We start from the raw sequence: 143,103 nt of genomic DNA, 5'->3' as shown, positions 1-143,103 counted from the left end.
ACAACACAGCAGTCTTTACAGTATTTACACTGAATACTGATACTGTCTTGCTCACTTGAAGTGATATTTCCATGACCATAAATAATCCCACTGTTTACGCCAAGTCTGTGCTTATAATTAACTGGTTCCAAGGTACCAATATTTGAAGTGTAGATCATCCTGAGATGAATCACTGTAAGTGAGGATTTACTGTGTACATTTTTTGATACTCATCACCTTACAGCAAATTAATTACCTTATTTGTGAAGAGGTACAGTACTTGCCTTTTTGCATATTTCAAATGGTTAGTCTCATAACAGATCACATACAAATATAAACATACAGATACACCTATTGTATATATATATCTGAGTAAAGGTCCAAATTATCAGACAAAATTTTTAAGCAAAAGATATTATTATTACTTGTTGTTATTATTATAAACATAACCAAACAATACGGCAAGCAAAAGATAGAGTATTCACCATATTTTGTGTATAGGTAGTATTTTTGAGGAGCTGAAATCCATATACTGTGCTTCCCATGTAACTAAGTGTAAATAATAACTCAACACTACCTACAACTTGGCGCATGGTATCTGCTCAACTTGATGACTCCTCATATATTTCATTATAACCATATTAACTTATACTGTACCACTTTTTTATGCATATTAATAAACATTTTTCTCTCAAATTTTAAATTCTTAGGTATGAATAATAAATACAATATACTGTACATCACAATGTATAGTACACTACTTTATAATGACAAGAGCTTTTATGTCTTATGAAAGCCACCTTAAAAGCTCTATATGCAGAATAGACAAACTGCATTACAAGAATACAATTAAAATAGTATAAGGAAAATAGCATAAACATTAAAGATTACTAAATTTTCAATAGAGTATTTTACAAAGCATTAAGTGAGCTAACAAGTGTGATCATATAAATGAACCAAACAGTGCAAACCAATTTCTTTATAAATCTCTGTATTTTTCATACAGGTGTACATACATTACACAATTAAACATTATTAACAGTTGAACCTTGCATGTGAAGGAGATGGAAAACAATGACAGCATCTATGCCATGAAAGCACTTCAGTGGTTTAAGTATTGGGTGAACAATGGAAGGCATTTCCTGCAGCACTTTCACTTCATACTTTTACATTAGTTTATTCATCAGTTAGTATGTGGTTCATTAAAAAGACAAGACCAAATAATAATCTCATCAGTCTAAAAATTCATTGCTGTTTTACAATGGCAAAGTTAACTCTTTCAATTGTTCTTTACTTTACAAATATAATCTTATCTACATTTCCAAAAGTTAATTCACCTTTATAATACAGTCAGGCTCTCATAAACCATCTATTACCAGTGAAATTTTTCATAAATGAGACTGAAAAAGTATATAAAAATTGAATAGCACTTAATATGATGACCTTTCTACAAGCTATGAATTTTGGATGTACTTTTTCAATTGCATTTACAAAAAAATGAACAATACAAGTATATAATTAATTAGTCAACAACTGATAGCCAAGAGAGCTTGCTTGTTGTCAACCAAGTTTCAAGTAAAAAGATGAGCATCCAACAATAATGACTTCATTTGTTTTCTGTATGAAGTGAAAACAGATTGTCATAAATAAATAATTATATATGAATACACAAATAACCCGCACATAAAAGAGAGAAGCTATGATGACGTTCGTCCGATTGGACCATTGACAAAGTCACACTAACCAGAGGAGGAGCAGGACGGCTATATATGGGCAGGAAGGGGTGGTGGTAGTAGTAGTACAAGAGCTGTATATAATACCGACAAGATGAAATTAAGACACATGCACAACACCCGGCATCCCCATCAGACGTCGCCATCCAGCCAGCCACTGGATGGCGAAACGCCCACAACAAAGACAACCAGACGCCGACATCCTGTGACTTAACCTGAATCCTCATTTTTCTTTTTCTTTTTCTTCTTCCTCTCCCTTTCCTCTTCCTTTCTCCTATGGGTTGTCTTTCTCTCCTGTCTCATGTTTCTGTTCCTTCTTCATTTATTTCACCATTTCCTTCACACACCTCTGTGCGCTTGCTCCCCCTCTGTGGGCATCTAGCCTCTTGCAATGCTCCTTCCTTTGTTTTTGACTGGTTCGAATTTTATTTCCCACTTCTACCACTACTACTACCTCTTCTTCTACTACTACTACTACAACTACTGATGATATTAAGACACATGTGTGGCGCCTGGTTGTCTTTAGTTGGACGCTGCCATCCAGTGGCTGGCTGATGGTGAAACGCTCTATGATGGGGATGCCCGGTGTTGGGCATGTGTCTTAATTTCATCTTGTCGGATATTATATACAACTCTTGTACTACTACTACTACTACTACCACCACCTCTTCCTGCCCATATATAGCCATCCTGCTCCTCCTCTGGTTAGTGTGACTTTGTCAATGGTCCAAGTCGGACCAAACGCGCGTATGCTTCTCTTTATGTGCGGGTTATTTGTGTATCGCTCCAGTCACTGGTATTGTGCCTTTTTGTTATTTATATATGAATACTATGTATGTATGTATATATGTATGTGATAGTTCCTGACAATTTGAGTAGTCACGAAAAAGCTTGGAATTTCACTACTCTTTCACAGTGGTTTACATATTTTAAAATCACCTGTTTACTGTGATCTTATTGCATGTATATATGTATGTATGTATGTATGTATATGTATATGTGTGTGTGTAAGTACAAGCACATAGATACAGTGTGTGTATGTATGGATATATATATAATATATATATATATATATATATATATATATATATATATATATATATATATATATATATATATATATATATATATATATATATATATATATATATATATATATATATATATATATAATATATATATATATATATATATATATATATATATATATATATATATATATATATATATATATATATATATATATATATATATATATATATATATATATATATATATATATATATATATATACGTTATTATATATTATATATATAATAACGACCACCCTGCCTCCCACCGAGGCAGGGTGACCCAAAAAGAAAGAAAATCCCCAAAAAGAAAATACTTTCATCATCATTCAACACTTTCACTTCACTCACACATATTCACTGTTTTTGCAGAGGTGCCCAGAACACAACAGTTTAGAAGCATATACGTATAAAGATGCACAACATATCCCTCCAAACTGCCAATATCCCAAACCCCTCCTTTAAAGTACAGGCATTGTACTTCCCATTTCCAGGACTCAAGTCCGACTACATGAAAATAACCGGCTTCCTGAATCCCTTCACTAAATATTACCCTGCTCACACTCCAACAGATGCCAGGTCCCAAGTACCATTCGTCTCCATGCATGCTTGCTGGAAGTCCAAGCCCTTGCCCAAAAAACCTCCTTTACCCCTCTCCCCAAACCCCTTTCGAGGATGACCCCTACCCGCCTTCCTTCCCTATAGATTTATATGCTTTCCATGTCATTCTACTTTGATCCATTCTCTAAATGACCAAACCACCTCAACAACCCCTCTTCTCCTCTCTGACTAATACTTTATTAACTCCACACCTTTTCCTAATTTCCACATCCGAATTTTCTGCATAATATTTACACCACACATTGCCCTTAAACAGGACATCTCCACTGCCTCCAACCGCCCTCGCTGCTCCATTTACCAGCCAAGCTTCACACCCATATAAGAGTGTTGGTACTACTATACTTTCAACATTCCTCTTTGCCTCCATAGATAACATTTTTGACTCCACATATACCTCAACGCACCACTCACCTTTTTCCTAATCAATTCTATGATTAACCTCGTCCTTCATAAATCCATCCGGACACGCCAACTCCCAAGTATCTAAAAACATTCACTTCTTCCATACTCCTCCTCCCAATTTGATATCCAATTTTTCTTTATCTAAATCATTTGATACCCTCATCACCTTACTCTTTTCTATGTTCACTTTCAACTTTCTACCTTTTCACACATTCCCAAACTCATCCACTAACCTTGCAATTTTTCTTTAGAATCTCCCATAAGCACAGTATCATCAGCAAAAGTAACTGTGTCAATTCCCATTTTGAATTTGATTCCCAAAATTTAATCCCACCCTCTCCAACACCCTAGCATTTACTTCCTTTACAACCCCATCTATAAATATATTAAACAACCATGGTGACATTACACATCCCTGTCTAAGACCTACTTTACCGGAAGTAGTCTCCCTCTTCTACACACCCTAACCTGAGCCTCACTATCCTCATAAAACTCTTTACAGCATTTAATAACTTACCACCTATTCCATACACTTGCAACATCTGCCACATTGCTCCTCTATCCACACTATCATATGTCTTTTCTAAATCCATAAATGCAATAAAAAATTCCCTACCTTTATCTAAATACTGTCACATATATGCTTCAATGTAAACACTTGATCTACACATCCCCTACCCACTCTGAAACCTCCTTGCTCATCCGCAATCCTACATTCTGTCTTACCTCTAATTCTTTCAATTATAACCCTACCGCACACTTTTCCTGGTATACTCAGTGAACTTATTCCTCTATAATTTTTACAGTCTCTTTTGTCCCCTTTCCCTTTATATAAAGGGACTATACATGCTCTCCGCCAATCCCTAGGTACCTTCCCTCTTTCATACATTTATTAAACAAAAGTACCAACCACTCCAACACTATATCCCCTGCTTTTAACATTTCTGTCATGATCCCATCAGTTCCAGCTGCTTTAACCCCTTTCATTCTATGTAATGCCTCACATACCTCCTCCACACTTACATTCTGCTCTTCTCCACTCCTAAAAGATGGTATACCCCTGACCAGTGCATGAAATTACTACCTCTCTTCTTCCTTAACATTTAAAAGTTCCTCAAAATATTCTCGCCATCTACCTAATACCTCCCTCTCCCCATCTACTAACTCCCCTACTCTGTTTTTAACTGACAAATCCATACTTTCCCTAGGTTTTCTTAAGTTGTTTAACTCACTCCAAAATTTTTACTTTTTTTCATTAAAATTTCTTGACAGTGCCTCTCCCACTCTATCATCTGCCCCCTTTGACTCTCTCACCACTTTTTTTACCTTTTTTTTTACCTCCAATACCTGCTCTTCATAACATTTCTGCAAAAACCCCATGTCCTTTTCTTTTTATACCCCCTTTTATTTCATCATTCCCCCAAATACTCCTTTCCTCCCCTCACCCCCCATAACCAAAAAACTTCGCCCCACATTCTAAAAATGCATTTTAAATTTTCCCAACCTCTTCAACCCCACTACTCATCTTTGACAGCCCACCTTTCTGCCAAAAAAGGCTTTTTTCCCCCCCCCAATTTCCTCCCCCCTTGTTTATACATTTTCATTCCCTCTTACTTTTTGGGCAATTCCTCTTTCCCATCTCCCTTTTTACTCCCCCAAAAAAAAAAGCCAAACATTCCCTTTAAAAATGAATCCTAAAATCAAACCCCCTCCTTCAAATAAACATTTATTACCTACCAACCAATTTTTTTACCCTTTTCTAAAAAATTTACTTTTAAAAATTCTACAAACTCTTGGGGTTTTTAATTTATAAAATTTATAATAAAACTTTTTTAATTTAGTTTAAATAAAATTTTATAATTTATTAAAAAATTATAAATTTTAATTTTTTAATTTTTAATAATATTATAAATACTTTTAATCCAATTTTATTTTATAATAATTTAATTAATAATTTATTTTTTTAATTTATTTAACATTATTGTACCCTTTTTTATCTAATATTTGAAAACCCTGACCAATCCCATTTATTTCCTTTCCACTAAACTCCCACCCCCTTACTTTTTCACTTAAAGCCAGGGAATACTTCTTCCATTATAAATAAATATTTTTTTTATTACAAATCCACACAATTATTTAAATTTTTTTTATTTTTTAGTAATCTTCAGGAAAATTTCCCCATTTTTCCCCGGTTTTTAGTTGACTTTTCAAACATTTAAGGGGGAAAGAACCACAGATAACATAGATTTGGGGTAAAAGAAGTAGTTTGTTGGATTATGATTGGAGATAAAAGATTTAGAGACTTCAGGATGTACATGTTTATAGACCCCAGATATATCAGATCACTTTTAGTTGTATAACTGAGAGTAAAAGGAGAGGGATACAAGGAGAATAAAGATGGGGGAAAAGAGAGGGAAGGTTTATAAACTAAAAAAGGAGGCAGTTAGGTAAGATATAAACATATTGAGGGAAGAGGGGAATGAGAATAGGGAATTTAAGAGGATGGGGGAGGTTTTAAAAAAGTAGTGTTAGGGGTGTTCAGGAAGTTTTTTAAGGAAAGTCAGGAGGGAAGAGGAGGACAGGAATGATGATGTAAAGAGAGTAAGGAGAAAAAATTTGATATGAGAAGTTTTAAAAGTAGAAGGATGCAAGGAGGGGAAAAGATATGGAGAAAAAAAGAGGGAAGAAGTGGTGGAATATAAAAAGAGAGCAAAAAGAGGGGGGGGATGTTTTACAAATTTTTTTAAAATAAGAAAAAATTTTGGGGGGATTAAAAGTTGAAAGAGAGAACAAATGGATTTTTTCAAAAAATAGGGAGGAGATTTTTAAATGGAAGTTAGAGGTATTAAAGTGGAGGGGAAAATTTTGAGGGAAAAAATGTTGATGAAGATAGGGAAGCTGTGATTTTTGGGGTAGGGGAAGGAGGAAAACATCTTTAGGAGTGAGGGAAAAGCCAGGGGGGGTGGGGGGAAATTCGGGGAGAGGAAAAAAAGGTAAGGGGGAGCCGGGATTGATGGAAAAGATAGAAATGTTAAAAGCAGGTGGGGATATAGTTTGGAGTTTGGGGGGAATTATTTAAAAATGTATGGAAGAGGTACCTAGGGATTGGGAGAGAGCATGATGTTCCTTTTTATAAAGGAAAAAAAGAGAGTGCAAAAAATTTTAGGGGATAAGTCTGTTTAGGTACCTTGGAAATGATGGTAGAGTTATAATTGAAAGAATTGATAAGAGGGGAATAGGAAGGATGAACAAGGAGGCTTTTTGGGAAAAGGGAGGGGGGGGTGGACCAGGTGTTTAAGTGAAACATATAATGAACAGTATTTAGATAAGGGAAAGAGGTTTTGTGGCATTTAGGATTTGGAAAAAGGGATGACAGGGTGGATAGGGGGCAATGTGGGGTGGAAGTGTATGGTGAGAGGTAGGTTACAAAGCAGGAAGAGTTTTACAGGGTAGGGGGCCCCAGAGAAGAGGAAAAAGGGAAATTTTTTCCAGTAAAAATAGGTTTGCAAGGGTGTGGGTTACCGTTTGTTTAATATATTTATAGATGGGGGTTTTGAGGAAATGCAGGTCTTGGGAAGAGGCGGAGTTAAAAAATAAAAAATACACAAAGTGGGGGTTTTCAGCTGTTTTTTTATGACATTGCCTTGGGGGATTTCCCAAAAAAGAAATGAGATTGGTATGAATTTTTAGGTGTAAAGAAGAAAAATTTAAAAGGGGAATACAGGAAAGAGTAAGGATGAGGATAACAAAAAAATTAGGTGAGAAAAATGAATATCAGATTGGGGGAGAGAGATGGAGGAGGTGAACGATTAGATATTTGGGAGGGGCGTGGGGATGGGCTGAAAAAAGGGAATAAGAATTGATGAGGGAAAAGAGGGTGCAATTTTGAGCTGGAGAAAAGAACTTTTTCCTTGGGGGCAAAAAGGAATGTATGAGGGAAAAGTTTTTCCAACGCCTTTTATGGGTGTAAACGTGGTGATGAATTTTCAGCGAGGGGAAGGCTGGGGGCAGGGGGAGTCATTCTGAGGGCAAGTGTGGTGAATATAAGGAGAATTCGATTTGGAAGTTAGAGGAGGTGGGGTTACCAAAAAAGTTGTCCAGAGGGCTGAGGAAGGGTTGTTTAGGTGGTTCGACAAGAGAGAATGGGGCAACAGAAGACTTCAAGAGTATCAGTCTGTAGTGGAAGGGGCGGGTAGGGCGCCCAGGGGGTTGGAGAGGGGGAAGGGGGTTTTAAAGAGGCTTGGGCTTGCAGGGGGGAGCGGTTTGATAGGAGGAATGGAGACAAAAGGTTTTTTAAAACTTGACGGTTTTTGGAGGGGGGAAAGAACATTTATGAAGGGACCCGGGAACCGGGGACGGACTGAGTCCTGAGGGTGGGGAAAAAGTGCCTGCACCTAAAGGGGGGGTGTTAATGTTTCAGTTTAAAAAATGTAGTGTAAAACACCCCTTTTGGCAAGACAGGGGTGGGGGTGGGAAAATTTTTTTATGGGTTTAAAGGGAAAAAGGGGGGGGGGGGTTTTTCCCCAACCTGGGGGCCTTTGGGGGGTGGGAAATTCGGGGCCGGTTTTTTGGGGGTAATAAAAAAAAAAAAATATAGTATATTAAATTAAAAACAAAATTTATATTATTTAAATTTTTTCATATGGGAAGTTAAAATTTAAAAAGGTAAATTGGGGGAAATTTTAAAGAGAAAAAGGGGTTTTTTTTTTTAGGGGGGGGAGGGATTTTTTTTTTTTTTTGTTCCAAAAGGGGGCAATTTTTGGGTGTGGTAAAATTATAGAAAATTTTGGGGGTGGAAAATTTGGAAAAGGTGGGAGTTAATAAAAAATTAGCGAGGGCAAAGAGGGGGTTGAGGTGGTTTTTCATTTTGAGAGAATGGATCAAAGTAGAATGACATGGAAAGATATAAATCTATAGGGGGAAGGGAGGTAGGGGCATCCCAAAGGTTGGAGAGAGGGGGAAAGGAGGTTTTTTGGGAAGGGCTTGACTTCCCGGAGGGGAGTAGGGGGAATGGAGGCGAAAATGGTATTTGGGACCTGACGACTGTTGGAGGAGAGGTAAATGTGGGGGACGGGGGAAACCGGGGTTTTTTTCATATAGTCGGATTGAGTCCCGTGGGGAAATAAACAAAATTTAAGGGGGGTTTGGGGTATTGGAGTTTGGGGGGAAGTTTTTATTTATATGATATGCTTCTAAACTTTTTTTCTAAGCACCCAAAAAAAGTGATTATGTGTGAGGGGGTGAAAGTGTTGAATCATGAAACATTTTTTTTTTGGGGGTTTTTTTTTTTTTACCCTGCCTGGTGGGGGACGGCCAACTTGTTGAAAAAAAATATATATATATATTGGGTATTGGCAGTTTTAGGGGTATGTTGTGTATTTTATAGATATGTTTAAACTGTTGTTTTCTGAGCACCCCTTTCAAAAAAGTGATAATTTTGAGGGGGAAAGTTTGAATATGATGAAAATTTTTTTTTGGGGGTTTTTTTTTTTACCCCCTTGGGGGGAGCCCCGGAAAAAAAAAATAATACACACACAAACACCCAGTTTTAACCCAACCAGCCAAAAACGTAAAGAAATGAGAAAGTGCAAAGGTTTGCAACAAGACGCCCCGAGTAAGAGGAGTCCTACGAGGGAGGTTAAAAATCAACCCGACAAACGGAGGACAGGAGAGATGGGGAAGAAAGACATCAAAAAATGAGAGGAATTACAATGGACAAAGACAGGGTGTTTCCAGATTGGAAAAGTAACAAGGGGGACAGTTGGGAAATTAAGACACAGATGAATCACAGGGATGTTTGGATTTTTCAGCCAAGGGGTAGTAATGGAAAGTTTTGGAAAAAGGAGGCAGGATACATACATACTTTAAGAGAGGGATGAAAAGCTCATTCAGGAGGGACCAGAGCATCAGTGAAGAGGCGGCCAGGGGCCGATAACCCCAACCCCCAACTAGGGAGAACTAGGCAGCATCCAGGGTAGGTTGGAGACAACATCTGCCCAGGAGGATTTCCATCCTGCCAAGTGAGGTACAATGAAAGCCTAAAAGTTTTTCATGATGGTAGGATTGCTGGGCATGTCTGTCTCATAAACATGCAAAATTCAGATATGTCTTGCTCTTACTTGATTTAGGTCACACTCACATAAGAAAGCATATATAACACACCCCTCTGGTTTTTTTTTATTTTCTTTTATTCTTGTTCGTTTATTTCCTCTTACCCCATGGGGGAAATGGAAAAAATTTTTCTGTGTTTTGGGGTAAAAGGGGACTAAAAGCCCAAAGGGGGGTTGAAACCCTTTTCCTGAAATTTTTAAAAGGAGAAGCTTTTTCCCATTTGCCCCCCCCGGTGGGGTACCCTGTGTTAAAGAAAGAAAAAAAATAATTACACACATACATAATGTATGTACAAAAATGTATTTAAAACAAAAAGGGTTTTTTTTAAAACATTTTTTACCCCCCAGCAGGGTTTCCTGAAATTTGAAGAGACACAAACTTTTCCTGGTTTGGCCCCCCTGGTTAAACTGTGTATTGAACAGAGTTTGCAGGTTCAAGCCTGCTGTGATGTGAGACAATGTTTATATATACTTGTATGTTGAGAAGGTATATGGAAAAATATTTTTTTTTTTCCCCAAAGATATCCTTTAATCGAGATGACCAAGAAAACATTTACAATCATTCATTCAATTGCTGTCTTATAAGAAGTATGCTTGTGTCAATTCAAGATTACCACCAACTGCAATAGCTCACCCTCCTTCAGAGTGCATACACTGCATTTTCCACCTCAGTCCCCAGCTAACTTATTTCCCTGAATCCTTTTATAATCAGTTACCTTGCTCACACTCCAACAGTACATCATTAAAAACTAAGCCCCCCAAAATGCAACCTCTTTTACCCCATCCCTCCTACCATTCTTAGGATGGCCCCTACCCCTCTATCTTCCATCCTAATTTTTTTTCAACAAGTCAGCCATCTCCCACCAAGGCAGGAGTGATCAAAAGAAAATCCCAAAGAAAATACTTTCATCATCATTCAACATTTTTCAGCTCCTCCATACATAATCCTGTTTTGCAGAGGTGCCTGTTACAACATTTTGACATATGCAAGATATATAACATATCCCTCCAAACTGCCAATATCCCAAGCCCCATCCTTTAAATTCTTAGGCATTGTACTTCCCATTTCCAGTACTGAAGTCGGCTATATAAAAATCGTACTGGTTCCCTGAGTCCCCCCATAAGTATTACCCTGCTCACACTCCAACAGCTTGTCAGGTCCCAAAAACTATTAGTCTCCATTCACTCCTATCTAAGATGCTCACATGCTTGCTGGAAGTCAAAGCCTAGCCTTTTTGTCAACCTATCCCTCCATTTTACTCTATATGCCAAACTACTTCAGAACTCCTCCTCCATCCTCTCAATTTTTGCTCTGGTGACTTCCACACGTCTTCTCTTTCCTGTAGTAACTAAGTGCTTTATCCAAAAGGAGACAAAGGTAAATATACCAGATTATGAGTGGTACTAACACTTATCATATGGATATAAACATGAGTTTAAATATTGCAGCTCTTTTGATGAGGCTGGGGGCAGTGAAGAGAAAGAGAGGCAGTGAGCTGAGGAGTCCGAGTATGAGGTATGATTATTATGCATGGAATTTGCAGACTTGAGACTAGGTGTGGGAGTTACAAGAAGTATAATCCGAAGCCTGAGGAAGGTTTGTATTTGAGATCGTTTGGACAGAGAAGAAAGGAGTAGATTAGGATAATTGGGAGGTGTATAAATCTGGGATGGAGGAAGGTGGGGTAAGTCGATTCAGCATAGGTTGGAAGAAATCAAAGGAAATTTTAGTACTAGGATTTCAGACATCAACTTAGGTTTATGTCTCTTGAGACAAAGGTAACATTATGAGGCATTCTGGAAAAACCATTGTAGTCTCAAGAGTCCTGGAGCGTGGAAGTCAAGTGCCTACACAATGAAGGAGAGACTGGGGATGTTGCGGTTCAGAAAGCCATCTGAACTGTGATGTCAGCAAGCTTCTGGGAAGAGTGACTGAATGAATGACAGTAACATATTTCCTCTTTTTGGGGGGATGGTCACCTACCTTACTAGGAGACAGCAGATGTGTTAAAAACATTTATTTGTTATTTACTGCATATTTCAATTACTTGGGATCCTTTATCAGGCCCAAATCACATCTGTTTAGGCCTAATTTTACTGTAAAACAATTCACTTTTTTCCCATACCTAACCTGAGCCTCACTCTCCTTATAAAAAATTCCCTATGTACTGCTTTTACGTAGTATATTCCCTATTCATACATTTGCAACATTTGCCACATTACTCCTATATCCACCTATTATATGCCTTTCTAAATCCATGCTGACAAACAGTTTCCCATACACTTATTTAAATACAATTTAAAACAATGAAAAAAATTAATTTATAAGCACTCATAGCAATCACTGTAACTCCTTAAATATTATGTAAGCATTGAGTTTTGTAAATTAGATATTTATTAATAAAAATAAAAAACATACGAAGGTGAAGCAACTTTACAATGTACAACTCAACACACTGGACTTTGCCTCGCCACTCTTTGTGTTACTATATACAAACCCAAACAACATTTAAATCTTGTTGCACTACACAAGAAAACACCTTTCAAAAGTAGAAAAATACATTTAAGATACAGCAAATATACCGATAATGAACAGGTTTTCTTAGGGATATGATACATGATAAGATGAACTAAGCCTCAAACAGCATATAAGTTGCTGTACTCAAGTCCATTAACTTCAAATGAGAATAAAACTGGAATGGTTTGAGTACAGTCAGTGAATGAGGAGAAGACTGGCCATTTTTGTGTTAGTAATCCAGATTTTGTAGTCTGATTGGACAGCAACGAACAAGATTACAAAGAGATGGCAAAACTGTAGAGATAAGCAGGCAGAGTATTAATGCAAGCTGTGTAGTAATATACACATAGTCTTCTTCAACAATATAAGTGGCTGCAGCAATGTACAACTAACTTGACATTTCTAGAAGAAACTTTAGAAGAATAATAAGTAACAATATTGTGGCTAGAACAATTCACAAGAAACTTGACCATTGGAAGAAACCTTATGATGATGTTTGGTCCATCAAGGACCATTGTAAAGTCACAATTGAAACTAGAAAAGTAAAGGACAGGAGACAATATGCCTTGCAATGTTGTCTTATGACCTTCTCTACTTTCTGCCTCAATTCTAACCTGACAATGGTCAGGATGGACCACAACATTGTTTATAGGAGCCCTCTCATAGGAGTGCAGATTTTGGGAAAATGTTACAAGACATCTCGTTTGTTTTGGGGCAACATGATCCAAGAGTGACAAAATGTCATGTGAACTTTCCTCTACAAATTACAGCAAGTGTGAAGTCTGTGGTTTGGTTATACAATGAGACAACATTAGAGAGTGAGATGGAGTCATTGCTTCTCACAGCATTGGTAGCCCATTTCTCAATAACTTTGTTTAAAACAAAGAGTTGTGCATGGGTTTTTCAAGTAAAAGAAACTTTGCGTAAGTTAACAGTGATTACCATTTCTGCCAAAACTAATAAGGGTGGTTAACAGCCATTTTTGAGTATGTTACAAAAATATTTTGATTTCTGTGTACAGTATGACACTGCACCTGGGTGTTGGCATGATTATTAGGTAGTGATAATATAATTATATCTATCATCCAATCCCACAAATCCTGAAACTGGATGTATGAGTATTCAATAATAATGTATTACAACAATATAAAACTCTGATGTCTAAGATAATTCTATATAACAGAGGTAATGAATGTACTTATCCAATGGGTTGCACTGTGCTGCCCCACATAAATTCTGATGAAATGAAGCATGAAGCAAAAATACATGCCATTTGAGATAGATATATGAAATACTTACAAAATATATGATAATAGAAACTTTTTTGATTCATGTTTTATGGGCTTCTGAATGAAGTAAATGGGAGCAGCATCAGCAGCAGCCAAAGACTGAAGATGAACTGATCTGACAGAATGAAGATGTACTGTGAGTGATGGTGTTAGTTCATAAAAGTGAGTGAAAATATGATCATAATGTATAAAGAACATTTTATATTTCCCATCTTTGTACTAGGGAACAACACAACAAATAAAATTGGACAGCCAGAATTAGAGAGAAAATAAGAGAATATAGATATCATTAAAAATATTGCACAACCACTCTCATATTTCTGAGTTGAAAGAAGAATTATGGATAGAGAAGCAATAGTAAAAATTGATTGAAAATAATCTACATCACTGACACAGTAGTAAAAGAACATTAGATTTTTAGGTAGCATCAATACCTCCCCAATATTCAATGAAAAATATTGTCCCAAGCTAAACATCCATCACACGAAGTGAGAAGAAAGATTTTTATTTCATAATATAGCAAATCCCTGCAGATAGTCTCTCCCTGTAGGCATGTTTAAACTGTGGACAACAATTTCTTTGGAAAAATTACCTGTCTGAGGTCTGCTTTTATACTGCTAATAACAAGAAATATTTACTGGAATAAATCCCGTGGTAAGGTAATGGATAGAGGGATCCACCAAGAACCCTTCACTCTTTAGCTGTATCTTCAGTATGCCAGAGAAAGTTGAAATATTTTTGTAAAACCACTATTCACACGTAACTAAAACTGTATTTTGTGCACAACTGAAGTTTTGGCAAAGGAATCTGTACTACCATTTCTGATATGCAACAAAGCTGTTGGCGTCTTTACAAACACTGATGCAGAAATATTCATTTACAATCAATTGTAAATTTCGTCATAAGTGTAAAGATGTGCAAGTACATTATGTATAAATATACAACTTCAATACAACATATTCTCACATGAAATTCCATATCTGCAGGGACCTACCACATTACTGAGGCACTGAGTGTGTCTTTCAAGGACACTGTTAATTTTACATGTACTCAATGCAATACAGTACAAAAGAAAAAGAAAACAAATATAGCTGACCTTTTTAATTAAATCCCATGTGGCAAGATTTACCGGAAAATTTATCAGCTTAAATATATGAACCTATACTACGACTGTGGAAGATTAGGTTGACTGTTATTTATTCTTAATAATAATCTGAACCTCTCCCCAGCAGTATCTTGCAGCACCTCAATAGATAACATGGACTCCTCAGACATGTTTTGCACTACCTGAAATACAACATTTATTGCATTACTATTTTGCTACCATTTTTTATGGTTGTTTTAAAGACACTTCACAGCTAGAAAAATGGAAAAGGGGCCATAAAAAGTTACTCCACAAGCAGATACAATTATTATTTTTACTTGTACAAATAATAACCCAGTACAAATTATTTTGGGGGTAATGAGCACTGTTATCATCATCAAAAGTAGTTAAATATAGAATTATTCAAGTTTAATTTTGATTTTTTAAGATTCTTCTCATTAAAAGATGTCAAACTATAAATAACAAAAAAAGGTACAATACCGTGACTGGACCGATACACAAATAACCCAGTGTGACTTTGTAAATGGTCCAAGTCGGACTGAAACATTGTCATGAGCTCCTCTCTTCTATATGCGGGTTGTGTATGTCAAACTATAATATAAATAAAGATACACAATACAGCCCAATGAGGTACTACTGTTCTGCTGTATTAAGTGTGAAAGGTCAACCTGTTAAACGTTGAACACACACTGAACTTGCAAGACGACAGGTAAATCTTGTCACTACTATACCTTACATCCAGTATACAATACACGTACATGACTGTGCGTGTAAATGTACGTGTATCTTTATCTGAGTTTCCTTCTAATTTCTTAACAGTTCTTGTCCTTGTATTATTTCCTTCCAGTCCCATGGAATAGTGGGGGTTAAAATTTCTTCTCTATCATAAAAGGTAAGTAAAATGCTGGGACAAAAGATACAGCAATCATTTCTTCTGTATCAATTACTAAAAGGCAAGAAATTTTGAGTTGTTGGAATGTAGTAGGTTGGTAGACAGCAACCACCCAGGGAGGTACTACCGTCCTGCCAAGTGAGTGTAAAATGAAAGCCTGTAATTGTTTTACATGATGGTAGGATTGCTGGTGTCTTTTGTCTGTCTCATAAATATGAAAGATTACAGGTACGTCTTGCTACTTCTACTTACACTTAGGTCACACTACACATACATGTACACGTTTATTTATACACACTCATCTGAGTTTTCTTTGATTTTATCTTAATAGTTCTTGGTCTTATTACTTTTCCTTTTATATCCATGGAGAAGTGGAATAAGAATCTTTCCTCCGTAAGCCATGCGTGTTGTAAAAGTCAACTAAAATGCCGGGAACAATGGGCTAGTAACCCCTTTTCCTGTAAAGATTACTAAAAAGAATAAGAAGAAGAAAATTGTCAAAGTGGGAAGTCTGAATGTGCGTGGATGTTGTGCAAATTATAAGAAAGAGATGATTGTGGATGTTATGAATGAGAAGAAACTGGATGTCCTGGCTTTAAGTGAAACAAAGCTGAAGGGGGTGGGAGAGTTTCAATGGAGAGGAATAAATGGGATTAGGTCAGGGGTTTCAAATAGAGTTAGAGCTAAAGAAGGAGTAGCAATAATGTTGAAGGATAAGCTATGGCAGGAAAAGAGGGACTACAAATGCATAAATTCAAGGATTATGTGGAGTAAAATAAAGATTGGATGTGAAAAGTGGGTTATAGTAAGCGTGTATGTACCTGGAGAAGAGAGAAGTGTAGAGGAGAGAGAGAGATTCTGGGAAATGTTGAGTGAATGCGTGGGGAGTTTTGAATCAAGTGTGAGAGTAATGGTGGTTGGGGATTTCAATGTTAAAGTGGGTAAAAATGTTATGGAGGGAGTAGTAGGTAAATTTGGGGTGCCAGGGGTAAATGTAAATGGGGAGCCTTTAATTGAGCTATGTGTAGAAAGAAATTTGGTAATAAGTAATACATATTTTATGAAAAAGAGGATAAATAAATATACAAGGTATGATGTAGCACGTAATGAAAGTAGTTTGTTAGATTATGTATTGGTGGATAAAAGGTTGATGGGTAGGCTCCAGGATGTACATGTTTATAGAGGGGCAACTGATATATCAGATCATTATTTAGTTGTAGCTACAGTTAGAGTAAGAGGTAGATGGGAAAAGAGGAAGGTGGCAACAACACGTAAGAGGGAGGTGAAAGTGTATAAACTAAGGGAGGAGGAAGTTCGGGCGACATATAAGCGACTATTGGCAGAAAGGTGGGCTAGTGCAAAGATGAGTAGTGGGGGGGTTGAAGAGGGTTGGAATAGTTTTAAAAATGCAGTATTAGAATGTGGGGCAGAAGTTTGTGGTTATAGGAGGGTGGGGGCAGGAGGAAAGAGGAGTGATTGGTGGAATGATGAAGTAAAGGGTGTGATAAAAGAGAAAAAGGTAGCTTACGAGAGGTTTTTACAAACCAGAAGTGTTATAAGAAGAGCAGAGTATATGGAGAGTAAAAGAAAGGTGAAGAGAGTGGTGAGAGAGTGCAAAAGGAGAGCAGATGAAAGAGTGGGAGAGGCACTGTCAAGAAATTTTAATGAAAATAAGAAAAAATTTTGGAGTGAGTTAAACAAGTTAAGAAAGCCTAGGGAAAGTATGGATTTGTCCGTTAAAAACAGAGTAGGGGAGTTAGTAGATGGGGAGAGGGAGGTATTAGGTAGATGGCGAGAATATTTTGAGGAACTTTTAAATGTTGAGGAAGAAAGGGAGGCGGTAATTTCATGCACTGGCCAGGGAGGTATACCATCTTTTAGGAGTGAAGAAGAGCAGAATGTAAGTGTGGTGGAGGTACGTGAGGCATTATGTAGAATGAAAGGGGGTAAAGCAGCTGGAACTGATGGGATCATGACAGAAATGTTAAAAGCAGGGGGGGATATAGTGTTGGAGTGGTTGGTACTTCTGTTTAATAAATGTATGAAAGAGGGGAAGGTACCTAGGGATTGGCAGAGAGCATGTATAGTCCCTTTATATAAAGGGAAAGGGGACAAAAGAGATTGTAAAAATTATAGAGGAATAAGTTTACTGAGTATACCAGGAAAAGTATACGGTAGGGTTATAATTGAAAGAATTAGAGGTAAGACAGAATGTAGAATTGCGGATGAGCAAGGAGGCTTCAGAGTGGGTAGGGGATGTGTAGATCAAGTGTTTACATTGAAGCATATATGTGAACAGTATTTAGATAAAGGTAGGGAAGTTTTTATTGCATTTATGGATTTAGAAAAGGCATATGATAGAGTGGATAGAGGAGCAATGTGGCAGATGTTGCAAGTTTATGGAATAGGTGGTAAGTTACTAAATGCTGTAAAGAGCTTTTATGAGGATAGTGAGGCTCAGGTTAGGGTGTGTAGAAGAGAGGGAGAATACTTCCCGGTAAAAGTAGGTGTAATGTCACCATGGTTGTTTAATATATTTATAGATGGGGTTGTAAAAGAAGTAAATGCTAGGGTGTTCGGGAGAGGGGTGGGATTAAATTGTGGGGAATCAAATTCAAAATGGGAATTGACACAGTTACTTTTTGCTGATGATACTGTGCTTATGGGAGATTCTAAAGAAAAATTGCAAAGGTTAGTGGATGAGTTTGAGAATGTGTGTAAAGGTAGAAAGTTGAAAGTGAACATAGAAAAGAGTAAGGTGATGAGGGTATCAAATGATTTAGATAAAGAAAAGTTGGATATCAAATTGGGGAGGAGGAGTATGGAAGAAGTGAATGTTTTCAGATACTTGGGAGTTGATGTGTCGACGGATGGATTTATGAAGGATGAGGTTAATCATAGAATTGATGAGGGAAAAAAGGTGAGTGGTGCGTTGAGGTATATGTGGAGTCAAAAAATGTTATCTATGGAGGCAAAGAAGGGAATGTATGAAAGTATAGTAGTACCAACACTCTTATATGGATGTGAAGCTTGGGTGGTAAATGCAGCAGCGAGGAGACGGTTGGAGGCAGTGGAGATGTCCTGTCTAAGGGCAATGTGTGGTGTAAATATTATGCAGAAAATTCGGAGTGTGGAAATTAGGAGAAGGTGTGGAGTTAATAAAAGCATTAGTCAGAGGGCAGAAGAGGGGTTGTTGAGGTGGTTTGGTCATTTAGAGAGAATGGATCAAAGTAGAATGACATGGAAAGCATATAAATCTATAGGGGAAGGAAGGAGGGGTAGGAGTCGTCCTTGAAAGGGTTGGAAAGAGGGGGTAAAGGAGGTTTTGTGGGTGAGGGGCTTGGATTTCCAGCAAGCGTGCATGAGCGTGTTAGATAGAAGTGAATGGAGACGAATGATACTTGGGACCTGACGATCTGTTGGAGTGTGAGCAGGGTAATATTTAGTGAAGGGATTCAGGGAAACCGGTTATTTTCATATAGTCGGACTTGAGTCCTGGAAATGGGAAGTACAATGCCTGCACTTAAAAGGAGTGGTGTGGGATATTGGCAGTTTGGAGGGATATGTTGTGTATCTTTATACGTATATGCTTCTAAACTCGCCTCGGTGGGATACGGCCGGTGTGTTGAAAGAAAGACGACTTCTAAACTCTAGGTAGTAGGTTGGTAGACCGCAACTGCCCAGGGAGGTACTACCATCCTGCCAAGCGAGTGTAAAACGAAAGCCTGTGATTGTTTTACATGATAGTAGGATTGCTGATGTCCTTTTTTCTGTCTCATGAACATGCAAGATTTCAGGTATGTCTTGCTACTTCTACTTACACTTAGGCCACACTACACATACATGTACAAGCACATATATACACACCCCTCTGAGTTTTCTTCTATTTTCTTTCTAGTTCTTTTTCTTGTTTATTTCCTCTTATCTCTATGGGAAAGTGGAACAGAATTCTTCCTCCGTAAGCCATGCGTGTTGTAAGAGGCAACTAAAATGCCAGAAGCAAGGGGGCTAGTAACCTCTTCTCCTGTATATATTACTAAATGTAAGAGGAGAAACTTTCGTTTTTCCTTTTGGGCCACCCCACCTCGGTGGGATACGGCCGGTGTGTTGAAAGAAAGACTTCTAAACTGTTGTATTCTGGGCACCTCTGCAAAAACAGTGATTATGTGTGAGTGAGGTGAAAGTGTTGAATGATGATGAAAATACATATTTTCTTTTTGGGGATTTTCTTTCTTTTTGGGTCACCCTGCCTCGGTGGGAGACGGCCAACTTGTTGAAAAAAAAAAATACCGCATAGATTAAATAAGAATGCACAAGTTTAGCAAGATAATTTTTTTATGTAGTGAACATATACCATCACACTTTGAAAAAAAAAGATGGATGATGTTCCAAAAAAAGTAGCAATGGTGAATATATATTACAGATCAATAAGTTTTGTGTGGCATTACTAAAAGTACTACGTATTCAGAATGCCAAGGAGGGGTTGTTAGCAAAGCAGGATGACTTGGAGGGTGTATGAATCAGTAGTGGAGGGGATGAGGGATAAGGGTCATTCCAAGAAAGGACGGAGGAAGGGGGTAAAAGAGGTTTTGTGTGCAAGGGGCCTGGACATGCAGCAGGCATGTGTGAGCGTGTTAGATACGAGCGAATGGAGAGGAATGGTTTTTGGCACCCGATGAGCTGTTGGAGTGTGAGCAGGGTAATATTTTGTGAAGGGATTCAGGAAAACCAGTCAGTCAGACTGGAGTCCTGGAGGTGGGAAGTACAATGCCTGCACTTTAAAGGAGGAGTTTGAGATATTGGCTGTTTGGAGTGACATCTAAACTGTCATATCCAAGCACCTCTGTAAAGACAGTGATTATGTGTGAATGATGGTGAAAGTGTTGAATGATTAGTGAAAGTGTTTCTTTCTTCTTTAGGTCACCCTCCCTCGGTGGGAGACGGCCAACATATTGAAAATAATAATAATAATAATAATAATAATAATAATAATAATAATAATAATAATAATAATCTTTCTTCTTTCAACACACATTTCCGTATCCCACCGAGGCAGGGTGGCCCAAAAAGAAAAACAAAAGTTTCTCTTTTCAAATTTAGTAATTCATACAGGAGAAGGGGTTACTAGCCCCTTGCTCCTGGCATTTTAGTCGCCTCTTACAACACGCATGGCTTATGGAGGAAGAATTCTGTTCCACTTCCCCATGGAGATAAGAGGAAATAAACAAGAACAAGAACTAGAAAGAAAATAGCAGAAAACCCAGAGGGGTGTGTATATATATGCTTGCACATGTATGTGTAGTGTGACCCAAGTGTAAGTAGAAGTAGCAAGACGTACCTGAAATCTTGCATGTTTATGAGACAGACAAAAGACACCAGTAATCCTACCATCATGTAAAACAATTACAGGCTTCCGTTTCACACTCACTTGGCAGGACGGTAGTACCCCCCTGGGTGGTTGCTGTCTACCATCCTACTACCTAAAATAATAATAATAATAATAATTTGGGATTTTATAATTCTTGAATAAATGCTTTTTCAAAAAATTCACTTAACCCAGAGATACACTTGGTTCTGTGAGTATGGAAGGCTTAAAGGAGTTTTCATTATGCCTGGACAGCAGAAAAAAAGAGTTATTTGTACTACACTGGGAAGTAATGCTCAATAAACATATAGAAAAAAGAGATTGCAAGTAACATACAGAGGAAGCAGGATTCACAAAATAAACATTATGCACAAGACAACAGTCAGTAAATGACATAAAATTACAGAAAGAAAATGTTGATAATAATAAATACGTACAGATATGCTATTTTAAATGATAGTGAATAAGTTATGTTTTTTGGGTGTCAAGCTACCTTGGTGAGATGCGAAGGATTAAAATTAACTTTACATTAACCCTTTCAGGGTCCAAGGCCAAAATCTGAAGTGGTGCCCCAGTGTCCAAGAATTTTCAAGAAATTTTTTTTTTATTTTTTCTTATGAAATGGTAGAGAATCTTTTTGTGAATGTAATAAAACAAAAAAGTACGAAATTTGATGGAAAACTGACGAAATTATGCTCACGTGAATTTTGATGTGTCAGCGATATTTACGAATCGGCGATTTTGCCGACTTTGACCCCCATTTTAGGCCAATTACATTATTCCAGTCAACCAAATTCTTAGCTATTTCACTAGTATTACTTCTATTCTATCGATTGAGCACAAGAAATCACCAAATCAACTGTTTCAACTACAAAATAAAGTGACCAGAAATTGGTGATTTGGCCAATTTAACACAAAGTTCAAAATATTCCAATTTCAAAATAGGGTCCAGAATAAACAATGTAGGTATTCCTGGCACTAAACTAACATTTCCTCTGTTCATTAGTTATATTTTGAGGCTTTACAAATAAATTCCATTTTGATTTTTTATTCACATAATGAATTTTTATTCACACCAAAAAATAGAAGATTTACTGTTATGCAATATTGTAATAATTGTATAAATATCATCACCACATTTGTGAATGTATATTAGACCCACCAGCTGGTGTGTATTAGACGTGTTAGGTCGTTTGTTTACTCTTGAACATTGGCAAAAATTTAACATTTCCGCCACTTTGAGCTCAGTTTCAAGCCATTTCCATTGCTAAAACCAATCAAAATTATCTCTATTTCTGTAATATTTCTTCCTTTCTATCAAATGAGACCAAGAAATCACAAATACAACTATAAAAAACATACAAAAAGAACACTGCAAAATCGCTGTTTTAATCGAAAATCACGGTCTCAGTTTTTCTCTCTCATTATACACAGTGTGCTGCAGGATTTGTTTTATGTGGTGCACACATACCACACAGTTGTATTCTCTCATATCTAGGCCCAAATTTACCACTCACAGTTTATCAGAGTGAGCTGAGCTCATGACGTAGATCTACGGTTTGGACCCTGAACGTAAAACCGTAGATCTACAGGACGGACCCTGAAAGGGTTAAGAAAAAGTTACATTTTTTTTTTCAAGTCGGCCGTCTCCCACTGAGGCAGGGTGACCCAAAAAGAAAGAAAAAATCCCCCCCCCAAAAAAAACACTTTCATCATCATTCAACACTTTCACTTCACTCACACATAATCACTGTTTTTGCAGAGGTGCCCAGAATACAACAGTTTAGAAGTATATACGTATAAAAAAACACAATATATCCCTCCAAACTGCCAATATCTCAAACCCCTCCTTTAGAGTGCAGGCACTGTACTTCCCATTTCCAAGACTCAAGTCCGGTTATATAAAATAACCGGTTTCCCAGAATCCCTTCACTAAATATTACCCTGCTCACACTCCAACACATCGTCAGGTCCCAAATACCATTTGTCTCCATTCACTCCTATCTCACGCTCACGCACGCTTGCTGGAAGTCCAAACCCCTCGCCCACAACACCTCCTTTACCCCCTCCCTCCAACCTTTTTGAGGACGACCCCTACCCCGCCTTCCTTTCCCTACAGATTTATACGCTCTCCACGTCATTCTACTTTGATCCATTCTCTCTAAATGATCAAACCACCTCAACAAACCGTCTTCAGCCCTCTGACTAATACTTTTATAAACTCCACACCTTCTCCTAATTTCCACACTCCGAATTTTCTGCTTAATATTTACACCACACATTGCCCTTAGACAGGACATCTCCACTGCCTCCAACTGCTTCCTCGTTGCAGCATTTACAACCCAAGCTTCACACCCATATAAGAGTGTTGGTACTACTATACTTTCATACATTCCCTTCTTTGCCTCCATAGATAACATTTTTTGCCTCCACATATATCTCAATGCACCACTCACCTTTTTTCCTTCATCAATTCTATGATTAACCTCATCCTTCATAAATCCATCCACTGACATGTCAACTCCCAAATATCTGAAAACATTCACTTCTTCCACACCCCTCCTCCCCAATTTGATATCCAATTTTTCTTCATGTAAATCATTTGATACTCTCATCACCTTACTGATGGGGTTGTAAGAGAAGTAAATGTGAGGGTCTTGACAAGAGGCGTGGAGTTAAAAGATAAGGAATCACACATAAAGTGGGAGTTGTCACAGTTGCTCTTTGCTGATGACACTGTGCTCTTGGGAGATTCTGAAGAGAAGTTGCAGAGATTGGTGGATGAATTTGGTAGGGTGTGCAAAAGAAGAAAATTAAAAGTGAATACAGGAAAGAGTAAGGTTATGAGGATAACAAAAATATTAGGTGATGAAAGATTGGATATCAGATTGGAGGGAGAGAGTATGGAGGAGGTGAATGTATTCAGATATTTGGGAGTGGACGTGTCAGCGGATGGGTCTATGAAGGATGAGGTGAATCATAGAATTGATGAGGGGAAAAGGGTGAGTGGTGCACTTAGGAGTCTGTGGAGACAAACAACTTTGTCCTTGGAGGCAAAGAGGGGAATGTATGAGAGTATAGTTTTACCAACGCTCTTATATGGGTGTGAAGCATGGGTGATGAATGTTGCAGCGAGGAGAAGGCTGGAGGCAGTGGAGATGTCATGTCTGAGGGCAATGTGTGGTGTGAATATAATGCAGAGAATTCGTAGTTTGGAAGTTAGGAGGAGGTGCGGGATTACCAAAACTGTTGTCCAGAGGGCTGAGGAAGGGTTGTTGAGGTGGTTCAGACATGTAGAGAGAATGGAGCGAAACAGAATGACTTCAAGAGTGTATCAGTCTGTAGTGGAAGGAAGGCGGGGTAGGGGTCGGCCTAGGAAAGGTTGGAGGGAGGGGGTAAAGGAGGTTTTGTGTGCGAGGGGCTTGGACTTCCAGCAGGCATGCGTGAGCGTGTTTGATAGGAGTGAATGGAGACGAATGGTTTTTAATACTTGACGTGCTGTTGGAGTGTGAGCAAAATAACATTTATGAAGGGGTTCAGGGAAACCGGCAGGCCGGACTTGAGTCCTGGAGATGGGAAGTACAGTGCCTGCACTCTGAAGGAGGGGTGTTAATGTTGCAGTTTAAAAACTGTAGTGTAAAGCACCCTTCTGGCAAGACAGTGATGGAGTGAATGATGGTGAAAGTTTTTCTTTCTCGGGCCACCCTGCCTTGGTGGGAATCGGCCAGTGTGATAATAAATAATAAAAAAAATCACCTTACTCTTTTCTATGTTCACTTTCAACTTTCTACCTTTACACACACTCCAAAATTCGTCCACTAACCTTTGCAATTTTTCTTTAGAATCTCCCATAAGCACAGTATCATCAGCAAAAAGTAACTGTGTCACTTCCCATTTTGTATTTAATTCCCCATAATTTAATCCCACCCCTCTCCCGAACACCCTAGCATTTACTTCTTTTACAACCCCATCTATAAATATATTAAACAACCATGGTGACATTACACATCCCTGTCTAAGACCTACTTTTACCAGGAAATAGTCTCCCTTTCTTCTATGCACCCTAACCTGAGCCTCATTATCCTCATAAAAACTCTTTACAGCATTTAGTAACTTACCACCTATTCCATATACTTGCAACATCTGCCACATTGCTTCCCTACCCACTCTATCAAATACCTTTCCTAAATCCATAAATGCAATAAAAACTTCCCTACGTTTATCTAAATATTTTTATTTTTTATTATCACACTGGCCGATTCCCACCAAGGCAGAGTGGCCCGAAAAAGAAAAACTTTCACCATCATTCACTCCATCACTGTCTTGCCAGAAGGGTGCTTTACACTACAGTTTTTAAACTGCAACATTAACACCCCTCCTTCAGAGTGCAGGCACTGTACTTCCCATCTCCAGGACTCAAGTCCGGCCTGCCGGTTTCCCTGAACCCCTTCATAAATGTTATTTTGCTCACACTCCAACAGCACGTCAAGTATTAAAAACCATTTGTCTCCATTCACTCCTATCAAACACGCTCACGCATGCCTGCTGGAAGTCCAAGCCCCTCGCACACAAAACCTCCTTTACCCCCTCCCTCCAACCTTTCCTAGGCCGACCCCTACCCCGCCTTCCTTCCACTACAGACTGATACACTCTTGAAGTTATTCTGTTTCGCTCCATTCTCTCCACATGTCCGAACCACCTCAACAACCCTTCCTCAGCCCTCTGGACAACAGTTTTGGTAATCCCGCACCTCCTCCTAACTTCCAAACTACGAATTCTCTGCATTATATTAACACCACACATTGCTCTCAGACAAGACATCTCCACTGCCTCCAGCCTTCTCCTCGCTGCAACATTCATCACCCATGCTTCACACCCATATAAGAGCGTTGGTAAAACTATACTCTCATACATTCCCCTCTTTGCCTCCAAGGACAAAGTTCTTTGTCTCCAGAGACTCCTAAGTGCACCACTCACCCTTTTCCCCTCATCAATTCTATGATTCACCTCATCTTTCATAGACCCATCCGCTGACACGTCCACTCCCAAATATCTGAATACATTCACCTCCTCCATACTCTCTCCCTCCAATCTGATATCCAATCTTTCATCACCTAATCTTTTTGTTATCCTCATAACCTTACTCTTTCCTGTATTCACTTTTAATTTTCTTCTTTTGCACACCCTACCAAATTCATCCACCAATCTCTGCAACTTCTCTTCAGAATCTCCCAAGAGCACAGTGTCATCAGCAAAGAGCAACTGTGACAACTCCCACTTTATGTGTGATTCTTTATCTTTTAACTCCACGCCTCTTGCCAAGACCCTCGCATTTACTTCTCTTACAACCCCATCTATAAATATATTAAACAACCACGGTGATATCACACATCCTTGTCTAAGGCCTACTTTTACTGGGAAATAATTTCCCTCTTTCCTACATACTCTAACTTGAGCCTCACTATCCTCGTAAAAACTCTTCACTGCTTTCAGTAACCTACCTCCTACACCATACACCTGCAACATCTGCCACATTGCCCCCCTATCCACCCTGTCATACGCCTTTTCCAAATCCATAAATGCCACAAAGACCTCTTTAGCCTTATCTAAATACTGTTCACTTATATGTTTCACTGTAAACACCTGGTCCACACACCCCCTACCTTTCCTAAAGCCTCCTTGTTCATCTGCTATCCTATTCTCCGTCTTACTCTTAATTCTTTCAATAATAACTCTACCATACACTTTACCAGGTATACTCAACAGACTTATCCCCCTATAATTTTTGCTTCAATGTTAACACTTGATCTACACATCCCCTACCCACTCTAAAACCTCCTTGCTCATCTGCAATTCTACATTCTGTCTTACCTCTAATTCTTTCAATAATAACCCTACTGTACACTTTTCCTGGTATACTCAGTAAACTTATTCCTCTATAATTTTTACAATCTCTTTTGTCCCCCTTCCCTTTTTAAAAAGTTACATATAAACAATAATAGGGAAGCAGCAAGATGAGATCAAAGTGGAAAAAACAAAAGAAGTTGAGGCACTTAATTCTAGGACTTCACATAATGGTACATTGATTCTTTAATGAAATAAACAGTCCATACTTACTTAGCATGTAGGGCATAAAAGAGTCTAAGTCCATCAGCCATACCACACATTTCTATGAGGTCTGAGCGAGACAGTCTAAGGATATCAGTACCCGAGAAATTCGAAAACATGCTGGTGTACTTGTTAAAGCGATTGGCCATCAACCAAGCTGTGGTCTGTGTTGTACTGCTTCCAGTGTTGAGAGGAGCACCATAGTACTGATGATGAATAAAATACAAATATTTTAATTATAAGCAATTCCAATATATTATTTTTTATAATTTAGATTATATGATATTTCATTGGCAATTCCAATATAAGAGCATTCACTAAATATTAAATAAATACTTTGAGAAGTCATAATCTAAACTCCCCAAAGAATACAAATTTAACAGCTCTTACGTTATAAATTACTGTACACTGTTTATAATGTAAATACAAATACACTATGCCTATAGTACACTGGCTGCAGGTTTGTCAATGCTTAACAATGAAGATAATTTTTCTGAAAAATTGAGTGAGATTACTGAGAATAAGTAAAGAAGATGACCCTAGCCAGTGAAAATAAATAAAGCAATGAAGTATGTTTATGAAAGAGTATATGAATGTGTAAGAAGCCTACACTAAGATATATTTAGAAGCTATGTCATACATACATGGACACGTTTATTTATACACACTCATCTGAGTTTTCTTTGATTTTATCTTAATAGTTCTTGGTCTTATTACTTTTCCTTTTATATCCATGGGGAAGTGGAATAAGAATCTTTCCTCCGTAAGCCATGCGTGTTGTAAAAGTCAACTAAAATGCCGGGAACAATGGGCTAGTAACCCCTTTTCCTGTAAAGATTACTAAAAAGAATAAGAAGAAGAAAATTGTCAAAGTGGGAAGTCTGAATGTGCGTGGATGTTGTGCAAATGATAAGAAAGAGACGATTGTGGATGTTATGAATGAGAAGAAACTGGATGTCCTGGCTTTAAGTGAAACAAAGCTGAAGGGGGTGGGAGAGTTTCAATGGAGAGGAATAAATGGGATTAGGTCAGGGGTTTCAAATAGAGTTAGAGCTAAAGAAGGAGTAGCAATAATGTTGAAGGATAAGCTATGGCAGGAAAAGAGGGACTACAAATGTATAAATTCAAGGATTATGTGGAGTAAAATAAAGATTGGATGTGAAAAGTGGGTTATAGTAAGCGTGTATGCACCTGGAGAAGAGAGAAGTGTAGAGGAGAGAGAGAGATTCTAGGAAATGTTGAGTGAATGCGTGGGGAGTTTTGAATCAAGTGTGAGAGTAATGGTGGTTGGGGATTTCAATGCTAAAGTGGGTAAAAATGTTATGGAGGGAGTAGTAGGTAATTTTGGGGTGCCAGGGGTAAATGTAAATGGGGAGCCTTTAATTGAGCTATGTGTAGAAAGAAATTTGGTAATAAGTAATACATATTTTATGAAAAAGAGGATAAATAAATATACAAGGTATGATGTAGCACGTAATGAAAGTAGTTTGTTAGATTATGTATTGGTGGATAAAAGGTTGATGGGTAGGCTCCAGGATGTACATGTTTATAGAGGGGCAACTGATATATCGGATCATTATTTAGTTGTAGCTACAGTTAGAGTAAGAGGTAGATGGGAAAAGAGGAAGGTGGCAACAACAAGTAAGAGGGAGGTGAAAGTGTATAAACTAAGGGAGGAGGAAGTTCGGGCGAGATATAAGCGACTATTGGCAGAAAGGTGGGCTAGTGCAAAGATGAGTAGTGGGGGGGTTGAAGAGGGTTGGAATAGTTTTAAAAATGCAGTATTAGAATGTGGGGCAGAAGTTTGTGGTTATAGGAGGGTGGGGGCAGGAGGAAAGAGGAGTGATTGGTGGAATGATGAAGTAAAGGGTGTGATAAAAGAGAAAAAGGTAGCTTACGAGAGGTTTTTACAAAGCAGAAGTGTTATAAGAAGAGCAGAGTATATGGAGAGTAAAAGAAAGGTGAAGAGAGTGGTGAGAGAGTGCAAAAGGAGAGCAGATGAAAGAGTGGGAGAGGCACTGTCAAGAAATTTTAATGAAAATAAGAAAAAATTTTGGAGTGAGTTAAACAAGTTAAGAAAGACTAGGGAAAGTATGGATTTGTCAGTTAAAAACAGAGTAGGGGAGTTAGTAGATGGGGAGAGGGAGGTATTAGGTAGATGGCGAGAATATTTTGAGGAACTTTTAAATGTTAAGGAAAAAAGGGAGGCGGTAATTTCATGCACTGGCCAGGGAGGTATACCATCTTTTAGGAGTGAAGAAGAGCAGACTGTAAGTGTGGTGGAGGTACGTGAGGCATTACGTAGAATGAAAGGGGGTAAAGCAGCTGGAACTGATGGGATCATGACAGAAATGTTAAAAGCAGGGGGGGATATAGTGTTGGAGTGGTTGGTACTTTTGTTTAATAAATGTATGAAAGAGGGGAAGGTACCTAGGGATTGGCGGAGAGCATGTATAGTCCCTTTATATAAAGGGAAAGGGGACAAAAGAGATTGTAAAAATTATAGAGGAATAAGTTTACTGAGTATACCAGGAAAAGTATACGGTAGGGTTATAATTGAAAGAATTAGAGGTAAGACAGAATGTAGAATTGCGGACGAACAAGGAGGTTTCAGAGTGGGTAGGGGATGTGTAGATCAAGTGTTTACATTGAAGCATATATGTGAACAGTATTTAGATAAAGGTAGGGAAGTTTTTATTGCATTTATGGATTTAGAAAAGGCATATGATAGAGTGGATAGAGGAGCAATGTGGCAGATGTTGCAAGTATATGGAATAGGTGGTAAGTTACTAAATGCTGTAAAGAGCTTTTATGAGGATAGTGAGGCTCAGGTTAGGGTGTGTAGAAAAGAGGGAGAATACTTCCCGGTAAAAGTAGGTCTTAGACAGGGATGTGTAATGTCACCATGGTTGTTTAATATATTTATAGATGGGGTTGTAAAAGAAGTAAATGCTAGGGTGTTCGGGAGAGGGGTGGGATTAAATTATGGGGAATCAAATTCAAAATGGGAATTGACACAGTTACTTTTTGCTGATGATACTGTGCTTATGGGAGATTCTAAAGAAAAATTGCAAAGGTTAGTGGATGAGTTTGAGAATGTGTGTAAAGGTAGAAAGTTGAAAGTGAACATAGAAAAGAGTAAGGTGATGAGGGTATCAAATGATTTAGATAAAGAAAAATTGGATATCAAATTGGGGAGGAGGAGTATGGAAGAAGTGAATGTTTTCAGATACTTGGGAGTTGACGTGTCGGCGGATGGATTTATGAAGGATGAGGTTAATCATAGAATTGATGAGGGAAAAAAGGTGAGTGGTGCGTTGAGGTATATGTGGAGTCAAAAAACGTTATCTATGGAGGCAAAGAAGGGAATGTATGAAAGTATAGTAGTACCAACACTCTTATATGGATGTGAAGCTTGGGTGGTAAATGCAGCAGCGAGGAGACGGTTGGAGGCAGTGGAGATGTCCTGTCTAAGGGCAATGTGTGGTGTAAATATTATGCAGAAAATTCGGAGTGTGGAAATTAGGAGAAGGTGTGGAGTTAATAAAAGCATTAGTCAGAGGGCAGAAGAGGGGTTGTTGAGGTGGTTTGGTCATTTAGAGAGAATGGATCAAAGTAGAATGACATGGAAAGCATATAAATCTATAGGGGAAGGAAAGAGGGGTAGGGGTCGTCCTCGAAAGGGTTGGAAAGAGGGGGTAAAGGAGGTTTTGTGGGTGAGGGGCTTGGACTTCCAGCAAGCGTGCATGAGCGTGTTAGATAGGAGTGAATGGAGACGAATGATACTTGGGACCTGACGATCTGTTGGAGTGTGAGCAGGGTAATATTTAGTGAAGGGATTCAGGGAAACCGGTTATTTTCATATAGTCGGACTTGAGTCCTGGAAATGGGAAGTACAATGCCTGCACTTTAAAGGAGGGGTTTGGGATATTGGCAGTTTGGAGGGATATGTTGTGTATCTCTATACGTATATGCTTCTAAACTGTTATATTCTGAGCACCTCTGCAAAAGCAGTGATAATGTGTGAGTGTGGTGAAAGTGTTGAATGATGATGAAAGTATTTTCTTTTTGGGGATTTTCTTTCTTTTTTTTGGGTCACCCTGCTTCGGTGGGAGACGACCGACTTGTTGAAAAAAAAAAAAAAAAAAAGTCATGTTAAAATGTGTGTAAGGTTTAAATAAAATTATAAGTTATTGAATGAAGTCTGTAGCCTGTGCCAAGTCTATACTCCGTATCCAGTCTTCTTGCCCCTCCCTCCCCTTTTTTTTTACACAGGGTTTGACAAGGTTAAGGATCCCTAGCTTTATTGACAAGCTATTTACAGGTTAAGGATTCCTAACTTTATTGGCAAGCTAAGAGCTGTTACCTACATCAGCTCATTTGAAAGCATTTTTATTGTTATGAGATATACAAGTAGGGAACAGGATGAAGTTGGAGCCATCTGTGGGCCAGCATTTTCATGTGATCCAATGACTTTATCTCATTGACATCATTATGCTGTACGAATGTGTTCCATACTCGAGTCATCCTGGGTATATATGATCTCAGATGGAGTGAAGTTCTGGAGAAGGGTACAGCCAGAGTGAAATTGCTGCTTTCTGCCCGTCTTGTGGCATAAAAGCTTGTTTCACGCTGTCCTCGAAGTGGATCCAAGTGTGGTACTTTGACAATACTGGCCTTGTACATAACAGTAAGGCCACCCACATCCCTCCTATGTTGAAGGCTCTGCTGAAATGACAGATCTATCCAGGATGGGTCCAGGCAAGAGATGAGACGTCTTGCTCTGTTCTCTACTCTGTCAAGCAGTCACAGGTGAGAGGGGGGGCAGGCAAACCAAGAAAGTGCACCATACTCAAGGTGCGAGCATACTTGTGCCTTGTACAGAATCTTGCAACCCCTACTGTCAAGCAGATGCAAGATACGGTGAAGTGCTGTAAGCTTCCTGGCTGCCTTGTTTGTAAGATTTACAACATGGTTCTTCATGGTTAGTTTGGAGTCAAATTTCACCCCAAGGATATCAACTTCTTCTCCAGGTGCCAACACCCTCCCATTCATCCTTACTACTGCACCAGCATTACCATCATGGTGCCTAGAGACGATCATCATTTGCGTTTTCTCAGGTGCAAATGTTACTTGCCATCTATTTCCCCAAGCTGATATAGCTCTCAGCTGGTGATTGATGTAGCTTAGAGCAGCTGGCATTTCTTCTCTTGGATAATATAATGTCAGTGTACAGTCGTCTGCATATGCATGTGATTCTGGGATGAGATGAAGAAGGTCGCTGAAGTAGACATTCCATAACAATGGTCCCAGTACGCTTCCTTGTGGAACACTTGCCCCAATAGGATGTCTTGCTGATTCCGTTCCACTGAGAGCTACACTTAGAAATCTACCATGAAGGTAATCACTGAGGAGACATAACGTAGAGCCTGCAATTCCCAGTGCTTGAAGTTTTGCTAAGAGGCCCTGGTGCCACACCCGGTCAAAAGCACCAGCAATGTCCAGTGCTACCACACAGCTGACTTTGGATTCATCCAGTGACTGGTGCCACTTAGTGGAGAGGTTAACAACAGATCAGCAGCAGGGTAACCTTTCCTGAAGCCATATTGACGATCACAAAATAGTGAGTGGTAGTCAAAAAACTCTGTCATTTGTCTTGAGATTATTGTCTCAAGGATCTTACCAGTGATTCACAGGAGTGGCACTGGTCTGTAGTTGCTGATTTCTGCTCTGCTCTTCTTTTTGTGAACAGGGACTACATTTGCCTATTTCCATAGAGAGGGCCATTTACACTGTACTAGGCAGTGCTGAAAGATGCGAGTTAGAGGTGCTGCTAGCTGGTCTGCACATCATCTCAGCAATCTTGGGCTCAACTTGTCTGGGCCCACAGCCTTTTCTTGGTCAAGCGATTTAAGAAGGAAATGCACCTCCTCCTGCCTTACTGTCACCACTGACAGTTTTGACACAGTTCTTGCAGCTAGCCAAGGAGGGTCCCTTGCTGGATCAGGAACTTGCATTTTGGTAGCAAAGTGTTCAGCAAAGAGGTCCGCCTTCTCTTGACTACTAGTAGAGGTGGTCTCATCCTGTCGATTTAGAGGTGGAATGAGTTCATCAGGCAGATAACCTTGTCTGTCCTTAACCAGGGACCACCAGGTTTTGGAGCCTACCCTACCTGATGCTAGCTTTCTTTTAGTGTCCACCTCCCATTTAGCAATGGCCCACTTTTGAACGTCACCCATATGCCTACAGGCTTGCCTGTGCAAGTTCCTGTTATAGGTGGTAGGATGTCTCTTATACCTTCGCCATGCTTTGTACTTAGCAGTAGCAGTCTCTCTACAACAAAAGCCAAACCAAGGCTGATCTGTAGGCTTTGTCACATATTGCCAGTGAGGAATGTGTTCTTGTTGTAGATTAAGGATGTGTCCAGTGAAGGCTTTCACTTGGTTGTCAACATCCGCTTGGAGAAGAGCATTCCAATCGGTGGTGGCGAGCTCAGAGCAAAGGGCTGGCCAATTATCTCTTTCCTATAACCAGGTTGTGCGTGTGGACTCCTCACCTCGTTCTGTTGGGATCTTAAGTGTCGTAAAAACAGCCTTGTGGTCAGACGATCCAACGTAGCTGAGGGGTTGACAAGTGACTATGCCTTCTGCCAGATCACTCACTACTGGGTCAAGGGAGGAGCCAGAGATGTGAGTAGGGAAATCAACAAAGTTTCTCATGTCAAATACTGCAAGAAGGTCATCAAAGTCCCTCTGTATAAGGTGTTGGTTGAGGTCACCAACAATTATGATATGTTGACAGTTGTGTTGTAGCAGAAGGAAGTTAATATTTTCCATTAGGAAGTTGATGGGGTCTGCATGCTGCCACTGAGGTCTGTACATTGCACATGCTAGTACAGAGGTATTAGTGTTTATGCATAGCTTGAAGAACATCATTTCAAGATGTGTAGGGGTGGCAACATCAATGTGCTGGGCATGAACACTTTTAGAGAAGCACACAGCAACACCTCCTTGCCCTTGCCTGTCTCTTCTCATCCATGAGGTGTAGCCAGCAATTCTTGCAAAATTTTCTGGAGTCCTGTCATCCAAAATTTTTTCAACAACAGCTATCATGTCGGGACGTCAAGTGTTCACAAAACTATGTGTGAGCTCTCCAACATTAGTAATGAAACCTCTAATGTTGGCCGACAGGATGCTGATAGACTGGCTCCTCATGATGTGGTCAGCTTGAGGTGGTGGGTGTGTAGGGCATGTAAGGTGCCTGCCCTTGAGAGAGGTAGGGTACTGAGGCAGCTGCAGGGATGTAGGTCTATGGTCTTGTATAAGGCACAATACCACCTGCTGTGCTGGGATAAGAGTAGCTGAGTGGGTGACATGTGAGAGTGTTCACCAATTCAGAGATCCTGCTGGTTTGTTCTGAGAACAGGTCTCTAAACAGGTGGTCCTGTCTGTCAAGTTCCTTTTTCTTCCGACACTGGTCCTCCTGATGTCTTTTCTTGTAGTAGTAGTAATTGCACCTGGTATCTCGCAGGCAGTTGTTGGCGGTGTGCCCCTTCCGGTGACAGCAAGAGCACAGCCTAGGTGCCTGGGAGGGTGGACTATGATTTGTTGCATCTCCTTTGACTGTTTTGGCTGTATATATACGTCTTACGAGCCAGTGTTTCGAACGTATATATACTCAATAATTGTAGCAGCTTCAAATCAAGCAGGAGAAAGCTGGTAGGCTCACGTGTGAGAGAATGGATCTGTGTGGTCAGTGTGCACTGTATAAAAAAATCCTGCAGCATGCAGTGCATAATGAGAAAAAAAAAAAACTGACCGTGTTTTTGGATTAAAATGCTGACTTTGAGGTGTATTTTCATATAGTATTTATGGTTGTATTCTCGTTTTCTTGCTCTCATTTGATAGAATGGAAAACATATTACAGAAATAGAGATGATTGTGATTAGCTTCACTGAAAACGACCTTGAAATTGAGCTCAAATTAGCGTAAATGTTCAATTTTTACCAGTGTTCAAGAGTAAGCAAACCACACCACACGTCCAATACACGTCAACTGGGGAGTCTAATATTCTTTCACTAGTGCACTGACATTATTTATACCATTTTTACAATAATGCAGCAGTCTGCATAACAGTAAATCTTCTATTTTTTGTGTGAATAAAAAATCAAAATAGAAAGCAAGAGTAATATAAAGGGGGCCTGGAGATGTTACTAACGAACAGAGGATATGTTATTTTAGTGTGAAGACTGTGTGCATTGTTTATTCTGGACCCCATTTTGAAATTGGCATCTTTTTTAATTTGCATAAAATTGACCAAATTGCCAATTTCTGACCACTTTATGGGGTAGTTGAAATCGGTAAATGGGCAATTTCTTGTACTCATTTGATAGAAAAATGGAGTTCTAAAGAAATAGCTATGAGTTTGGTCGACTGGATCAATGGAATTGGCCAAAAATAGGGCTCAAAGTTGGCAAAATCGCCGATGCATATATATCGCTGAGATCGCTAAATTCGCAGGAGCACAATTCTGTAAGTTGTCGATCAAATTTCATACTTTTGGTGTCATTACTATCGGGAAAAGATTCTTTATCATTTCATAAAATTTTTTTTATTTTTCCCAAAAATTTTGTGACATAGAATGACAATTCATAAATGGGCTTGTGACAGTCAAAGAGTTAATCTTGTTTATCTTACACTTGCTGGGAGCTAAATTCAAGTACCCACTTATCTAATCACTCTTGCAGTCTGTTCAGATCTATTTAGAACTTTTCCATAACCTCCTCTGTTTTTATTCTCATTAGTTTTACATCAGCAGATAATAGGGATACATTGGAATCAATCCTAGCTGGAGTGTCATTCACATAAACCAGAAACAGCACTAGTCCTAATACTGATCCCTACAGAACCCTGCTAGTTATACTCCCCATTCTGATGTCTCTTCTCTGACGACCATTTTTTTTTTTTTTTTTTTGCTTAGGTATTTTTTGATGCATCATAGTATGTTTCCTGTTTTTCCTGCCTGCACCTCAAATTTTTCCTGTCTCCTGTGGGATACAGTATCAAATGTCTTCATACAGTCTAAGAAAATGCAATCCACGTGTTGGTTCTCCACTGTTGACTTACAGTCAACAAGAGGTGACTAAAATGCCTGGAGCAAGGAGCTAGTAACCCCTTCTCCTGTATAAATTACTTAAAAAAAAAAAACACTAATAATCCTTTTGTATCTCACAGGGACAAAACCTAATAATATTAAGTTGAAATCTTATACATGTATATGATATGATAACTACTGTTATTGAAAATCTATTCACTATAGCTATTGCATTAGTAAAGTATTATTATGGATAGTCAGAGAGACTTGTGTTATACTCAGTTCTAAAATCTCAAGGCAATGCAGTGCAACATACCAAACTATGTATTTGACTACTATTATGTTGTGATATTAACTAGAATGACAGACATACAGTATAACAAGCTATAAAATATAAGGTCACAAAACTACAATAAGGAAGCACAAAAACATTGAGCAATACAAACTATCACACAATTCTATCTGTACATCATCAAACAACACAAAACACCATCATATGATCCCAACTGTACATCACTGAACGATACACAATACCACATGATCCCAACTGTACATCATCAAACCATACAAATCTCATGATCCAACTCGTACATCATTGAACAATACAAAATACCACGTGGTCCCAACAGTAAACTGAACAATCCAAAACACCCCATGATCCCAACCATACATTATCAAACCAAATATTGCATAATTATCTAATTAAATTTACAGGGACTAAGTAGCTCTAGTTCTCTGTCTCTTCTCTGATTTTTGACCAACTGGCATAGTAACAGCCCCAACTGTATTAGACCACATCTACGCAATTCTGATCAAGTACAGTTAAAAAATATTATACAGTGGACCCTGGTTTTCCTAAGGCTCGAAAGTCGCAATTTTCGGAAATCATAATGTTTCTTTCATCAAAACAATGGCTCGCAACTCATCGTTTGACTCGCAAATAGTCGTTCGTCTGGGACACGTAAGCATGGCCCCGAGCCGCCTAACACTCCATTCTCAACCAGTGTGCCATTGTTTACCAGTGAGTGAGGATGATCTCACGAGTTCATACGATACATTTCATAATATTCCATTTGTTTTAGTGCATGCAACTGCTAAATAAGTCACCATGGCTCCAAAGAAAGCTTCTAGTGCCAGCCCTTTGGTAAAGAATGTGAGAAACATATAATTTAAGAAAAAGTTTGTAGAAAAATACGAAAATGGTGGTGGTAGAGTGGTAGCAGTTGTGATAGTGGTAGAGGGTGGTAGCAGTTGTGATAGTGGTAGAGGGTGGCAGTGATGGTGGTAGAGGGTGGTAGTGATGGTGGTAGAGGGTGGTAGTGATGGTGGTAGAAGGTGGTAGAGGATGGTAGTGATGGTGGTAGAGGATGGTAGTGATGGTGGTAGAGGATGGTAGTGATGGTGGTAGTGCTAGTGAAAGTGGTAGAGGGTGGTAGTGGTTGTGATGGTGGTAGAGGATGGTTGTGGTTGTGATGGTGGTAGAGGGTGCCTTCTTCAGTGATTCAGTGATTCTACTAACTCCTCCAATGTTGTTGGAGTTATATAGGGCTACAGAAAACACTGCCACCTCAGGTGCTGCTTCACCACCATTATGGATGGCTTAAGCTCACAGTGGCCCTTATACACCCAACAACAAAAACAAAACACCTCTTGTGACATTCATAATGACTTATTTTATTCATTCTAGAGTATATTCCATGTTTCTATGTTATTAATATTGTTCGTTATGTCATATTAGTTGAATTGTGATAGATAAATAAGCTGCAGAATTGTTATTAGTGTCATTCTCCAACAATAAACTCACCTCCCCTCCCTCTGCCATACACCAACAAGAGTCTTCAATAATGGTAAGTGTGATGTTAAATGTTCATTTATACATTTTATTAGTACTTTACATTTATTTGGCATTCTTTTCTGCAAGTAAATCTATATTTAAGCTAGGGAAGTGGCTAGGGAAGTGACCCTTGAAGTGACCTAGAGTCCTTATGGAGGGGGATTTCCCTTCCAAACAATAGCCTCTATTCTCTCCCCTCCTCCCTGTCTTCCATTCATCAACAACCACCTTCAATAAAGGTAATTGTCATGTTGCATGTTCATTCTTTTGTGTATGTAAATCTATCTTTAAGGAAAAAAAAAAAAAATTGATACTTTTGGGTGTCTGGAACAAATTAATTGGATTTACATTATGTCTTAAGGGGGAAAATGGATTCGCAAATTGTCAATTTCGATAACAGTCACACTCTCTGGAACGGATTAATTACGAAAAACGAGGGTCCATTATTTCAAAACTTGAGCTAAGCCAATATGGTCAAACACTGAAACTTGTTAACAATAAAAACCATGACCCACCATAAAATGAAAATGTATATATAAAATTTTAAGAAATTTCTCTGAGAAGTTGAAGATACTGATCAAAAGAATATAATTCACGGGAAAGTACAGTGAACCCTCAACCAACAGCTTTAATCCGTTCCAGAAAGCTAGCCTTTAGTCGAATTAGCCGTTAGTCGAAATAATTTTCCCCATAAGAAATAATGGAAATCCAATTAATCCATTTCAGACAGCCAAAAGTATTAACAAAAAATACTTTATTAAAGAAAATTCGGAGTGTGGAAATTAGGAGGTGTGGAGTTAATAAAAGTATTAACCCTTAACCCTTTGAGGGTTTCAGCCGTACTAGTATGGCTTATGACCCAGGGTTTTTGACGTACTAGTACGCCTAAATTCTAGCGCCCTCAAATCTAGTGGGAGAAAGCTGTAGGCATACATATGAAAGAATAGGTCTATGTGGTCAGTGTGTGAAGTATAAAAAAAAAATCCTGCAGCACACAGTGCATAATGAGAAAAAAAAAAACTTTGACCGTTTTTTGGGAATAAAACAGCGAAGTTGCACTGTATTTTCGTATGGTATTTATTGTTGTATTCTAGTTTTCTTGGTCTCATTTTATAGAATGGAAGAAATATTACAGAAATTGAGATGATTTTGACTGGTTTTACAATGAAAAGACCTTGAAATTGAGCTCAAAGTAGCAGAAATGTTCGATTTTTACCAAAGTTCAGAAGTAAACAAATCATGCCAAGCGTCCAATACACGTCAACTGGTGAGTCTAATATTCTTTCACAAGTGCGCTGATATTATTTATACCATTTCTACACTAATGCAGCAGTCTGCATAACAGTAAATCTTCTATTTTTTGTAAGAATAAAAATTGAAAGTGGAAAGCCAAAGAAATATAAGAGGGGCCTGGGGATGTGACTAACGAACAGAGGAAATGTTATTTTAGTGCCAGGAATGTCTTTCTTGTTTATTCTGGACCCTATTTGGAAATTGGCATCTTTTGAAATTTGTGTGAAATTGGCAAAATTGCTAAATTCTGACCACTGTATTGGATAGTTGAAATTGATAAATGGGTGGTTTCTTGCACTCATTCAATAGAAAAAATGGAGCTCTAGAGAAATAGTTATGATTTTTGTGGACTAGTACACTGGAATTGGCCGAAAATAGGGCTCAAAGTGGGCAAAATCGCCGATGCGTAAACATCGTCGAGACCGCTAACTTCGCGAGAGCATAATTCCGTAAGTTTTCCATCAAATTTCATACTTTTGGTGTCATTATGATTGGGAAAAGATTCTCTATCTTTTCATAAGAAAAAAAATAATTTTTTTTTTTAAATTTGGCCGACCCTCAGAACAAGTCTCGGAGAGGGCCTGTCGACCCTCAAAGGGTTAAACTGTTCAAACAGATCTACATTCACATACGTAGCGCTCCAAAAGTAGATCTATGGTTTTTTTTTACATATTTTCAAATATAAAAAAAAAAATGTAGATCAAAGCTTTTTTACACGTTTTCAAATGTAAAAAAACAGGTCTACATTTTTTGCATACTTTCAAATGTTGAAAAAACATAGATCTACGTTTGGACAGTTTAATCAGAGGGCTAAAGAGGGGTTGTTGAGGTGGTTTGGTCATTTAGAAAGAATGGATCAAAGTAGAATGACATGGAGAGCGTATAAATCAGTAGGGGAAGGAAGGCAGGGTAGGGGTCATCCTCGAAAAAGTTGGAGGGAGGGGGTAAAGGAGGTTTTGTGGCCGAGGGGCTTGGACTTCCAGCAAGCATGCATGAGCATGTTAGATAGGAGTGAATGGAGACGAATGGTATTTGGGACCTGACGAGCTGTTGGAGTGTGAGCAGGGTAATATTCAGTGAAGGGATTCAGGGAAACAGGTTATTTGTACATAGAGAGACTTGAGTCCCGGAAATAGGAAGCACAATGCCTGCACTTTAAAGGAGGGGTTTGGGAGATTGGCAGTTTGGAAAGATATGTTGTGTATCTTTATTACGTATATGCTTCTAAACTGTTGTATTCTGAGCACCTCTGCAAAAACAGTGATTATGTGTGAGTGAGGTGAATGTGTTGAATGATGACAAAAGTATTTTCTTTTTGGGGATTTTCTTTCTTTGTGGGTCACCCTGCCTCGGTGGGAGAAGAATGAGGAAGAGCAGGATGCGAGTGTGGGGGAGGTGCATGAGGCATTACGTAGAATGAAAAGGGGTAAAGCAGCTGGAACTGATGGGATCATGACAGAAATGTTAAAAGCAGGGGGGACATAGTGTTGGAGTGGTTGGTATTTTTGTTTAATAAATAAATTTAATAAATGTTATTTTCATATAGTCGGACTTGAGTCCTGGAAATGGGAAGTACAATGCCTGCACTTTAAAGGAGGGGTTTGGGATATTGGCAGTTTGGAGGGATATGTTGTGTATCTCTATACGTATATGCTTCTAAGCTGTTGTATTCTGAGCACCTCTGCAAAAGCAGTGATAATGTGTGAGTGTGGTGAAAGTGTTGAATGATGATGAAAGTATTTTCTTTTTGGGTATTTTCTTTCTTTTTTTTTCGGGTCACCCTGCCTCGGTGGGAGACGGCCGACTTGTTGGAAAAAAAAAAAAAAAAAAAAAAAAAATGTATGAAAGAGGGGAAGGCACCTAGGGATTGGCAGAGAGCGTGTATAATCCCTTTATATAAAGGGAAGGGGTATTTGTGACCTGACGAGCTGTTGGAGTGTGAGCAGGGTAATATTTAGTGAAGGTATTCAGGGAAACCGGTTATTTTATATAACCGGACTTGAGTCCTGGAAATGTGAAATACAATGCCTGCACTCTAAAGGAGGAGTTTGGGATATTGGCAGTTTGAAGGGATATATTACGTATATATTTCTAAACTGTTGTATTCTGGGCACCTCTGCAAAAACAGTGATTATGTGTGAGTGAGGTGAAAGTGTTGAATGATGTTGAAAGTTTTTTTTTCGGCGGGCATTTTTTTTTTTGGGGGGGGGGGTCACCCTGCCTCGGTGGGAGACAGCCGACTTGTTGGGGGGAAAAAAAATTTTTTTGACAAGTCGGCCGTCTCCCACCGAAGCAGGGTTACTGAAAAAAGAAAGAAAATCCCCAAAAAGAAAATACTTTCATCATTCAACACTTTCACCTCACTCACACATAATCACTGCTTTTGCAGAGATGCTCAGAATACAACAGTTCAGAAGCATATACGTATAAAGATACACAATACACACCATATCCCTCCAAACTGCCAATATCCCAAACCCCTCCTTTAAAGTGCAGGCATTGTACTTCCCATTTCCAGTTACATAGATTATCATACATAGCAGCGTATGTGTAAAGTACCCAGGATAACCCAAAAAAGTCAGAGTGACTTACATATTTCCATTGGGGTCCTTTTATATTTACACTTAATATATTTACTTTTATGCTTATACTTTTATATTTACACTTACCTTGGAGGAGATGTTAGTTTAATTAGTTAGTTTGATGGAGGAGATGCTGGCAGAGGTTTAGGGTAGTGGAAGATAGCAGGCCAGCATATGTTCAGCGGATATACACACATCCAACAACATTGGAGAGTTACTTTCGTGTCGTTTTTCAATCGCTTACTCGCTGAACTTACTTGCTACACTGTTAATTCTACACTTTATCGCTGGCTGGCACTATAGCCTTTATCGATACCTGCTGCTTTAGCATCGTGCATATCGCAGAATCACTGAATCACTGCAGAAGGTGCATTCTTCCCTCTCTCTTCCTTCTCCACTTTGCTACGAGTTTTTTCTTGAATTTTATTTGTTTCTTTCCTTATCACAGGGCTGGCACTAGAAACTTTCTTTGGGCCCATGGTGGCTTATATAGCAGTTACAAGTACTACAAAATAGAATAATACAAAATATATCGCATGTACGCATGGAATCGACTGCAATGGCTTGTAAACAATGGCACACTGGCTATACACGGAGTCTTGGAGTGGCTGGGCCCGCTCAGGGTGCATGGGCACGTTTGGGACGAAAGCCTTTAGACAAGTTTTTCGGCGTTGGTAGAGCCAATATTTTGACGCCAAAGAGAGCCGTTAGTCGATTTTGGCGTTAGACGATGCCGCCGTTAGTTGAGGGTCCACTGTATTCCAAAAAAAATCAACACAACTCAATTTCTAAAGAGCAATAATGGTTTGTAAGGAAAGAGAAGTACTATAGAAAGAGAAAATCTTAAATGTAATTTGTAAAACTGAAAAGCTGAACAAATTGCATTCAGTAGGAGGAGGATTGAGCCTCCACCACATCATGTGCTGAATGACCCAAATGGGTTTAATGTTTTAAAAATAATTAAAATTAATTAAATGAACAAATTATGAGTATCCAGCAAAGGAGCTTAAACATTAAATAGCCTGAACATTAACTATCCTGACTCTCCAAGGATACTCACACATTCAGTAGCCTGAACATTAACTATCCTGACTCTCCAAGGATACTCACACATTCAGTAGCCTGAACATTAACTATCCTGACTCTCCAAGGATACTCACACATTCAGTAGCCTGAACATTAACTATCCTGACTCTCCAAGGATACTCACACATTCAGTAGCCTGAACATTAACTATCCTGACTCTCCAAGGATACTCACACATTCAGTAGCCTGAACATTAACTATCATGACTCTCCAAGGATACTCACACATTCAGTAGCCTGAACATTAACTATCATGACTCTCCAAGGATACTCACACATTCAGTAGCCTGAACATTAACTATCATGACTCTCCAAGGATACTCACACATTCAGTAGCCTGAACATTAACTATCATGACTCTCCAAGGATACTCACACATTCAGTAGCCTGAACATTAACTATCCTGACTCTCCAAGGATACTCACACATTCAGTAGCCTGAACATTAACTATCATGACTCTCCAAGGATACTCACACATTCAGTAGCCTGAACATTAACTATCATGACTCTCCAAGGATACTCACACATTCAGTAGCCTGAACATTAACTATCATGACTCTCCAAGGATACTCACACATTCAGTAGCCTGAACATTAACTATCCTGACTCTCCAAGGATACTCACACATTCAGTAGCCTGAACATTAACTATCCTGACTCTCCAAGGATACTCACACATTCAGTAGCCTGAACATTAACTATCATGACTCTCCAAGGATACTCACACATTCAGTAGCCTGAACATTAACTATCATGACTCTCCAAGGACATGAATATTAAAAATATGGATTATTATTATCTGGGGTGATATCACACATTTTGTTGAATATCTCATTACTGAATGTAAATGCAAGTGCACAAAGATGTACATGAATTTATATAAATGGGTATTATTGGATATGTGTAAAGGTATTCCCCTCCTTCCCCCAAAATAGGGTAATATGCCCTATGAAAATTGTTATGAGAACCCTTCAGTACAATTAAGCAAAATTAATGTTAACATAGAAATTTGCAAGGTATGTTATAGCACAGAAACCTCTAAATTATTCACCAACTTATAGCCAGCAAATCTCACTCAGCTCTTAATGCATAATTACTATACAGAATATTAAAATGATTTAATATTGAAAATCTAGAATACAACTACAGTATAATTAAAAAAAGCTTCACAAGCAACCAGTTACATGATACAAAATAATAATACTATTATTATCAACATATATTTACTTTCTGGAATATCAGTTTCCCCTTGAGCGAGAGACCACTTGGAAAGTTATCAATCTTGCTTACCGGATTATCTTGATCTTCGTCTGGATCATGTGGATTACCATTTTCAATATTTTTTAATGGTTCTGAGGATGATGGATCACTTTTTCTGAAATAACAAAATTACCTTACACAGAAGAATGAGACAAAATTACTAGTATATAAAATGGGAAAAAGGACTAGGTCTGACATTTCTTTTAGCTGACACACTGGTGCCCTAAATTTGTACTGGGTTACTATAATTCACATCCTTTCATCTCATACTGAAGACATATCCATACACAATTGTATAAACAGCAAAGAAAAGAGTCACAATATCATGGCTGGAACAGTTCACAAATATGCCACACTTTGAGTGCTACTGTACTAATTTATGGTGCAAAAAACTGCTGGCTGACTGAAGATGATGCTTGCCGATGACTGCAATGTTTATGCAAATGCAAATTCCCAGTGCCACATTTAAATAAATGCAATTAGGCATTTGCAATATTACATCACTGCAATACACCTGAATAATGGGATTCAATTACATTTCTCAATGCAAGATCTCAAATGCTTTGCCAGCCCTATACAATACACAATTTCATTAGCTTTTGAAAAAAAAAATCAGTATCAGTGCAAAAATATTATGGTTCCCTCCACAGAAATTATAGGACCTCAAGTGTTAATTGCCTTCTTAAATAACAAAAATAACACAGTAAATCTGAATCAGTAAGAATAAATTAACTCACATATCATTTGATGGACTGTGTCCCCTTAATGAGAGACTTTTAACTCCAGCTATGGGTGTGGCTATAGGTGATGAGGACTCTGCCACAGGTACATAAACTGCCTCTGGGGACAACTGTAAAACAGAATTTATTTTTTTTTGGCTTTTAGGTTAGAGATTATACTCACTGATTATACCCAACGGGTCAGAGAACATCCTCATTGATCCAAACAATAATGTGATTTACACCACGAACTTTCCTAATCACTATTCTTCAACACGTCAGCCGTCTCCCACCTAGGCAGAGTGATCCCAAAAAAGAAATACTTTCACCATTACCTAACATACTGTTGGTAATTCTACCAATATTAACCCTTTCATGGTCGGTGCCATAGTACTACGGCTTACAAGCCAGTGTTGGTGCCGTAGTATTACGCCAAAATTCTAGCAGCTTCAAATCTTGTGAGAGAAAGCTGGTAGACCTACATGAGAGAGAATGGGTCTGCATGGTCAGTGTGCGCAGAATAAAAAAAAAAGTCCTCAGCACGCGGTGCATAATGAGAAAAAAAAAAAAACTCCAACCGTGTTTTTGGTTGAAAATGCTGACTTTGAGGTGTATTTTCATGTGGTATTTATGGTTGTATTCTCGTTTTCTTGGTCGCATTTGATGGAACGGAAGATATATTACAGAAATAGAGATGATTTTTATTAGTTTCACAATGAAAAGTACCTTGAAATTGAGCTTAAATTAGTGGAAGTGTTCGATTTTTGCCAATGTTCAAGAGTAAATAAATGATGTCACCGTCCAATACGTGTCCAACTGGCCAGTCTGATACGCAGTCACAAATGGGTTGTCATTCAGTAGTCTGCATAACAGTAAATCTTCTATTTTTTGTGTGAATAAAAATTCAAAATGGAAACCAAGAGAAATAAGAAGGGCCTGGAGACATGACTAATGAACAGAGAATATGTTATTTTGGTGCCAGGAATGTCTGCATTGTTTATCTGGACCCTATTTTGAAACTGGCATCTTTCGAAATTTGTGGGAAATTGGCCAAATTGCCAATTTCTGACCACTTGATTGGGTAGTTGAAATTGGTAAATGGGTGGTTTCTTGTACTCAACTGATAGAACAAATGGAGTTCTAGTGAAATAGCTATGAGTTTGGTCAACTAGAACAATGCAATTGGCTGAAAATGGGGCTCAAAGTGGGTGAAATTGTCAATGCGTATATATCGCCGAGACCACTAACTCTGCAAGAGTGTAATTCTTTAAGTTTTCCATCAAATTTTGTGCTTTTGGTGTCATTACCATCGAAAAAAGATTCTCTATCATAAGAATTTTTTTTTTTTAAGTTCTTCAACACTAAGAGCAAGTTTGTGAGCAGGGGTCTCGACAGTGAAAGGGTTAATACACTTTCACTGTCATTCACACAATCATTGTCTTTGCAGAGGTGCCCAGATACGACAATTCAGATGTCACTCCAAACAGCCAATATCTCAAAGCCCTCCTTTAACCCCTAAACAATCCAAATGTATATATACATTCTTAAGCGTAGCGCCCCAAACGTATATATGTTTTAATTTTCCTGCCTCCAAATTTGGCACGATTGCCCTGAGATGCCTGGTCAGCACAGAATGGATCTTAGCACTCAGTGTGCACCGTATTAAAAAAATCTGGGACCACTTAGTACCTTGTGCTCATTTTTTCTATAAAAAAAAAATTTGTCAAAATATTCGGGGCGCTGTGCAAGTGAACATATATATACATTTGGACTGTTAAAGGGTTAAAGTGCAGGCATTGTACTGTAATTATTAATATAAATTTAAGTGCAAAACTATTTAAAAATAGTATGTGAATATCAAAATGGTATACAATACCGACAGGTTGGTATGTAAGACACATAGGCAACAGTTAGGCAACTTTATTCCGAAACGTTTCGCCTACACAGTAGGCTTCTTCAGTCAAATACATAAAGTAGGCAGGAACAGTAGAGATGTGACGGACTGATTACATCGTCTTCACATCTCTACTGTTCCTGCCTACTTTATGTATTCAACTGAAGAAGCCTACTGTGTAGGCGAAACGTTTCGGAATAAAGTTGCCTAACTGTTGCCTATGTGTCTTACATACCAAAAATAGTATATAAATAAATGCATTTCCTTCGATGGGTCACCTCACCTTGCTGGTAAATGGCTGATGTGCTTACAAAATAATAAGAGCTACTCTGATGACTATGCTCTACTTACCTCGGTTAAAATGGTACATTCACAAGACGGCTGATATTTTTCCTGCTCCGAGAGTGATCTTTTCATTATCTTCTCTCTGTCTTGCTTGTGTTTTCTATCAGCTCCTTTCAACTATCAGTGGAAGGAAGAGAAAAAATTAAAATAGAAATATGCCTTCTTGCAGAAAATAAAACTGATTATGCCATGTGCGTAATTTACATTAAAATATTGAGCAAGCTGAACGCAAATGAAGTGTATTACATGGCAGTACAAATATTACTTTTAAGTGAAACAAAACAGATTGCAAGTTAAGAACTTTGTGGAGGCCAGTTACTATTCCTAGAGACAAGGCATCATATACAATGTCAGAAATAATGTCAATTCATTATGGCCCCATCTGCCAGAAATATAAGGATTGTGTTACTAACAAGTATGAGAAGAGAGAAAGAGGTGGCTAGTTCCTCCTAAGATGTAAACATATGAAAGCTCTCAGGTGCTTTTGTCTTGTTAATTGCTCCACTGTGGTATTTTTGTCATATTTGTAGTCATATATTTTATAGTAAGTCCTCACTTAATGTCATCGATAGGGTCTTGGAAACTGAGACTTTAAGGGAAACTATGTATAACTAAACCACAACTTGCATAACTCACTGTCCATCATCAAACCTCGTTAAATCTTCTAGTTTTGTTTCTAATATCACACTTCTCTGTCGTCTGTGGCCACAGACATCAGGGGTGCACAGTGCACCTTTAGCACTCATTGAAACAGGGTTAAATCAAGGTATAAATGTTTGCAAAGTGAAAACTGTAAGGAGCACCTGCTACCACCAAGCAGTTCAAAAATAAACAATAATAAATATGGCAGACTCACTGAGTGCTTTTGTATTGCATCGTTTAATGTTGTGCACTTGTATGATTATTGTATACTTTACGAATTTTTATTTTACAATATACGTACTTTGTATTCATTGCATTCATTCAATTTTTTCTCATCACCATTATCACTAAACAACGTTAAACGAAATGACATTATTCAAGGACCTGCTGTATACAGTATTCTTGTGTATCCTTCATATTGTATTCTGTTTGATAAAGTGCACATGAAAGATGCATCTGTCCATTTCCTTTTATTGTACACATGCACATAAACACATACAAATGGGTTAGAATTCTTTTCCCATAAATAAGCCATGCCTGCTATTGAATGCAACAAATGACTGGTAACTCCTTTTTCTACATTTAATTCCTAAAATGAAAAAGAAAATTTTTGGTTTCCTTCTTGAGGTCCCTCTGTCTTGGTGAGCAAGTGTAAGACAATAAGCAGTATGTTTTGGTACTTTTTTATATTTTTAAATAGTTTCAAAATTTCTTGTAGTTTGCAGAATAAGATGGGGAAGGGGATAGGGGTTATACATTTGGGAATATTTACTTTGTATGAAAAAAAAAAGTCAACTTTATGGCCTGTAATATAAGGTAAGGTACTTAGCTTAATTACAAAAAACAAAGTTAAAAAATATATTTCTAATTCTAATATAAAATCCTGTTTTCAGAACAATTTAGAGCTATCTGTTAAATAAGACAGCTCATATATCTACTGGGAATAGCCAGGAAGATTTTTATATTTTTTTTATTAACACACTGGCCGATTCCCACCAAGGCAGGGTGGCCCGAAAAAGAAAAACTTTCACCATCATTCACTCCATCACTGTCTTGCCAGAAGGGTGCTTTACACTACAGTTTTTAAACTGCAACATTAACACCCTTCCTTCAGAGTGCAGGCACAGTACTTCCCATCTCCAGGACTCAAGTCCGGCCTGCCGGTTTCCCTGAATACCTTCATAAATGTTACTTTGCTCACACTCCAGCAGCACGTCAAGTATTAAAAACCACTTGTCTCCATTCACTCCTATCAAACACGCTCACGCATGCCCGCTGGAAGTCCAAGCCCCTCGTACACAAAACCTCCTTTACCCCCTCCCTCCAACCTTTCCTTGGCTGACCCCTACCACACCTTCCTTCCACTACAAACTGATACACTCTTGAAGTCATTCTGTTTCGCTCCATTCTCTCTACATGTCCGAACCACCTCAACAACCCTTCCTCAGCCCTCTGGACAACAGTTTTGGCAATCCTGCACCTCCTCCTAACTTCCAAACTACGAATTCTCTGCATTATATTCACACCACACATTGCCCTCAGACATGACATCTCCACTGCCTCCAGCCTTCTCCTCGCTGCAACATTCATCATCCATGCTTCACACCCATATAAGAGCATTGGTAAAACTATACTCTCATACATTCCCCTCTTTGCCTCCAAGGACAAAGTTCTTTGTCTCCACAGACTCCTAAGTGCACCGCTCACCCTTTTCCCCTCATCAATTGTATGATTCACCTCATCTTTCATAGACCCATCCGCTGACACGTCCACTCCCAAATTTTTTTTTTTTTTTTCAACAAGTCGGCCGTCTCCCACCGAGGCAGGGTGACCAAAAAAAAAAAAAGAAAGAAAATCCCCAAAAAGAAAATACTTTTATCATCATTCAACACTTTCACCACACTCGCACATTATCACTGTTTTTGCAGAGGTGCTCAGAATACAACAGTTTAGAAGCATACACATATAAAGATACACAACATATCCCTCCAAACTGCCAATATCCCAAACCCCTCCTTTAAAGTGCAGGCATTGTACTTCCCATTTCCAGGACTCAAGTCCGACTATATGAAAATAACCGGTTTTCCTGAATTTTTTTTTTTTTTTTTTTTTTTTTTTTTTTTTAAAAAAGTCGGCCGTCTCCCACCGAGGCAGGGTGACCCAAAAAAGAAAGAAAATCCCCAAAAAGAAAATACTTTCATCATCATTCAACACTTTCACCACACTCGCACATTATCACTGTTTTTGCAGAGGTGCTCAGAATACAACAGTCTAGAAGCATACACATATAAAGATACACAACATATCCCTCCAAACTGCCAATATCCCAAACCCCTCCTTTAAAGTGCAGGCATTGTACTTCCCATTTCCAGGACTCAAGTCCGACTATATGAAAATAACCGGTTTTCCTGAATCCCTTCACTAAATATTACCCTGCTCACACTCCAACAGATCGTCAGGTCCTAAGTACCATTCGTCTCCATTCACTCCTATCTAACACGCTCACGCACGCTTGCTGGAAGTCCAAGCCCCTCGCCCACAAAACCTCCTTTACCCCCTCTCTCCAACTCTTTTGAGGACGACCCCTACCCCGCCTTCCTTCTCCTATAGATTTATATGCTTTCCATGTCATTCTACTTTGATCCATTCTCTCTAAACGACCAAACCACCTCAACAACCCCTCTTCTGCCCTCTGACTTATACTTTTATTAACTCCACACCTTTTCCTAATTTCCACACTCCGAATTTTCTGCATAATATTTACACCACATATTGCCCTTAGACAGGACATCTCCACTGCCTCCAACCGTCTCTTCGCTGCTGCATTTACCACCCAAGCTTCACACCCATATAAGAGTGTTGGTACTACTATACTTTCATACATTCCCTTCTTTGCCTCCATAGATAACGTTTTTTGACTCCACATATACCTCAACGCACCACTCACCTTTTTTCCCTCATCAATTCTATGATTAACCTCATCCTTCATAAATCCATCTGCCGACACGTCAACTCCCAAGTATCTGAAAACATTCACTTCTTCCATACTCCTCCTCCCCAGACTTATCCCCTTATAATTTTTGCACTCTCTTTTGTCCCCTTTGCCTTTATACAAAGGAACTATGCATGCTCTCTGCCAATCCCTAGGTACCTTACCCTCTTCCATACATTTATTAAATAATAGCACCAACCACTCCAAAACTATATCCCCACCTGCTTTTAACATTTCTATCTTCATCCCATCAATCCCGGCTGCCTTACCCCCTTTCATTTTACCTACTGCCTCACGAACTTCCCCCACACTCACAACTGGCTCTTCCTCACTCCTACAAGATGTTATTCCTCCTTGCCCTATACACGAAATCACAGCTTCCCTATCTTCATCAACATTTAACAATTCCTCAAAATATTCCCTCCATCTTCCCAATACCTCTAACTCTCCATTTAATAACTCTCCTCTCCTATTTTTAACTGACAAATCCATTTGTTCTCTAGGCTTCCTTAACTTGTAAATCTCACTCCAAAACTTTTTCTTATTTTCAACAAAATCTGTTGATAACATCTCACCCACTCTCTCATTTGCTCTCTTTTTACACTGCTTCACCACTCTCTTAACCTCTCTTTTTTATACTCTTCTCTCCTTGCATCATTTCTACTTTGTAAAAACTTCTCATATGCTAACTTTTTCTCCCTTACTACTCTCTCTACATAATCATTCCACCAATCGCTCCTCTTCCCTCCTGCACCCACTTTCCTGTGACCACAAACTTTTGCTGAACACTCTAACACTACACTTCTAAACCTACCCCATACCTCTTCGACCCCATTGCCTATGCTCTCATTAGCCCATCTATCCTCCAATAGCTGTTTATATCTTACCCTAACTGCCTCCTCTTTTAGTTTATAAACCTTCACCTCTCTCTTCCCTGATGCTTCTATTCTCCTTGTATCCCATCTACCTTCTACTCTCAGTGTAGCTACAACTAGAAAGTGATCTGACATATCTTTAGCCCCTCTATAAACATGTACATCCTGAAGTCTACTCAACAGTCTTTTATCTACCAATACATAATCCAACAAACTACTGTCATTTTGCCCTACATCATATCTTGTATACTTATTTATCCTCTTTTTCTTAAAATATGCATTACCTATAACTAAACCCCTTTCTATACAAAGTTCAATCAAAGGGCTCCCATTATCATTTACACCTGGCACCCCAAACTTACCTACCACACCCTCTCTAAAAGTTTCTCCTACTTTAGCATTAAGGTCCCCTACCACAATTACTTTCTCACTTGGTTCAAAGGTTCCAATACATTCACTTAACATCTCCCAAAATCTCTCTCTCTCTCCTCTACATTCCTCTCTTCTCCAGGAAGATTCTTACCTTAAAAACTTTGATTTGACAAGCACACACATGTAACCGCTCCAACCCAGAGCTCGTCTGGTTGTAAGTCTCCACCTGCAAGAAGAAACTCTTTTAATTCACCTTGTAAAATATTTGCATTTCTCACTTTTGTTTGACTGAAAACTGACAAATACTAATCATCCAATCTTTCATACATCTCTTAATTACAATTCATTTGTAATGAAGAATACAACAAAAAATCTGACAAAAGTAAAAATAAAAATTGTTTACCACATATGAATGAGCATTCTACTTTTTAACAAAACTATAAGCAAAAATAAAAAGTAATATAAATAGAGACTTTTACTTTGTTTATAACTTCCCACTCTGGAGACAGTAGATCTTGCAAACTTCTATCAATTACTTAACAATTTTATGACAAAATGCTTTTCTCAAAGTAACTTTCCTTTGAACTCACATATCACTTTATCTCTATCACAATCTTAAGTACAGCATTTTGAATTTTCAATTATAAACACTACCTTCATAATGCTGTTCCTCTGCCTACTATAAAAGGTTACAACACTCTTTATGATTTAACTCAGCTTGTACCTCATCACTTTGTTTCACACAGTGCCAATGATTCATGAGTGTAGAATACATAAGAGCATGCCACTCACTCCACTTAACTTTACTTCACTTAAAGATTTGCTATTCTATTTGCAGTGTTTTTAATTGTCTCTCAACAGGTTGTCTGCCTTTTAAGACTTTCTGTGATCTCAGCTACTCCCTCTCCCTCACTGAAGGTATGTATTTCTAGCATACACCAGCTACTGCAGTCTAGTTTTGCACTCATATATCACACCAATCTCTCTCTTTCTCTCTCTTTACCCTCAAAACAAATAAACTTTCCTAAAGCCTAGGGAATCATAGATGAAGATAAAAATAGAGGTACTGGGAAAAGCAATATATTTCCTTTTGTATTTTTACTGACAGAAAACATAATGAGAAACAATGAGAGGGAAACTAAGCAACCATCCACCCAGGGAGATAGACTACTACCATCCTATTGTACAACCATCCAGATTACTACCATCCTATTATACAACTACCCAGAGAAACAGACTACCACCATCCTATTGTACCACCACCCAGAGAGATAAGACTACTACCATCCTACTGTATAATTGTCTTGCAATTTCGCAGCATTGTCACAATGTCTCACGCTTCAGAGTTAACCCTATATTCAATAATACTCATCCATATTCAATAATTCATCAATATTTAATAATTCATATCCTTATATACAATAATTCTTCATTCTTGATAAAGACCTTATATACAATAATTCTTCATCCATGAGTGACCATATATTCAACAACTCATCTTAGTGTAATCTTGTACAGAATAATTACAGAAATAAGCTTTTCACTTACTCTTCTTGAGTTATAATACCCTAACATGGATTTTTTTTAACACACCAGCCATCTCCCACTGAGGTAGGTGACCCAAAAGAGAAGAAACACTTTCACCATCGTTCACTCGATCACTGTCTTGTCAGAGGCGTGCCGATACTACAGTTCAAATGTCTCTCTAAACTGTAAATATCCCAACCCCTCCTTCAGAGTGCAAGCACTGTACTTCCCACCTCCGGAACTCAGATCTGGCTAACCAGTTTTCCTGAATGGATATTTTTTTTTTTTTTTTTTAACAAGTCGGCCGTCTCCCACCGAGGCAGGGTGACCCAAAAAAGAAAGAAAATACCCAAAAAGAAAATGCTTTCATCATCATTCAACACTATAACCACACTCACACATAATCACTGTTTTTGCAGAGGTGCTCAGAATACAACAGTTTAGAAGCATATACGTATAAAGATACACAACATATCCCTCCAAACTGCCAATATCCCAAACCCCTCCTTTAAAGTGCAGGCATTGTACTTCCCATTTCCAGGACTCAAGTCCGACTATATGAAAATAACCGGTTTCCCTGAATCCCTTCACTAAATATTACCCTGCTCACACTCCAACAGATCGTCATGTCCCAAGTACCATTTGTCTCCATTCACTCCTATCTAACATGCTCACGCACGCTTGCTGGAAGTCCAAGCCCCTTACCCACAAAGCCTCCTTTACCCCCTCTCTCCAGCCCTTTCGAGGACGACCCCTACCCTGCCTTCCTTCCCCTATAGATTTATATGCTTTCCATGGAAAGCTGAATGGATATATCTATTAAATGTTCTGGGAATCACTGCCCCAGCTGCCTGGTCTGACCTACTCACTTTAAAGTAAAAAGGATATATTACAGGAATAAGAACTTTTAAAGAAACAAAAAGGTCAAGATGAGTGTAGACTGAATATAAGCAAAATTTACTATTAACCGACAGTTTAGAAATGAAACATTAGACATTTGTCTGTTATCTAAGTTCCTTTCCAAACTGTAGGTTAATAGCAAAATGTTCCATTCACTGTACTGCTTCTTTGCAAGCAGACGTTTATAAGATTTACCTACAAGTCTGCCAGCTTGCAGAATAACTAATAGGTTTCCACTTCATAATCATTTCTGGAAGATTGCTATCTACCAACCTACTACTTATATTGCAACATTTTATAAATTATTGTGTAAATGCATGAATTGATATAAACACTTAACCAATATTCACAAGTAGATGGCATTCAAATAAACTAGTAAACTATTTATTTTTAATAATAAGACAAAAATACTTACCTGAATGCGAAAAGGTACACCCTTCTCGCCACCGTGCTTTTTTGGGGTGAATTCAGTACTGATGCAATTCACCTGAGGAATAAAAGTACAAATTCTGTATTTGTTTTTTTAACATGTTGGCCGTTTCCCACCAAGGCAGGGTGATCCAAAAAGAAAGAAAAAGCTTTCGTCATCATTCAACACTTTCACCATCATTCATACATAATCACTGTCTTTGCAGAGACGCTCAGATAAGACAGCTTAGACATCCCTCCAAACTGCCAGTATCCAAAACTCCTCCTTTACAGTACAGGCATTGTAATTCCCATTTCCAGGACTCAAGTCCAGCTAACTAGTTTCCCTGAATCCATTCACAAAATATTACCATGCTCACACTCCAACAGCTCGTCAAGTTCCAAAAGCCATTCGTCTCCATTAATTACTATCTAACACGTTCATGCACATTTGCTGAAAGTCCAGGCCCTCACCCACAAAACCTCTTTTACCCCCTCACTCCATCCTTTCCTAGGATGACCCCTACCCCTCCTCCTTTCCACTACAGATTTATACACCCTCCAAGTCATCTTATTTTGCCCCATCCTCTGAATGACCAAACCACAGCCCTCTGAATAATATTTCTGTCATGTCTTTTAATAATTTTAAGTACATACAGTAATGTACTTGTACTGAGCCACATTTAATTTTTCACCTTGAAAAGCAGTAAATTCGACTCTTCTAAACGGGTGATGTATGCTTCATAATTTAGTATGGGTATCAATCATTGATGCTTGGTGCTGGACACCGTCCACTCTGTTAGTATCCTCTCTCAAACATGGCGACCAGAACTGTACGCATCATTCCAGAATATGACTTTCTCAGATCGAAACTCAATCTTCAAAAAAAAAAAAAAAAAAAAAAAAAAAAAAAAAAAAAAAAAAAAATTGTGGCTTCTCTTCCTCTGTACACTTGACTTTAAATTATTTGTCACTATTATTCTTAGGACTTCTTTATTTTCTGTCATTACATCTATAGTATTCATAAAATAACTTGCCTCTTTTTGCTTACAATATATTTTACAGTACAGGTCACCCTAGCTTAATAACAACACAAAAATCTGTTTAAGCGTATTTACATTAAGGCGAGCTCAATTTTCCCCACAGACTCCCAGTGTATGACTGGAGATGTGTCCCTGGAAAAAAATTCCAATATAATTTTCTAATTTAAATTACATATTATACAAGGCTCATATATGCACTAATGCCTGCACACAAGGAATGAAGAGCATAGCTTAAACTGAACCCCTCCTACCCCTAAAAGAAACTATCAGTGGATAATGAATCGTATCTCCATATGAGCAATCAACTGTGAGAGGAAAGTTAATGCAGGAGGTTACACTGCTTGTAGAGCACTGTACAGTAGCAATATCAGGAGTCTTTCTTGCATTTTTTCTTTATCATTTTACTAGAATATTCACTGCCAGTTTCCTGACTGTATCTGCTGTTGGGCTTGCATAGCTGAGGTCCCCCTTTATGTACACAGAAGAAACAGACATAATTTTTTCAGCATCACCGCCAAATTACAGCATTTAACTTTATCTTCGAAGGATAAAGTCTGCCTGACACTGATAATCTACTAACGTACATATGAACCTCTCTTTCCAAACCCCATTCACAAAAAATTTGTAAGACAGAAAGATTTATCTTCAGACTGACCTTAATATAAACTCCCACTTCTTTTGTTGGATCCCAGTCAAATTCACACATGTTGAGAGATTTTGAGTCTTGCTTCACATCAAATACACCGTAAGAAAGAGGAATATCAACCTGAAAAATATAAATGAAAATTCAGACATGTACTCTTCAAATTAGCAACACTAAAGTAGATACACCTACCATCCGACTAACGACCGAGTTCGGTTCCGAGAAACCGGTCGTAAGTCGAAATGGTCATAAGTTGAACTTTACTACTGAATATCAACATCACATTTTTGTAATGACTTTATTTTATTGTTTTATTTTGGTATTTCATGTTTTACTTTACTTTTTATGTTATTAATACTGTATTTTATACTGTAAGGTTTAGGATAAACACTGTGTACAACACAAATAGTTGTTTATTTCCCAGAAATTTGGCATAAAAAACACGGTCGTAAGTCAAGTGGTCGTAAGTAGAGTGGTCGTAAGTCGAGCAGGTCGTAAGTTGGATGGTAGGTGTAATTGTCAGAGGACAAAACTAGTACCTAAACACCATTCATTACATAATCTGGGCAAAATATCAAATACTTTGGCTAGTCCCTTACAATAAATAAACCCCCAACAAGTAACCTTCCAATGTTAACTATACATGAGACCAATAAGACCTAGTTTTTCAATGAGAACAGCATCCTTCAAATGATGTCTCTTAAATAGAACCAATACATAAATCACATTGTAAAAAGAGATAAAGGAGGAAAACTATTATAAATCCAAACAAAGAAACCTGGATAAATTAAGCAAATGAATGATGAATTTTTTTTTTTTTCCAAAAGTCGGCCGTCTCCCACCGAGGCAGGGTGACCCAAAAAAGAAAGAAAATCCCCAAAAAGAAAATGCTTTCATCATCATTCAACACTTTCACCACACTCACACATAATCACTGTTTTTGCAAAGGTGCTCAGAATACAACAGTTTAGAAGCATATACGTATAAAGATACACAACACATCCCTCCAAACTGCCAATATCCCAAACCCCTCCTTTAAAGTGCAGGCATTGTACTTCCCATTTCCAGGACTCAAGTCCGACTATATGAAAATAACTGGTTTCCCTGAATCCCTTCACTAAATATTACCCTGCTCACACTCCAACACATCGTCAGGTCCCAAGTACCATTCGTCTCCATTCACTCCTATCTAACACGCTCACGCACGCTTGCTGGAAGTCCAAGCCCCTTGCCCACAAAACCTCCTTTACCCCCTCTCTCCAACCCTTTCGAGGACGACCCCTACCTCGCCTTCCTTCCCCTATAGATTTATATGCTTTCCATGTCATTCTACTTTGATCCATTCTCTCTAAATGACCAAACCACCTCAACAACCCCTCTTCTGCCCTCTAATACTTTTATTAACTCCACACCTTTTCCTAATTTCCACACTCCGAATTTTCTGCATAATATTTGCACCACACATTGCCCTTAGACAGGACATCTCCACTGCCTCCAACAGTCTCCTCGCTGCTGCATTTACCACCCAAGCTTCACACCCATATAAGAGTGTTGGTACTACTATACTTTCATACATTCCCTTCTTCGCCTCCATAGATAACGTTTTTTGACTCCACATATACCTCAATGCACCACTCACCTTTTTTCCCTCATCAATTCTATGATTAACCTCATCCTTCATAAATCCATCCGCCGACACGTCAACTCCCAAGTATCTGAAAACATTCACTTCTTCCATACTCCTCCTCCCCAATTTGATATCCAATTTTTCTTTATCTAAATCATTTGATACCCTCATCACCTTACTCTTTTCTATGTTCACTTTCAACTTTCTACCTTTACACACATTCCCAAACTCATCCACTAACCTCTGCAATTTTTCTATAGAATCTCCCATAAGCACAGTATCATCAGCAAAAAGTAACTGTGTTAATTCCCATTTTGAATTTGATTCCCCATAATTTAATCCCACCCCTCTCCCGAACACCCTAGCATTTACTTCTTTTACAACCCCATCTATAAATATATTAAACAACCATGGTGACATTACACATCCCTGTCTAAGACCTACTTTTACCGGGAAGTAGTCTCCCTCTCTTCTACACACCCTAACCTGAGCCTCACTATCCTCATAAAAACTCTTTACAGCATTTAGTAACTTACCACCTATTTAATATACTTGCAACATCTGCCACATTGTTCCCCTATCCACTCTATCATATGCCTTTTCTAAATCCATAAATGCAATAAAAACTTCCCTACCTTTATCTAAATACTGTTCACATATATGCTTCAAAGTAAACACTTGATCTACACATCCCCTACCCACTCTGAAACCTCCTTGCTCATCCGCAATCCTACATTCTGTCTTGCCTCTAATCCTTTCAATTATAACCCTACCGTACACTTTTCCTGGTATATTCAATAAACTTTTTATTATTATCACACTGGCCGATTCCCACCAAGGCATGGTGGCCCGAAAAAGAAAAACTTTCACCATCATTCACTCCATCACTGTCTTGCCAGAAGGGTGCTTTACACTACAGTTTTTAAACTGCAACATTAACACCCCTCCTTCAGAGTGCAGGCACTGTACTTCCCATCTCCAGGACTCAAGTCCGGCCTGCGGGTTTCCCTGAACCCCTTCATAAATGTTACTTTGCTCACACTCCAACAGCACATCAAGTATTAAAAACCATTTGTCTCCATTCACTCCTATCAAACACGCTCATGCATGCCTGCTGGAAGTCCAAGCCCCTCGCACACAAAACCTCCTTTACCCCCTCTCTCCAACCTTTCCTAGGCCGACCCCTACCCCGCCTTCCTTCCACTACAGACTGATACACTCTTGAAGTCATTCTGTTTCGCTCCATTCTCTCTACATGTCCGAACCACCTCAACAACCCTTCCTCAGCCCTCTGGACAACAGTTTTGGTAATCCCGCACCTCCTCCTAACTTCCAAACTACGAATTCTCTGCATTATATTCACACCACACATTGCCCTCAGACATGACATCTCCACTGCCTCCAGCCTTCTCCTCGCTGCAGCATTCATCACCCATGCTTCACACCCATATAAGAGCGTTGGTAAAACTATACTCTCATACATTCCCCTCTTTGCCTCCAAGGACAAAGTTCTTTGTCTCCACAGACTCCTAAGTGCACCACTCACTCTTTTCCCCTCATCAATTCTATGATTCACCTCATCTTTCATAGCCCCATCCGCTGACACGTCCACTCCCAAATATCTGAATACATTCACCTCCTCCATACTCTCTCCCTCCAATCTGATATTCAATTTTTCATCACCTAATCTTTTTGCTATCCTCATAACCTTACTCTTTCCTGTATTCACCTTTAATTTTCTTCTTTTGCACACCCTACCAAATTCATCTACCAATCTCTGCAACTTCTCTTCAGAATCTCCCAAGAGCACATTGTCATCAGCAAAGAGCAGCTGTGACAACTCCCACTTCGTGTGTGATTCTTTATCTTTTAAATCCACGCCTCTTGAAAAGACCCTCGCATTTACTTCTCTTACAACCCCATCTATAAATATATTAAACAACCACGGTGACATCACACATCCTTGTCTAAGGCCTACTTTTACTGGGAAATAATTTCCCTCTTTCCTACATACTCTAACTTGAGCCTCACTATCCTCGTAAAAACTCTTCACTGCTTTCAGTAACCTACCTCCTACACCATACACTTGCAACATCTGCCACATTGCCCCCCTATCCACCCTGTCATACGCCTTTTCCAAATCAACAAATGCCAAAAAGACCTCTTTAGCCTTATCTAAATACTGTTCACTTATATGTTTCACTGTAAACACCTGGTCCACACACCCCCTACCTTTCCTAAAGCCTCCTTGTTCATCTGCTATCCTATTCTCCGTCTTACTCTTAATTCTTTCAATAATAACTCTACCATACACTTTACCAGGTATACTCAACAGACTTATCCCCCTATAATTTTTGCACTCTCTTTTATCCCCTTTGCCTTTATACAAAGGAACTATGCATGCTCTCTGCCAATCCCTAGGTACCTTACCCTCTTCCATACATTTATTAAATAATTGCACCAACCACTCCAAAACTATATCCCCACCTGCTTTTAACATTTCTATCTTTATCCCATCAATCCCGGCTGCCTTACCCCCTTTCATTTTACCTACTGCCTCACGAACTTCCCCCACACTCACAACTGGCTCTTCCTCACTCCTACAAGATGTTATTCCTCCTTGTCCTATACACGAAATCACAGCTTCCCTATCTTCATCAACATTTAACAATTCCTCAAAATATTCCCTCAATCTTCCCAATACCTCTAACTCTCCATTTAATAACTCTCCTCTCCTATTTTTAACTGACAAATCCATTTGTTCTCTAGGCTTTCTTAACTTGTTAATCTCACTCCAAAACTTTTTCTTATTTTCAACAAAATTTGTTGATAACATCTCACCCACTCTCTCATTTGCTCTCTTTTTACATTGCTTCACCACTCTCTTAACCTCTCTCTTTTTCTCCATATACTCTTCCCTCCTTGCATCACTTCTACTTTGTAAAAACTTCTCATATGCTAACTTTTTCTCCCTTACTACTCTCTTTACATCATCATTCCACCAATCGCTCCTCTTCCCTCCCGCACCCACTTTCCTGTAACCATAAACTTCTGCTGAACACTCTAACACTACATTTTTAAACCTACCCCATACCTCTTCGACCCCATTGCCTATGCTCTCATTAGCCCATCTATCCTCCAATAGCTGTTTATATCTTACCCTAACTGCCTCCTCTTTTAGTTTATAAACCTTCACCTCTCTCTTCCCTGATGCTTCTATTCTCCTTGTATCCCATCTACCTTTTACTCTCAGTGTAGCTACAACTAGAAAGTGATCTGATATATCTGTGGCCCCTCTATAAACATGTACATCCTGAAGTCTACTCAACAGTCTTTTATCTACCAATACATAATCCAACAAACTACTGTCATTTCGCCCTACATCATATCTTGTATACTTATTTATCCTCTTTTTCTTAAAATATGTATTACCTATAACTAAACCCCTTTCTATACAAAGTTCAATCAAAGGGCTCCCATTATCATTTACACCTGGCACCCCAAACTTACCTACCACACCCTCTCTAAAAGTTTCTCCTACTTTAGCATTCAGGTCCCCAACCACAATTACTCTCTCACTTGGTTCAAAGGCTCCTATACATTCACTTAACATCTCCCAAAATCTCTCTCTCTCCTCTACATTCCTCTCTTCTCCAGGTGCATACACGCTTATTATGACCCACTTTTCGCATCCAACCTTTACTTTAATCCACATAATTCTTGAATTTACACATTCATATTCTCTTTTCTCCTTCCATAACTGATCATTTAACATTACTGCTACCCCTTCCTTTGCTCTAACTCTCTCAGAAACTCCAGATTTAATCCCATTTATTTCCCCCCACTGAAACTCCCCTACCCCCTTCAGCTTTGTTTCGCTTAGGGCCAGGACATCCAACTTCTTTTCATTCATAACATCAGCAATCATCTGTTTCTTGTCATCCGCACTACATCCACGCACATTTAAGCATCCCAGTTTTATAAAGTTTTTCTTCTTCTCTTTTTTAGTAAATGTCTACAGGAGAAGGGGTTACTAGCCCATTGCTCCCGGCATTTTAGTCGCCTCATACGACACGCATGGCTTACGGAGGAAAGATTCTTTTCCACTTCCCCATGGACAATAGAAGAAATAAAGAAGAACAAGAGCTATTTAGAAAAAGGAGAAAAACCTAGATGTATGTATATATATATGCATGTGCGTGTCTGTGAAGTGTGACCAAAGTGTAAGTAGGAGTAGCAAGATATCCCTGTTATCTAGCGTGTTTATGAGACAGAAAAAGAAACCAGCAATCCTACCATCATGACAAAACAGTTACAGGTTTCTGTTTCACAGTCATCTGGCAGGACGGTAGTACTTCCCTGGGTGGTTGCTGTCTACCAACCTACTACCTACTTATTCCTACTTACTACCTACTTATTCCTCTATAATTTTTACATCAATTATAACCCTACCATACACTTTTCCTGGTATACTCAATAAACTTATTCCTCTATAATTTTTACAATCTCTTTTGTTCCCTTTCCTTTATATAAAGGGACTATACATGCTCTCTGCCAATCCCTAGGTACCTTCCTCTCTTTCATACATTTATTAAACAAAAGTACCAACCACTCCAACACTATATCCCCCACTGCTTTTAACATTTCTGTCATGATCCCATCAGTTCCAGCTGCTTTACCCCCTTTCATTCTACGTAATGCCTCACGTACCTCCCCCACACTTACATTCTGCTCTTCTTCACTCCTAGAAGATGGTATACCTCCCTGACCAGTGCATGAAATTACCGTCTCCCTTTCTTCCTCAACATTTAAAAGTTCCTCAAAATATTCTCGCCATCTACCTAATACCTCCCTCTCCCCATCTACTAACTCCCCTACTCTGTTTTTAACTGACAAATCCATACTTTCCCTAGGCTTTCTTAACTTGTTTAACTCACTCCAAAATTTTTTCTTATTTTCATTAAAATTTCTTGACAGTGCCTCTCCCACTCTATCATCTGCTCTCCTTTTGCACTCTCTCACCACTCTCTTCACTTTTCTTTTACTCTCCATATACTCTGCTCTTCTTATAACACTTCTGCTTTGTAAAAACCTCTCATAAGCTAACTTTTTCTCTTTTATCACACCCTTTACTTCATCATTCCACCAATCACTCCTCTTTCCACCTGCCCCCACCCTCCTATAACCACAAACTTCTGCCCCACATTCTAATACTACATTTTTAAAACTATTCCAACCCTCTTCAACCCCCCCACTACTCATCTTTGCACTAGCCCACCTTTCTGCCAACAGTCGCTTATATCTCATATATATCTCCATAATGGAAAAGAGGCAAGAGTAAAAACCCTCAAGAACAATAAAGACTGTAATAAAACATTGAAAATATTGGCCAAAAACAGGGATCTTAAAATAATAATTTTTTTTTTTTAACACATTGGTCGTTTTCCACCAACGAAGGGTGACCCAAAACAAGAAACAAAAATTTTCATCATCATTCAACACTTTCATCATCATTCATATATAATCACTGTCTCTGCAGAGGCACTCAGATACAACAGCTTAGATGTCCTTAAAGTGCAGGCATTGTACTTCCCATCTCCATGACTCAAAGTCCAGCTAACTGGTTTCCCTGAATCCCTTCACAAAATATTACCTTGTTCACACTCCAACAGCTAGTCAAGACCCAAAAACCCATTCGTCTCCATTCACTCCTATCTAACACATTCATGCACGCTTGCTGGAAGTCCAAGCCCTTCACACACACAATCTTCTTTACCCCCCTCTCTCCAACCTTTCCTAGCACGACCCCTACCCCACCTTCCTCCCACTACAGATAAGTATAAAAACGTCAGTGCTGTTGGTTCAAACCAACGAACGAACTACAAGAGACAAAATAATTATATATATATATATATTTTTTTAATGAACCAACCATATTCCACTGAGGCAGGGTGACCTAAAGAGAAAAATGAAAGGTTTTCTTTTTAAATTTAGCAATTTATACATGAGAAGGGGTTACCAGCCTCTTGCCACTGGCATATAATTGTATATACGAAAGATTATTACCAGAGAACACAAATAAAGTGGTTAAACACTCATGCTCAACTGGCCAGCTTCAAAACAACCTTCAGATATAGGAATGGTGTAATAGTGAACAAGATATGATGTATACAAGATATGATGTAGGGCGAAATGACAGTAGTTTGTTGGATTATGTATTGGTAGATAAAAGACTGTTGAGTAGACTTCAGGATGTACATGCTTATAGAGGGGCCACAGATATATCAGATCACTTTCTAGTTGTAGCTACACTGAGAGTAAAAGGTAGATGGGATACAAGGAGAATAGAAGCATCAGGGAAGAGAGAGGTGAAGGTTTATAAACTAAAAGAGGAGGCAGTTAGGGTAAGATATAAACAGCTATTGGAGGATAGATGGGCTAATGAGAGCATAGGCAATGGAGCCAAAGAGGTATGGGGTAGGTTTAAAAATGTAGTGTTAAAGAGTGTTCAGCAGAAGTTTGTGGTTACAGGAAAGTGGGTGCGGGAGGGAAGAGGAGCGATTGATGGAATGATGATGTAAAGAGAGTAGTAAGGGAGAAAAAGTTAGCATATGAGAAGTTTTTACAAAGTAGAAGTGATGCAAGGAGGAAAGAGTATATGGAGAAAAAGAGAGAGGTTACGAGAGTGGTGAAGCAATGTAAACAGAGAGCAAATGAGAGAGTGGGTGAGATGTTATCAACAAATTTTGTTGAAAATAAGAAAAAGTTTTGGAGTGAGATTAACAAGTTAAGGAAGCCTAGAGAACAAATGGATTTGTCAGTTAAAAATAGGAGAGGAGAGTTATTAAATGGAGAGTTAGAGGTATTGGGAAGATTTAGGGAATATTTTGAGGAATTGTTAAATGTTGATGAAGATAGGGAAGCTGTGATTTTGTGTATAGGGCAAGGAGGAATAACATCTTGTAGGAGTGAGGAAGAGCCAGTTGTGAGTGTGGGGGAAGTTCGTGAGGCAGTAGGTAAAATGAAAGGGGGTAAGGCAGCCGGGATTGATGGGATAAAGATAGAAATGTTAAAAGCAGGTGGGGACATAGTTTTGGAGTGGTTGGTGCAATTATTTAATAAATGTATGGAAGAGGGTAAGGTGCCTAGGGATTGGCAGAGAGCATGCATAGTTCCTTTGTATAAAGGCAAAGGGGACAGAAGAGAGTGCAAAAATTATAGGGGGATAAGTCTGTTGAGTATACCTGGTAAAGTGTATGGTAGAGTTAATATTGAAAGAATTAAGAGTAAGACGGAGAATAGGATAGCAGATGAACAAGGAGGCTTTAGGAAAGGTAGGGGGTGTGTGGACCAGGTGTTTACAGTGAAACATATAAGTGAACAGTATTTAGATAAGGCTAAAGAGGTCTTTGTGGCATCTATGGATTTGGAAAAGGTGTATGACAGGGTGGATAGGGGGGCAATGTGGCAGATGTTGCAGGTGTATGGTGTAGGAGGTAGGTTACTGAAAGCAGTGAAGAGTTTTTACGAGGATAGTGAGGCTCAAGTTAGAGTATGTAGGAAAGAGGGAAATTATTTCCCAGTAAAAGTAGGCCTTAGACAAGGATGTGTGATGTCACCGTGGTTGTTTAATATATTTATAGATGGGGTTGTAAGAGAAGTAAATGCGAGGGTCTTGGCAAGAGGCGTGGAGTTAAAAGATAAAGAATCACACATAAAGTGGGAGTTGTCACAGTTGCTCTTTGCTGATGACAATGTGCTCTTGGGAGATTCTGAAGAGAAGTTGCAGAGATTGGTGGATGAATTTGGTAGGGTGTGCAAAAGAAGAAAATTAAAAGTGAATACAGGAAAGAGTAAGGTTATGAGGATAACAAAAAGATTAGGTGATGAAAGATTGGATATCAGATTGGAGGGAGAGTATGGAGGAGGTGAATGTATTCAGATATTTGGGAGTGGACGTGTCAGCAGATGGGTCTATGAAAGATGAGGTGAATCACAGAATTGATGAGGGGAAAAGGGTGAGTGGTGCACTTAGGAGTCTGTGGAGACAAAGAACTTTGTCCTTGGAGGCAAAGAGGGGAATGTATGAGAGTATAGTTTTACCAACGCTCTTATATGGGTGTGAAGCATGGGTGATGAATGTTGCAGCAAGGAGAAGGCTGGAGGCAGTGGAGATGTCATGTCTGAGGGCAATGTGTGGTGTGAATATAATGCAGAGAATTCATAGTTTGGAAGTTAGGAGGAGGTGCGGGATTACCAAAACTGTTGTCCAGAGGGCTGAGGAAGGGTTGTTGAGGTGGTTCGGACATGTAGAGAGAATGGAGCGAAACAGAGTAACTTCAAGAGTGTATCAGTCTGTAGTGGAAGGAAGGCGGGGTAGGGGTCGGCCTAGGAAAGGTTGGAGGGAGGGGGTAAAGGAGGTTTTGTGTGCGAGGGGCTTGGACTTCCAGCAGGCATGCGTGAGCGTGTTTGATAGGAGTGAATGGAGACAAATGGTTTTTAATACTTGACGTGCTGTTGGAGTGTGAACAAAGTAACATTTATGAAGGGGTTCAGAGAAACCGGCAGGCCGGACTTGAGTCCTGGAGATGGGAAGTACAGTGCCTGCACTCTGAAGGAGGGGTGTTAATGTTGCAGTTTAAAAACTGTAGTGTAAAGCACCCTTCTGGCAAGACAGTGATGGAGTGAATGATGGTGAAAGTTTTTCTTTTTCGGGCCACCATGCCTTGGTGGGAATCGGCCAGTGTGATAATAAAAAAAGAAAAAAATAGTGAAGTTTGTCACTGCACAATATGGTAAACCCAAACTGGAGTATGTAGCTCCACCCCCAGCCCTCATAAAGGTAAAATGGAAAAATGGCTTCTGGTTAAGAAACATAAACTACCATAGCTACTAGAAAATATAAAATGTTATACACAAACTAAACAGGTCTACTTCTGTAACTGCAATCACTTACAACCACTGCAAACTTAATACAATATTGCATAGTATTTAGTGTATTATATATAAAATGAAGATGGAGCACCATAAGCATACATCTACTCCTTTACAGTAAGTCTCAATACCATGGCTGGAACAATTTCAAACAAACCCATAATTGGGAATGAAAACTGAATGGCATTTTGATCTGTCCTGGAGCAGTCCACAGTGTAAAATGTACTGAGCATAGTTATGTATCCATGTTCAATTAGTATGTTAGGAATCAATTTCCTCTAGTAACTATAAATATTTATTACTGAATATAAAAATGTCCGTTGAAATTCACACTTACTTCCAGTATTCTCTCTCCCGGTCGCATCTGTCGCCAACTGTCAAGTTGTTGTCTCTCCATGTACTGTAGACGTCGCTCATGGAAACATACTCTTATTATGCTATGATACAATTTTCCTTTACAGCTGCAAGTAATGAAAGCATAATGTTTTTTACAGAACTGTAACATTTTTCAATAAGCATTATATAGAGTACAAGATACTTACAGGAAAAACAAATACTGTACGTATTGTATAGTGAATGCAATGAAATGTTAATCTGTAACAGCAATTAAGCAACCAAACTAAATACTGTATGTACCTTGGAAAATAGCCATATGGTGGGGAGGGGGGGGGGTCACGTGTGTGCATCTGCTGGTGTTCAACTGCATGTGCTTACTCATGCAAACTTATCTAAATGTGATTGCATGGGCCAAGTTCTATGTCCTGGCCATTTTCCTTGACTTGCTGCTTGCCAGTTACTCCCTCCTAGCCTCATGGGATCTATCGTACCTGTTCTTAAAACTACGTATCGAGTCACTTCTTCATACTGATCATTCCACTTCCTGTTTACTCTGAGATTGAAGTAATACTTCCTGACATCCCTGTGGCTCATCTCTGTCTTTAACTTCCAGCTGTAATCCCAAGCACCTGTTTCTTGCCTCTCAAACAGCCTGTCCCTCTTTAACCTCTCAATTCCCCTGAGTATTTTGTATGTTGTTATTGTATCTCCTCTGGTTCTTCTGTCCTACAATGCTGTTAGATTCAATTCCTTGTAGCTCATACTCCATACCTCTGGAACAGGCATAGCAGCATACTTCTGCACTTTCTTTAATTCCTTAACTTGTTTTTTCAGTACTATGCTGCATACCCCCAACATGAACCTGATATTTTCTTTTAACACAATGGCCATCTCCCACTGAGGCAGAATGACCCAAAATAGAAGAAATGCTTTCATAAAGTTATTCTTTTTATATTTAGTAATTCACACAGGAAAACGGGTTACTATCCCCTTGCTTCTGGTATTTTAGTCACTTCTTACAACATGTATGGCTTATGGAGGAAAGATTCTTCTCCACTTCCCCATGGAGTATGGGCCTGGTATCTTATTCTTTCAACAAACTGGCCGTATCCCACCAAGGCAGGGTGGCCCAAAAAAGAAAAACGAAAGTTTCTCTTTTTAAATTTAGTAATTTATAGAGAAGGGGTTACTAGCCCCTTGCTCAAATGTATATAATTCAGTAAATAAGCAGTCCTGAAGTTGGTATTCTATGATTGTAACTCTTCATTTTATAACTATGTATAGTTTAGCCTGATATATGCTGTATAAAAAGCCCAAAATTGAATCTTCTTTGAACTCCTAAAAGCCACTCAAAGATTTGCCAGGCAATCATTGGCTAAAGAGGTTATTCACCTGATGCAAGCCTCTGGGTGATGCCCGACATTTTTATTGATATTGCTCTTTTATTTTATTATATGTTAATGCTAATATTTATATGTGTATAGAAAGAGGGAAAAAGATGGAATCACTAGTTAAAAGACCGGCCGCTACTTATGCTGTTGGCTGGAGTCAAAGCTTCTGTCACGTGACCAACCTGACCTGAGAGATACTGGTTGCTAACAAAAGCAGTAGGTTCATACACTCTCTTCTGAGTAGATTCAAGTTCTCAACCCAGAGTGCATAGCTCTCTTTAGTACTCGGTTACATAGTTGCTTTTCCATAGAATTAAAAGTCTCTTGCACGAGATGATTGACTATTAGTCTGAGAGATTGCTAGCTTAAGTAATCCCTGTGAAAGATTGTTTCTCGAAAGTAACTACATGTAAATAGTTTTCCTTTCCGTACAAGACTGTTAATAATGATGGATTGTTTGGAGTTTGACCCTAGTTACTAAGTACAAAAAAGAGACTTAGTATACAGTTAAATAAAGATCAGAAAGAAGTGTCAAAAGTCATTGTTAACTGAACCTTGGTACACCCTAGGAGCTTCCTTCTAGACTAACTGTCTAACAGTTAATATCTAATCTAGTTACTAAGTACAAGAAGACTTAGTATTCAAACTAGATAAAAAAAAAAACAGGAAAAATGACCTAGTGCTTATTTCCCCTGAAGTGAAACATTAAAGGTGGACAATGGCTAAGTCATTATTTTCCTGTTGTTACAGCATAAGGCCAGTGTTTGTAACAACCAGGCACTGTGCTCACGCCTAAGTCCTTCTCTTTGAGCAGTTTTCAACCTCTATGAATTACCAGAAGAATGGACAAGGACTCAACCAAGGTCCTTGCATGTTGGAGACCCGACACTTGCCACTCAACCAAGAAGCTTACACTAGGGTCACAGATGATGCTGCTGATAGAAACTTGTCACATAAACTGTTTCCTATACAGTAAAACCTCTCATTAATGGATTTTGGATGAAAAAAAAAAAAAACTGACGACAAATGTTGGAAGTATTGGACAAAATGGACAAAGTCTGTAATTCTGAATTTCATCCATAGCTATAGTGTCTAGCCGTCTTCTAAAGTATCGAACCAAGTCTGATGACTGATGTTTGTCTGGTATAGTCCAGAACATCCATGGGCAGTAGATGTCTGTCTTCATTGTTCCCTGAGCCACAGGCTCCCCATGTCAGTTTATTATCTGTGTTCACTCACACATACACTTGTCATTCGGTCTATAATTTTCCCTGGATTTAGTGTGTTCTTTAAGACTTTATAAACATATTAAGTAAAGTGCAATTAACAATGGCTTCTAAAGCAAGTGGTGATGCCAAGAGGAAATGTGTGGCTCTCATTGTTAAACAGAAACTTGATCTTGACCTAATAAAGGTTGAATCTGGTATCTCAATGCCACAGGTGTGAGGAATATGGTGTTAAAAAAGTGTTTAATACCTGTAGAAACAAGGACAAACTTACAGACTATGTTTTTAAGTTTAATGCAGATGCTAGTTGAGCTTTAAAGCTTCTCTGACCGCTATGTAATTTGGTACCCACACGGTGAAGGCAACATGTGGTGTAAATATTATGCAGAGAATTCGTAGTGTGGAAATTAGGAGGAGGTGTGGAGTTCCTAAAAGTATTAGTCAGAAGGCTGAAAAGGGGCTGTTGAGGTGCTTTGGTCATTTAGAGAGAATGGAACAAAGCAGAATGACTTGGAGAGCATATAAATCTATTGGGGAAGGAAGGCGGGGTAGGGGTCGTCCCCGAAAAGGTTGGAGGGAGGGGGTAAAGGAGGTTTTGTGGGCAAGTGGCTTGGACTTCCAGCAAGCGTGCATGAGTGTGATAGGAGTGAATGGAGATGAATGGTTTTTGGGACCTGATGAACTGTTGGAGTGTGAGCAGAACAATATTTTGTGAAGGGATTCAGGGAAACCAGTTATTTTATATAACCGGACTTGAGTCCTGGAAATTGGAAGTACAATGCCTGCACTCTAAAGGAGGGGTTCGGGATATTGGCAGTTTGGAGGGATATATTGTGTATTTTTATATGTATATACTTCTAAACTGTTGTATTCTGAGAACCTCTGCAAAAACAGTGATTATGTGTGAGTGAGGTGAAAGCGTTGAATAATGATGAAAGTATTTTCTTTTAGGGTATTTTCTTTCTTTTTGGGTCACCCTGCCTCGGTGGGAGATGGCCAACTTGTTGAAAAAAAAAAAATTCAGGGAAACAGGTTAGCCGGACCTAAGTCCTGGCAATGGGAAGTACAATTTCTGCACTTTAAAGGAGGGGTTTAGGATATTGGCAGTTTGGAGGGACGTTTAAATTGTCATGTCTGAGTGCCTCTGCAAAGACAGTGATTAAGTATGAGTGATGGTGAAGGTGTTGAATGATGAAAGTTTTTTCTTTCATTTTGTTTTTTTTTTTCTCATTGGGTCACCCTGCCTCGGTGGGAGGCGGCCAACGTGTTGAAAAAAAAAATGACGACGGTAACAAACAATTTAGGTAAAGACTGGATATCAGATTGGAAGGAGGGAGTATGGAGGAAGTGAATGTGTTCAGATATTTGGGAGTAGATATGTTGGCAGATGGGTATACAAAAGATGAGGTGAACCACAGAATTGATGAGGGAAAAACATGGGTGGTGCACTAAGGCATCTGTGGAGACAAAGATCATTATCCATGATGGCAAAAAGTGGAATGTATAAGAGTATAGTGGTACCAACACTCTTATATGGATGTGAAGCATGGGTTGTGAATGTTACAGCAAAGAGGAGGCTGGAAGCAGTGGAGATGTCGTGTCTGAGGACATGCATGGTGTAAATATTATGCAGAGAATTTGTAGCTTGGAGATTAGGAGGTACAGGATTACTAAAAGTATTATCCAGAGGGTTGAGGAGGGTTTGTTGAGGTGGTTTGGACATTTAGACAGGATGGAGAAAAACAGGATGACTTAGAGGGTGTATAAATCTGTAGTGGAAAGGTGGGGTAGGGGCTGCCCTAGGAAAGGTTGGAGGGAGGGGGTAAAGGGGGTTTTGTGTGAGGGGCTTAGACATCCAGTAGGCATGTGTGAGCATATTAGATAAGAGTGAAGACTAAATTATTTTTGGGACTTGACGAGCTGTTGGAGTATGAGCAAGATAACATTTAGTGAAGGGATTCGGGGAAACTGGTTAGTCAACTTATGTCCTGGAGGTAGGAAGTATAGTGCCTGCACTCTGAAAGAGGAGTGAAGATATTTGCAGTATGGAGGGGCATCTGAACTATTGCATCAGTGCAACTCTGGCAGGACAGTGAAATAGTGAATACTTGTGAAAGCATTTCTTCTTTTGGTCAACCTACCTTGGTGGGAGATAGCTAGTGTGTTAATTTTCTATTTTGCATACTTCATGATCACCAATATACAATATATTTTTTTTTTAAAAGACAGTACAATTGATGAAAATCAAATTTACAACTTTACTATATTTAGTACATGATCCTCACAATCATTTCACACACTGTAGCAAGAAAATATTAAAACTATACAGTCCTGTACAAGTGATAACTGTAATAACTTACCTTGTGAGATCGCCCAATTTTTTTACTTTGATTTCATATGACTGGCCTTGGTTCAGGTACGATAAACTTTCTTCATTCACCTTCGTTGCTACAGATGTTGCAGCCCCCAATATATATTGGAATCTGAAAGTGTACACAATCATAGCTTAGTGGTCATCTTTACTTATGGCATGACCAACTAGTCTCACATGTAAGATACATGTGTACTTGTTCATGCATTCAATACAATAATACCCTTCTTTTATCTCACAGTACTCATACAATACCTTGAATGTCCCTTTAACATTCAATCACTAACCCCTGATTTATATATCCTCTTTATCAAACCATTTTGCTTCCTTCTACCTTACTACTCTGTATCTAAGAACAATTTCTTTCAGACACTATATATATGACTAAAATTCTGGAAAAAAAAAAAAAAGTCCACATTATTTTATATAATGATAGCTTACTGAAAATATACTTCATTTTCATTATTTTTTAATAATTACAGAGAACCCGAGCAAAACAAATTATGCAGGATAATTTGTGGCAACAACAAGTAAGAGGGAGGTGAAAGTGTATAAACTAAGGGAGGAGGAAGTTCGGGTGAGCAGAAATGCAAAGCTAAGGCAACACTGCATAATGTCTACAATTAAGAAGATTACGTAAATTGCTTGGCTTCAGATCAAGAAGTATGTGCATTGCGCAACTAACTAATCGAAGTCCACAGTGCTAGGATGACAAAACACAGATGTTACCTAAGGAACAAAATGGGCCAGAGTGAGGCCAGGATGCTCCAACACAGGTGGAAACTAAGAACACAATGTTCCAAATTGTAAGCAAAGCTAAGGCAACACTGCATAATGTCTACAATTAAGATGATTACGTAAATTGCTTGGCTTCAGATCAAGAAGTATGTGCATTGCGCAACTAACTAATCGAAGTCCACAGTGCCAGGATGACAAAACACAGATGTTACCTAAGGAACAAAATGGGCCAGAGTGAGGCCAGGATGCTCCAACACAGGTGGAAACTAAGAACACAATGTTCCAAATTGTAAGCAGAAGTTTTTTCACCATGAGAATTGAGACAAACTCAATACAATGAAGTATGTAAATTCAAAAGAAAATATGACAAGGCTCATGGGGTTGGGAAAACATCACACTCCTTGATTTATATTTAAAGTTAGGGAGAATCCAAAAACTGCAGCACAATTCTCTCAAGTTGAGCAAATTCACAGGCATACTCAGGGAAATAAATAACTACTGGTACACAAATATATTAGAAAATGAGGGAAAATTTTTTAGGCAAATCTGGAAATTAAAATGACTAAACCATACAAGAAGAGTTAGATTAATTAAGGAATTTAAGCCATACACAGATAATGGAATTTAATGAGCATAAGTGCCTAATAAAAAGTGAACACAGTCCTCATGAAGATCACAGATTGTCTGGTAAAATCTTACAAGAATCAAAGATCCAAGTTAATTATAAACAGGTTACAAAAGGTCCATGAACTGGAAATGAAAATTGGACTACATTTCGATTTATTCTGGACTACTGACAAGTTGCAAATGAATTAGAAAACTGTGAAAGTCTAAGCAAGACCAATGCAGTAGGAGGTGAAAAAAGAAATAAGTCTGATAGTCATGTGTGTGAAGAGCAGAGTATTCAACAATGCACTTGGCAAGGTAGTAGGTTGGTAGACAGCAACCACCCAGGGAGGTACTACCGTCCTGCCAAGTGAGTGTAAAACGAAAGCCTGTAATTGTTTTACATGATGGTAGGATTGCTGATGTCTTTTGTCTGTCTCATAAATATGCAAGATTACAGGTACGTCTTGCTACTTCTACTACACTTAGGTCACACTACACATACATGTACACATTTATTTATACACACTCATCTGAGTTTTCTTTGATTTTATCTTAATAGTTCTTGGTCTTATTACTTTTCCTTTTATATCCATGGGGAAGTGGAATTAGAATATTTCCTCCGTAAGCCATGCGTGTTGTAAAAGTCAACTAAAATGCCAGGAACAATGGGCTAGTAACCCCTTTTCCTGTAATAATTACTAAAAAGAATAAGAAAAAGAAAATTGTCAAAGTGGGAAGTCTGAATGTGCGTGGATGTTGTGCAAATGATAAGAAAGAGATGATTGTGGATGTTATGAATGAGAAGAAGCTGGATGTCCTGGCTTTAAGTGAAACAAAGCTGAAGGGGGTGGGAGAGTTTCAATGGAGAGGAATAAATGGGATTAGGTCAGGGGTTTCAAATAGAGTTAGAGCTAAAGAAGGAGTAGCAATAATGTTGAAGGATAAGCTATGGCAGGAAAAGAGGGACTATAAATGTATTAATTCAAGGATTATGTGGAGTAAAATAAAGATTGGATGTGAAAAGTGGGTTATAATAAGCGTGTATGCACCTGGAGAAGAGAGAAGTGTAGAGGAGAGAGAGAGATTTTGGGAAATGTTGAGTGAATGCGTGGGGAGTTTTGAATCAAGTGTGAGAGTAATGGTGGTTGGGGATTTCAATGCTAAAGTGGGTAAAAATGTTATAGAGGGAGTAGTAGGTAAATTTGGGGTGCCAGGGGTAAATGTAAATGGGGAGCCTTTAATTGAGCTATGTGTAGAAAGAAATTTGGTAATAAGTAATACATATTTTATGAAAAAGAGGATAAATAAATATACAAGGTATGATGTAGCACGTAATGAAAGTAGTTTATTAGATTATGTATTGGTAGATAAAAGGTTGATGGGTAGGCTCCAGGATGTACATGTTTATAGAGGGGTAACTGATATATCGGATCATTATTTAGTTGTAGCTACAGTTAGAGTAAGAGGTAGATGGGAAAAGAGGAAGGTGGCAACAACAAGTAAGAGGGAGGTGAAAGTGTATAAACTAAGGGAGGAGGAAGTTCGGGTGAGACATAAGCGACTATTGGCAGAAAGGTGGGCTAGTGCAAAGATGAGTAGTGGGGAGGGGGTTGAAGAGGGTTGGAATAGTTTTAAAAATGCAGTATTAGAATGTGGGGCAGAAGTTTGTGGTTATAGGAGGGTGGGGGCAGGAGGAAAGAGGAGTGATTGGTGGAATGATGAAGTAAAGGGTGTGATAAAAGAGAAAAAGGTAGCTTATGAGAGGTTTTTACAAAGCAGAAGTGTTATAAGAAGAGCAGAGTATATGGAGAGTAAAAGAAAGGTAAAGAGAGTGGTGAGAGAGTGCAAAAGGAGAGCAGATGATAAGAGTGCGAGAGGCACTGTCAAGAAATTTTAATGAAAATAAGAAAAAATTTTGGAGTGAGTTAAACAAGTTAAGAAAGCCTAGGGAAAGTATGGATTTGTCAGTTAAAAATAGAGTAGGGGAGTTAGTAGATGGGGAGAGGGAGGTATTAGGTAGATGGCGAGAATATTTTGAGGAACTTTTAAATGTTGAGGAAGAAAGGGAGGTGGTAATTTCATGCACTGGTCAGGGAGGTATACCATCTTTTAGGAGTGAAGAAGAGCAGAATGTAAGTGTGAGGGAGGTACGTGAGGCATTACATAGAATGAAAGGGGGTAAAGCAGCTGGAACTGATGGGATCATGACAGAAATGTTAAAAGCAGGGGGGGATATAGTGTTGGAGTGGTTGGTACTTTTGTTTAATAAATGTATGAAAGAGGGGAAGGTACCTAGGGATTGACGGAGAGCATGTATAGTCCCTTTATATAAAGGGAAAGGGGACAAAAGAGACTGTAAAAATTATAGAGGAATAAGTTTACTGAGTATACCAGGAAAAGTGTACGGTAGGGTTATAATTGAAAGAATTAGAGGTAAGACAGAATGTAGGAGTAGGGGTAGGTAGGGGTCGTCCTCGAAAGGGTTGGAGAGAGGGGGTAAAGGAGGTTTTGTAGGCAAGGGGCTTGGACTTCCAGCAAGCGTGCATGAGCATGTTAGATAGGAGTGAATGGAGACGAATGGTACTTGGGACCTGACGATCTGTTGGAGTGTGAGCAGGGTAATATTTAGTGAAGGGATTCAGGGAAACCGGTTATTTTCATATAGTCGGACTTGAGTCCTGGAAATGGGAAGTACAATGCCTGCACTTTAAAGGAGGGGTTTGGGATATTGGCCGTTTAGAGGGATATGTTGTGTATCTTTATATGTGTATGCTTCTAAACTGTTGTATTCTGAGCACCTCTGCAAAAACAGTGATAATGTGTGAGTGTGGTGAAAGTATTCAATAATGATGAAAGTACAGTATTTTCTTTTTGGGGATTTTCTTTCTTTTTTGGGTCACTCTGCCTCGGTGGGAGACGGCCGACTTGTTGTAAAAAAAAAAAAAAAAAACTTGGCAAGGAAAGCATTTTTAGAAACAAAGCCAGGACTAAAATGAATGTTAGGGGATATAATGTCATGAGCCAATTCAACCAGACAATGAATTTAAAAAAAAAAATATCAGTTAAATAAAATCCCCTAAAGCCTGGCTGGAAAACTGTATGTAATACGAACAGACAAACTGCTATCAAATTCTTTTTATTCAAGTGTAGATGCTTCAAACAGCACTAAAACTTGAATACAGCAAGAAAAATAAATTAAATACTAAATGGCTGGTATTCAAATCTGGCATGGTATCAGCAGCAGCAGCAGCAATCATAGAAGGTTTCATTTAGTTTGAGTAGCAGCTACAGTGGATGATAAGTCCCTTTATTTTTCCCTTTGTCTCTCTCTCTCTTCCTTACTCCCCATTCCTTTTGATTTAGATGAATAATTTTATTATTAGGCCATACACTTTAAAGCATTTGTTGCAGTAACCTAAAAATACATTTACTTCCTATAAAATTAATCATAATAAGGTTTTTGGGAAAAATTGTCAAAATCTATCTTTGCTTCTTCTCTTTATCTGGGGACTGATTAAATTTATACTGCAATGTATAAACAGGAGTTAACCAAATATAGTCTAATGTGGTGGCAGAAATTATTTAATTTGTGTTTTGTCAACAGGATGTATGTGAATAGTATGGCAACATCTATTTCTCTCTCCCTCTTCTGTCCCTCTCCCACCTTCCCTTTCTATCTCCATCCCTTCATCACTTCCTCCCTCCATCCAAATAAATATTTTGATTATTAAACCATTTCTTCATGGCATTTACTTTATAAACTTATCTAGGCAGAACGCAGCTTCATCCATCCTCGGCTCCAAAGTGCTTATTAAGATGATTAATATCTATATACAGTGGACCCCCGGTTAACGATATTTTTTCATTCCAGAAGTATGTTCAGGTGCCAGTACTGACCGAATTTGTTCCCATAAGGAATATTGAGAAGTAGATTAGTCCATTTCAGACCCCCAAACATACACGTACAAACGCACTTACATAAATACACTTACATAATTGGTCGCATTGGGAGGTGATCGTTATGCGGGGGTCCACTGTACTTAGTATGGGGCAGATGTAATAGTGCTCCTGTCATGATGAGATGATACAAAATTCAGTAATAATAGAAGACCGCCTTAATGAAACCCATTTCTTGCTTCTTCTATATATATGGGGGAATAATTATGCCTATTTACTACTGTATCTAAAAAGGGGGTAGTTTTTTTTTTTTTTTTTGAGGTAAGAGGGGACTGGGCCTGAACATAGCATCAGAATTTTCCAGTTCTTCTTCTCAACTCTGGTCCCAATGTGTTTAGGAAACAAGCAGATGATTATTCTATTCGTGTAAATTCAACTAACGTAAGTAAACTACATTTCATAGAATTTCATTATATAGTAGCAGCAGATATTTGGCATACCTACATACTAACTAGCTCTATAGTGTGAACAATGGCCTCTAACACATGATGCCTTAACCTGTTTTGAATGTAAGTGGGACAATTTAAAGGCAAAGCAGTATTACTGGTAAGTGCATTTAAATGAGCATAATATACAGATCTAACTCTACACATCTTAGTGACCTAGATTAACATCCCTACCTGCTGTCTTCGTAAGACATATTTTGAGGGGAGATAGAAACAGGTTCATGTGTGACATCTGTGCTTGATGAATGGACGGATGAGAGGGCAGTGTGGTGGCAGGAAACTAGATTTGCGGATGAGGTTGTTTGATGCTGCAGTGTTCCCTGGTTGGCCCCAGGAGTTAGATGTTGCTGTAGTAGTTGATGAATGCTAGGTGGAGGACCTTCTGATATACTATCACTGCTCAAAAGCCTATAGAACAAGGAAAAGAACAGGATGTATTAGTAAACTAAATTTGGTTTGATCGCATTAGAGCAGTTGAGAGGTGTTCTGATCCTCTATCCCAGTGTATGTACCTGGCAAAACAAATTTGTGTGTGAAAGTCTTAAATAACTAATGCCTTACTTTTTCCTCTCTTACTCTCCCTCTCTCTCCTCCTCCACCTTCTAACCCCCCTCCCTCTCCTCCTCCACCTTCTAACCCCTCTCCCTCTCCTCCTCTACCTTCTAACCCCCCTCCCTCTCCTCCCCTACCTTCTAACCCCCCTCCCTCTCCTCCTCCACCTTCTAACCCCACTTTTCCTCTAGCGTCCCAACCCTTGCCTTTCAATGTTGACGGAGTCTCCTACTGCCACCATAAACTGTTGAGCACATAATGTGTATTATGAAGTGTAGTACTTAAAATAAATGGATGCTACGAATGAAATAATGATTTTGATTGTTTAAGATCTGATCTAATCAAACCAACAAGTCTCAAATTTGCTCACCTTAACTGTATGAACAAAACTCCACTATGATGGAATAGCATTTTTAAATAAATTATTGAGAATTCGCTTGTGTGTTATTACAACCTGAATATGATCAATTTAGACCAGATTCAATGAGTAAAATAAATAATAAGTGGCCCACAATATCTCAGCATCCCACTTCAATACGTGAAGTTTAAAAAAAAATCATTAACTGTAAACAGCACAAAAGACATTAACCCAGCACACCCCCCTTTGTTGACTAGCCACCATCACAACGTTCAGGGTTCATTTCACTGGAACATAAACATATGGGCTGGTTTCTTTATGCTTTTAGATTATCCTGCCCACCTAGCACTTAAACTAAGTACTGGTGCCTGTATGTTAGCTGGCTGCTGTGGATCACATCCAAATAAAAAATGTGCTAGAAAACTCCAGTCCCTCTGTAATGTCACATTCCATTTAAGAAAACACTAAAGTCCTGTGAGAACCGGACAGTGGGTTTTTTAAGATCACCCCAAATGGTAAATTATGTAAGTGTATTTATGTAATGCGTTGTAAAGGGTTTTTTGGGGGTCTGAAAAGGACAATTCTTACAATATTCCTTATGGGAAAAAAAGGTCAGTACTGGCACCTGAACTACTACTGAATGAAAGCAACCGGGGGGCCCCCCAAAGCTGAAAGATTCAAGGTAAAAGGTATTTGTGTATCTAATGAAGTTAATTAAAAAATCTTATGAGGCCAGATCAAACTCTTTCATAATAAAGGCATGATGCTTAATTCTTAAGACAGCGCGAAATATACGAGTATAAAAAATATACCACTGCTTTTGGTAGTACTGTGGTTAGTTTTTTAACACAGCTATTTCCCACCAAGTAAGGGGTGACCCAAAAAAAGAAAAAGCATTCACTATCACTCATTCTCTAGCTGTCTTACCAAAAGAGCATTGTCGTCACAATTGAAATAATTCCAAAAAAGAACTACATCCCCCTTCCCGAATCAAGTTAGTTAACAAAATACAGTATACAAAAATACAAAAAAAAGGGGGTGGGGGTTTTAAATTAACTAAAGGAAAAGGGAAAAGGAGAGGGGAAATTTCAATTTGACCAAACTACCCATCTAATAAGTTTCTGACATCAACTCCCATCTAATAAGTTTCTGACATCAACTAACTTCAATAAAAGAATTATGAATTCAGAATAAAAATCAAATTAAACTCATATTAAAAAAGTGTGTTTGGGCCTTGACCCCTTTTAGGTCAAAAGGAAAAACGAAGGGGCCCCAGTGTCAAAAATTTTGAGAAAAAAAAAAAAAAAAAACTTGGAATTAAAAATAATATTTTTGTGAAGGAATAAAACAAAACAAAAAAAATTTTTTGATCAGTACTTTTTAAAATACAGCGGGGGCGTATGACTTCCCAAAAAAACGGAATTTTTCATTTTTATTTTTTTTTTTTCCAGTAACATTTGTGGCCTGAGACCAATATAATGTATATTGTATATTAACTATTTTTTCAACAAAATAACTGCACTAAATTTTTTTATCATTATATTTCTTACAAAAATCAACAAGTTTATTGTAAACAAATGAAAATATTAGTGCGGTATTGTGTTGAATACAACTGTACCATGTAAATATGGGACAATGGGAAGGTAATGGTAATAATGTAATACCATATGGTCAAAGCCATATACATTTTACCATTGTAATATGATCCGTTAATGGTACCATTGCCTTGGGAATTGCCATATTACAATGGTCCAAAGGTTAAAACATAGAATTCCTCTTCAGCTCCATTCCATCAGTCTTAGAACTGTGTTGGAAAAGGAGAGTCAGAATTTGCCCAAAAGGAGTATGAGAGCTTCCTTTTCTGCTAGGGAATGAACAAAATACTTTGGCGGTGTTCCCACAATGCCATGCGGGGGTCCAGATTTTTTTCATAGGGGCACTGACCACCCAACCCCCTTTTCAGATTGGCCTACCCCATGGGGGGCCCAGTTTTTCTTTTGTTGATCACCCCCACCCCCTTTTCTTCAGATGTAGCCCCAAACCCTTTCCAAAAAATTTCAAAATTTTTTGGGAGATCTACTGTTTGGACCCTCAATGTAAAGCCGTAGATCTACGGCACGGACCTTGAAAGGGTTAAAAAAAAAATACAAATAATGTGACTAAGCACCCACCATCTCTAAGAAGTCAGGAAGGTGGAAGTATTCTGCCTAGAGCAGGTTACTCACAAGAGAGAAGTTACAAACTGGAGTCTTGTGTGGGCTGTCTTGAAGAGCAAAGGGAAAGGGGTAAGGTCTGCAACGCAGAGGTCGGGGGCGGGGGCAAAACACCAAAAAATACAGGGGCCCGAAAAGACACCCGTGCGACCATATGTAAGTGTATTTATGGGGTTTTAAAGCAGTTTGGGGTCTAAAAGAATAATCTATTTTCAAATTCCTTAAAAAATTGGGGAAATTTTGGGACCCCCAACATTTCTGGGGTGAAAAATAAAAAACCGGGGGGCCACTTCTTTTAAACCCAAAATTTAAATCTTAGAGAAGTCTTTGGGCTCTGTTAAAGTCGATTAAAGGCAAACCTCAATTATAAGTTGAGTTGCTGAACTCCAGACAATGTATTATTCCATCCCCTGATATTAATGCAAAAAAGCTTTAACAAGATCACTTGTCTCCTTAAAAAGTAATAAGGTCTACTACATTTCCCCATAAAGCCTTGATATGCATTATTTGATGAGTATTAAATATACAGTAATGTAATATTACAGGGTACAGTATGGTACAATTTGTTGTGTGACAAAATATCTACATATTTTTCAGTCAAAATATATTTAACTTTGAGCCATGACCTCTTTCAAAGAGTCTTTATTGGAAGCAAGCAACCTACAATGTTAAAACAAGACTTGCCTACATTAAGATTTAATGCAGAGCAGGGTCTCTCATTTGACAAACAGGGCTCAAACTTATAACTGTGATGAGTGTCAAGCATGATATTGTATTTAGAATATTGTCAATGAGAACAAAACTATGAAGTGTACCTCTGTGGCACTGTCCCCTACAGTTTCATTTATTATTTATTCCCATTCTTTAAATTCGAGGAGGTAATAAAAACAAACTAACATCAGGAAAGCAGCTACAGAATGCAAGGGGCATTTTAACCTAATGTCAAACGGGTCTGCCTTCATTAGCGCTCCAAACGATCTACATTTTATCTTTTCCCGCCCCCAAAATTTTGGGAAAAATTCCCCCGATGCCCGTCAGCAAAAATGGGGCCCTTTCATTTTGGGGTGCACAGTATTAAAAAAAACTGGGACCACTTAGTACCGGGACACCAGTTCAATTTGGGGCCAGCAAGCAAACAGTGCAAACACCGGATTCACTAAATCGTAGTATTAATTTTTCCCATTTTAAAAAGGGAAAATGATTTTGACCCCCAGTTTTGTGGTTTGAGGGGATGTGGCCCAGGGGGACAGAAATATCAAAACCTCAATAATAATTCATTGCTTTTGGGAACATCCTTTCAATTTTGGACACTGGAGTATACTGCGAATGTCCAAACTTAGGGCCCTTTGTAAAAAACAACTGGAACTAGTGGTTTGGGGGGTGGCTGGCCTGCTGGCTGACCGCTGGGGTGATCGGTGGCTGACCGGTTTGGCTACTGGCTTTTCTGTCTCCATCTGTCTGTTTATCTATCTCTTTTATCTTCTCTCTGTCCTTTTTTATCTCAAAGGACACATCGTTCAAATAAAAGTGTAAAATTTCAGGATAACCCAAAAAATCTAGACAAAATTATACTGTGCTTTAGAAATATAATGCTAACAACAGGACTGGCAAGTTTCACAAAAGGGAGGCAGAAAACACACACACACACAGGGGGACAACATACACAAAAGGAAAAGATAAGACATATCTAGAAGATAGACAGACATGTTTATGTGTAAGATGAAAAAATTAAAAGCCAGGGTTCCATGCCCCGTGAAATCAAGTGTCACCCAGTTACCCTGTCAGCAGTTTAGTGACACCCCTTAAAACCATGATTCAATTTTTTTCATGTATAAGCTGTCTAAAACATTGCTGGGACCAAAATGTAAATATTTATAATTCCTAGACAATAGTAAAGCCAAAAGGTGTAAATGTTTACCTGTCAGTGTTTTGGGTATTTAGTAAATTTCTGTATTTTAAAATTAATGTGAAAAAACGACTTGAAATACAAAATCTTAAATTTAAAATCAAAAAAAAAATTATAAAATATTAAAAGCAGGGGGGAATATTGTATTGGAGTGGGTAGTATTTTTGTTTAATAAATGTAATAAATGTTTAATAAATGTATGCACTGAGGTATATGTGGAGTCAAAAAATGTTATCTATGGAGGCAAAGAAGGGAATGTATGAAAGTATAGTAGTAAAAACCCTTATATGGGTGATTTGGGGGGTAAATGAGCAGCGAGGGAGGAGGGGGGCAGTGGGGATGTCTTGTTTAAGGGCAATGTGGTGTAAAATTATGAAAATTGGTGTGGGAAAATTTGGAAAAAGGGGTGGGTTAATAAAAAATAATAGAGAGGGCAGAAGAGGGGGTTTTTGAGGTGGTTTGGTCATTTGAAGAATGGATCAAAGGAATGAATGAAAATATAAATTAATGGGGAAAGGGAAGGGAGGTAGGGGCCCAAAGGGTTGGAGAGGGGGTAAAGGAGGTTTTGGGGGGCTTGACTTGAAAGGGGTAGGTGAGATAGGAGTGAATGGCGAAGGATTGGGGGCCCGAAACTGTTGGGGGTGAGCAGGGGAAATTTAGTGAAGGATTCAAGGGAAACCCGTTATTTTCCCATACTGGGCTTGAGTCCTGGGAAAAGGAATAAATGCCTGCAAAAGGGGGGTTTTGGGGTATTGGCAGTTTGGGGGGATATGTTTTGTATCTTTAAGATATGCTTCTAAACTGTTGTATTTTGAGCAACTTGCAAAAAGGGAATTTTGAGGGGGGAAAATGTTGAATGATGAAAAGCATTTTCTTTTTTGGGGTTTTTTTTTTTTGGGGCCCTGCCCGTGGGGGGCGGCCGACTTTTTGAAAAAAAAAAAGTAGAAAAGGGGAAGGGACCTAGGGTTGAGGGGCATGTATAGCTCCTTTTTATAAAGGGGAAAGGGGGAAAAAAAAGAATGTAATTTTTTTTTTTTTAACAAATCCGCCTCTACCGAGGCAGGGGACCCAAAAAAAAAAAAAATCCCCAAAAAAAAAATAACAATTAAATTTCACCACACTCACATTTTCACTGCTTTTGCAAAGGGGCTAGAATCAAAGCTTGAACATATAAAAAAAGAAAAAAAATTCCTAAAAGCCCAAAATTTCCTTTAAGTCAGGATTTCTTTTCCCTTTCCCGGGCTCAAGTCCACTTTGAACTAACGTTCCCGAACCTTACTTTTTACCCCGCTCCTCCCGCGAGGGCCCGAAATTCGCCCCTTCCCCCCTCCAACCGCCATGCCACTTTCCAAAAAACAGCCCCCCTAAAACCTCCCCCTCTTTCCACCCTTTTTAGGAACCCTCCCTTTCCCTTTTTATGTGTTCATTACATTTTTTTTTAAAAAAAAAACCAAGGATAGGGGAACAATGGGGCAAACGTTGCAAATGTATGGAATAGGTAGAAAGTTACTAAATGCTGTAAAGAGTTTTTATGAGGACAGTCAGGCTCGGGTTAGGGTATGTAGGAGAGAGGGAGACTACTTCCCGGTAAAAGTAGGTCTTAGACAGGGATGTCTAATGTCACCATGGTTGTTTAATATATTTATACATGGGGTTGTAAAAGAAGTAAGAAGTAAATGCTAGGGTGTTGGGGAGAGAAGTGGGATTAAATTATGGGGAATCAAGTACAAAATGGGAATTGACACAGTTACTTTTTGCTGATGATACTGTGCTTATGGGAGATTCTAAAGAAAAGTTGCATAAGTTAGTGGACGAGTTTGGGAGGGTGTGTAAATGTAGAAAGTTGAAAGTGAATACAGATAAGAGTACGGTGATGAGGGTATGAAACGATTTAGATAAAGAAAAATTGGATACCACATTGGAGAGAGGGAGTATGGAAGAAGTGAATGTTTTCAGATATTTGGGAGTTGACTTGTCAGCAGATGGGTTTATGAAGGATGAGGTTAACCATAGAACTGATGAAGGAAAAAAAAGGTGAGTGGTGCATTGAGGTATCTGTGGAGACAAAAAATGTTATCCATGGAGGCAAAGAAGAGAATGTATGAAAGTTTAGTGGTACCAACACTCTTATATGGGTGTGAAGCTTGGGTTGCAAATGCTCCAGTGAGGAAGCAGCTGGAGGCAGTGGAGATGTCTTGTCGAAGGGCAATGTGTGGTGTAAATAATATGCAGAGAATTTGGAATGTGGAAATTGGGAGGAGGTGTGGAGTTAATAAAAGTATTAGTAAGAGGGCTGAAGAGGGGTTGTTGAGGTGGTTTGGTCATTTAGAGAGAACTGATCAAAGTAGAATGACTTGGAGAGCGTATACAGAATTCTCCAAGGCCAATGGTATTGATGACTGGACAGACATTTTTCTTAACAAATTACTTAGACTATACAACAAACATTGTCCTATAAAAACGAAACAGATCACAAACAAACGGCTTGGTTGCCCATGGCTAACCAGCACCATTCTGAAATCCATTGATAAGAAACACCAATATGAAAAGCAATATAGACAGGGCTTAATACACAAAGATATTCTTAAACACTATTCATCAGTTCTCACCAAAGTAATAAAGAAAGCCAAACAACTATACTACTCCAGTAGATTCACAGACACTAGAGGAAATATAAAAAAGACCTGGAAAACACTCTCTCAGATTCTAGGGACCCACAAACTGAAAAAAAAAACAAGAATATTGTCCTAACTAAACCTAATGAAACACCACTACATCCCACTGACACAGCTAACAAGATAAACGACTTCTTCTCAACCATAGGATCTAATCTCGCCAATAAAATCCCACATACTAATGCCCATGCCGGGGGACTACCTAGATGGGAATTTCCCAAATTCCTTCTATCTTGCACCAACTGAGCCCTCGGAAGTCACCGAGATTATAAAGTCACTTAAAAACAACTCAGGGAATCTGCCTAATGTCCCACCATTACTGTACAAGCGAGCGGCCCATATCCTTTCGCATGCTATTTCGTTACTTTTTAACAAGTCACTAGAAACTAGCACCTTCCCGAAACTACCCAAGATGGCAAGCGTTACACCAATACATAAAGGTGGTGACCCTACAGACTTAAACAACTATAGGCCAATATCAAACTTACCATTGCTATCCAAAATCTTTGAGAAACTCGTGCACAGGAGACTATATTCATTTATAACAGCACAAAACATACTCAACCCCTGCCAATTTTGATTTAGGAAAAATAAAAGCACTAATGATGCAATCATAAAAATGCTAGATCTGCTTTACACAGCATTGGAAAATAAGGAATATCCACTAAGAATTTTTATTGACCTAAGAAAAGCTTTTGACACAGTAGACCACGACATCCTACTCCACAAACTTGACCATTACGGTATAAAAGGCCATGCGCTTGCTTATTTCAAATCTTACCTTACTAATAGGTATCAGTATGTTACCATTAAAGACACAGCATCAACAACACGGCCACTTGATACTGGAGTTCCGCAGGGAAGTGTCCTTGGTCCCCTGCTCTTCCTCATATACATCAATGATCTTCCAAACGTATCCCAACACCTGAAACCCATTCTCTTTGCTGACGACACGACTTATGTCATCTCTCACCCTAATCTTGCCACCCTCAACACCATTGTTAACGAGGAGCTGATCAAAATATCGACTTGGATGACAGCCAATAAACTTACGCTTAACACTGACAAAACCTACTATATTATGTTTGGTAGCAGAGCAGGAGATGCACAAATTAACATTAAGATCGACAACACTCTAATTACCAGACATAATGAGGGCAAATTCCTAGGCCTATACCTTGACAACAACCTGAATTTCAGCACCCATATCCAACACATAACCAAAAAAGTATCCAAAACAGTTGGGATCCTCTCCAAGATACGATACTACGTGCCGCAAAATGCCCTTCTCACACTATACCACTCACTTATTTATCCATACCTCACCTATGCTATTTGTGCTTGGGGATCAACACACCTAAAGCCAATAATAACCCAACAAAAAGCTGCAGTAAGAATAATCACTAAATCCCATCTCTGGCAACACACCCCCCCACTCTTCATAAATCTAAACTTACTCCCTGTTCAGTACATCCACACTTACTACTGTGCAATCTACATCTACAGGACCTTAACCCTTTCAGGGTCCAAGGCCAAAATCTGAAGTCACGCACCAGTGTCCAAGAATTTAAAAAAAAAAATTGTTATTTTTTCTTATGAAATCGTAGAGAATCTTTTTGTGAAGGTAATAAAACAAAAAGTACGAAATTTGGTGGAAAATTGACGAAATTATGCTCTCGCGAATTTTGATGTGTCAGCGATATTTACGAATCGGCGATTTTGCCGACTTTGACTCCCATTTTAGGCCAATTACATTATTCCAATCAACTAAATTCTTAGCTATTTCACTAGTATTACTTCTATTCTATCGATTGAGCACAAGAAATCGCCAAGTCAACTGTTTCAACTACAAAATAAAGTGATCGGAAATTGTTAATTTGGCCAATTTAACACAAAGTTCAAAATATTCTAATTTCAAAATAGGCTCCAGAATAAACAATGTAGGTATTCCTGGAACTAAACTAACATTTCCTCTGTTCATTAGTTACATTTTGAGGCTTTACAAATAAATTCCATTTTGATTTTTTATTCACATAATGAATTTTTATTCACACCAAAAAATAGAAGATTTACTGTTATGCAATACTGTAATAATTGTATAAATATCATCACCATATTTGTGAATGTATATTAGACCCACCAGCTGGCGTGTATTAGATGTGTGAGGTCGTTTGTTTACTCTTGAATATCGGCAAAAATTTAACATTTCTGCTACTTTGAGCTCAGTTTCAAGCCATTTCCAGTGCTAAAACCAATCAAAATCATCTCTATTTCTGTAATATGTCTTCCATTCTATCAAACGAGACCAAGAAATCGCAAATACAACTATAAAAAACATACGAAAAAACACTGCAAAGTCGCTGTTTTAATCAAAAAATCATGATCTCAGTTTTTTTCTCTCATTATACACAGTGTGCTGCAGGATCTGTTTTATGTGGTGCACACATACCACATAGATGTATTCTCTCATATTTAGGCCCAAATGTACCACTCACAGTTTATCAGAGTGAGCTGAGCTCATGGCGTAGATCTACGGTTTGGACACTCACCGTAAAGCCGTAGATCTACGGGACGGACCCTGAAAGGGTTAAACTCCAATATCAACCTTGACCTAAAACGCTTTCTTGATAGTTGTGACAGAACCCACAGGCATAACACCAGACACAAACATCTCAACGACATTCCCCATGTCCGACTAAACCTTTACAAAAATTCAATGTATGTCAAAGGCCCTAAAATCTGGAACACCCTATCTGAGAACTCTAGAACTGCAGACACATTCATCACCTTCAAAACTACCATTAGAAAACATCTTATCTCCCTGATAAACCCCATCAACTAACTACACGAATACCACCTGGTGGTTCACACTTACACTCACTCACCCATTTGACCATAAACAGAAATATTAATCTCAATCTTAAAATAATGAATCCTATGATACTCCAATACTGAAACTATGTACTGTGCCAAAACAAAAGCATTCACATTGCTAAACTCACAAACTAGTATTTAGTCACTTAGCCATAATACTAACTTACCTCATAATTTGTAATATTTTAAAATAAAGAATTAAACTAAGTCTGCCCGAAATGCCTAGCCATGCTAGGCGTTCTAGTGGTACAGTCTGTAATCATTATTTAACTACATGTAAACCACACAACAACCAAATTCTGTAAATTCAACATTGTAATCTTTATAGAGAATAAACTTAGAATTTGAATTTGAATTATAAATCTGTAGGGAAAGGAAGGCAGGGCAGGGGTCACCCTCAAAAAGGTTGGAGGGAGGGGGTAAAGTAGGCTTTGTGGGTGAGTGGCTTGGAATTCCAGAAAGCACATGTGAGCGTGTTAGATAAGAGTGAATCAAGATGAATGGTTTTTGGGACCTGACGAGCTGTTGGAGTGTGAGCAGGGTAATATTTAGTGAAGGGATTCAGGGAAACTGGTAATTATAGATTTAGCCGGACTTGAATCCTGGATGGAAGTATAATGCCTGCACTTTAAAGGAGGGGTCTGTAATATTGACAGTTTGGAGGTACTTCTAAACTGTTGTATCTGGGCGCCTCTGCAAAGACAGTGATTATGTACGAGTGAGGTGAAAGTGTTGAATGATGATGAAAGTATTTTCTTTTTGGGTCACTTTGCCTTGGTGAGAGACGGCCAACTTGCTGAAGAAAAAAAAAAATTGGGTAAGACACCAGCAAACCAACACAGAGACAATAATACAGAAGAAGAGTTCCGTATATGTAGATAAATGATTCAGAGAACCCACAAGTTGATATATTAGACACCTGTGCAACACTTGGGTATCTTTATTGTGGAAACATTTCACCACACACTGGATTCATTAGCCCAATATAAAGAAGAATGGTGAAGATCAGAAGGAGACCGAGGTAATTAGTCCCTTAGCCAAGAGTCAATTACATCGACTACAGGTTTTGAGGGACTGATCCTCAAACTCCTTACCCTTCTGATCTTCACCATTCTTTGTACTGGACTGATGAAGCCACTGTGTCGTGAAACGTTTTCACAATAAAGATATCCAAGTGTTGCACAGGTGTCTAATTTATCAGTTCTTTATATATTGGTGCTACACAGTGGCTCTGTTCAGTATGAGATCAAAATATATAAAACTCATGTTATCCTTTTTTGCTGTCTCCCTTGTGTCCATTTTTTTCTCATTAGACAGTGTTTATCAGACTTCTATGCATATACAGCATCTTCTCACTTAGCGACTTACTCATTTACCAATGCCTCGGACTATGATGGGCTCTCTGACCAATATGCATACCTAAATAATGTATATTAGAGCTGATTTCCTCTATTCTGTTTATTTCAATATACAGTACACTACTATATAAACATTTAAAAATATACCAGAAATGTTATAAATGGTGCAAAGGTGACATTAACACAATATCAAGGATGGTTGACACAAACTCACTACCATTATAGTGTGATCCTCACTTAGCGACAAATTTGTTTAACGACGTGGTCTCATGAACGGAACTCCATCGTTAAGTGAGGAGAGGTTGTACTTGGATAACTTGAAAATACTTACACACAGCTAACAGAGTACAACTTACTTGAAAAGCCTGTCAGTTGTATTGCTTTGTGACGAATCATCAAATGTTGCAGGGGTGGACGATGTAATACTTTGCTTGTCTTGGTTTGGTGATGCTGCCTCCTCCTTGAACTGTGACACAGAAGGAAGAGCAAGTAAAGCCTCACTCATGTTGTACGATGCCTGCAGATGGAAAATATTAAAAAATAAAGATGACTACTAATAAGAGCACAGACTGTATCCTGATACATATTGTATGTACAGTACATGTTTGTTTATGCTTTTCCTTCTTTGGGTCGCCTTACATTAGTGGAAAGTTTATCTGGCAACCACACACACAGTGCTACCCTTTCTTGTGCAAACTCACACAAGAAGGTTGAAGCCTTTTACCATAAATATTGTTTCCATTTCACATTTTAACAGGATGGCTTGTGTATAAACACAAAGTATTATAATTTTTATACCACTATGATTGCAATAACTAAGACAAATTATTAATTTATTTTCTTTACATTTGCATCATGATTCAAAATTTCTCTAATGTTTGTATTACTATCTATTCTGTGACAAACATTATATTAATGTCTACGATCTGTATATTTCTGACATATAGACAGCTATGCAGTGGTCAGAAAATACAAGTTAAATTTCTCAGGTGTTACATAATAGAACAGAACTCCTCATTATGTGACCAACAGTTAACACTGTACACTACAGTACTCTAAGTACTATCCTCCAGATTATAGGTGGTTAGTTTCTCGTGGTAACATTTTTGGCTTGTAACCAAATTACTTGGGATCGATCCAGGTGCAGGTGTACATGTTGGGTATGTTTCCTTACACCTTCTGCCCTTGTTCAGCTAGAAGTATCTGGGCAGTAGCTGACTGTTGTGGGTGGCATTCTGGGGTGAAGTTGGTATCACACTTCAAATTAAAGCTGGGCTTTACAGTGACCTAGGGTAGGGTGAATAAAAGCCCCATAAGTGACACTTTCTTTATCAAATTCATTTTTTTTAAAGACTCTCTAGCTTGCCACTTAATTTTTAATTATTGTTTTCGATGTTTCTATTTTGCCCATAAAATCACAATAAGGTAAAACTTTGCTATAAAAATTTCTAGAAATAATAAAAATATCAACAGTATTAATTAAATCATTACCCTTGATACAACAAGTTAACATTTTCCCTGACATTCAAGATCTGTAGTCAATGTTAATTTTAATACTCCATTAACATCAACATCAATTATAGAACAGTACATAAAAAAGTGCTGTATAAAAACTGAAAAACTATCAAAAAATTATATACTATACTGAACACGACTTCTTCCAAATTCTTCAGTGTAATTACTGAGAAGTAGTGAAGGTAAGTTAAGCATCACCTGAGGTGGTAGTAGTGGCAGGATCTACTTACAGTATAGTGTAATGTATGCATGTGATGCACCAAGAGCAATGCATAGAACTTCTAATTCTGACTGGTGCCACTTATAATTCAGTGTGGCACAGATGTGTTGGCTCTATTACAACATGAAAAAATCATAATATGGTACAGTATTTGTTTTATATAAAGACAGTTGTTGCTAAAGCTACAGTGCTGTATTTATTACAAATAATTCTACTTTGAATAAATAGATATGGTGTGATACTGGCTGCCATTCTCACTCCATCTGTAAATAAACTGATCTGGTGTGCAGTAGCAACAGCATTCAACAATGTGTGTGCTCTCTCTCTCTTTCTCATTCTCTCTCTCTCTCGTGCCTTACAGCTTTATTTTTGATGATACATGCATGGAAGTGAAGAAGTTTCACTTCAACATACCTAGTGATCTGCTGCCTCCTCCACTAATCCACTGCTTTTAATACATAACACTTCTCATCACTGTTTACATCAGTATCTTCTTTACCAGTCACTAGTATAAAATAGTGCAGAACTGTGAACCTAAGTTAATATATTGTGTAGTATCTAAAAATTCCACATAAAAATTAAATAAAAATGTGTGTCACAGTTCTCAATGTGCTTGTACGCAGACTTAGTACAGTATTAGTGAAAGTCAAGTGGTACTCAAAAGAAACTTTGTAATCCTTTCATTTATGTCTTCTATACCTCCTTCCATTCCAAGTATGACTAGTAAATTGGGTCAAATGTGTTAACCCTTTCAGGGTCCGTGCCATAGATCTACGGCTTTACGTTCAGGGTCCAAACCGTAGATCTACGCCATGAGCTCAGTTCACTCTGATAAGCTGTGAGCAGTAAATTTGGGCCTAGATATGAGAGAATATAACTATGTGGTATGTGTGCACCACATAAAACAAATCCTGTAGCACACAGTGCATACTGGGAGAAAAAAACTGAGACCGTAATTTTCGATTAAAACAACAACTTTGCAGTGTTTTTTTGTATGTTTTTTATAGTTGTATTTGCAATTTCTTGGTCTCATATGATAGAATGGAAGATATACTACAGAAATAGAGATGATTTTGATTGGTTTTAGTACTGAAAATGGCTTGAAACTTAGCTCAAACGAGCAGAAATGTTAAATTTTTGTCGATGTTCAAGAGTAAACAAATGACCTCACAAGTCTAATACATGACAGCTGGTGGGTCTAATATACATTCACAAATGTGGTGATATTATTTATACAATTATTACAGTCTTGCATAACAGTAAATCTTCTATTTTTTGGTGTGAATAAAAATTCATTATGTGAATAAAAAATCAAAATGGAATTCATTTGCAAAGCCTGAAAACGTAACTAATGAACAGAGGAAATGTTAGTTTAGTGCCAGTAATGCCTGCATTGTTTATTTTGGACGCTATTTTGAAATTGGAATATTTTGAACTTTGCATTAAATTGGCCGAATTACCAATTTCCGGTCACTTTATTTTGTTGCTGAAACAGTTGATTTGGCGATTTCTTGTGCTCAATCGATAGAACAGAAGTAATACTAGTGAAATAGCTAGGAATTTGGTTGACTGGAATACTGTAATTGCCCTAAAATGGGAGTCAAAGTCGGCAAAATCGCCGATGCGTAAATATCGCCGACACATCAAAATTCGCGAGAGCATAATTTCATCAATTTTCCATCAAATTTCGTACTTTTTGTTTTATTACCTTCAGAAAAAGATGCTCTACCATTTCATAAGAAAAAATAACAAAATTATTTTTTGAAAATTCTTGGACCCTGGTGCACACTTTGAAATTTGGCCTCTGGACCCTGAAAGGGTTAAATATGGGAGAAAAAATTCCAGGAAAATTCAACTGTAAACCAGTAAACTCTTCAGAACACTGGCCAACAGTGCAAAATACCCCAATGAAAAGCATGGGTGCAATGAGTACACTGAGGGAAAACTCAATAACTGTGAAGGGACCAAGATTTTTCAACATCCTTCCTTCAAATATAAGAGGGGAATTACCAACAGACCCCTGGCTGTCTTCAAGAAGGATTTGATTAAGTTTCTCTAGTCAGTGCCTGATTAGCTGGGCTGTGGTGTTTTGTTAGACCTCGTGAAGCTAGTACCAACAGCCTGGTTAATTAGGTCATCCACCGGGCCACAGAGGCACTCACCCTCAGAACACACTCCAGTTTAGGCTCCGGGTAGCTTTAAAAATAACATTTGGATAAATGAATGTAGGAAGTGCTAAAAAAAAAAAATCCAAAAAAATTACCTTGAGTTAAAAATGGAATATGCAGCTATCACCTGGCATCCACAATTAAAGAAAAATGAACAAGGTAGAAAATGATTAAAGGCAAATTACAAAATGATTACCAGTGTTTATAAGAAAAAATATGAATTCTGATGAAAAAGAAGAGTGGACACATGACAGCCACTTATAATATTGTATAAAGGCCATAAAAGTTACAGACTAGTTTTGCTGAATATTGTATTTTGTAGTATTTACTCAATCATATACATTTGTCAGTCACATTACGATGCAGTGTATGACAGTGGTGCCATCTCACGTACACCTATCAGATACATATATTGCAATATACGTGAATATTGCCACCTCATACACACATATCAGTCACACACATGTAGTATACCGCAACATGCATAAGTGGTGCAATCTCTACCAAGTTTAGACCCTGTTATTTAGATACCTGACTATTATGAGGCAAGTAGTGTACTCTGTCTGAATAAAATGACAGAAGGCATCAATAAATGCTCATAACATTACTCACAGTGCTTATGTCAACCCCTAAACCTGAAAGGGAGTCATCAAAATCTTCTGCAAGTCCTTGATCAATGTCCTCTGATTCCCAGTGTCGCTGATGGCCTCCTTCTACAGATATGTAACCTGTGAACATAGCAGATGAAAGCAAGTTAGTATCAAGTATATACAGTGGACCCCCGCTTAACGATCAGCTCCCAATGCGACCAATTATGTAAGTGTATTTATGTAAGTGCGTTTGTACGTGTATGTTTGGGGGTCTGAAATGGACTAATCTACTTCACAATATTCCTTATGGGAACAAATTCGGTCAGTACTGGCACCTGAACATACTTCTGGAATGAAAAAATATCGTTAACCGGGGGTCCACTGTACTTTATTCACATTTAAATTACTATTATTATTCTTCCTTTCTTCCAGCAAACTGGCAGTATCCCACCAAGGCAGGGTGGCCCAAAAAAAGAAAAACAAAAGTTTCTCTTTTTAACTTTAGTAATATATACAGGAGAAGGGGTTACTAGCCTCTTGCTCCCAGCACTTTAGTCGCCTCTTACGACATGCATGGCTTATGGAGGAAGAATTCTGTTCCACTTCCCCATGGAGATAAGAAGAAATAAACAAGAACAAGAACTAGTAAGAAGACGGAAGAAAACCCAGAGGGGTGTATATATATGCTTGCACATGCATGTGTAGTGTAACCTAAGTGTATGTAGAAGTATCAAGATGTACCTGAAATCTTGCATGTTTATGAGACAGAACAAAGACACTAGCAATCCAACCATCATGTAAAATAATTACAGGCTTTTGTTTTACACTCACTTGGCAAGATGGTAGTACCTCCCTGGGTGGTTGCTGTCTACCAACCTACTACTTAGGATTATTATTATTATTATGACTGTTATATTCATGAGACATGGGAAAGGGATGTAATCAAGTTTGATCTGAGAAAGGGTTGGGTAACTTCAATTCCTTTGAAAATTTGAGTGCAATACAGTAGCAAGTTGGTCACTGAGGGGTTCAAGGCCAGTGATTTTTCACTGAACCATTCAGAGAGTGGGAGAAACAGATGTTATGAAGGAAGATGTGACTGAATGGTTGGATCATGGTTACCAGATGTTGAGTGATCCAGAAATTACAGATGAAGCTATTAGCACCCTCTGGATGAACAGGATAGTGATAACAACAAAAGAGAGACTGTGAGGCTACCCAAATTGTCATCCGTATCAGATGCAATTAAGGTTCTCATCATATACATGGACATCAGAGAAATGCAGGCCTATTAGCCATATTTTTTAACTTTAAGGGAATTTGTCACGAGGGAGCAGCATCAGTGTGAAAAACAAATGAAACCTGATGTATTCTGTAAACCTGTTCATTATTCTGTATCTCCCAAACCATCTAAAAGGAAGTCAAAACAATCTAAGTGTCCTTAACCATCTATGCCTGTTGAGCCATCTATGTCTCCCACACCATCTGCAATGTTTATGCTGGAGCTTTACAGCTTCTCTGACTCAACAAAAGTTATTCCGAGTCACTGCTAGACAACATGGTAATCCAACTGTAAGCTCAAGATTCTATCCACCAGAAGAGGTAAAAAATTACTCTAATTATGTTCGGGTACAGTACTGTAATTTACTCTACCATATTGCAATAGTGTAGCTTACTCTTAGTATGTCTGGTAATGCCACCAATACAGCAGACTTAAGTCTGCTGCATTGGACATTTGTCCATGTCCTGTAGTTGGCAACCTTGACCATTTTCAAACAAAGGATTTTTGTTAAAGTGGCCTCCCATTCCCACTATTAGTCCATTACACAGAGGTTCACTGTACTGCACCTCCAATAAAAAGCAGAGAGCAGTGAGTACACTTAGTAACAACTCAATAAGTGTAAAAGGACCTAAACATTTCAACATTATCCTTTCATACATAAGGGAAATCAGCAATAGACGCTTACCTGTCCTCAAGGGGAAACCTAAGTTCAGGTCAGTTCCTAAACAACCAGGCTGAGTTGCCTACAGTGGACTGAGTGTAGCTAGCACCAACAGCCTGATTATCAGGCCATCAACCAAGAGGCTTGGTCTAGGACTGCACTACAGACGCAGTGATTCCTGGAATTGTCTACAGGTAAGCTACTAGTCATGTACAGTATAGGAGTATACTGTAATATAATTTATGAAAATTTATACTGCTTTTCAGATATAAAAACTGTACATATAATAGCTACAGTACCTTTTTTACTCGGCACTCCTATGCTTTTTATTGCTTCTTGCCAGTCAGTGAAGACTCCAAGACGGCGAGCATTGTTGTCATCCTCGTGAGCTTCCAAAGGATCAAGAATTCGTTTACGAGTTCGGCCACTGCAAACCTCACCAGATCTATTACCCCCCGAAACTGGGTCACCCATGTCAATCTGTATCGGGTAGCTATCAGGATTCTGTAAAGAGATACAACAAATATTTAGAATATAAAAATTTAAATTGGAATGCACTAATACAGTAATATATTATCCTACAATGAAAAGAATGAATAAACTAGTCTGTAATGCTGTTAACATTACACACTCAACATGCACAGGATGCTACCAACTGAAACAAGCAGACTGCCATGCCTATTCTGCAACTACAATATAGTGACATAGCATGTAATGTGGGTATATTAGTTTATGGATTTTCACAATGCTTTACTGGGGTTCAGATAATAGCATAACTATAAATAAATTATAAACATGCCTTTGCCTAGTAGTCAAATGTGTTTATGGGGCTAATTATCATACAATGCTGATGAGGTTCTGTCGTGGCTCTACCTAGAAAGGCAGATGTGGTTGAAATACAATCCCTGACTGGGTCCTATAGCTAAGTATCATTGCATTCAATTAAAGGTGACAATATTAAGTCTCCCTGATTACATAATTACACAGAAATTGCTATTTATGACTGCTGCCTATACATTACTGTGATTTTAATGTGTATAAAGCAATCTTAATTAGGCAAATTTTTATAGTGTAATAATGTATAGCTACTAATTTCCTGAAAAAAAAAATCATTCATGAAAAACTGCTAGTAAACAATTTCTCAGCAACACCATCTATGAGCAGATATTTCTGAAATTCAATCTACCGATCACAGTGTCAATCAAATGTTGATAACTTTAAAGTGTTTGCACACTCCAGACTGGAATACTGCCATACACATTTAAACCTGACACAAATGTAGATCAGGACAATGTACAGAGAACTTCAATGCCAGAGAACTTTCAATACTAGCTCACACATTGAGGTCAGTGGTTCAATCATCGGTACCTGTTGTCCCTGCTCACCTATCGGTAAAATAGGTACCTGGGTTTTAGTCAACTGGTGTGGGTCACATCCTAGGGACAAAATTGACCTAACTTGCCCGAAATGTTCTGCATAACAAGGTGCTTTCTATGTAGTACTATGTCATTGTTGTCAGCTAGGCATGTGCACATTGTACATGTACTTGTAGAAATTATTATTATTATTACTATTATTATTATTGTATTATTATTTTTTTTTTTAACAAACCAACCGTATCCCACCGAGGCAGGGTGGCCCAAAAGGAAAAATGAAAGTTTCTCCTTTTAAATTTAGTACTAATATATACAGGAGAAGGGGTTACTAGCGTTCCACTTCCCCATGGAGATAAGAGGAAATAAACAAGAAGAACTAGAAAGAAAACAGAAGAAAACCCAGACCTTATTTCTTGGGGAGCATTGAAAGTTGGGTTGGGCAAATGTTTTGTTAGTGGGATGGATTGTAAAGGACCTGCCTAGTATGGGCCAACAGGCCTGCAGTGTTCCTCCTTTCTTATGTTCTTATGTGTGTGTATATATATGCTTGTACATGTATGTGTAGTGTGACCTAAGTGTAAGTAGAAGTAGCAAGATGTACCTGATATCTTGCATGTTCATGAGACAGAAAAAAGGACACCAGCAATCCTACTATCATGTAAAACAATTACAGGCTTTCATTTTACACTCACTTGGCAGGACAGTAGTACCTCCCTGGGCGGTTGCTGTCTACCAACCTACTACCTTAAATTATTATTATTACTGTATTATTATCATTACATTATTATTATAAACTGTATATACTCCCTGGAGTGCAGGCAAGAAATATTTGTCATTATTTATACCTGGAAAATACTAGACGAACTGATACAAATCTTCATGCTGAAATAAATCATTACAAGAGGAAAAGTCATGAGAGACAATGAAAATTAGCCCACCATGAAAGGCACGGGATACAATAAGTACACTAAGAAATAATCCATAAGAATAATGGGTTCAAACCCTTTCAAAAACCATCCCTCAAATATAAGGGAAGTACTAACAAACCCTTGACAGTCTTCAAGAGGGAACTTGATAAGTTTTACCCTTGTTTCTAATTAACTGAGCTGTGGTGCTAACTAGATGTATTTCAGACACTGTGGTATCAACTGGGCTGTGGTGCTAACTAGATGTATTTTAGACACTGTGGTATTAACCCTCTGACTGTTGAAACCCCAAATCCTGAGGTGTCTCCTGGTGTCGCAAAATATTTGAAAAAAAAAAACAAAACAAAAAATTTCTTATGAAATGATAGAGAATCTTTTCCCGATGGTAATGACACCAAAAGTATGAAATCTGATGGAAAACTTACTGAATTACGCTCTCACAAAGTTAGCGACCCCAGCGATATTTACGAATCGGTGATTTCACACACTTTGAGCCCTATTTTCGGCTAATTCCATTGTTCCAGATGACCAAACTGATAACTATTTCTTTAGAATTCCATTTGTTCTATCGATTGAGTACAAGAAACTGCCCATTTACCGATTTCAACTACTCAATAAAGTGATCAGAAATTGGCAATTTGGCCAATTTCACGCAAATTAAAAAATATGCCAATTTCAAAATAGGGTCCAGAATGAACAATGCAGATATTGCTGGCTCTAAAATAACATGTTCTTTGTTCATCAGTCATGTCTCCAGGCCCCTCTGATATTACTCTTGTTTTCTATTTTGAATAGATGATTTACTGTTATGCAAACTACTGCAATATTGTAATAATTGTATAAATAACATCAACCCATTCATGACTGCATATTAGAATGGCCAGTTGGACATTTATTGGACAATGACATCATTTGTTTACTCTCGAACATTGGCAAAAATCAAACATTTCCCCTACTTTGAGCTCCATTTCAAGGTCCTTTTCATAGTAAAATCAATAAAAATCACCTCTATTTCTATAATATGTTTTCCATTCTATGAAATCTGACTTAAGAAAACGAGAATATAACCATAAAAACTATACGAAAATACACCTCAAATTCGGTGTTTTAATCTAAAAACACAGTCGGAGTTTCTTTTCTCATTATGCACTGCGTGCTGCAGAATTTTTTTTATATGGTGCCCACTGACCACACAGACCCATTCTCTCACATGTGGGCCTACCAGCTTTCTCCTGCTTGATTTGAAGCCGCTAGAATTTTTGAGTATATATACGTCAAACACGGTGGCTCATAAGACGTATATATACAACCGAAACAGTCAAAGGGTTAAAGAAAGGGATCCCATATCCCATTAGTCCAGCCCCTGCTTCCTCAAAAAACACAAAAGGAATAAACAGAAAAGAATGTAGCACTGAAGATCTGAATCATTTACTAATATACAAATTAATTTCTTTAACAAAAATGGCAAACCAGCTTCTTCCACTAAAATACACTATGAGCATAATTACTATTTTTAAGGGAATCACTCAAACAGCCCTTGGGGAATCAGAGGAAATCGAAACTTGATCCAAGGAAGTGGGGTTTCATTCCAATCCCTTTCACAGTCATCAAGACATCTCTCGAGGCCAATAAGAAGATGCTTTCTCTAGTTATTATACAGACTAATATGAAAGCAAAACCCACCAGCACTAAGTTGGAAGCTGTTAGAGGTTGGAACTCTGAAGTTATTGCCTTCAAAGTTTGAAGCCAACTAGCTGAGGTTTCCACATATTACTGCACGAAAGCAGTCTTTCAATTTTCCAGTTTCCTAAGCAAACTGGTATCTACACAGCTCAAAATTAGTCCAAGTATTTCTCCAAGATATACTAGCATTCAAGGTTTGAAGTTGATCAGAAGAGGCATTCCTCAGTTATTGCATGGAAACTAATTTGTTTCATAAAACTGGCATATTAAAATTTACACAACCCATAATCAATGTGAACCAACCATTGAGAAAAATACACCACTTAAATGTTTGAAACTGATCAGAAGATGCATTCTCCAGGTACTGCAGAGAAGACAAAATTAAAAGTTTATTAACTATTTTAATAAATCTGCACCTACACAGTCTAAACCCAAAAGATATCATCCTTTTTCATTATAGGCATTGGCTATTCAAGGCTGAACCCATTCACAAAAGGCATAAGTTATTTCACAGGAAAAAAATACCAGCAACATTTATTTTTCAAGCAAATTGATATTTACACATTCCAATAAAAATCCCAGTCGAGTCGAGTCCCAGCCTTTTTCTAAGTATGATACACCAATGTTGAAAATTCAAAACTTATCAGCCTGGTTGATCTGATATCTAGTGAAGATACTTGGCCAGTTTCCTCTTGAAGACTACTACAGCTGTCCCAACAGTGTTTCTGATATCTTCTGATAAGATGTTGAATAGTCTGGGCCCATGCATGTTGATATCATGTTCTCTCATTGTGTCCACAGTGCCCTTGCTTTTCACTGGGTTTATTTTACATTTCCTCTCATATCTTTCACCCCATTATGTTGTTATGGCAGTGTGCAGATTTGGGACAAGACCCTCAAGTATTTTCCAGGGATATATTATCATGTATCTCTCTCCTTCCTCCGCTCTAGCAAGTACAAATTTATGACCATAAGGCGCTCCCAGTAATTTAAATGCTTTAGTGGCTCTATGTAGGCCATAAATGATCTCTAAACGAGAGAGCATAAGTGATTTGACAAGTGTCACTACTGGTATTATTTTTCCTTGCTTTGAAAGTTTTCATTATCCACCTGGTCATGTTCCCAGCTGTCATGACATTTGCCTTTGTGTTCCTTGAAAAAAAAAAAAAAAAGATCAGCTGACATTACTCCCAGAATTTTCATGTTTTATTTTTTATTAACACATCAGCCATTTCCCACCAATGCAGAGTGACCTGAAAAAGAAGAAACACTTTCATCATCATTCACTCTATCACTGTCTTGCCAGAGGCATGCTGACACTACAGGTAAAAAGCTGCAACACATCTCCACTACTCCTTCAGAATGCAGGCACTGTACTTCCCACCTCCAGGAATCAAATCCTGCTAACTGGTTTCCCTGAATCCTTTCATAAATATTACTTTGCTTACACTCTTAACAGCACATTAAGTCATAAAAACCATTTGTTTCCACTTGTTCCTATCTAACACACACACACACACACACACACACACACACACACACACACACACACACACACACACACACACACACACACACACACACACACACACTTGCCAAAAGTCCAAGTCCCTCTCACAAAACCTTTTTTACCCCCTCCCTCCAACCTTTCCTAGGACAACTCCTACCCAGCTTTCATTCCACTACAAATTTATATGCCCTCCAAATCATTCTCTCTAAATGTCCGAACCATCTCAATAACCCCTCCTCAGCCCTCTGGATGATACTTTTAGAAATCCCACACCTCCTTCTAATCTTCATTGCTGTCAGACACGACATCTCCACTGCCTCCAGTCTTCTTCTTGTCCTTGTTACAACATTTACCACCAATGCTTCACACCCATATAAGAGCATTGGTACCACTATACTCTCATACATTCCCCTCTTTTCTTCAACAGATAATGTTGTCTCCACAGACTCCTCAGTGCGCCACTCGCCTTTTTTCCTTTGTCAATTCTGCTGACAAGTCCACTCCCAAATATCCAAACACATTCACTTCCTCCTTACTCCCTCCAATCTGAAACTTACTACCACTGTACGTCATGCTGTTCTCCACTACCTATTGGAAAACCCTTATTATATATTCCAGCAATTTTTCAGTGTCTTCTACGGAGGTGATTTTCATGCTTATTTTAGTGTCATCATCAAATGATGCAAATCTGTGATGGGTGTTTTTATCTATGTCTGCAATCAGGATAAGAAACAGCAGAGGTGCCAGGACAGTGCCTTGAATAGCTGAGCTGTTTACCTCACTGATGATGGATTTTGCTGTGTTAGAAACTTGAAAATTCATCTGCCTACTTTCCTCATTATGCCTATGGCATAATCTGTGTATATCACATCTGCATTTTTTTTTCTAATGCCTCCATAATTTTGTCATAGTGACTTGGAAAACCACAATGACATGATTGCAAACAAACCATGGTATGGGTGGGGATTGAACTTTTGGTAAGAGAGTCATAAAACTCCAGGCCAGCGTGTAATCCACTGGGCCAGCTGACTACAACCTCCATATGGTGTATAAATAGGCTAGTTGGAAGAATCTTATTGTAGCCAGCTGGTCCAGTGGCTTACGCGCTGGCCTAGAGTTCTACGACTCACTTGCCATGAGTTCAATCCCCACCCGTACCGTGGTCTGTCAAAGTGGTTTAGCAGTTGGAATAAGCATGATCTTTCAGTTCTAAAACCGTGTTAGTTTGGGTTGTGCAGATTGAGCTGTTCCATAAAGTTAGTAATGTGGCATCTCATCACTCTTTTGAAGACTTTTATGATGTAGGATGTTAGGATTACTGGTCTGTAACTGTGTTAAGAGATTGGTTTAAATTAGTAGCACATAAGATGTACTGTATACATTTTATATTTATATTCGATCTTCATCAACTGGCTACATTAACTTGAGAGATAGGAAATTTAGATTCTAGGAGAATTCCACATCTTTGTGCCTTTTATTTGCAAGGAATTTATATTCAGGTTGAATCAAACATGGTCTAACAGAGCAGCATATATCTGTTAACAAGCCGATTGGCTTCAAACTTTCAATACTGGTGTATCTTATTTAGAGAAAGGTTGTGATTAATTTTTGGGCTCTGTACAGCAGGTGTTAATTTACCAATTTTAGTGAAGAAACTGGGAAGACTGAAATACTGGCTTTCATGCAATAATTTGTGAATGCCTCATCCAACTTGCTTCCCGTAGCTTGATCGCTAGTACACTCAGCTCACACACTGAGGTCCGGAGTTCAAATCTCCTCTGGTACGGCTGTAGAACATTAGGGACGTGTTTCCACAAGACACCTGCTGTCTCTGTCCTTGTTCACCCATCAGTTTAAAATGGGTACCTGGTTGGGTACCTGGTTGACTGGTGTGGGTCACATCCTGGGACAAAACTGACCTAATTTGCGGGAAATGTTCAACATATCAAGCAGCTTTCTATATAGTAGTATGTCATTGATGTCAGCTAGGCCTGTATACCATGTACATGTACTTGTAGTAAATAAAGATATTATTATTTTTAAACCTTCAATGCCAATAACTTCAGAATGAAACTTCTGACTGGAAGGTTCAATTAAGTTTTGGACTGTGCTCTTTTTATTTAAGAAAGCGGGATATTATTGTCTATGCAATAACTTGTGAATAACTTTTCTGACTGGCTTCAAATCCTCAATGTTGATATTAAACAACATTAGAAACTTATGCATACACTGAGGTAGAGGGAGTTGGGCTTATGGGTTACAAGAAAAATTTTCTTGGATCACGCAGTGACCGAAACACATCTAGTTTGTATAACTTGGGTTATCAGTATATAAGAACATAAGAATAAAGGAATACCACTGTAGGTCTACTGGCTCATGGCAGGCAGGTTAGGCACAAACACACCAAGGTTGATGAATGCATCTTCTCCCACTTAGAGAATAATAATTTCTATTCACAGCAGTGAAGGGAGTAAATAATATACCTTCGACTGAAAGGATTTCGAAAAGATGGGACAAAATCCACTGGATCAACTGATTTGAAAACAAAAAAGACCTTTACTACCATAATTGTTTGTTACTGTTACAGTGACAGCATAACAATTTCATCTGTACCCGCCACAGTTGCCATTACCGGCTGCCCACTGCTCCCCCCTCCCATTAATCCATTATTTAAAGGTCTTACTTACAATAAATGCCTTATGGTGTTCCTTAAAAATGTCAAGGAACTATTTCTTTTAGTTGGCAAGATTCACAAGTTAAAGAGACTTTATATGGATTTTGAAGTAAAATAGCAATTGATGCAAACATCAGAAGAGCCGTTGTTTACATAATGGGTGAGTCTGGGAACACCCAGTTAAAGCATGGATATGCCTTTGAAGAACAAAGAGAAAATGCATTGACAGATGAACAAAATGACAGAACAGAAACATAACCAGGTAAGACAGGGAGAACTGACAGACAAACTGAATAAGGAAAATGAAAATATGAAGAGTGAAATATAAACAACTAAGAGTTCTTAATAACTTATGAAGAAAGTATTATATACAGGAAATAGTTCATATTATAAACAAAAGAGTAGAGATGAACAAAGAATTGATATGGAAACAATGCAAATGATACAGAGACAAAACAAAACATTTGGAGGAGTATAAAACAAAAACATTAGTTATTTATGCAGCGACAACACAAAAGATAAGAGATAAACAATGCAGCTAGCTCATCATATTAAGAAAATGTCAGCATAACCATAGAAGAGATAAAAGGACTAAAGGAATATGTTTAACTAAAATAGAAGATAGCTATGCCAATATAAATAAAGAAAAAAAGAGAAATAGAATAGCAAGCTGTATATAAAGTATTAGCAAGGGAAATTACAGCTAGGGCTAACATTAGTCTTAAAATAAAAAATAATAATTCTAAAATAACCAGTGATGAAAACTGCAGACAGAAAAGTGGAGGAAGTAATGTGTGAGATATGTGGATGTGGCTGGCACTAACAGCTTGGTTGATCAGATCAACAGAGAGGCCTGGTCTGGACCAGGCCACAGAGGCAATGAGCCCTGAAACAGACTCTAGGTAAACTCAAAGGGACTAAATAGAAAGCTTCAAAAGCATGTTTGCAAAAGTATAGTCTGTAGTCTTTTATATGTAAAGTAGCAGATTTAAAACCCAAACAAATAATTAAATAGTAAGGAAATTACTACTAGATGCTGGCAAAATAAATGAACCAAATGAAAGCAACACAGGTTTAAAAAGAATGTGCAGATGAAATGAGCTATTTCCTTTTGATTTTTTTTAAGTTTCACTACAAAAGAGTAAACTGGCAGACAGAAGAGGATGCGCATTGTGTCAATACTTAAAAAAAAAAGAGTGACATGAAAGACCCTTTAAATTACAGGACAGTTTTTTAGACTTCTTTTTTTTTGTGTGTGTGTGTGTGTGTGTGTAAAAAATTGGAAAATCTATTACAGAAAAGTGCACAAAACATGTCAATTGATTCAACACCAAATCTATCACACATCAATCACTTAAGTGTTGCACCTAGGTATTTAAAAGATGGACTGCCTACTGAATGCTTTTAAACCTTTCTGGAAATGAAAAGCCATACTGGTGAGGAATTGGCAAATCAGGTATTACAGTACGTACTTGGCAGGGAATAACCTCCTGATTAGTAAACAAATTTGTCTATTAAACTATGATAAGAGACAAAAACTGTTCAAGAAAAAAATAGACGAATATAGTGTGTATTTATACTCCAGGTATAGTTTCCCATATGAGACTATTTTGGGAATGTCAAAACAGAGGGAAAATAAAAGGCAAACTATTAAAATAAATGAGACATTCTCTTTGTGAGGCAAATGCAAACAGTGAAAAAATGAATATGTCCTTTTTGAAAAATGTTACCAATGGGTTGCTATAAGGATCTCTATTACCTCTATAATGTTTTAAATTTGCATAAATGACATTAAATAGGACAGAAAAATTATATGAATTTGTTTTCAAACACTGCAAAATATGTAACAGAAATGTCTTTAAATCTTTAACCCTTTGAGGGTCGACAGGCCCTCTCCGAGACTCGTTCTCAGGGTCGGCCAAATTTAAAAAAAAAAAATTATTTTTTCTTGTGAAAAGATAAAGAATCTTTTCCCGATTATAATGACACCAAAAATATGAAATTTGATGGAAAACTTACGGAATTATGCTCTCGTGAAGTTAGCGGTCTCGGCGATGTTTACGGATCGGCGATTTTGCCCACTTTGAGCCCCATTTTCAGCCAGTTCCACTGTACTAGTCGACAAAAAACATGAATATTTCGCTAGAACTCCATATTTTCTATTGAATGAGTGCAAGAAACCACCCATTTACCAATTTCAACTATCCAGTTCAGTGGTCAGAATTTAGCAATTTTGCCAATTTCACACAAATTTCAAAAGATGCCACTTTCCGAATAGGGTCCAGAACAAACAAGAAATACATTCCTGGCACTAAAATGACATTTCCTCTGTTCATTAGTCACGTCTCAAAGCCCCTCTTGCATTCTTTTGCTTTCCACTTTGAATTTTTATTCTCACAAAAAAATAGAAGATTTACTGTTATGCAGACTACTGCATTAGTGTAAAAAATGGTATGAATCATATTGGCGCACTTGCAAAAGAATATTAGACTCACCAGTTGACATGTATTGGACGCTTGGCATGATTTGTTTACTTTTTAACTTTGGTAAAAATCGAACATTTCTGCTACTTTGAGCTCAATTTCAACGTACTTTTCATTGTAAAACCAGTCAAAATCATCTCAATTTCTATTATATGCCTTCCATTCTATAAAATGAGACCAAGAAAACTAGAATACAACAATAAATACCATACGAAAATACACTGCAAAGTCGCTGTTTTATTCCAAAAAAACGATCAAAGTTTTTTTTTTCTCATTATGCATTGTGTGCTGCAGGATTTTTTTTATACCGTGCACACTGACCACATAGACCCATTCTTTCATATGGAGGCCTACCAGCTTTGTCCCACTAGATTTGAGGGCACTAGAATTTAGGCATACTAGTACATCAAAATCCCTGGGTCGTAAGCCGTACTAGTACGTCCGAAACCCTCAAAGGGTTAAAAGATGATCTGGATAATTTAGCAAATAGTGACAGATGGTTAATAATACTGTAATAATAATTTATTTCAGCAAGATACAATGTTTGTACAAAGGTGAATGACATTTAAGTGTGCATGCAGAAAGCCCCTTAGCCCTTAAACGGTCCAAACAGATCGACGTTCAAATCCGTAGTGCTCCAAAAGTAGATCTACTTCTTTTTTTTTTACATATTTTCAAATATAACAAAAAAAAATGTAGATAAAAGTTTTTTACACGTTTTTAAATGAAAAAAAAAAAAAGATCTACATTTTTTACATACTTTCAAATGTTGAAAAAACATATACTACTACTATATACGTTTGGACCGTTTAAGGGTTAATATGCAGAGCATAATGATGAAATTTAATGTTGAAATAAAAATGGTACAAAAAAATCAGACCACAAAGAATATATAGTGTGGGACAACATTCTGGGAGTATCATAAAAAGAAAGGGATCTAGGAATTGTTATTAATTAATTAACCCTTTGAGGGTCGACAGGCCCTCTCTGAGACTCGTTCTCAGGGTCGGCCAAATTTAAAAAAAAAAAAAAAAAAAAAATTCTTATGAAAAGATAGAGAATCTTTTCCCGATCATAATGACACCAAAAATATGAAATTTGATGGAAAACTTACGGAATTATGCTCTTGCGAAGATAGTGGTCTCGGCGATGTTTACGGATCGGCGATTTTGCCCACTTTGAGCCCCATTTTCGGCCAGTTCCACTGTACTAGTCGACAAAAAACATGAATATTTCGCTAAACTCCATTTTTTCTATTGAATGAGTGCAAGAAACCACCCATTTACCAACTTCAACTATCCAGTACAGTGGTCAGAATTTAGCAATTTTGCCAATTTCACACAAATTTCAAAAGATGCCACTTTCCGAATAGGGTCCAGAACAAACAAGAAATACATTCCTGGCACTAAAATGACATTTCCTCTGTTCATTAGTCACGTCTCAAGGCCCCTCTTACATTCTTTTGCTTTCCACTTTGAATTTTTATTCTCACAAAAAATAGAAGATTTACTGTTATGCAGACTACTGCATTAGTGTAAAAAATTATATGAATCATATTGGCACACTTGCAAAAGAATATTAGACTCACCAGTTGACGTGTATTGGACGCTTGGCATGATTTGTTTACTTTTGAACTTTGGTAAAAATCGAACATTTCTGCTACTTTGAGCTCAATTTCAAGGTACTTTTCATTATAAAACCAGTCAAAATCATCTCAATTTCTATGATATGCCTTCCATTCTATAAAATGAGACCAAGAAAACTAGAATACAACAATAAATACCATACGAAAATACAGTGCAAAGTCGCTGTTTTATTCCAAAAAAACGGTCAGTTTTTTTTTTCTCATTATGCATTGTGTGCTGCAGGATTTTTTTTATATCGTGCACACTGACCACATAGACCCATTCTTTCATATGGAGGCCTACCAGCTTTCTCCCACTAGATTTGAGGGCACTAGAATTTAGGCATACTAGTACTGTACATCAAAATCCCTGGGTCGTAAGCTGTATTAGTACATCCGAAACCCTCAAAGGGTTAAAAACAATTCACCAGATCATATAAATTAAACTGAGAGAAATGTACATGCTACAATGGCTAACTATTAAATAACTTACAAATATTGTACATGGAGGGTGAGATTATGAAAAATTGGAATATGCAGCTGTTGTGTGAAGTTCATAAATAATAATACTAAAAAAAAAATGGATCTGGCAAAAACTGAAAGAGCTACAAAATGGACACCAACACTAATAATAATAATAATAATAATAATAATAAAAATAATAATAATAATATATCTTTATTTAGTACAAGTATATGTACAAGGTATACAAGCCTAGCTGATATCAATAACATATTACTATATAGAAAGCAGCTTGTTATGCAGAGTATTTTGGCCAAATCAGGTCAGTTTTGTCCCAGGATGCGACCCACACCAGTCGATTAACACCAAGGTACCCATTTTACTGATGGGTGAACATAAACAAGCGGTGTAAGGAAAAACATCCAATGTTTCCACCCCTTTGCCAGGAATAGAACCCAGACCCTCACCAAATGAAGCGAGAGCTTTTGCCACCAGGCCACAGGGCACCGTAAGAAGAAGAAAAGCATTAGGATGCATGCTGAAAACAATAACCATGCCCATGTTGACTGATAGGAGAAAAAGAGAGCTATGGTAACACAGTTACAGTATACGTATACAACTTTATAAAAAGATATGAAAGAATGGATAAAGAAAATTATGTATTTAGTATTGTCTCTTTAAGATAGAAAACAAAAACCTGCAGACATAAATCAAGAAAAAAAATGGAGCCAATGGGACACTGATAAATTTTCTTTACACATAATGTATTGTGGTAAGAGGAATGGAAGAAACTGAATAAGGAGGTAAGTGCTACTACTACTATTAGAGAATAAAAAAATAATGATTAACAGGTCAACAAAGACAGATAACCAAGAGCATAGCTCTGCTTTGATAGTTACAAACAAGTTCCTTATACAGTGGTACCTTGATTTACGAGTTTAATTCGTTCCGTGACAGAGCTCGTAACTCAATTTGCTTGTACTGTACCTACAAAACTGGGGTAACTATCCTAACTTCTGCCAAGTAACCTATAAAATATCATCAAATTAAGAAAAAATGAAACATATCCTAAACTATCAATGATATACAGTATACAGTGGTACCTCGAGTTCTGAACAGCTCCCAACTCAAACAATCATATAACTGTATTTTTGTAAGTGCTTTTGTAAGTGTATTTTTGGGGGTCTGAAACAGATTAATCTAATTTACATTATTCCACATGGGAACAAATTCACTTGGTATCGGCACTCGAACAGCCTTCTGGAACGAATTAATGTCGTAATTCAAGGTACCACTGTATTACAAATATGTACCACTGGAAAAAATAGAAGGCTCAATTTGACATCCATTACCTGTTTTTAAAGGATTCATTGGTTTTTAATAAAAATAATAATAATAATAATTTATATATTAACACATCTGCCCATTCCCACCAAGGCAGGGTGGCCTGAAAAAGAAAAACTTTCATCATTCCCTCCATCACTGTTTTGCCAGAGGGGTGCTTTATGCTACAGTTATAAAACTGCAACATTAATACCCCTCCTTCGAAGTGCAGACACTGTACTTCCCATCTCCAGGACTCAAGTCCGGCCTGCCGGTTTCCCTGAATCCCTTCATAAATGTTACTTTGTTCACACTCCAACAACACGTCAAGTATTAAAAACCATTTGCCTCCATTCACTCCTATCAAATACGCTCACGCATGCTTGCTGAAAGTCCAAGCCCCTTGCACACAAAACCTCCTTTACCCCCTCCCTCCAACCTTTCCTAGGCCGACCCCTACCCCGCCTTCCCTCCACTACAGATTTATACACTCTCAAATTCATTCTGTTCTGTTCCATTCTCTCTACATGTCCAAACCACATCAACAACCCCTCCTCAGCCCTCTGGATAATAGTTTTGGTAATACTGCACCTTCTCCTAATTTCCAAGCTACAAATTCTCTGTATTATATTCACACCACACATTACCCTCAGACATGACATCTCCACTGCCTCCAGCCTTTTCCTCATTACAACATTCATCACCCATGCTTCACACCCATATAGGAGTGTTGGTATAACTATACTCACATACATTCCCCTCTTTGCTTCCATTGACAAAGTTTTTTGTCTCCACAGATTCCTAAGTGCACCACTCACCCTTTTTCCCCTCATCCATTCTATGATTCACCTCATTCTTCATAGACCCATCTGCTGACAAGTCCACTCCTAAATATCTGAATACCTTCACCTCCTCCATACTCTCTCCCTCCAATCTGATATCCAATCTTTCGTCACCTAATCTTTTTGTTATCCTCATCACCTTACTCTTTCCTATAATCACTTTTAATTTTCTTCTTTTACATACCCTACCAAATTCATTGACCAACCTCAGCAACTTCTCTTCAGAATCTTCCAAAAGCACAGTGTCATCAGCAAAGAGCAACTGTGACAATTCCCACTTTGTTCTTTATCTTTTAACTCCATACCTCTTGCCAAGACCCTCGCATTTTCTCTTACAACCCCATCTATAAATACAGTGGACCCCCGGTTTACGATCAGCTCCCAATGCGACCAATTATGTAAGTGTATTTATGTAAGTGCGTTTGTATGTGTATGTTTGGGGGTCTGAAATGGACTAATCTAATTCACAATATTCCTTATGGGAACAAATTCGGTCAGTACTGGCACCTGAACATACTTCTGGAAAGAAATAATATCGTAAACCGGGGGTCCACTGTATATTGAACAGCCATGTTGACATCACACATCCTTGTCTAAGGCCTACTTTTACTGGGAAATACTCTCCCTCTCTCCTACATACTCTAACCTGAGCCTCACTATCCTCGTAAAAACTCTTCACTGTTTTCAGTAATCTACCTCCTATACCATACACCTGCAACATCTGCCACATTGCTTCCCTATCCACCCTGTCATATGCCTTTTCCAAATCCATAAATGCCACAAAAACCTCTTTATCCTTATCTAAATACTGTTCACCTATATGTTTCATTGTAAACACTTGGTCTACACACTCCCTACCTTTCCTAAAGCCTCCTTGTTCATAATAATATTTTTTTTTTTTCAACAAGTCGGCCGTCTCCCACCGAGGCAGGGTGACCCAAAAAAGAAAGAAAATCCCCAAAAAGAAAATACTTTCATCATCATTCAACATTTTCACCACACTCACACATTATCACTGTTTTTGCAGAGGTGCTCAGAATACAACAGTTTAGAAGCATACACATATAAAGATGCACAACATATCCCTCCAAACTGCCAATATCCCAAACCCCTCCTTTAAAGTGCAGGCATTGTACTTCCCATTTCCAGGACTCAAGTCCAACTATATGAAAATAACTGGTTTCCCTGAATCCCTTCACTAAATATTACCCTGCTCACACTCCATTAGATCGTCAGGTCCCAAGTACCATTCGTCTCCATTCACTCCTATCTAACATGCTCATGCACGCTTGCTGGAAGTCCAAGCCCCTTGCCCACAAAACCTCCTTTACCCCCTCTCTCCAACCCTTTCGAGGGCGACCCCTACCCCGCCTTCCTTCCCCTATAGATTTATATGCTTTCCATGTCATTCTACTTTGATCCATTCTCTCTAAATGACCAAACCACCTCAACAACCCCTCTTCTCCCCTCTGACTAATACTTTTATTAACTCCACACCTTTTCCTAATTTCTACACTCTGAATTTTCTGCATAATATTTACACCACACATTGCCCTTAAACAAGACATCTCCACTGCCTCCAACCGTCTCCTCGCTGCTGCATTTACCACCCAAGCTTCACACCCATATAAGAGTGTTGGTACTACTATACTTTCATACATTCCCTTCTTTGCCTCCATAGATAACGTTTTTTGACTCCACATATACCTCAACGCACCACTCACCTTTTTTCCCTCATCAATTCTATGATTAACCTCATCCTTCATAAATCCATCCGCCGACACATCAACTCCCAAGTATCTGAAAACATTCACTTCTTCCATACTCCTCCTCCCCAATTTGATATCCAATTTTTCTTTATCTAAATCATTTGATACCCTCATCACCTTACTCTTTTCTATGTTCACTTTCAACTCATCCACTAACCTTTGCAATTTTTCTTTAGAATCTCCCATAAGCACAGTATCATCAGCAAAAAGTAACTGTGTCAATTCCCATTTTGAATTTGATTCCCCATAATTTAATCCCACCCCTCTCCCGAACACCCTAGCATTTACTTCCTTTACAACCCTATCTATAAATATATTAAACAACCATGGTGACATTACACATCCCTGTCTAAGACCTACTTTTACCGGGAAGTAGTCTCCCTCTCTTCTACACACCCTAACCCGAGCCTCACTATCCTCATAAAAACTCTTTACAGCATTTAATAACTTACCACCTATTCCATATACAGTGGACCCTCGACCAGCGATGGCATCGATTAACGATAAATCTGACTAGCGATACATTTTATCGCAAAAATTTTGCCTCGATTAGCGCTAAAAAACTCGACCAACACTATTCCTTCCGTCTGAGACGCGTCCACTTCTGGCCAGTGTTTACAAGCCAGCCAGCCACCGCGGTCGCTTCCAAGCATACAATCGAAACATTTCATATTATCACAGCCTTTTTAGTGATTGCACCTGCAAAATAAGTCACCATGGGCCCCAAGAAAGCTTCTAGTGCCAACCCTACCGCAAAAAGGGTGAGAATTACTATGGATATGAAGAAAGAGATCATTGCTAAGTATGAAAGTGGAGTGTATGTCTCCGAGCTGGCCAGGCTGTACACAAAACCCCAATCAACCATCGCTACTATTGTGGCCAAGAAAACGGCAATCAAGGAAGCTGTTCTTGCCAAAGGTGCAACTATGTTTTCGAAACTGAGATCGCAAGTGATAGAAGATGTTGAGAGACTGTTATTGGTATGGATAAACGAAAAACAGATAGCAGGAGATAGCATCTCTCAAGCGATCATATGTGAAAAGGCTAGGAAGTTGCATGACGATTTAATTAGAAAAATGCCAGCAACTAGTGGTGATGTGAGTGAATTTAAGGCCAGCAAAGGTTGGTTTGAGAGATTTAAGAATCGTAGTGGCATACATAGTGTGATAAGGCATGGTGAGGCTGCCAGTTTGGACCAAAAAGCAGCTGAAAAATATGTGCAAGAATTCAAGGAGTACATAGACAGTGAAGGACTGAAACCTGAACAAGTGTTTAATGGTGACACTGACAATGTTGTAAAACACGTTAGGAATGTCATAAAGGAACGGGAGGTACAGGCCTCTATGGGCAGATATGTTGTGCGACAGAGGTCCAGTGACTCTCAAGCTGGTCCTAGTGGCATTAAAGGAAGGGAAGTAACCCCGAAAAAGGACTTGCCACCTCAAGTCCTAATGGAAGGGGATTCCCCTTCTAAACACTAAGTAACCATCAACACACTCCCCTCTTCCCATCCCATCAATCATCACCAGATCTTCAATAAAGGTAAGTGTCATGTAACTGTGCATGTCTTCTTCAGTTTGTGTGTATTAAAATTAATATTTCATGTGTTAAAATTTTTTTTTTCAATACTTTTGGGTGTCTTGCACGGATTAATTTGATTTCCATTATTTCTTATGGGGAAAATTAACTTGACTAACGATTATTTTGACTAACGATGAGCTCTCAGGAACGGATTAATAGTGTTAGTCGAGGGTCCACTGTACAGTGGTCCCTCGCTTTTCGTAGTTCTCGGCAATCGTAAATTTCGCCAATCATAGGGGTATTTTCGTATAAACATGGACTCGCTTTTCATAGGTTGACTCGCGAACAGTAGTTCGTCCGGGACGCGTACACACGGTGTGAGCCAAGGCGGCCTCCCTACCCAGCCAGTCTGGCATTGTTTACCAGTGAGTGAAGGTCCCCTCAAGTGCTCCTACGAAATATTTCATAATATTCCACTCATTTTAGTGCTTGCAAGTACTAAATAAGCTACCATGGCTCCAAAGAAAGCTCCTAGTGCCAAGCCTGTGGTAAAGAGGGTGAGAAATATGTACAGTGACAAAGTCTTGGGCCATTTTAGGGAAGTATTAAAGAGATGCCAGAAACAGAGCTCTCTCCACAGTTACTTTGCGAGACAGGACTAGAGTGACTCTCAAGGTGGTCCTAGTGGCATTAAGAAACAGAAGAGAAGCAACCCCAGAGAAGCAATTGGTACCTGAGGTGTTGCTGGAAGGGGATTCCCCTTCCAAACTGTAAACAATCCAATCTCTCTCCTCCTCCAGTCTCCCATACACTAAGAAGAATCTCCAATAAAGGTAAGTGTTATGCTGTTAATGTTTCATTCATCATTTCCCATTGTATTGTTTATGTACTACATGTATATTTCATGTAAAAAAAATTTTCGTTTGAATACTTCTGGGTGTCAGGAACGGATTAATTGTATTTACATTATTTCTTATGGGGAAAATTGATTCGCAAATCGTAAATTTCGTTTATAGTAGCTCCTCCAGGAACGGATTAATTACGAAAAACGAGGGACCACTGTACTTGCAACATCTGCCACGTTGCTCCTCTGTCCACTCGATCATATGCCTTTTCTAAATCCATAAATGCAATAAAAACTTCCCTACCTTTATCTAAATACTGTTCACATATATGCTTCAATGTAAACACTTGATCTACACATCCCCTACCCACTCTGAAACCTCCTTGCTCATCCACAATCCTACATTCTGTCTTACCTCTAATTCTTTCAATTATAACCCTACCGTACACTTTTCCTGGTATACTCAGTAAACTTATTCTTCTATAATTTTTACAGTCTCTTTTGTTCCCTTTCCCTTTATATAAAGGGACCATACATGCTCTCCGCCATTCCCTAGGTACCTTCCCCTCTTTCATACATTTATTAAACAAAAGTACCAACCACTCCAACACTATATCCCCCCTGCTTTTAACATTTCTGTCATGATCCCATCAGTTCCAGCTGCTTTACCCCCTTTCACTCTACGTAATGCCTCACGTACCTCCCCCACACTTACATTCTGCTCTTCTTCACTCCTAAAAGATGGTATACCTCCCTGACCAGTGCATGAATTTACTGCCTCTCTTTCTTCTTTAACATTTAAAAGTTCCTCAAAATATTCTCGTCATCTAATAATATGTAATAATATCTGATAATATGTAAGTTTATTTTGACATGATGCATGGTTGTACAAGGAAATATAATAGTTGGGTATACATGCCAAAAGCCCCTTTGTGTGCAGAGCATTTTGGGCAAACTTAAAATTAACTCAAGATTAATAAGGCAATAACATTTCATATGGTCATTAGATGAGTTACAGTGAGTACAAGAGAGTTGAGTATTATTAGGTAATGCTATATGGCCTTAATTAATTAATAAATCTAGTAGAGAAGTTCAGTAGTTAATGTAAAATTTTGTATACAACAAATGTACTATTTTTTCTTTATAATTTTATCAGCATTAAAAATTTCACACAGGTTCGATACACTGTAGTACTAATATTTGATTAACAAAATAAAACTCTGCCTGGTTAGTTTTTAAGAATTTCCTAAGAAAATATTTTTTTTAATTTCTTCAAAATTTTTACAGAAAAGAGTTATCAGTTTCCACAGGCATGTATTAAGTAGATTTTCATAAAGTTGAATCCATTTCTTATTTCACAAAGTGATGTGTTTTATTTGAATTTTGGCCCCAATAGTGAGTATATCTAAAAAGAGGCAAGAGAAATACAATAATGCATTCAGTCTCTACATTGTCTAACTTAGCCAAATGGTGTATTTTTTAAATACTGTACAGTACTTAGCTTGCTAGTTTTTAGCACACTAATCCTTAGCTTGTAGCAGTGTTACCCATATTTTCTATTTACAGTATTTTCATTTTACTGAATCTGAATCCTTTATTATCCGATTGGCTTTGTGGTGTCAATTCTAAAAATATATTCTATTGATCATGTGGTAGACTATCAATAATTTCAACAATATTTTAAAAATGGTTGCTTCTAAGAAACAAATAGATGCAACCATTTCTCTAGGCTGGAGAATACACTTGCTAAGTGAAGGACCCCACTGGAAATAAGTCACTCTGACTTTTTTGGGTTATCCTAGGTACTTTACACATATGCTGCTATGTATGAAAATCTATGTAACTGCATTTGTGTATACCTCAATAAACTTACTTACTTAGCAGGTAAAAGCAGGCCTGACCATATGATCTCACTGACATTACCATGTCTTTAACCAGTAAGAAGTCTGATATTTTCCTACTGACAAAGAATTCTCCCATAAATTGATGTGGTAAAACTTTTGCATTGGCAAATACTACCCTAACTTGATCTAACATGCCCTAACTCAAAATTATGTTAAATATTTTACTTGCCATCATATTTTAAAAAGTTACTGAATTTCCTGCCATGATAACTCGCTGATGTTAGGGGTTTGGTAAGTTTATTTAGGTACAGGTACACACAAGTACAATTATCATACATACTGCAAATTACCTAGGATAACCCAAAAAGTCAGACAAAGTGATTTATTTTCATTGGGGGTTCTTGTAATATCTTATTATTTAAACCTTCAAAGTTAAGAGAGATAAATGATCATGCTGAATGTCAACTAGCTTATACAGTTTGTTTAGTTTAAATACTGTCAAGTGCATGCGGATTATTAAATCTGAAAACTGCCAGTACACTAACAAAGAATATTTTAATCCTCAACACAACAACTGAAGTAAATAAGTTTTCCACACAGAATGCTTGAAAGATACACTGAACACTGAAACATACACTGAATACTGAAACATACACTGAATACTGAAAGTTACACTGAACAATGAAAGATACACTGAACACTGAAAGATACAATGAACACTGAAAGATACATGAACACTGAAAGATACACTGAACACTTAAATATATACTGAACACTGAAAGATATACTGAACACTGAAAGATATACTGAACACTGAAACATACACTGAACACTGAAAGATATACTGAACACTGAAAGATATACTGAACACTGAAACATACACTGAACACTGAAAGATATACTGAACACTGAAAGATACACTGAACACTGAAAGATACACTGAACACTGAAAGATATACCGAACACTGAAAGATATACTGAGCACTGAAAGATACACTGAGCACTGAAAGATACACTGAACTCTGAAAGATACACTGAACACAAAGATACAGTGACCACTGAAAGATACACTGAACACAAAGATAAAGTGACCAATGAAAGATAGTGAATACTGAAAGATATAGTGAGCACTGAAAGATACAATGAATACTGAAAGATACAGTGAACACTGAAAGATACACTGACACTGAAAGATATACTGAACACTAAAAGATACACTGAATACTGAAAGATACATTGAATACTGAAAGATACAGTGAACACTGAAAGATACACTGACACTGAAAGATATACTGAACACTAAAAGATACACTGAATACTGAAAGATACACTGAATACTGAGATACACTGAACACTGAAAGATACACTGAACTCTGAAAGATACACTGAACTCTGAAAGATACACTGAACTCTGAAAAATACACTGAACACTGAAAGATACACTGAACAGTGTAAGACACTGAACACTAAGATACTGAACACTGTAAAATACACTGAACAGTGTAAGATACTGAACACTGTAATACACTGAACACAAAGATACACTGAACACTGTAAAATACACTGAACAGTGTAAGATACTGAACACTGTAATACACTGAACACTGTAAGATACACTGAACACTGCAAGATACACTGAACAGTGTAAGATACACTGAACACTGTAAAATACACTGAACAGTGTAAGATACTGAACACTGTAATACACTGAACACTAAGATACACTGAACACTGTAAGATACACTGAACACTGTAAGATACACTGAATACTGCAAAATACACTGAACAGTGTAAGATACTGAACACTGTAATACACTGAACACTGTAAGATACACTGAACACTGTAAGATACACTGAATACTGCAAAATACACTGAACACTAAGTTACACTGAAAACTGTAAGATACACTGAACACTGTAAGATACAGTGAACACTAAGATACACTGAACACTAAGTTACACTGAACACTGTAAGATACACTGAACACTGTAAGATACACTGAACACTGTAAGATACACTGAACACTGTAAGATACACTGAACACTGTAAGATACACTGAACACTGTAAGATACACTGAACACTGTAAGATACACTGAACACTGTAAGATACACTGCTGTATAGCCCTTGTGGCTTAGCGCTTCTTTCTGATTATAATAATAATGTAAGATACACTGAACACTGTAAGATACACTGAACACTGTAAGATACACTGAACACTGTAAGATACACTGAACACTAAGATACACTGAACACTGTAAGATACACTGAACACTAAGATACACTGAACACTGTAAGATACACTGAACACTAAGATACACTGAACAGTAAGATACACTGAACACTAAGATACACTGAACAGTAAGATACACTGAACACTGTAAGATACACTGAACACTAAGATACACTGAACACTGTAAGATACACTGAACACTAAGATACACTGAACACTAAGATACACTGAACACTAAGATACACTGAACACTGTAAGATACACTGAACACTGATAACTGAACACTACACAGAACACTAAGATACACTGAACACTAAGATACACTGAACACTAAGATACACTGAACACTGTAAGATACACTGAACACTAAGATACACTGAACACTAAGATACACTGAACACTAAGATACACTGAACACTAAGATACACTGAACACTAAGATACACTGAACACTAAGATACACTGAACACTAAGATACACTGAACACTAAGATACACTGAACACTGTAAGATACACTGAACACTAAGATACACTGAACACTAAGATACACTGAACACTAAGATACACTGAACACTAAGATACACTGAACACTGTAAGATACACTGAACACTAAGATACACTGAACACTAAGATACACTGAACACTGTAAGATACACTGAACACTGAACACTAAGATACACTGAACACTGTAAGATACACTGAACACTAAGATACACTGAACACTAAGATACACTGAACACTGTAAGATACACTGAACACTAAGATACACTGAACACTGTAAGATACACTGAACACTAAGATACACTGAACACTGTAAGATACACTGAACACTGTAAGATACACTGAACACTAAGATAACTGATGTAAGATACACTGAACACTAAGATACACTGAACACTGTAAGATACACTGAACACTAAGATACCCTGAACACTAAGATACACTGAACACTGTAAGATACACTGAACACTAAGATACACTGAACACTGTAAGATACACTGAACACTGTAAGATACACTGAACACTAAGATACACTGAACACTGTAAGATACACTGAACACTAAGATACACTGAACACTAAGATACACTGAACACTGTAAGATACACTGAACACTAAGATACACTGAACACTAAGATACACTGAACACTAAGATACACTGAACACTGTAAGATACACTGAACACTAAGATACACTGAACACTGTAAGATACACTGAACACTAAGATACACTGAACACTAAGATACACTGAACACTAAGATACACTGAACACTAAGATACACTGAACACTAAGATACACTGAACACTAAGATACACTGAACACTAAGATACACTGAACACTAAGATACACTGAACACTAAGATACACTGAACACTGTAAGATACACTGAACACTAAGATACACTGAACACTAAGATACACTGAACACTAAGATACACTGAACACTGTAAGATACACTGAACACTGTAAGATACACTGAACACTGTAAGATACACTGAACACTAAGATACACTGAACACTAAGATACACTGAACACTAAGATACACTGAACACTAAGATACACTGAACACTAAGATACACTGAACACTAAGATACACTGAACACTAAGATACACTGAACACTAAGATACACTGAACACTAAGATACACTGAACACTAAGATACACTGAACACTAAGATACACTGAACACTAAGATACACTGAACACTAAGATACACTGAACACTAAGATACACTGAACACTAAGATACACTGAACACTGTAAGATACACTGAACACTGTAAGATACACTGAACACTAAGATACACTGAACACTAAGATACACTGAACACTAAGATACACTGAACACTAAGATACACTGAACACTAAGATACACTGAACACTGTAAGATACACTGAACACTAAGATACACTGAACACTAAGATACACTGAACACTAAGATACACTGAACACTGTAAGATACACTGAACACTAAGATACACTGAACACTAAGATACACTGAACACTAAGATACACTGAAAGGTACACTCGCTGCTGTCCTAACAATAATTAACAACATTAAACATTACCTTTATTGCTCCTGTAAGGTTAGCCAATTTATTCTTGTTATTATTATTACATATACTTGTTTGGGTTACAATAATTATAACAACACAATTACAATTACTCCAGCTCACTATATTTTGTTATATTTCAATATTTTTCAATATTCATGGCTTGGCGCACAACCATCACTCAGATGCACACTACAACACTTAAATACATAAAATAAAATTTATTTTCAGAGCACTGAAGATTAAATAGGTAATATGAAGCAAATATTAAGATATATGAGCACTAGCACCACTGGATATAAGAATGGTCTTTAAGAGAATCTTTTAGGTACAGGTACACAAATACAGCTACACAAATTATTATATATGGTAATATATGTGTAAATTACTTAGGATAACCTTCCCCAAATAAAGGTCAAAGTGACTAATTTCCACTGGGATCCTTGAGGACCTTTGTATTTCAACACGACACCAGAGTTTGAGATGATTTTCCCGTGAACTGGAGATAAAATTTGCTAGATGGTGATATGAGAGAAGGGTAGATAAGTGGGAGTAAGAGTGGGTAGAATAATAAAGAGTGGGTACCTTTGGATGCCAGAGAGCGGACTTGGACATTGTACTGGCTGGTTAATGACTGCCTCTCACCCTCCCAGAAGCACTGACATGCACACACAACGTCACACAAGTTTCATGGTATCATCGTCGCCGTCAAAAACAACGTCACTTCATTATAAAGACTCTCACCTTTGGACCAAACTTAAATTAGCACTATTGCTCAACGTAACCACTCTGTAGCTCAGGAAATACACTGAAGCTATGTTCCTATATTCTTACTACCCTGACTTATTCAACCATTAAAACTGGTAATTTAACAATGTCTATTAAATCTTCATCATACTTCCATGTAGTATTCTCCATTTACTATTAAAACCAAGTGGTTTTTCCCGTAAAGTTTTATGAGAGGTGGAAGAGATGGCGTTTTAAGAGACCTTAGAGCCTCGCCGGAATTATAAGGAATAACAATTACATATTTATTGAAGTCAAATTTTATTTAGGACTCAAATATAATTTTGGAAGTTTTCTAATATTTTCAGTCAGGAAAGTATGTAGAAGTTATCCCAGGATAAGTGAATTAAGCCAAACAATATGGCTAATTTCTACTAATTTACGCGCATGAAAAATCCACAATACAAAATTGTATATTAATTTTGATTATTAATTATTATTATTATTACTATTATTATTATTATTATTATTATTATTATTATTATTATTATTATTATTATTATTATTATTATTATTATTCAGGGTATGTATACACGCTGTTTTAAGCTACTTCAATGAACCCAAATGGAAATAAGCCACTATGACTTTTTTGGGGTTATCCTGGGTAATTTACACATATGTTACTATATATTGTTAGTAAGTTTATTTAGGCACAGATATACATAAGTACAATTATCACACATAATGTAAATTACCCAGGATAATCCATAAAAGTCAAAATGATTTATTTCCACTTGAGTCTTTCTATAATAATTGTACTTACTTGTACCTCTACCTAAACAATCTTACCCACTTACTTACTTACTTACCCACTTACTTACCCAGGGTATGTGCTTCATGGCGCTACCTGGCAGTTCATTCCACTCGTCTTAAAAAAAACTATACAACCAAACCAGAACTTTCCTACATCACTCCTTAACCCGAATAATATTTTTTTTCAATTTGAGTCGAGTATTGTGAGTTTCAGACATCTTCACCGCCTGTATAATGCTCTGTTTCTATGTCAATATTTCATCTGGGCACTTCAGTCATGTCTTGACTCATGTTAGTCTAGATATTACAAGGATCTACAATGGTAATAAGTCACCTGGAGTGACTTTTTAGGGGGGGTTTATCCTGGGTAATTTATACTGTGTATGATAATTGTAATTATGTGTACCTGTGCCTAAATACACTTACTAGACAGCCCACTGGATGGGTATGAGGTGCATAATAAAGATGTTAAATTAACTAATTACTACAAAATTGTGTTAACCTCAGGCCCACAATGAGAGTGAATTAAGAGGCACCTAACTTCCCCCAGTCTTCTAATAACATGTTCATTTTTCCATTATAAACTACCGTGTACATAATTACTATCACATTTCCTTTGTTTGTTAAGGTGAAGTCCAGGATCTTGACTTAATTCAAGGTATAACTTAAATCTTTGACAACAATTATGTTACACTGAGCTCAGACTTCTGTAACACAATTAACCTCAAAGATTTGTTAAGTTATACCATGAATTAAGTAAATATCCTGGACTTCACCTTACGAAACAGACAAAACAAATGTGATAGTAATTATGGACAAGTTAGATTATAGGGAGAAAATAATCATGATATTAGGAGACGGAACTCAGGCGATTTGCCATTCTTCTCTGTGTATATTTTACATCACATTATCCTCCGTACAGTAATGTGTCCACCAGAAATGTGTGGTATAATCACAGCTGTATTGTTAAGACTGTTGGAATTTTTAACCCGGGGTAGGAAGGGTTAGGCACCCAGGATAACCTGGGGTAGGGAGGGTTAGCCACCCAGGATAACCTGGGGTAGGGAGGGTTAGCCACCCAGGATAACCCGGGGTGGTTATCAAGTTATCGAGTTAGTTCCAGACTTTGGAACAGAACTTCTCCAGGCTGAGGGACTGACAACCTCAAATCTACGACTTCAAGGGTGATGGACTGATTACATCGTCTTCACATCTCTACTGCTCACGCCTACTTTCTGTACTCGACTGAAGAAGCCTACTGTGTAGGCGAAACGTTTCGAAATAAAGTTGCCTAAATGTTGCCTATGTGTCTTATCTACCATAACCCGGGGTAGGGAGGGTTAGCCACCCAGGATAACCCGGGGTAGGGAGGGTTAGCCGCCCAGGATAACCTGGGGTAGGGAGGGTTAGCCACCCAGGATAACCCGGGGTAGGGAGGGTAAGCCACCAAGGATAATCCAAGTGCGTTATCGAGGACCGTCTGTCTTAAAGACACAGCATCAACAACACGGCCACTTGAAACTGGAGTTCCGCAGGGAAGTGTCCTTGGTCCCCTGCTCTTCCTCATATGCATCAATGATCTTCCAAACATATCCCAACACCTGAACCCCATTCTCTTTGCTGACGACACGACTTATGTCATCTCTCACCCTAATCTTGCCACCCTCAACACCATTGTTAACGAGGAGCTGATCAAAATATCGACTTGGATGACAGCCAATAAACTTACACTTAACACTGGCAAAACCTACTATATTATGTTTGGTAGCAGAGCAGGAGTTGCGCAAATTAACATTAAGATCGACAACACTCTAATTGCCAGACATAATGAGGGCAAATTCCTAGGCCTATACCTCGACAACAACCTGAATTTCAGCACCCATATCCAACACATAACCAAGAAAGTATCCAAAACGGTTGGGATCCTCTCCAAGATACGATACTACGTGCCGCAAAATGCCCTTCTCACACTATACCATTCACTTATATATCCATACCTCACCTATGCTATCTGTGCTTGGGGTTCAAATGCAGCAACACACCTAAAGAAAATAATAACCCAACAAAAAGCTGCAGTAAGAATAATCACTAAATCCCATCCCTGGCAACACCCCCCCCCCACTCTTCATAGATCTAAACTTACTCCCTGTTCAGTACATCCACACTTACTACTGTGCAATCTACATCTACAGGACCTTAAATTCCAGTATTAACCTTGACCTAAAATGCTTTCTTGATAGTTGTGACAGAACCCACAGGCATAACACCAGACACAAACATCTCTATGACATTCCCCGTGCCCGACTATACCTTTACAAAAATTCAATGTATGTCAAAGGCCCTAAAATCTGGAACACCCTACCTGAGAACTCTAGAACTGCAGACACATTCATCACCTTCAAAACTACCATTAGAAAACATCTTATCTCCCTGATACACCCCGTCAACTAACTACACGAATACCACCTGGTGGTTCACACTTACACTCACTCACCCATTTGACTATAAACAGAAATATCAATCTCAATCTTAAAATAATGAATCTTAACTAGTCATAAGTTGGCCTGTGATACTCCAATACTGAAACTATGTATAGTGCCAAAACAAAAGCATTCACATTGCTAAACTCACAACTAGTATTTAGTCACTTAGCCATAATACCAACTTACCTCATAATTTGTAATATTTTAAATTTAAGAATTAATCTAAGTTTGCCCGAAGTACCTAGCCATGCTAGGTGTTCTAGTGGTACACTCTGTAATTATTATTTTACTACATGTAAACCACACAATAACCAAATTCTGTAAACTCAGCATTGTAATCCTTATAGAGAATAAACTTTGAATTTGAATTTGAAATTGTGGTTCTTCAGTTTTGTCCCCCAGGATGCCACCCACACCAGTCCACTAACACCCAAGGACCTACTTACTGCTAGGTGAGAAGGGGCAGCAGGTGTAAGGTGACTAACACCCAGGTACCTAGTTATTGGTAGGTGAACAGGAACAGCAGCTGTAAGGTGACTAACAGCCAAGTGCCTAAATACTGCTAGGTGAGCAGAGACAGTACACCAGGTTGTGCTAACAGTGATAACTACACCAGGCTGTGATAACAGTGATGATAACTACACCAGGCTGTGATAACAGTGATGATAACTACACCAGGCTGTGATAACAGTGATGATAACTACACCAGGCTGTGATAACAGTGATGATAACTACACCAGGCTGTGTTAACAGTGATAACTACTCCAGGTTGTGTTAACAGGAATGATAACTACACCAGACTGTTAACAGCGGTGATAACTACACCAGGCTGTTAACAATGATGATAACTACACCAGGCTGTTAACAATGATGATAACTACACCAGGTTGTGCTAACAGTGATGATAACTACACCAGTCAGTTAACAGTGATGATAACTACACCAGTCAGTTAACAGTGATGATAACTACACCAGGCTGTTAACAATGATGATAACTACACCAGGCTGTTAACAATGATGATAACTACACCAGGCTGTGTTAACAGTGATGATAACTACACCAGTCAGTTAACAGTGATGATAACTACACCAGGCTGTTAACAATGATGATAACTACACCAGGCTGTGTTAACAGTGATGATAACTACACCAGTCAGTTAACAGTGATGATAACTACACCAGGCTGTTAACAGTGATGATAACTACACCAGGCTGTTAACAGTGATGATAACTACACCAGGCTGTTAACAGTGATGATAACTACACTAGGCTGTTAACAATGATGATAACTACACCAGGCTGTTAACAATGATGATAACTACACCAGGCTGTTAACAGTGATGATAACTACACCAGGCTGTGTTAACAATGATGATAACTACACCAGGCTGTGATAACAGTGATGATAACTACACCAGGCTGTGTTAACAATGATGATAACTACACCAGGCTGTGTTAACAGTGATAACTACTCCAGGTTGTGTTAACAGGAATGATAACTACACCAGACTGTTAACAGCGGTGATAACTACACCAGGCTGTTAACAATGATGATAACTACACCAGGCTGTTAACAATGATGATAACTACACCAGGTTGTGCTAACAGTGATGATAACTACACCAGTCAGTTAACAGTGATGATAACTACACCAGTCAGTTAACAGTGATGATAACTACACCAGGCTGTTAACAATGATGATAACTACACCAGGCTGTTAACAATGATGATAACTACACCAGGCTGTGTTAACAGTGATGATAACTACACCAGTCAGTTAACAGTGATGATAACTACACCAGGCTGTTAACAATGATGATAACTACACCAGGCTGTGTTAACAGTGATGATAACTACACCAGTCAGTTAACAGTGATGATAACTACACCAGGCTGTTAACAGTGATGATAACTACACCAGGCTGTTAACAGTGATGATAACTACACCAGGCTGTTAACAGTGATGATAACTACACTAGGCTGTTAACAATGATGATAACTACACCAGGCTGTGTTAACAATGATGATAACTACACCAGGCTGTTAACAGTGATGATAACTACACCAGGCTGTGTTAACAATGATGATAACTACACCAGGCTGTTAACAGTGATGATAACTACACCAGGCTGTGTTAACAATGATGATAACTACACCAGGCTGTTAACAGTGATGATAACTACACCAGGCTGTGTTAACAATGATGATAACTACACCAGGCTGTGTTAACAATGATGATAACTACACCAGGCTGTGTTAACAGTGATGATAACTACACCAGGCTGTGTTAACAGTGATGATAACTACACCAGGCTGTGTTAACAGTGATGATAACTACACCAGGCTGTGTTAACAGTGATGATAACTACACCAGGCTGTGTTAACAGTGATGATAACTACACCAGGCTGTTAACAGTGATGATAACTACACCAGGCTGTTAACAGTGATGATAACTACACCAGGCTGTTAACAGTGATGATAACTACACCAGGCTGTTAACAGTGATGATAACTACACCAGGCTGTTAACAGTGATGATAACTACACCAGGCTGTGTTAACAGTGATGATAACTACACCAGGCTGTTAACAGTGATGATAACTACACCAGGCTGTTAACAGTGATGATAACTACACCAGGCTGTTAACAGTGATGATAACTACACCAGGCTGTTAACAGTGATGATAACTACACCAGGCTGTTAACAGTGATGCTAACTACACCAGGCTGTGTTAACAGTGATGATAACTACACCAGGCTGTGTTAACAGTGATGATAACTACACCAGGCTGTTAACAGTGATGATAACTACACCAGGCTGTTAACAGTGATGATAACTACACCAGGCTGTGTTAACAGTGATGATAACTACACCAGGTTGTGCTAACAGTAATGATAACTACACCAGGCTGTTAACAGTGATGATAACTACACCAGGCTGTGTTAACAGTGATGATAACTACACCAGGCTGTTAACAGTGATGATAACTACACCAGGCTGTGTTAACAATGATGGTAACTACACCAGGTTGTGTTAACTCTCACGACAAGTTATCTTTTACTTGTGATATCTCAAAAAAAAACCTAGTGTGGATACTCTGGAGTGAAAATTGGAGAGCAGGACAAATTCTGGGCTACTCGGGGAAGATAAATGTTTCATTTTGGTGTTTGAGTGATGTAGAGGGAAGCAACACTGATGACTAGTGTGTTGTTGCTTCTCTAATATATGTGCATGCAACACTAAAAAATAAAAATAAGTGATTTTGTATGCAAACCTTTTATTTGCCCTACGACCTGTTTATTGTTCTTGTACAGCACTCGAGATATGTGAAGGAATGGCCAGGTAATACTAATAATAATAAATCTTTATTTACTACAAGTACATGTACAAGGTATACAGACCATAGCTGACATCAGTGACATACTACTATATAGGAAGTCGCTTGTTATGCTGAGCATTTCCCGCAAATTATGTCAGTTTTGTCCCAGGATGCGACCCACACCAGTCCACTAACACCCAGGATGCGACCCACACCAGTCCACTAACATCCAGGTACCAATTTTACTGATAAGTGAACAGGGACAGCAGGTGTCTCAAGCAAACACGTCTTAATATTTTCACCCGTACCGGGTATTGAACCACGGACCTCAGTGTGTGAGCTGTGTGAGGTAGCAGTCCAGCTTCGCCAGGGTCAAGCAGTGTGCTACCAGACACCGGGGTTAAAAAAAAAAAGTCCTTATGCCTCCTGTACACATAAAACTTGGCTTCCTGAAATAATCTGTCGAAGCTTTACCATCAGATGGAGACGATTTTGCACTAAGTTTCCAGGGATGTTGGATGGCAGGTTCCAAGAAGATATATTTGTCGAGAAAGATATATGGATACTTCTTCAGGATGAGAATTTTGAAAACTCTGCGTGATGAAAAAGGTGCATGGATTGCCTTCAGAGATGTTACAAGAATGTTCTGAAGTAAATACAAGGACACAAACTACAAAGGAATCGTGAGCAGGATCTTGAAGTTGAAGGTCTTAGGATGCAACTTGAGGCATACTATCAACTATATATATATATATATATATATATATATATATATATATATATATATATATATATATATATATATATATATATATATATATATATATATATATATATATATATATATATATATATAACCTAAACATTATATTATCATGTTTTTGTTATTTATGGGGAAGCGCTCAACCTTCATAGTTGACAGTATGCCTAGACAAGGTTAGGTTAGGATACAAGGCAGTGTGGGTTGCCCACCACCACTACTGTATACTGTAAGGGTACCAAGGCGGTCCCATGCATTATGCAATACATACCACCATTCAATACCCTATTTGCATAGTAGAATAAATACTGATAAATAATTTAACAATAATTTAACTAAGGTGTTCATGTGTGTAGAAGCGTAGGTAAGACACATGTAAGAGAGGTGAGCTTACTAGTGTGTGCACCAGCAGCTTCTCTCAGTATTGCAGATGTAACATTGTTTCTCGGCATGTATAATGTCGTAGCTTCATCAAGGTGAGAGCATCGTAGTATCAGGTTAAGACATTAATCATTTCTCAACACTAAGATATTGAATATTTTATATCAAGGCTAAGGGTCAGAACGCATTGTATCAGACCTAAGGTACCGAACACCCATCAGAACCTAAGGTACTGAACACTCATCAGACCTAAGGTACTGAACACCCATCAGACCTAAGGTACCGAACACCCATCAGAACCTAAGGTACTGAACACTCATCAGACCTAAGGTACTGAACACCCATCAGACCTAAGGTACTGAACACCCATCAGAACCTAAGGTACTGAACACTCATCAGACCTAAGGTACTGAACACCCATCAGACCTAAGGTACCGAACACCCATCAGAACCTAAGGTACTGAACACTCATCAGACCTAAGGTACTGAACACCCATCAGACCTAAGGTACCGAACACCCATCAGACCTAAGGTACTGAACACCCATCAGACCTAAGGTACTGAACACTCATCAGACCTAAGGTACTGAACACTCATCAGACCTAAGGTACTGAACACCCATCAGACCTAAGGTACTGAACACTCATCAGACCTAAGGTACTGAACACCCATCAGACCTAAGGTACTGAACACTCATCAGACCTAAGGTACTGAACACCCATCAGACCTAAGGTACCGAACACCCATCAGACCTAAGGTACTGAACACCCATCAGACCTAAGGTACTGAACACTCATCAGACCTAAGGTACTGAACACTCATCAGACCTAAGGTACTGAACACCCATCAGACCTAAGGTACCGAACACTCATCAGACCTAAGGTACTGAACACTCATCAGACTTAAGGTACTGAACACCCATCAGACATAAGGTACTGAACACTCATCAGACCTAAGGTACTGAACACCCATCAGACCTAAGGTACCGAGCACTCATCAGACCTAAGGTACTGAACACTCATCAGACCTAAGGTACTGAACACCCATCAGACCTAAGGTACCGAGCACTCATCAGACCTAAGGTACTGAACACCCATCAGACCTAAGGTACTGAACACTCATCAGACCTAAGGTACTGAACACTCATCAGACCTAAGGTACTGAACACCCATCAGACCTAAGGTACTGAACACTCATCAGACCTAAGGTACTGAACACCCATCAGACCTAAGGTACTGAACACTCATCAGACCTAAGGTACTGAACACTCATCAGACTTAAGGTACTGAACACCCATCAGACCTAAGGTACTGAACACTCATCAGACTTAAGGTACTGAACACCCATCAGACTTAAGGTACTGAACACCCATCAGACCTAAGGTACTGAACACCCATCAGACTTAAGGTACTGAACACCCATCAGACCTAAGGTACTGAACACTCATCAGACTTAAGGTACCGAACACCCATCAGACCTAAGGTACTGAACACTCATCAGACTTAAGGTACTGAACACCCATCAGACCTAAGGTACTGAACACCCATCAGACTTAAGGTACTGAACACCCATCAGACTTAAGGTACTGAACACCCATCAGACCTAAGGTACTGAACACCCATCAGACCTAAGGTACTGAACACCCATCAGACCTAAGGCTAAGAGACAGAACGCATTGTATCAGACCTAAGGTACTGAACACCCATCAGACTTAAGGTACTGAACACCCATCAGACTTAAGGTACTGAACACCCATCAGACCTAAGGTACTGAACACCCATCAGACCTAAGGTACCGAACACCCATCAGACTTAAGGTACTGAACACCCATCAGACCTAAGGTACTGAACACCCATCAGACCTAAGGTACTGAACACCCATCAGACCTAAGGTACTGAACACCCATCAGACCTAAGGTACCGAACACCCATCAGACCTAAGGTACTGAACACCCATCAGACCTAAGGTACTGAACACTCATCAGACCTAAGGTACTGAACACCCATCAGACCTAAGGTACTGAACACCCATCAGACTTAAGGTACTGAACACCCATCAGACCTAAGGTACTGAACACCCATCAGACCTAAGGTACTGAACACCCATCAGACCTAAGGTACCGAACACCCATCAGACCTAAGGAACGGAACACCCATCAGACCTAAGGAACGGAACACCCATGAAAACGGGAATTGATCACCTTATATCAAGGCTAACAGTCTGAACACACTAAAATTACCTTTCCATTTCCTCCACAATTAAAGTGATCTCAGTACTGAAGGGAAGAAGTTCGTTGTGCAGGATAAACCTTAATGTACGCAAAATAACTTAGTGTTGTGCAGGATAAACCTTAATGTACGCAAAATAACTTAGTGTTGTGCAGGATAAACCTTAATGTACGCAAAATAACTTAGTGTTGTGCAGGATAAACCTTAATGTGACCAAGATACCTTAGTGTTGAGCAGGATAAACCTTAATGCACGCAAGATAACTTAGTGTTGTGCAGGATAAACCTTAATGTACGCAAGATAACTTAGTGTTGTGCAGGATAAACCTTACTGTACGCAAGATAACTTAGTGTTGTGCAGGATAAACCTTACTGTACGCAAGATAACTTAGTGTTGTGCAGGATAAACCTTAATGTACGCAAGATAACTTAGTGTTGTGCAGGATAAACCTTAATGTACGCAAGATACCTTAGTGTTGTACAGGATAAACCATACTGTACCAAAGATACCTTAGTGTTGTGCAGGATAAACCTTAATGTGACCAAGATAACTTAGTGTTGTGCAGGATAAACCTTAATGTATGCAAGATAACTTAGTTTTGTGCAGGATAAACCTTAATGTACTCAAGATAGCTTAGTGTTGTGCAGGATAAACCTTAATGTACTTAAGATAACTTAGTGTTGAGCAGGATAAACCTTAATGTAGCCAAGATACCTTAGTGTTGTGCAGGATAAACCTTAATGTACGCAAGATAACTTAGTGTTGTGCAGGATAAACCTTAATGTACGCAAGATAACTTAGTGTTGTGCAGGATAAACCTTAATGTACTCAAGATAACTTAGTGTTGTGCAGGATAAACCTTAATGTACGCAAGATAACTTAGTGTTGTACAGGATAAACCTTAATGTACCCAAGATAACTTAGTGTTGTGCAGGATAAACCTTAATGTACCCAAGATAACTTAGTGTTGTGCAGGATAAACCTTAATGTACGCAAGATAACTTAGTGTTGTGCAGGATAAACCTTAATGTAGCCAAGATACCTTAGTGTTGTGCAGGATAAACCTTAATGTAGCCAAGATAACTTAGTGTTGTGCAGGATAAACCTTAATGTACGCAAGATAACTTAGTGTTGTGCAGGATAAACCTTAATGTAGCCAAGATAACTTAGTGTTGTGCAGGATAAACCTTAATGTACGCAAGATAACTTAGTGTTGTGCAGGATAAACCTTAATGTACGCAAGATAACTTAGTGTTGTGCAGGATAAACCTTAATGTAGCCAAGATACCTTAGTGTTGTGCAGGATAAACCTTAATGTACCCAAGATAACTTAGTGTTGTGCAGGATAAACCTTAATGTAGCCAAGATATCCTTAGTGTTGTGCAGGATAAACCTTACTGTACCCAAGATACCTTAGTGTTTTGCAGGTTAAACCTTATTGTACCAAAGATACCTTAGTGTTGTGCAGGATAAACCTTAATGTGACCAAGATATTTTAGTGTTGTGCATAATAAACCTTGAACATTAAAATGGTATAAAATACCTAACAACTAATAATAAACCTTACTGTAACCAAGATATTTTAGTGTTGTGCAGGAGAAATAGCAAGCATCGAACTTAAGCTAAAGGAATCTTATAGGAGTCAGGAATCGCGGGAAGAACTAAAAGCCATAAATGAAATCGAGAGAAACCCGAAGTATTTCTTCTCCTATGCCAAATCAAAGTCGAGAACAATGTCCAGTATTGGGCCCCTACTTAAACAAGATGGGTCCTACACAGATGACAGCAAGGAAATGAGTGAGCTACTCAAGTCCCAATATGACTCAGTTTTTAGCAAGCCGCTAACCAGACTGAGAGTCGAAGATCAAAATGATTTTTTTATGAGAGAGCCACAAAATTTGATTAACACAAGCCTATCCGATGTTATCCTGACGCCAAATGACTTCGAACAGGCGATAAATGACATGCTCATGCACTCTGCCCCAGGGCCAGACTCATGGAACTCCGTGTTCATCAAGAACTGCAAGAAGCCCCTATCACGAGCCTTTTCCATTCTATGGAGAGGGAGCATGGACACGGGGGTCGTCCCACAGTTACTAAAAACAACAGACATAGCCCCACTCCACAAAGGGGGCAGTAAAGCAACAGCAAAGAACTACAGACCGATAGCACTAACATCCCATATCATAAAAATCTTTGAAAGGGTCCTAAGAAGCAAGATCACCACCCATCTAGAAACCCATCAGTTACACAACCCAGGGCAACATGGGTTTAGAACAGGTCGCTCCTGTCTGTCTCAACTATTGGATCACTACGACAAGGTCCTAAATGCACTAGAAGACAAAAGGAATGCAGATGTAATATATACAGACTTTGCAAAAGCCTTCGACAAGTGTGACCATGGCGTAATAGCGCACAAAATGCGTGCTAAAGGAATAACAGGAAAAGTCGGTCGATGGATCTATAATTTCCTCACTAACAGAACACAGAGAGTAGTCGTCAACAGAGTAAAGTCCGAGGCAGCTACGGTGAAAAGCTCTGTTCCACAAGGCACAGTACTCGCTCCCATCTTGTTCCTCATCCTCATATCCGACATAGACAAGGATGTCAGCCACAGCACCGTGTCTTCCTTTGCAGATGACACCCGAATCTGCATGACTGTCTTCCATTGCAGACACTGCAAGGCTCCAGGCGGACATCAACCAAATCTTTCAGTGGGCTGCAGAAAGCAATATGAAGTTCAACGATGAGAAATTTCAATTACTCAGATATGGCAAACACGAGGAAATTAAATCGTCATCAGAATACAAAACAAATTCTGACCACAAAATAGAGCGAAAAACCAACGTCAAAGACCTGGGAGTGATCATGTCGGAGGATCTCACCTTCAAGGACCATAACATTGTATCAGTCGCATCTGCTAGAAAAATGACAGGATGGATAATGAGAACCTTCAAAACTAGGGAGGCCAAGCCCATGATGACACTCTTCAGGTCACTTGTTCTATCTAGGCTGGAATATTGCTGCACACTAACAGCACCTTTCAAGGCAGGTGAAATTGCTGACCTAGAAAATGTACAGAGAATCTTCACGGCGCGCATAACGGAGATAAAACACCTCAATTACTGGGAGCGCTTGAGGTTCCTAAAACTGTATTCCCTGGAACGCAGGAGGGAGAGATACATGATTATATACACCTGGAAAATCCTAGAGGGACTAGTACCGAACTTGCACACGAAAATCTCTCACTACGAAAGCAAAAGACTTGGCAGACGATGCAACATCCCCCCAATGAAAAGCAGGGGTGTCACTAGCACGTTAAGAGACCATACAATAAGTGTCAGGGGCCCGAGACTGTTCAACTGCCTCCCAGCATACATAAGGGGGATTACCAACAGACCCCTGGCAGTCTTCAAGCTGGCACTGGACAAGCACCTAAAGTCGGTTCCTGACCAGCCGGGCTGTGGCTCGTACGTTGGTTTGCGTGCAGCCAGCAGCAACAGCCTGGTTAATCAGGCTCTGACCCACCAGGAGGCCTGGTCACAGACCGGGCCGCGGGGGCGTTGACCTCCGGAACTCTCTCCAAGTAAACTCCACTCCAGATAAACCTTACTGTAACCAAGATATTTTAGTGTTGTGCATGTGTCTTATTCATCATGGTGAGAGCAGCGTCGTCATTATTCTCTAAGAGAGAAAGTTACCTTAATTATTCCCCACCAGACTAAAACCTGATAATGTGAGACTCTTCCAAAAGAAAGCACAAGTCAAAAATATTTAAGTTATTCTCATTTCTGGTGGCGTGGTGAGTGATGGTCATAAACCATCTGGTACACTTGCTACCTATCAGAAACCTTTCCTACGAGGATAGACTGACAGCACTGAATCAGCACTCTCTAGAAAGACGTACAACTAGGTATAATATAATTGTATAAGTGGGGAACAGGAATAAAGGGAATATAAGTAAAGAGGTGGAAGACATCTAACCAAGACAGGACTCGCAACAATGGATTGAAATATATATATATATATATATATATATATATATATATATATATATATATATATATATATATATATATATATATATATATATATAATATTCATTGAAGAAAGAACCTTGAGCGGTTTTAAACTAAGGCTGAAGCAACACATAAGTGAGGGTGGGTGTGAGACCTGCACAACATAGGCCAGTAGACTTTCCACAGTGTTCCTGCTGCAGTGCTTTTTATTTTGTACATGAAAGGTATGTTGCAGTTATTGAACTGTAGTATCGGCATACTTCTGGCAAGATAGTAACGGAGTGAGTGATGATACAAGTGTTTCTTCTTTTTCTGATCAACCTGCCTCAGTAGGAAACGGCTGTGTAAAAAAAATGAAAGATATTCTGTACCAACTCCAAGGCTGAGGGACTGATTACCAAGTGTTGTGTATGTACTTCTACAGTCTTCCCATTGTGTCCCTGAATTGTATTGATAAAGCCACTAGTTGGCGAAACATCTATAAATAAAGATACCCAGAAGTTGCACGTCTCTATTTATTCTTCAAATTATTTTATGCGCTTATGTTAATCTGTCTACAGACTCGTATATACCATCTGTGTCTCACACATTAAACATTCAGATCTAATATCAAGTGTACAGAACACCAACATTACAACATGGAATTAGAAAGTGTTGGTGGTGGTGCTCGCTAGAACCTCCATGGACCAGACGTACACGTAGTCAGTATAAAAATCATAGATCATTTTGACGAACCACAACAGTGCTCAGAATCCACCCATTTAGTTGAAGTTCGTATCAATTTCAACTGCTCTACATAAGGGAATAAGCTACAAATATGATATTAAGACGTATATGGTATGTTAAACGAGATAATTTGCCAGCCAAGAACTTTATTAATCCAGTAGCAGGAAACTGAAGTTTGCTGAGTATATGTACAATAATTAATGGAAGGTTGTGATGAATGGTTTGAAAAACCGACAAGTTGAAGATTGAGACACTTATGCAGCATATGGGAATCTTTATTCAGGAAACGTTTCGCCACACAGTGGCTTCATCAGACCAATACAAAGAGGAAGGTGTAAGGAGAGGAGGAGAATGAGGTAATCAGTCCCTCAACCTGGAGTCGATGTGTTCAGTCCATCAATCTTGTACAAGATTGATGGACTGAACACATCGACTCCAGGTTGAGGGACTGATTACCTCATACTCCTCCTCTCCTTACGCCTTCTTCTTTGTATTGGACTGATGAAGCCACTGCGTAGCGAAACGTTTCCTGAATAAAGATTCCCATATGCTGCATAAGTGTCTCAATCTTCAACTTGTCGGTTTTTCAAACCATTCATCACAAGACTTGTAGTGTTTGATCAGTTTCTGTGATGACAAATCTGGTATCTTAAAGTTAATAAGATGGTAGTGAGAGTTCAGTGTACAGTATAGTGCAGACTTTGCTTAAATAATCTCTTGGAGATGTGTACTCGCACTCTGTGATGTGTTATGCCAAGCTTGTAGAAGTCTCCTCCACATGTAGTGTGTTGTATCTCCCACTTGGGATGGTATAAACACCACTGATAGTTTCCTTGTGATGTGAAGAGTTAGACACATGTGCAACATCTGGGTATCTTTATTTGTAGACGTCTCGCCATCCAGTGGTTTTATCAGTACAAATTCAAGGACATAATAGGAAGATAGTAGAACTATATACAAAAGATGAGGCAATCAGTCCCTCAGTCTTGGAGTTAGCGAAGAGTGTACAGTAATTCTACAGTGTTCCCATTATGTCCTTGAAATTGTATTGACAAGTCACTGGATGGCGAAACGTCTACAATAAAGATACCCAGATGTTGCACATGTGTCTAATTCATCATCTTGTCTGTACTGTATACATGTACTTCTTATGTTCTCATATTGAGGTTGTTACTAGCTAGTGCTCTAGAGACATTGCTGGGTATGTTGCTGATGGGGAAGACAATTTATGTGGCAGTAGCTTTCTCACGTGTTAATAATGCAGAGGTCGCGCTTTCTACAGTCTGAGATGAAGTAAGGTGGGAAATGAAGACAGCAGTATACTTGTGTAATTTAGTCACACTACATATCGTGGATCTGTGAGTCAGATATCAATTGTACTCTCAAGAAGAAGTTCATGATTACGTCTCTTTTCCTCCTGGTATCGTGGAATGACTGGAAGTGTATGATGTTATCCTTCTTAATTGAAGAATGAGACGCTTGTGCAACATTTGGGAAGCTTTATTGAGGAAACGTTTCACCATCCAGTGGCTTCATCAGTACAAAGAAGAACGGTGGAAAAACAGGAGGATTTGAGGTAATCAGTCCCTCAGCCTGGAGTCGATGTAATTAGTCCATCAAGTCTTCAACGACACAGAGTAAGTTAAAAATAAAGTCTCTACTTGCTTCCCAACATGCCAAGACCAGTGTAGATGTATGTAGTACCTAAAACTTACAAAGCAAGCGCGGCACACAGTCTAGCTGGAGTGCTAGTGACATACCTGTCCTAACTCCTAGGCACGATTAGCCCTGCTCACCTGAAGCACACGGATGATTAGCTAGACATTATTAAGAACACTGACTTCAAGAACAAGAAACTCATCGGTTATGCCATTATACCTTTGTTCACTAAAGTTTCTACTACACAGTCATCACTCTGATCCAGCAAAATATCACTAACGACCTGAACCTTTCTCTTCCAGCTAAGGATTTCGTTGGCATTATCGAGCTGATCATTAGTTTTATCTGGTTCTCGTTTGGCAACTCTGTGTATAGGATGTCCTCAGGCATGACAATGGGCTGCCCTTTAAGTACAGCCCTAGCTAACATGTACATGGACCACCTTGAGGAGGAGAGGAACCATACCACGGGTGGGGATAGAACCCGCGATCAGTCAGAAAACTACAGTCATTACGATTTCTTGAGCCTTGAGTTGGAGAGGCTAAAACTCGACTGTTATGTGGACGACACCATTGTTATCGTCACCATCAGACTCGATGTTGCTGAGCGCTGCTGAACATAAGTCAGGTTCACCATGGAGAATGTCTGCCTTCTGTTTCTTGACGTACTTCTTCATGGGGATAACACTAAACTGACTTTCAGGGTGTACAGGAAGCCCACAGATAACTTGTTACACTTCCCGTCACACTGTTTATACAGATGTCCTTATAATATATCTTTGGGTTGGTAATTGTAGGAGATATATATACCGTGATCGAGACACAGATGTAGTAAGTTGCAAACTGTTTGTGATTTCTTGCAGATAATTGGTTCAGAGAACCTACAGCTTAGGCTGACACATTTGATCACCTTGTGTGAACACCATCATGTGTGATGCTATGTGACAGGAAAACATAACTGTCACATAGAATAGTGTATATATATATATATATATATATATATATATATATATATATATATATATATATATATATATATATATATATATATATATATATATATATATATATATATAATTAGAGGTCGTCCCAGCAAATTAGTTTTACATCGAATCGAGGTACAACGTTCTCCTGAACTATTCTGCTTGGACTTCGTACTCATTTCTGCAACATTGCAAGCTCCTGAAGATGTGATTGCAATACGAAGGGCCTAGAGCTATCATTCAACTCCCCTTCTGGGTGTTTTGCATCTTGTATCGCTTGCTCGCGATAATATGGTAGTGTAGGGACCAGTTGCAGCGTAGTCGGGGTGCACACAATGGTTGCACTTGCCTGACATTACCAACAAGTTGTGGAAAGTGACATTGATACATGCAACAGCTGCGACGATCAAAATACCGACTGTGTTGAAGGTAAAACAAGACAACGACTTCATTATGAAAGGAAGTGAAGCCAGGCTGGTAATCCATGACAACGTTGACTGTAGACTACAGTGTTAGGCAGCAGCCACAACAACACTCACTATAGCACCGTAACACAGACGTGCAGCAGCTACAGCGTATTCAGATTAATATACACAAGTGCATGCTTTAAGACATCCTTTAATGGATTCACTTTGGTCCTGTGGCCTTGCTCACTCAAAATAATAAAAGAGAATGAGAAAGCACAACACACACATCAGGAAAAGTCTGGTGGAGCACCTAGAAAGGAATGAGATTATAAACGATAACCAGCATGGTTTCAGGGAAGGGAAATCCTGTGTCACAAACCTACTGGAGTTTTACGACCAGGTAACAGAAGTAAGACATGTGAAAGAGGGGTGGATAGACTGCATGCTCTTGAACTGTAAGAAGGCTTTCGACACAGTTCTGCACAAGAGATTAGTGCAAAAGCTGGAGGAGCAGGCAGGAGTAATAGGACAGGTACTACAATGGATCAGAGAATACCTTACGGGAAGGAAACAAGGAGTGGTGGTACGTGACGAGGAGTCAGAGTTGGTGCCTGTGACGAGCAGGGTTCCACAAGGGTCAGTCCTAGGGCCGGTGCTGTTTCTGGTATATGTGAATGACATGACGAAAGGGATAGATTCAGAGGTGTCCCTGTTCGCAGACAATGTGAAGCTAATGCGGAGAATTTAAGTGGATGAGGATCAGGTAGGACTATAAAGGGATCTGGATAAGCTGCAAGCCTGGTCCAGCAACTGATTCCTGGAGTTTAACCTCACCAAGTGCAAAGTCATTAAGCGTGGGGAAAGTCAAAGAAGACCGCAGACAGAGTACAGGCTAGAGTGCCAAACACTGCAAACCTCACTCAAGGAAAAGATTTTTAGATTTTGCCACCGAAGTGCACCCCATATCCATCCTGTGGACGGCAGCGCAAGAGCATATGGATACACAAAAGGCCTAGGAACTAGGCCCCAAAAGGGTTAACAGGTGTACATATGGGTTTATATCTACATATCTATAGTTCACTTATCTGTTACAAGCAAATTTAGGAAATTTGCTTAGTGTATCTGGTATCTTATTTTCATTAATAAGATATCTTAACATGTCACATAGTTTATTATACTGTCTATCTCTGTATTCCTCAATAAGTGGACAATTAAGCACATAGTGTTCAAGACAGTGACCATATGCCTGATCACATAATTTACATTTAGTTTGATCATCATCTGTGTGTCTCCCAAACTGCCAGAAGTACTTGTAACCAAGCCTAAGTCTGGCCACTACAACATCAGTCAGTACTTGTAACCAAGCCTAAGTCTGGCCACTACAACATCAGTCAGTACTTGTAACCAAGCCTAAGTCTGGCCACTACAACATCAGTCAGTGTTCACATTGCAAGTTGCTCCATAAACATACTTATCTATGTTCATGTTATCATAGTGGGTTATAGATCTACTCAGGCTTATAACTGCATTCCTATAACAATCATTTTCATTATTTACTTCTCTCCTAATATTATTCCTAATGCTAGACACAGTTATACCAAAGTTATATTGTACATTCTCCTTCTGGGTACTCTTCTTGGCTAACATATCAACTTTATCATGAAAGAGTAATCCAATGTGTGATGGGATCCATAGCAATTGTACATTAATTCCTTTGTCCCTGATTTTTGAGTATCTATACCTGGCTTCTCCAATGAGCATGTTGTTGGAGTCATTATACGAATCAAGAGCCTTCAGTGATGACATAGAATCAGTAATGATGATAGAGTCAAGCTCAGTGTCATAGGTTAGCTTTAGCGCCATTAGGATTGCGAGCAATTCAGTTTGCAGTGTAGACGCCCAGTTGTTAATTCTTATGCCTAACTCAACAAATTTATTATCGTTCTTAACAAGGGAGGTGGCAACAAGAGCAGATGCAGCCCTGCCAGAAGACTCCTGTTTAGATCCATCAGTGTATATAACTTGTGATAACTTATTACTACCATCTAGGTGAGAAATTTCTTCTTGAGCAGTTGCTCTAACAAGAGATTTAAGGAAGGGATTACTAGCAATAAGCTTCTTGGGAGGGACTTGCAGATATGTGATATTAAATGAACACATCTTCCATGGAGGGGTGAAATGCTCTTGTTGCCTACAGTGATACAGTTCATGCAGGTTATAAAACTTAATGCAATTGCACGTTTTCACAATCCATTTAGATATGTGTGTATTTACTTCTAGACACTTAGTAAGGTTCTTTGTGACAGTGTCTGGTTCGTTTCTCAACATTCTAATACCGAGTACAGTGTTAATCTCAATAATCCTATCACTGATACTAGAAATACCAAGCTCCTTCCTCATATTAAGAACCTTTGTAGATTTGGGACACCCAAGAATAATTCTGAGAGCTTCATTCTGCATTAACTCCAAGGGTCGGAGAGAACTTTCTCTAGCTAATATCAACATGGGAGCAGCATAATCAATCAAGGACCTACATAGGCTATGGACATCATTCTCACGATTCTCACATTAACACCATAGTTGGTGTTGTAGCCAGCAACATCTTTGAGAGCATTTAGCCTATTTTTGCATCTCTTATTTAGTTGTGGTATAGTGGATTTGTTAAAGGGTACATCTACACCAAGATATCTGTAAGTTTTAACGTAGCTAATGTTTTCACCTTGCAAATAAAT

At 38.5% G+C, this 143,103-nt stretch overlaps 1 protein-coding gene across 4 annotated transcripts; it reads right to left on the bottom strand.

Moving 5' to 3' along the window:
• Positions 1-27,197: 27,197 nt before the first annotated feature.
• LOC128690876 (transcription factor CP2) lies at positions 27,198-122,671 on the bottom strand. 4 transcript variants are annotated; one of them, XM_070083582.1, is made up of 14 exons: positions 122,613-122,671; positions 97,006-97,210; positions 94,786-94,901; positions 90,627-90,787; positions 78,509-78,742; positions 72,574-72,696; positions 67,598-67,721; positions 56,712-56,822; positions 55,021-55,092; positions 52,330-52,404; positions 47,304-47,414; positions 45,077-45,189; positions 44,307-44,454; positions 27,198-27,398 (listed from the first exon to the last, which is right to left on the bottom strand). In XM_070083582.1, exons 2-14 carry the CDS (start codon positions 97,178-97,180, stop codon positions 27,198-27,200), a joined length of 1,764 nt encoding a protein of 587 aa, XP_069939683.1. In that variant the 5' UTR covers positions 97,181-97,210; positions 122,613-122,671. The 4 variants fall into 4 exon arrangements, with proteins under 4 accessions (XP_069939683.1, XP_069939615.1, XP_069939731.1 ...); XM_070083514.1 differs by having other exon boundaries at positions 122,454-122,664; XM_070083630.1 differs by having other exon boundaries at positions 44,370-44,454; positions 122,454-122,664.
• Between the last annotated feature and the right edge of the window lie 20,432 nt (positions 122,672-143,103).

This window comes from Cherax quadricarinatus, chromosome 1 (genome assembly GCF_038502225.1).
Source record: "Cherax quadricarinatus isolate ZL_2023a chromosome 1, ASM3850222v1, whole genome shotgun sequence".
Taxonomy (NCBI): domain Eukaryota; kingdom Metazoa; phylum Arthropoda; class Malacostraca; order Decapoda; family Parastacidae; genus Cherax; species Cherax quadricarinatus.
Note: the sequence above shows the minus strand (reverse complement) of the source record. Positions and strands in the feature narration are given on the sequence as shown.

Bases quoted from the DNA above. Each gene is read 5' to 3' on its own strand.
- LOC128690876 (XM_070083514.1), bottom strand. From the start codon at position 122,483: ATGTCCAAGTCCGCTCTCTGGCATCCAAAG. The intron at 78,743-90,626 runs GTAAGTTGTACT...CTTGTTCTATAG, and splicing joins ACAACTGACAGGCTTTTCAA to GCTTTTGAGCAGTGATAGTA. The intron at 45,190-47,303 runs GTAAGTAGAGCA...TCTGTTTTACAG, and splicing joins AATGTACCATTTTAACCGAG to TTGTCCCCAGAGGCAGTTTA.